At 47.1% G+C, this 122,947-nt stretch overlaps 1 protein-coding gene across 3 annotated transcripts; it reads right to left on the bottom strand.

The window, feature by feature from the left end:
* Positions 1 to 11,417: 11,417 nt before the first annotated feature.
* On the bottom strand, positions 11,418 to 63,817 carry TBC1D24 (TBC1 domain family member 24). Of its 3 annotated transcripts, none has more exons than XM_006263218.4 (8): positions 63,708 to 63,784; positions 34,297 to 35,331; positions 31,838 to 31,855; positions 26,651 to 26,809; positions 21,265 to 21,328; positions 19,383 to 19,478; positions 18,486 to 18,720; positions 11,418 to 17,074 (listed from the first exon to the last, which is right to left on the bottom strand). In XM_006263218.4, the coding sequence occupies exons 1-8, from the start codon at positions 63,767 to 63,769 to the stop codon at positions 16,920 to 16,922; spliced, it is 1,824 nt and encodes a 607-aa protein (XP_006263280.4). In that variant the 5' UTR covers positions 63,770 to 63,784; the 3' UTR covers positions 11,418 to 16,919. The 3 variants fall into 3 exon arrangements, with proteins under 3 accessions (XP_006263280.4, XP_014452954.1, XP_059572798.1); XM_014597468.3 differs by lacking the exon at positions 63,708 to 63,784 and adding an exon at positions 63,649 to 63,702; XM_059716815.1 differs by lacking the exon at positions 31,838 to 31,855 and having other exon boundaries at positions 63,708 to 63,817.
* Positions 63,818 to 122,947: the final 59,130 nt, after the last annotated feature.

The raw sequence follows: 122,947 nt of genomic DNA, 5'->3' as shown, positions 1-122,947 counted from the left end.
CCTTTCTCTCCTCAGCTTCTGCCTTCAGTTACAGGCAGTTTGATCTACTTGTTCTGGGCAAAGCTACATAAATGTGATGCCCACCCAAGGGCAAAGTTGCCTACATTACGTTCATGCAGAATGCAGCTCCCTGAAGGAGTTAATAGTGATGCTTTCTACAATACCATACTCCAGCTCTTGCACCCCTTTCATCCCTGCCTCAGCAAACAGTTTGATCTGGGATCCTTTAGTCCAGAACCATAAATCACAGTGGAGAGAAAGCCTGGGCCTTGGGGCAGGAAGGTGGTGTAGCACATAAGCAGACAAAATCTGAGTGCCTGCTTTGCTATGGACTTTCTGTGCAACTTCAGGCGAGTCAGCATGTGGCAATTCCCTGGCCAGGAAATGGGGATACTATCGCTGCCCTGCCTGCCCAATCTCATGGTGAGGATAAATACATCAAAGACTGTCAGGTTCTCAGATACCATGGAGATGGGGTCTGCAACTCACCAACAGCCAAAATATCAGCATAGGAGTGACCACGTCCCACAGTCCTTTATAGGAGGGAAGCTAGACCCCTTAAGAGCTGATGGACAGCCCCACAAAGTGGGCAAGGGATAGCCCCTGTTTTTCCTTCACATGGGTTGTCCACCCCAACCTGACTCCATAAAGCTGTCTGGTGACCTGGCGGCAGGAGGGCATATGACCCCCCTGCTTGGTTTGTTTTAGAAGCAGGAACTGTATTCTTGTAGTAGATGGAACCTGGTTGGCAGGGTCCATTCTTATCTGAGGGAGTCAGGCAGGAGAACGGCACCTGCCTGATAAGTAACATCTTGAACTTGGACTTCTTTACCCAGGGAAGAAGTTTATCAGTATCCTAGTCCCTTTGTTTTAAGAGAGAGACAACAGAGAACAGCAGGTTTCAAAGGAGGAGGACAATCACCATAGAGTTTACTTGTGACAAAAATTATACAGAATTAATGGTAGTTAGCCTAGAAATGGGAATAATTAGAAAAAGAGCTGGTGACATTTCTTTGGTCCTCTAATTACCATGGCCAGTAAAAGCATAAAAGAAATAAAAAGGCAATGACTGTGCAGTGATAAGAGGAAATGGTGCTTTATGCAATGAGGCAGTCAGCCTGGGAAATTTACAGTCTTGATTTCAAAGAGAACTTCTTGATTATGGCCATTTGCATCAAGCTGCTGTTCTAGATGCTCAGACAATTATATGGATAATGAAATGTGCTTTCAAAGTATGATATCAAAATCCATCATGGCTTTCATCTGACCTTTTGGGCATGCTTCACAAAACATACTAAATTCATCCTAATAGTCCTTTGAGAGAAGAAGGGAAGTTTCAGTATCTCCATTTCACAGATGGGAAGACAGAAGCTCAGCTGAGTGAAAGCTCTTGTGAAGAACCAGCAACGGCTCCCACATTGCTTGGCTTCTAGTTTGGGTGTTTTGACTTTTAGTCTGCACCGTGCAGACTATAGTTTTTTTCCCATTGGCTCCCTTTTGATGGTCCAAATGTGAAATAACCTGTAGACCAGAGAGCTGGGAACCTGTTTCAGGAAGGTTGTCTACCATAGTGCTAAAAATACCACCAGCTGCCAGAGCTTTGGCCACTCTAGGGCTCTTACTGGTGGGAATTTTTGTGTGATGTTTTCTAGAATCTATACAACCTGTGAAAGGAGATGCAGGAGACAACAATGTAAAACAGATACAGGACCTTAATGATTAAGTTCAAACCTATTGCTGAAGATCAGTGTGAGAGAGCACACAGCAGCTATTTTTTATGGGTATCAGGCCAGTTTGAGTGTGGTTTTCCCCACTTTGTTCTGCTTATAAGTGTAAATGGGTAAGTCCCCTTTGCTCTTAGATGTGTCCCTGGAGTCGCTGCTAGAACACAGAGCTTGCCATAAGCTGAGTGAAAAGGGGAACAGCTTGAGTAAAACATGAATGTATCTTTGGGCCAGTTTCAGGAGTGCATTGTTTCTTCCATAAGGACAGTTTTTTTCCAATTAGGTGACCTGTCAGGATCACATGGGGATAGCCTGAGTGTCAGGAAACAGTTCATTATTTAAGAATGCCATAGATATTTATTTTTAGCACTGGGTGCTATTGCTAATATATATATATATATATATATATATATATATATAATAGGGTGAACAGTCCAGAGATTTCCAATGTGCACCATCTGCCAAAGAGCCCCACCATGCTAGAGACACCCTGACAGCTGCCTGAGCCTGTTGAGGAGTTGCCTGTCTCTTTGCAACGTGCTTATTCAGAGATTTTGGAAACAAATCCTTCCCTCCTTTATGCTGGCACTGCTTTACTGGGGGATAATAAGAAAACACTTTGGCCTGTAGTATTAATCAGAGTAGGGCAAACACAGCTTGTGGTAGCAACCAGGGCTGCAGTGTAATGAACCCAGATTGAAACGATAGTACTACTATTATAGTCAGTAGCACCTACTGCATGCTAGGGGCTTTCCAGTGACTCAGAAAGGACTGGTCTGCTTTTATAGTCTAAACACAATCATGCACCTCACCCACCTGGGCCCCTGAGAGCACTGAAGGATAACAGAAGGATGTCCATCCTATCGCCCCCAGCAAAGCAATGGAGTGGGACACCACAATGGAGCCTTAGTGGGGAAAAATTGGCAGGGAACTTTCACATTCTCTCTGGAGCAGAGGAGGTGGAGAGGAGCAGAGAGGGAATAGGAGGTCATGGTAAAGATGCCACTTAAATCATAGGGGGCGAAGGGCAGAATGGAACAGGATGGGAGCTCCTACAAGGGACCTGAGGAAACACTAGCTGGAAGGAAGGACCACAATGAGAGTGGAAAACCAAACAGCTTCCCATAGAGAGAGCTTGGCCTCTGACTTCAGGACAGTGACCCAGAAAGCTCCATGACACACATGGGCATTATAAAGGCAGGGTGGAGTGGGAGAGTTTAGAACCTTCTCTCAGGTCACATCTGCTCCAGCCACAAACTGTGGCTTGTTTAACAGCTGCTTTGTGAAATGTATGGGGACAAGGTGGCGCCTGTTCTTAGATAACAGCTAAGTTATGCCCAGAGGCCTCTTACAGAATGAAATCCACCTTTGTACAGAGACCTTGCATGAGACTTGGGCTTCCACTGCCTCTCGCAGGACTCCAACCATGCAGCTTTCTACCAATGCACTGAGCCTTACAGAAAACACTTGCAAAGTGGGATGGCTTATGTGAGAGATATGGAGCTGCTCTGGAATAACAGATGTGACTTGTTTATTGGGATGTTGGCAGTATGAATATAGTGGTTTGATTTAACAGAGAGCTGTAAGGAAAAACAAGAAGGGAAGTAAAGAAGGTGAACTAAAGAGCCATTTCATAGCAGACACTCAAGGATTGTTTTGGGACAATGGTAGAGCTATTGACTCTGAGCAGGCAGGCTTGACCTTCTGCTACTAAACCAGTTCAGACAAGTATGGCCAAAGGAAGAACTGACCAAACCAAAGGAACTCTGGCTGGGTTTAAAAGGGACTTTCTCCAAGGGAGCAGGTAATTAGGAAGCCATTTGAGGAAGTCAGACTGATTCTGGAACTGTGTTGGGTGCTTGCTGGAGCAAGGCCTGTCTAGTGTTGGCTACAAATGTCCAACTCGGGATCCTTAAAATTCTAGTTTATTAGGCGGATTGAAACACTGTAATCATAAACCTTGGGGCTGGTCCCCCCCCACACACACATGAACACATGCACACACATACACACACACAGTAGCAGGCTACAGAGTCAGGTATACCTATCCTACAAGCGCTGGAGTCTGTCGTTGAGGCTTCTTTCAGCGTGGTGTTATCTTCCAGAAAGGGGTCACCGGCTGGTCCTTCTGGCTGGACAGGTCTGGTCAAGTTGGAGATCAAGAGGGCACCACTGGGGGTCACTTTTCACTGCCTTTTATCTGTCCCTGGCAGACTTTGGTGACTCCTCAGTTTTCAGGTTTGCAAGAATCCAGGGGTCATTGAACCTCGTGGGACTTCCCCCCCTTGGTGGCTACTGGACGGCATCTGTCAGCCCCAGGGGTCGTCCGCATGTACGTGCAGGTTTGGGAGTCCATTGATGAATTTTGAATAGGTCTCTGGGGGTGGTCGATGTGGAGATATTCAGCCCAAAAGTTGGTCCCCTGCATTGATTAACTCAGGCCAGGGCTTCTAGCCCTTCATCAGTGACGTTTAGAGATTTTCCGGTTGTTACATTGTCTTCTATTGAGTTCTTCCCTTGGCTGATCTGCAGCTTCCAGGTGTTAATTGCTGTCTGCTGCTACTGTGTTACACATTCAATCACCGATTCACTCGCTTTTTCAGGGGCCAGCCTGATACAGAGAAGGGCAGTTTGATTCCTGCCCTTGTTAACATTGTTACAATGTATAACTTACTTATGAAACTAAACACATTTAGTTGAAAGTTGAAAGGTGAGGAGTATAAAATATAAGCTACAAATGCCATGGCACACAAATAGATAAAAATACCAAAATACAAGGGGAGATACAAAATGCACACATACAAATTTAAAAAACACAATTCCTTATCTTAAAGTGAAAGAGAGAGGAAGGAAGAAAAGGTAGAAAAAGAGAAACATATCCAAAGAGAGGAGAGCAAATGCAGGCAAGAGGAAAAGGGGGCTTTCTGCTACACTAGTATACCACCAGACGATGGCAAGCCTTTGAAAGAAAGATGCAACTGCATAGACTGGACATCAAAATTCCTTTTCTTCATTGAGTTTTGCAAGGATGAAAAATGCCTTGGTTTAAAAAGGTTCTCTGGTCAAGGTGTGCAGCCTTGGTCACAGACTCCCAAAGGGAGGAATCACAAGCTACAAAACCCAGTCTGACCTACTGGGTATGTATAGTTGATGCATGCAGTATTATAGCCCAGGTCTGGGTGTGGAAGAATTGTGAAACTCCACGCAGGATTGATAAAGACACAAGGCTGGAGGGGATTTGTGTAGAGATCAGACAGAAATACAGGCAGTCCTCAGATGTATGACAAAATTGGTTCCTGAAAACCGCATCTTAAGTCTAAAGGTTGTAACTCGGAACCAATTTTCTCAAAAGAAACAATGTTATGAATGGGGGGTTGGTTCCTAAACCAAGGCCCGATACCCTATTTTTACCAAAAATACCCCAGAATTCTGTGCTCAATCAATTATAGATGATTAATATAGCTACATTAATATATTTATATTGTAAATAGCAATCATATTGATTTGGAAGGATTTCTTAGAGGTGACTTTGCTGGACTTTTTGAAGGGCTCTTGGTTGGACTTTTTGAAGTGGTCTTGGCTGGAGTCTTCTCAGGAGTCTTGGTTGCAGGTTTTTCTGGAGTCTTGTCTGCTTTATTAAAGAAAGTGTCCAAGGAAGTTTGGACAGATGTTCTCCAGGAAGATAAGTGACACAGTGAACTTGTTCGCTGGCATGGCATTGCATCGGATCAAGTGTTGTAAGTTGAAACTGGCATTGTAAAGTTGAAACAGGGCGTCAATTTATAAACGTTGTGTGAAACGTTGTAACTCAAAATGCTGTAAGTCACAGACTGCCTGTACAGCCAGCTTGCAACTGGGACGGTCTCCGTGGTCACATGTGAAAAGTAGGAGGGAGGCAATGCCTTTGTTAAGGTTCAATCCATGTTATAAAAGTGTTAGAGCTTCTGTTAAGCTTCACTCCTTTCATGGTTTCCTATTGCACGGAGGCTGCCTCCACTGTGCTCAGAGGCTATGACAGGTCACCAACGGATCTGCTTTACCCCACGTGAACTAAGAGACAGACAGCTGCTGATTTCTAGTTTTGCTCATTCATCCTCACGCTCATGTCACTAGTTAGTTTTTCTCAGACTTTCCCTGAGCATTATTGCTCCTCTGACTCAGAGATTGCCTGAGATTTCATGTCCATTTGCTTTTTACAAGTTCAAAGGCAGCTGACCAGGTCTCTAATTCTGAGTGATGTGTGCCTGAAAGGCAACATAGGCAGACAAGGTTCTTTGGGTTAATCTGATATCTTTTATTAGACCAACTTACTCTCCTGAAAGGCAACAGTCTTCTTGTCCAGTTTCAGCTCTGAAGGTTCATTAGTTGGCAGGAAACAGATTAAACATTAAGCCTTCAAATATGTCCTCTAAAACCAGTCTAAAGGCAGGACAGGAACTGGTTGGCAGGGGCTGCCCTGGGTGTGTGTTCCCCTTGCCTTGTGTACAAGGAAAGCAGAGATCCAGCCTCTGCAGGAAGGTTCTGGCTGCATGGGATCTGGATCAGTGCTGGCAGGTCACACTATATCATTCAGGACAAAGGCTCCTGCTTGGAACTTGTTTACTTGGACTTTTATCTGCCCAAGATCCTGCCCCTCCCCTCTTCTGGGCTGCCACAGGAACCTCCCCATCAGCTCAACACCAGGGCCTATGAACAGCAGACACTGACTGGAGATAGTCTTGACTGGTGGCCTGTGAAAGGACTGGGTTAAAATGCTCACTCTCCTTAGCACAGCCTTTCCTCACTGCTTGAAAAGTTTTCTGTTCTCTTGAGCTATAGGCAGTTCTGGAGGGTTGGAGGACTCAAAAGACAGTCTTCCTGGAAAGATAACCAGCTTGACTCATCCTTGGAAACCCTACAACCTTGGCCGGGCCTTGTTAAGCATGCTACAAACCTCCCTACATGGGTCAGTTATTCCCCCTGTAGTTTCCACTTCTGCAATTTCAGAAGACTGGCTACAAGCACAGCATTGCTTATCAGGGAAGATGTTGTCTGGGATGGGCTTCCAGCCTCCGAAGCACCAACTTACCTTGAGTGTAGCTGTGAAAGTCTTAGCAGCTAGTCCACTCCCCTCAGAGACACCTTTCATGAGTGGGGCTCATGCCAAATGGTCAGGAATGGGGAAGGAGGGGAGGCAGATTTATCTGTGATGGAGGTTCTGACTGCAACAAAGGCTCAGACATTTCCCATCCTGACCTCCACACTCTGCCCTGAATGAAGTGTCACAGATACACAGGCTTTCTTCTGGACCTTAAAACCCCAGAAGAATGGTTAATTCAGTGCTGTAGCAAAAGGTGGGGGGATGGGAATGTGACCGTCCCAGGCACCAAAGCGAAGGGGCATCAACAGGCGCTGCCCAATTGGGGCAGGGCTCAGGACGGAGCTGTGAGCAGCTCGCTTTGGGGGGTGGGGGGGAGAAATGGCATAGGGACAGGGGGAGGGCGGCTCCCATCATTGCAAACAATCCTGGGCAAGCATGGGGGGGCATGTGCCTCCTAGATGTGTGAGGGGCAAGGGAGGGCTGCCACTGCAGGCTTGCCCCAGGCACCAAACTTTGTTCCTGTGGCACTGGTTTAACTGATTTTTTAAACAAGGCAAAGGCCCTCAAAGGATGATGGACATAGGTCTTTCAGAGGAAAGCAGCATATTCAAAGTGAAATGTATGGTCTGTGCATTACAATAGTTCTTGGAAGCCTCAACTAAGGGTGAAGCTCCATTATGCTAGATGCACAAACTATGAAACAGCCTATGCTGCTAGGCAGTTTATCATCTGAACAGGTCTGGCATACAAAGGCTAGAAGGGGAACAGAGGTGCAGGAAGGGAAAGCGTATTTTCCAAGGCACACAGCAGTCTCCTGACACTCAGCCCTATGCTCTGTCCATTGGACAATACTGCCTGAACCCAGCTTTCTTCCCCCTGCAGGCAACAGTGATTTATAATGCACTCTTATCCATCAGGAGGCCTGCAAGGTTGGCAAGCAGCACTGATTTTGCTAGAGGTCCACCTCTGCCAGCCAGGAATGGGAAAGAAGCTGCAGCTGTGGGACAGTTCATATATATTTCTGCTTTGATGAAAGCTTGAAGGGTGCTGAATCCACAAACTTCATCAGCAGCATCACAATATTATCTTTTAAGGTCTTTGCCATTGGATGAAGAATGATCAGTAAGAAGCTCTCTTTAGATCAGACTTGAATCCACACAACAGTCTATCTTCAGGCAAAGCACTCCTAAGTGAAGCTGGGTCATTCCCCTGAAATGCTTGCAGATGTTAGCAGGACTGTGAAAATGAAGCATGGATTTTCCTGTTCTGTTGCAATGGAATGGCTCATCTTCTTATACGTTTATTTAGACTGGGTGACTTTTTTCCCTGAATCACAGCTGAAGACAAAGCAAGTAAAAGGAAGAGCTTTTGTGGGTGCCCTACAACAGGAAATGACTGATTAACATGCAGACTGTAATCTGAATCACCTCAGAACCAGCTGACTGCCATGGCTCAAACAGAGGAAACATTATAGTGGTGCAAGGAACTGTGCTACTTGCTGCTCTGTGTTCCAGTCCCTAGCATTGCTCGTGTCAGACACTCTCAAGTTAGCAGTGTCTCTCTGCCAAGGATTCTCATTCAAACATGTCCATTTCAGCATTTGGGGAACAGACAAAATAACACTGGGCTAATGCTGGATAGAAATGCCTCCACCCAATCCCACCAACAGATCTCAAAACATGGCCTGAGGAAGCACAGTGGTTTCAATTCTGGGTTTCTCTTTAATGCAATGAGCACACCCATTTTGCAGCACAAATGACCCAATGGTGAGATCACCAAACTCATCCAGAAGCCATTAGGGACGCAGGATTTCATAGCAGGCAGAGAGACTGACATAGACAAGAAATGCATGGTCCCCAACCTACAGCAAGCAGGAATGCACTGCTACTAGCCAGCTCCTCCAGCCAAGCTGGTCAAACCAACACTGGTGTTGGCTGGACTGAAGCAGCTGCTGGACTGGAGCAGCTCTGAGAGTTTGGATACCAATGTGTTTACAGTATGGCAAAGTCCAGCCACACAGGATGGGAGGAAGTTCAGATTCTCAGCACAATGGGCTTTCCCAGTCTCTTATCTAAATTCATGAAGTCAGCTTCCCCTCGCCCGCTAGCTCTGGGGGAGCAGTCATGACTGGAATTAGACCATGTTACTTTGGAAAAGGGGGTGGGGGCCCTCACCATTCCACACATAAGGTGATTCAGAGAAAGAAAAGGACACGGAAAAGTCAAGAGGAACAGAGCAGCAATACTGATGCATTGCATCTGGCATAGTGGCTTTTGCACTGAGCAATGAAGTACTGGCTGAAGCAACACCTGAGCCTTGCTGGCATGACCCTCTCACTGCTGCTAAGAGCAAGCCAATTAGTTTGGTCTATAGGAAAGCTTTCACCATTGCTATTAGTGGCAGAGCTGAATCTGTGCCAGCAGCAGTGGACAACGTAAGACACAGCCCTAGAGACTTGTCTACATAGGCAACTCTGCACCTTGAATAGTGTGTCAGCAATGGATGCTATTGCAGGGTTGTATCTTTAACTACATTTGCAATACAAATATGTTTAGCACTGGTTCAGTTGCTCCCATTGCTGACATCTGTTGTCAATAGCAAGTAATTCTGCTACTGAAAGAGAGCCTGGAATTCGGACTGGCAATGCTGTGGTGACTCAGTACTCAACTTCCATAGTAGGGTTTGAAATCCTGCTTAATGCAATAGAAGAAAGGAACTGAGAACAGGTAAGCCACAAAGGTATAATCCCATGCTAACCCAAGGGAGTGAAACTGATCTTGCAATCCCTAGGAAGGCAAACAGCTTTTATCCTGTGCTGTCACAAAATTTGGGATTACTTTATCTGGGAAGACTAGTTTTGGTAGCTTGCACCTGAGATGGGGCCAGGAGCAGCATCATGCTGCGACAGAGCAGATACTGAGGAGAGAGGGTGTGGGTTGGTAGGTGGGCATAATGAGCATGTGCCATTCTAAAACCCAAAGGATTTTATTACTGCATCACCAGCTTAAAATGGAGGAAATCTGGAGGAGAAAACTCCCTCAACTCCATTATTTTCCATTACACATTAGCATTCCTGTCAGGCATCACACCTACTTTCCCACAGGACCAAGCCCTGCAGGCGTGGGAGGCAAAGAGGCACAGTAGAAAAGACTTCAATCCTCCCTGCCCTGACACTGTCCCGCCAAGCATGCAACCTCTCCCATGCCCCCAAAATAGCACTAGTTAAGCTTAAAGTAGCTAGAAGAGCTAAAGCCCTGCTGTGCTCAAGAGCCCATGATTAGGCTCTTCTTCGCTAGCTAGCGCTAGGTTATTTAAGTTTAAACAGACCCTCCTCTAAAGCAGCTGTAGGCTTGTGACACTTCCTGCTGCTCTCCACCAAGCCAGCTCATTTCCAGAACAGAATTTCTCTCTTACTGGGCCCCATTAGGAAGAAGCCTGGTTCACAGTCCAATTCCTAGTCTCACTTTTACTTTTTAATGGACCTTGGTGTATTCACAGGACCAAGATCATATATAATGTAAGGCTGTCTAGTAGGAGTAGTTTCCTCTTAAGTTTGACTCAAGCTACAGCTCATCTCATCTGAGACCAGCTGAAGGGTAACCCCTAGTGGTCAGAAACATCCTTTACACAGAGACATTCACCACCACATCCAGACAGCCTAATACATTAATTCCTCAGAAGTCCTGTCCCCTACTTACAATATGTTAAAGTACAGGTATCCCTAGGAGGTGACTTTGTAAGAGTGGCATGGCAGGGCTCCACACTGTGCGTCTGATTTCTGTACAATATGGGCAAATATGTTTTTTCTAACAGAATGAGGATGAGTTTGTAGAGTAGGTAGGGAGTCTCCAACTGGACACTTTCCACTCACACATCAGCACTACTCACTCATCAGCAAAAGATATTTTGAAGGCCAAATTATGTAATCAGCACCACCTGTGCAACTCTACTGACTAATAACTGTGCCCTTGTACCAACCCATTTAGAAGGTCCCTTGTATCCCTGGAAACAATCTGAAGAAAATAAGGTTGTTAGGTGAGAGGGAGCATGATTTGACCTGCACGACACCACTAACTGGCAATGACTTGATACACAAGTATGCAGTCTGACTCAGAAGCCTTGTCTAGGGAGTTTAACTACTGCTAGCACCTGGTGCTGAACACTTTTCGAAGGGAACCTTAGACATAGACAAGGCTACTTCAAAAGAGAAGGATGGGACGGATGGTCTCTTGCAATTATGACACCAATGAGTCATCTTGACCCCAAATACACCAGAAACCCTGTAAAACAAATGATTGGACTCTCAAGGCCTCAGTTTCCCCATCTGTAAAAGGGAGGCAACAGGCTTTCTCTCTCACCCCTCATCTTGTCTATTTGGATTGCTAACTCTGGGGCAGGGACTGTCTACTATACACACAAACAGCACCTAGCAGGATGCAACCTTGATCTTGGTTCAGGCATCATGTTCTGCTGTAAATAAGCTCAGAAGCAGCAGTTAAGCCCCTCTATGAACTTTTCTGTGGAATGCTTGCAAGTGCTGATATCCCATTTCTCACAATGTGATGGAAAGGTCTCCTACTTTTAGAACAAGGAATCCATACCAGACAGCTGTGTTGAAAGGGTGAAGCCAAAAGCTCTCATGTTTATTTTTGTGTACAATTCAAATTCTGTACAAACACAGAAACATTCAACACCAACAGTGAGGACCATATGAGGACCATAATTGCACAACCTCAAAAAAGTCACAATTAGGCAGCACTACAATCACCTTGAGAAAAACAACATACAGAAAAATCTACACAGTCACATCAACTATAGACAGACTACTAGTAAAAAAAAAATCATCTCAGAAAGGGGCTGGATCACAAGACATGGCTGGTATCACATAAAGATGAGATAGCATCCAAAACTCTCGGTGCTCCATTTCCCTGGAGTATTCCAAATGGTGATAGCAACAGCTGAGCTTTTTCTTTGCCCTAGCTGCAGGTGGGTCTGAGTCCCCACTGGCTGTAACATCATGGATTGTTGTCATGGAGACTGCATTGTCACCAAGGCAGTGTAAACTCAAGATTCCTCAGGAAAGTAGGACACAGATTCCAATGGGGGTAAAGATAGGATTTAAATCCACATGCACATACTCAAACACACGCAGAGAGATCAGAAAGGTGATACACACACAAACACATATGCACACGCACACACAGGAGGAGTTGATTGATATGCAAGATGTTGTTTTCTTTTGGCTTAAACAGAATTCTGTTGATGAATTTAATTCTTTAAATAACAGCCTATTTTATCTCATCCTATAACAAAAGAGTTTAAAACAGAAGAGAGTTTCCTTTTGTGTCACCTTTCCATTGAGAAAAAGGTGAAAACTAATCAAACAGCGCATATCTTTCAGGAAACAATTAACTTCCAAGATGCTCAAATGCCAGACACATGGGACTGGATAACAGCTGGTCTCTGGACTGCAAGCAACTCAGAAGCTATTAACAGTAACTTCAGTCCAGTTTCAGCTGTCTGAGGGTTTCTAGTCTTATCTGCTTTCCCTACTCCCAGGAATCCTCCTGGCTACTAAAATATTACAGAGCACAAATGGTTCCTCAGGAAATCAGAGATTCACTTCCAAAAGGGCAGCAATGACTTCTCAAAAGCCAAAACCTTGACTTTATATGAACAGCATAGTCAAATGGCACTCAATACCACCCCTGCCATGCCATTAGGAGTATTCTTCCCAGAGGGAGTGTACATTATCAGCAGCTATTCAGAAGCACTATAATGTTAACGGACTTCACAGTAGGAGCCATTAGGATACTTGCAATTCTCTGATAAGCCACCACTGTAGCAGTCTTCTCAAAAACTGGTCTGTAAGCTCAGCCCCAAGAGCTCTGCATAGGGCATATGGACCATTATTGCACCAAGATCCATGAACCTGGATAGATTTCTGTTTTACTCTTTAATTGCACAGACAACTTTGTCACTGGAAAGGAAATTCCCTCAGGTTACAGAGGCTCCCCATTTAAAGAGAATGATATATATATATATATATATATATATATATATACATACACACACACACACACACACACACACACACACACAAAAAGCATTAGTATTTACTGAGCAATTACAAAAGCAGCACACAAGAGAGAACTTTGTACAGTCCCCCGTGATAGATTACTGCAGCTTCTCTGCAAGTGCAATGTTCAGACACAGAATGTACAAATACTAAATTGGTCTTTTAGGATTTTTTTTCTTAAATACTTGCCTTAATGACATTTTTAGCACCAACTCTTGCAAACTGACGCTGCTGGTATTGATATGAACAAAGAAAAATAGTCCTAGATATGATCAGCTTCCCTATCCATCTGGCAGAAGGGAGAAGTTACTTCTGTGACAAGTTCACAGACTTGTGAGCCACCATTTCCAAAGCAGGATTCATGCAACAGGATCTTCCCAGCACAAGGTCCACTCTATATAATGGCCACCCTCCTCCCCCACAAAAGTGCTCCAAAGGTAACGTTTATATTCCCTTTCCAACTGCAAAGAAGTTTCCTTAGAAATTACTAGCCACAGACATCCAAAACCCATTGTAATGACCTCCTTTATGAAGTGGAGACTTAATTTTAGCTTGCTGTCTTTCTGCAAATGACTACCTATATATGTTCTAAGGGTTTTTTTGTGGGCCCTAGCTGTGAGAGGGTTTAGAGGCTGCTATTACCCTGGTTTTCTAAGGGACCTGAGAGTCAGGTTCCTAAATCCCATAGATTTTTGGTAGAAATGCATGCCTAACTTCCTTCAGGCTTTATGGAAGAAAAAATCATGCTAGTATTTCTAAAACCAAGTTTGTCACATCAGCTTCTATTCCTGCTATTTCATGAGGTCATGCTTCCACCCAAACATACTGGGGGAAGAGAGGGAAGGGACTTTTCAGACATGATTTGAGGAGCAAGATAACTATGACACTTAAACTCTATTGCTATGTACAGTACAGGTGGGAGGGAGACGTGAAAATTAAAACATTTCTGCTGATCTCTGGCTGTATTTTGCAGACAGAAAAAGTGAAGTGAATTGCTTTAGGCAAGATTCATTTGCTCTTGCCAACAAACAGCTTGAGGGAGAGAGCAAATTGTAGACAATCTGGGAGGATGAGGGCCAGGGAAAATATATTTAGAAGATCCCTCTAAAGATATCTGAATGAATCTTTTGCACAAGCAAAGATGATAGGGTATTAATAAGTATCAAAGAGTGATATGGCATTTACTTTCCAGTATCTGACAGGCAGAAGGCAGCACTTGCCAGGAGCTTGTAAAACACTGTATGATTGTCAAGGCTCTTTTCCATCAATAGTAACAGGTGCCGTTAGATTGTATCAGCTGCTCCCAGCACTGTCAAAAGATGCATTAACCATACCCCACCACCTCTATGTCACTGCCTTTTCAGGTCAAGTACCAATCTGGAGAAGTCTTATTTTGAGAAGCAGACACAATGAGTTAAAGGCACCAAGGGGATTTTTACATTGCTCACTACTGAGATATGATCTACCCATGTCAGAGCAGTTAATGAAGTGACCGTCTATGGAACACAGTTCTCACTTGTTTTCCCAGGCTGTACTCAGCAGCATCACTTGGAGAGCATCAGCAGGTTTAGGAACCCTTCTAGTGATACCTGAACAGTGATCTGGCTGAAGAGGAGCTATCTGGAGCTCAACCTACTAAATATAAATCTGTCACCTTGGTTATTTTCTCCTTCGCTTTGGAAGGAAGTCCAGATCTCATTTCAGGGACTGGAGCTCTCCATACTATCAGTGCAATTAACCATCTTGGGCAGGAACTATCTGGGAACTGGCTGATTTACTCCCAAGACAAAGATTTGGGATATTGTATTTGGGACTTGAACTAAACTATGCTTGAACTAAACTAGTGAACCTTCCCTGTTCTTATTTCCAAGGATCCCTCCATCCCAGTGGGTGGAAATCTGTTTTCAAAGTGGCTCCTTGTACTGCCAGCAGGAGGGTCTGTTTTCCTCCTCAAAAAGCTGGACACAAAAATAAACAGTATTTTGAATAAGACATATTTGATAGCAGGCAGCTGTGCACAAAATTTGCGTGTGCAACTTTTGCAAGGAATATTGGACAATGACTGCTTGCTTTTGTAATCTATTGGTTAGAGTGTGGCTGAAGTTATATTCCTTCTGGTAGAATTAAGGAGTGAATACTGACATTTCAGAACCCTGAGACTTTAAAAGTGAACCTGTGCTCTAAGACTACCTGGAGGAGAAAGGGTCTTGGTTTAGTCAATTAAAACCTGGGAACTAATGTAGGCAATGCGATAACTTCACTCACTGGACTCCTAGCCACCTATGCCAGGTGCAAGGCTAGGTGCCACAAGCTCACTTCACACAGAATACAGCTTGCATCAGGCATCTACAGTGTGAAGGAAGACTGAGCAAGCCAGTCAGCTGAATTGGACTCTAACTGAATCGGATTCTAACAAGACCTTGCTTAGCCCACTGAGCCACTGATTGGGACTGCACATTTTGATCTTGCTTTATGAAAGAAATCCAGCATAAAAAATAACCATTAAGAGTCCCCAGTTTAGTGCAGTCATCTAGGTGTATATCTCCAGAAGAAACAGCATTCCACTTTCCTCCATTTAGTTAGAGATCTCCCCTTTACTGGTGAGCTGTCTGAGCTATTTAGAGAATTCTCCAATGTTTTTGCTCATACCGGTCCCCAATGAGCATTGAAATGTCCTCCCCCTGCTTAGTACGTACCAGTCCCAAATCCAGGCAGCTAATTAAATCTCAGGCAATGGGAAATCACTTTTAATCACTCAAGATAACAAAGCACAATTGGGGAAGAGACCCAGGAGAACTTAAGGGAGCCAGAGAAGCCTTTTCTGCCTTGTCTAACCTGCACCAAAAAGTCATTGCTAGCAAAGCAGCTTGCCTTTCACATGGAGGGAGGGACTGGATGAAGCATTAGTCTCACCTGGCAGACTCATGGGATAGAGGAACAGCATCCCCTACAGCCTCTCTCAGGAACTTGTACAATCCCAGGCATAAGACTGACATTGATAAGTATGCTTGGCTTTCTGCATTGGAAGAAGAATCACCTCACCGTATCAATTTCCCTTTAGAAAAATCACTGAGTTACTGTATTCAATGGCTAACATTGCCTCAAGTCTTCCCCCACATTGTCCCATTGTGACAGTTATCACTTCCTGGTGCAAAGCCTCATCTTAGCTGCCATGACAAACGAAAACAGATGAGAATTTGTACACTGCATATACCCTGCTGATTTTAGCTGCCTGACCCGCAAGTCATATTATAATTTGAAGTCATTATGCTGATATGGAATAAGAATGTAAACACAAAGTCAGCCCTCTGAGAAACCATTGTCCAGACAATACCTTTTACAGAGGAAAAAACTCGACAGGAAAATGAAACTAGAACACGAGTGGGTATCAGATGCAAGGAAAAACATAATTAACAATCATTGTTCCTTTCACAAGTCAAGGGCTTTTCTAACTTGTTCATGAATGAGTGATGAAAAGGACCACCTGAGCCTGCCTGGCTGTAGGAACTACAGTTAGAGTCTCTTTGTAGAAGGATACTGATCTTATTTGAGACAAGACAGTGGTTTATATTTTGTAGATTGTAGGGTATTCCTGCAAGTTGAAAGCTTAACATCACTGGCTTAAGTCAGGCACTGTACAAGTGCCATGGAGCTCTGCCAACATACCTCAGTTCCACTTAGCATGTCCTAGGCCTTAGACCTGAACTGCATTGGTCTGTGTGGTGATTCTACGATATGGACAGAAGTCTGCTTTGGAGCAGGCTGAAATCACCATAGTCCCACTCGTTACTGAAAGTGGTATTTGAACCCAGGTCTCTAGAAGTAAGCAGCTAAGGAATTAACCAGCTGCATCATCTAGCCCTTTACTATTGCATCTTTCTATGCAATAAGTAAATAGCTAAGCCCCGCATTTTTAGCATGCTCTTTAGTCAGTATTAAATGATAACAAGCCCAAGATAACTTGTGCTAGTTTGGCTCTTACATTACTATTGGTCTGTCTTGAGAATTCTGAGACATTGCGAGCTTGTTTGGGGGCTCAGACACTCAAGGTGTCCTTGAACCCCCACACCTCCAAAACAGAGATCTGGAAGTTTTCAGAGCACAGTGGCTGATTATTGAAGGTATTGCAGTGGCTGGTTCTCCCATGGTTCAGGTCTGCATCGAGGTAGAAAGCTTGGCCATCACCACCTCCTGCAGAGAGAGGAAGAACAAGTGTTAGACTGATTTCACAGATGCAAATTCATGGAAAAGAGATGATAAAACCAAGAGCAGTTTTGGGGGATGTTGGTTGAGTTGTTGCTTGTTGAGCTGAGAAAACCAAGACTTATCTTAGAGGGGTGTAGGTTGTAGACTTATCTTAACACTTGATTGCCTTTGTGATGTTTTTAAAGAAGGGTCCAGGCAGCTACTAACTTCAGTAACAAGAGAAAGAATAAGGGATAGAAAAAGCCCCCAGGGAACATACTGGGCAATAAAGGAGTTGAGGGGAAGGAGGTGGGAGGGTGGGGAGGAGAGGGTAGAGTCCTACAAATGATAGCAATGGCACTAGTATGATCTTCTAGATGCTTGTAAAACAAAGTCTAAAGTAAATTGCACATTGATGAGAGTAGCTGATACTGATTTAGGACTGATCTGAATGCTGGAATATCCCACAGAACTTAGATGGACAGGAAATTCAGTGACCTGAAAGTAAACTTAACTTCATCAAGAGAGGTGTTGGGAAGGAGAAGAAAGGTAAGAGACTTTCAGGGCTAAACTAAATGAAAAGATGCTGTCTGGAGAGCAACAGAACAAGAAAGGATGTTAGACAAAATATATACATCACTTGAGGAATTAAGTGCAGTGGCAAGTCTTGTTCCATGCTGGTGACTGAATGAGATGGTAATTCCTATGTACCCACGTGAAGACATGGGACTTGTTCCTCTGTCACTGCTATACCTAACAATATAGTTTTGTGATGACCAAGATGTAAGCATCAATGATCTCTAAGTTTAAGTATGTACATTCTAACCTCCAACTGAGCTTGTATTGTGAGCTGGTTGTGTGCTGGAGAAGACTAGCCCACACAGGGCTGGCATGTTCATTACTGAACAGGAATTAGTAGACACTAGGTATCACAAGCTGGTATCTTAATCTGGGAGCCACTGAATGAAAAGCTAACTTAGCAGGTCCCTTCTACACATTTTACTGGAGTTTAGGTAGATGACTACTTTATTATGGGCTATGATCACCCTTAGTAGTACTGCAGATGCAACACCGTAGCAGCAAGTGTGTTGCTATATTCTAATTTCTCTCATGATCCAACACCTCATTACTAATAATCCTAGAACAGGAAATTAGTAATCAGATATGAGGCAGGAGGAAAGCCAAAGTACACTCAAAAACCTTACTAAATTCACACTAATGAATCATTGCAAAAACATTCAGTTCAAAAATGCAATTTCTGGATGGAAATTTGGAAGACCAGGATTTTTCAGCCACTTTTCTCATTATAGCTACAGTAATACTGAGTGACCATAAAGCTAGAAACAGCTTGAGCCACCATCTACTGTGAACATTAGGGAGGCATGGCAGGATGTCTGTACAAATCCCATAGACTTACCTATGATGATACACTCGGTGCTGCCAGCCATAAACATAGAAGCCGTTTTGGAAGGCAAGTTGAAGTGCCGAGCAGCTAGGAAGGGGGAAAGGCGATCTGATGGGTCTAAGGGGACAGAACTGAAGGATGTGGCATTGGAAGCCTGTGTGGAATGACTCCCTCGTTCAGAACCAGCCATTGCCAGCTCCGGGTGCTTGATTATCACCCACTCATAGCGTTCCACTTCTGGCTGCAACTGTGCAAGAGAAGAGAAAAGAGTTACTTGGTGGAAGCCCACTGCTCTAAAAGCTCTGACCACAAGCCAGTCTTCGAGCCCTTCAAGCACCCCCAACAGCATGTCATGGCAAGGGAGTTGGACAATATCCTTGAGTGTAACTGATAGGAATGGTGCCAGATAGGCTTTTGCTTTGTAGAGGGTTGAATAGGGAAACTAGGCTATATGAGATAGTTCTTGAATTATCTTACTATTTGTGTGTTAGTGTTGGGATGACAATGTATCTGTGATGGTCCATAACAAATGCAAAGCAAGGATTTACGAGTGGTATCTTTTATTGGACCAACCCATATAGCTGGGAGGTACAGGCTCCTTACTATATAATTAGTTCAATAAAAGGTATGACCTACAAAGTATAAGAGGCAAGGATTTTTATGACGTGTCTACACCTAGCCTCCTGAGAAAATATTCTGCACTTAGGAGACAGGGTCTCAGCCCAAATTTGAAAAAGAAATCTCCCACAGCCTTTCAAAATGGGCCTCAATGACTAAGGCCACAAGGGCATGCACTGGATCAGAAGCCTGTCCACCCACCAATTCCAGTCCAGGTGCAAAATAGTGCTAGTAAATAGCTGTTAAAGTTTGGTCACTATCATTCAATACTGAGTGGCAGTAACTACTTACCCTGAACACAAAGCACTCTCCAGTCCCGAAAAAACTCAGTTTGTTTCCTCCACGCCGGCGCTCGCTCCAGTCTGTTGACAAATATGCTCCACAGACCTAAAAACATACAGTAAGGTCAGTGGGCTTTTCATCAGTTCTTATAGGAAAAGGGTATTTTAAACCATTGATTCCAACAGGCTTCAAAGCCCATACCCAATGGTTTCACACAGTTCAAAATTGAAAGTCTCTAGAGCAGGAGAACACAAAATATTTAGACAAACTAGCTTCTGAATTCTGAAGTGTTCATACTACAGGTATGCAAGGGGCCATAAGTGCCACAGACAGAAATATCCTAGACATAGCTACTGGCAAGAAAAAGTTATGAAAACCAAAACACTGCTTCCTTGTTTTTGTGTCTCCCCTAAAATCAAGGGCACCAACTCAAATTATAACATGAGCACCACTATGTAGCACCTGTCAACAAGTGATAGAGAGCTGTGAGATTTTTTGCTGCCTTCTACTACGTTGTGCACACTAGCAAAAAGTTTCCCACAGCTGAGCTGAAGACAACTGTATTTATTAGTATAGTCCAGGAAAGAAGGTTCCATATTTCTTAAAAAAAAACCCAGTCAAAACATGGGTTCAGAAGTTTCTCTTTGGTTATGCTAGCAGATAAACCTTCTACAGCACTGGGAGAACAGCTCCTGGCACCAACAAGTAATTTTGCTGATTAAATGTACACAGAAAGCAAAATAAAGAGTACTCATATCCATCCCTAAATCTGCTCTGTAAAAGAAGCAGAGTGTAGAAGCCAGCAAAATATTTTTTTCAGTATTTTAAAATGTACTTAACAAGAGATGATGGCATCCTCTCAGGTAACTGATGTTTCTCCTCCTCTTTCCATCCTGTCTTACATCTAAGGAGGGGGGGAAGGGGGGGGCAGAAAATGGACCAGCAGCAGCTGTGAACTTTGACTTAATAGTACTCTATAGGTCAAGAAGAGAATGATACTTGATCAAGGCAGATGTACTCTCCCTTTTCCGTTAATATAATGGAAATCACATCGGCTACTAATCTAGCTGATATGGTTCTAGCTTTAGGAACAATAGATCAAATTCTGCTTTTATTTGCATGCATGAAAACTCAGTGAAACTGAATACCATGACTTACAATGTGGCTGCAAATTGGTAACAAAGCAGGAGGTTGTCAGCCACAGTGCCACAAGTCTGTGTAACCACCCTGCAGAGACATGAGCAGAGGCAGGAGCCTACAGACTGGATGGGTAGGTGAACACTGTAAACAAATTTTTAAGAGCTGTGAAGTATGTGACCCACTCTGTCTCCAAATGACTTCTGCTTCTGTGCAACAGTGCAGTTTAGAGCTCCATGACATTTCGTTAAGGTTTTGACACAACCATGAGATCAGCAGTCTGATTTTTTAATATGAAATCTAATACTTCCCATCCTTTTGAGAACTGCAGGATATCCTTAAGCAAAATAGTTTCTATGAAGTATAAACATCCAGGTCAGTACAATCCTACAGCCTCTCACTGGTTTTCATCATTACAAACAGAATGCTTACATGAAAATGTAGTCACCAGAATTCTGTGTGGAACCACCTGCAGTCCTGTACCACTACTACCATCACATTAGGATTACAAGAGAAGGGATGCCAGCCTTGAACAAAGGTTCTAGGGTTTATCCTTGTACAAGGTTTACAGGAGATATCCCATGATAAGTGAAGAGCACATTAGATATCTGAGTTTGAAGCATATGCCCTTATGAAATGCATTTGTAAGCTGTCTCCTCCTCTTCATTATAAACCACTGTCCAAGGCAGAATGGGTTTTAGATAACCAAGTGACACAGCATAACACCCTTTTAGTTACCTTTCATTCCACTCACCTCTTTGGCTGTCGTCTTGATTAGGAGAAGAGTTGGCTCATGTCCCTCAATGTGAGAATAAAACCTGTTATACATATATAAAAAAAGATGGCTCCTTAGTTAACTAGGCCCCTAAGATACTAGTTTGTTAATTCCACATGCAGCCTTTGTTGCTACACCCACTATTTCTCCTAACTCAAGATTGCTTTTTAGTACAGAAGAACAATGGCTGGAGCAGAATACCTATTGCAAATGTCTCCAACAGTACAATTCAAATGAGAGCAGAGATTCCTAATGAAGATTAGAGGCCTGATTTGCTACTGCTTAGCACCTGGCATGGACATTTATCCTTGTGTAAAATGGATGCAAGACACTACCAAGTAACAACAGTGGCAGTCTCTACTCGCTTCACACGAAGTGAAACAAAGGAAAATTGAGCCCGTTGTTGATCCCAGAATGCTGTCTCTTATGAGGCTTATTCCCCACCCCTCACTCACCTATGCTTCTGAGACACTCCAGGATGTTCTCACATCTTCTGGAGTGCCATTCAGCCCTGAACCCATCTCTGCGGTCTTCTGCTTGACCACTGAGAAGAGACTGAGATGCTCTTCAGGTCATCTTCCTGACCAGTGGTGCCTCAGCTTTATCTGCCTCATCTAGGAACTGACAACTCTTGGCAGAGATTTTGCCAGCTGGAAGAATTACACCCTTTTCAGGTCATATGCTCAAAAATGATAGATTTTGTCCTTCTTTGGAAAAGGCCTGCCTGTATGGTCAAATGCTCCAAAATCTATGGCCAAACACTCTGAAATCACACTTACCACTGACAATATTGTTATTGTATTTACTTGATTAGAAGAGGATTCCTTCCACCCCACATTTAACATGGGGGGGAAAAGCCCCTTACCTTACAATTGAGCACAAGGTGGCGGGTAGGGGGGAAGCTGCTGCAGCTCTGGCCCTGGGGCCATTTTGTATTCCATATATACAATAGTAAGTTATTTTTTATAACAAAAATATTTATTATAGAAACAAGAGCAAACAAGAAATCCATAGCTATATCTTGCAATATAGGCAGGTACAAGAATGAACAAAGAAAAAGAAATATAATCTGATTTTACCCTGCATCATACACCTTTTACTCAGTGCAACAGGCCAGAAAGCAGCTCCTGCCTCATATCTTCCCTGCAACTTCTCATCAGCCAAAATACCCAGCTTGCTCGAGGAGGGACCAAAACACTATGCGCCCAGGAAACTTCAGAACAAAACACTTGCTCTCATAGCAAGTCTTAAGTTTCTTATCTGGCCATTTACTTACATCATTCATTGAATTCCTAGGGAGCTCATACTTCTATACAACTTCCTGCTTTCCAAGGGGGGCATTTTTTACCAGACCAGGAGTCTTTTTTATGACAAATTATTATCCAATTATTACGATCATGAGAATATCCACATCCTTTCAGATATATCCCAAGTATACCATCTCTCACTTAAATGTCCTTCCGTGCATAGCTTGAATAGCCAGGTGTTCTCACTACAGGTCTCTTAAAATATAAATTCATCATTGTCTGGAAGAGCCTGGCTCAAGCACCTCAGACCATATCTGCAGGTGAACTTGGGTTCACAAGAGCTTGTGCTTCATGTGTTATAACCAGGGACCCTGGTTTTCTCTATTACAAAATCCCAAATTCTCTGAATAAAAAGCCCCAAATCCATGTTTTTCCATGATTAAAATGAAAGAGAGAGAGAGGAACGGAGGGAGGGGCAGACAGACAGATCATTTGAACACAATGTTTTATTGATATATTTACAACTAGCCAATTGCCCATCAACAACGTGGGGGGGAGCCCTGTGGGCCCACCCCCCTCTCCCCAACCTGTTCCCCCCTTACCTCCTGCTGCTTGGGGTCTGGGCCTATTCCCCATCCCTCCAACGCGCAGCAGTGGGGGGAGGGGAGAAGTGGGACAGGGCCTGAGGGCGGGGAGAAGCCAGGCTGCCATGGCAGGGGGGAGCAGCGGGCCTGGGCCGACCCGACCCAGCGGCAGCGGAGGGCTCGGGGCCGACATGGGGGAGGGGGTGGGGGGGAGGATTCAGCCTGGCCTCCTCCCCCCCTGCATTGGACCCGCTCCTCCCCCCCACTTCTGGGTCATCCCTGCAGGCCCTGACAATGGAAGGGGGGAGGGGAGGGTTGGGCTGAAGCCAGCGCCAGTGGCCCTGCCCCACCCCTGCGGCTTCTTGACCCCGCTCCCCCCCCCATGCTGCCGTCACATCCAAGGAGCAAGGGGGGGGGAAGCTCCTTGGAGGTGAGCCCCTCCCCCCCAATTATCACCACCTGCATGGAAAATCAGAGCTCCCCCTGCCCCCTTTGCTCATCAGGACAGGTCCAGCTGTGGCTGTCCCCCCCGCCTCCACTTTGTGGCACTGAACTGCCCTGATATGCTGCTGCCCCTCACTCCCGATCCAGTCCCCCACTCCCCAGCCCTGCCGGTGCCCCTCACTCTTGACCCAGTCCCCCACCCTCCAAGCCCTGCTGGAACCCCTTGCTCCTGACCCACTGCCCCCCCATCCCGAGGCCCTGGCCTCCCTGTGCATGGGGAAGGGGGAGTGCATGTGATGCAGGGGGGTGTGGGCACAGGTGATGCATGGCGGGGGGGGGGGTGGCATGTGCCTCCCCATATATCTGAGCCCACAGTAGGGCGCAGGACTGCAGCCTGGTCTGACTGGCACTGGGCTGGAGCTGCCTTCACAGCCCAACAGGCAGGACCCCATGTAGAAGGGAGTGCTGTGCCACCATAGCTGTCAAGGGGAGGTGCCATGGCAGCGGTGCGGAGCTGTGCCCACTTGCTGCTGCCATGGCAGGGGGCACCTGGTGGGCAGGGGGCACCTCACCTTGGTGGCCCTGGTGAAAGCAGCAGCACTGAGCTTCCCCGCCCCACTCTACCCTTCTGCTCCAGGTCCTACCTGCTGGGCTACAGAGGCAGCTCCTGCCCAGTGTTGGTTAGGCCAGGCTGCACCCCGTGCCCTGCTGTGGGTGCAGAAATCTGGCAGGGGGTGACAGCCCCCCACATCCTACCTCATGCATTGCTTCTGTCTCCTCCACAGACTCCATGGGAAATGGAAAACCCAGATCCCTGGTTATTACTAACTCAGTCTCTACAGATGCAGTTCTACCCTGACTTCTGACTAACATAGCTAACTATCTCTCTATTCAACTGGCCATTAAACCTACTCATGTCAGATGCTTATTCTCTGCAATTACTTCTCTTAAGTTTGAATAGGTGATGAAGGCTTAAGTTAACTGTTTCCCTACTAAACAGCTTTGATCAAAATATAAAAAGGTATAAAATTACATTAATATCAAAGAGCAAAATTCATACAGAAAATGTAAGTCTAAGCACAATTTGACACTGCCTATACGCAAACTACATATGACATAGTAAAACCAATTCAAGAAAACATGCACGATAGTCCACGAACTTGTCAAAGTATTGTGGGTTCATGATAGTTCCATCCAGTTTTTGAGAACATGGACCCTGCTTTTGGGGGGAAGCAATGGAGCCATCTACCTCCATCTTGTCTACCCTCCAAGAATTCTTTCAATGTATGTGTTGTCAGGAAGGTAACTACCACCGCTGAATGCAAGCCCCGTTTCACTCCCTGGCTGGGTGGCACATATGTGGCCTGCACACGGTGGCTGCCACCAGACTGCTGCTGCCACGCCCTGCGCCACCTGCCCACAAAGCCATTCAGATGGCCATGGGATGGTAGCGCAGGGTGCAGTGGCAGAGTTGCAGTGGCAGCCTCCATGTGCGAACCTCCTGTCAGGCCGGCCGGCTGGCATGTGTGTGGCCCACAGTGTGACCCATGCCCTCACCCGCCAGCCCTGCTCCTGGGAGTGGGCACTGGGGCACACTCCCCCCCTTCTTGATCTACTTCCCCAGCACCTTCTCTTTCTCCCACCCTGCCCCGCCCCTTCCACCCACACACACTTACCTGCTGGGGTAGGTGTCAGTGTCTGTGGATCTGGAGGGCTGTTGCGAGGGGCATCAGGAGGGCTGCTGAGACTGTGAGGGGAATTGCGGGGTACCAGCAGCACTGGGAGAAGATGTGGGTGGGCCTTTAATTTTTATCATGGATTTTGGGTTTTTAATCAGAGAATTTGCAATTTTTAATCAGAGAAAACCAGGATCCCTGGTCATCACACTCTGTCTGATGATGAATTGCTCCAGGAAATGCTGAAGAACACTGAAGGGCAAGTCTTGCTAGTACGATTCATCCTCTGCACTGGACCCACTATTTGTTTCTCTCAGTGATGAGCTTGCACTTAATAGCTCCCATTCTTACATCATATTTGTCACTCTTGCAAACAACGTAGTTGTTATCCTTGGCTCTGCACCTTTTACTTGATGTTATTATTGTAAAAGATCTTTTTGCCTTGGGGACATAGCTAAATTGTAGCATATTTTGACCAATAGAAAACGTTGACCAGTTCTAACCTGTAGCATTTTAATACACTTTTAAGGGTAAAGGGAACTACACAGGAAGCCACTGTGAAAACTTTTTTATGCTGCAACTAGTTTTGAAACTACACATTTGGATTTTAAAATCCACAACAGTTTCCTTCTGACACTAACCTCTTACTGCTAGCAAATTCCTGACAGTCTCACCCTGGCTCTTAAAATACTTTTTCAGATGATTACCCTTTGTCTTCCTCCCTTCAAAAAAATAGCCAATCCATTTGCTGGTATTGTGTGAAAGGTGAAGCTTTCGGAGATCCAGGATTAGTGTTGCTCCAAGGGAACTGGCAGATTGCTACCAAAGCTATTAAGAAGTCGAGCCTCAGTTTACTCTTTAGATAGACCTCAACCCTTCTTCCCATTAATGGTTGCCCTACTATGCAAACTGTGCAGGAATTCATTTTGGCACCTGTTCACATGACAGGAAGGGGGAGAACTAAACCTTTTACTAACTTTTCCACTTTTTTCAGGTCACCAACTTACAGGAAATTTACTGCTGAAAGAAACCTCAGCCTCCTTGACACTCCAACAATTTTGCAAGGGCTGTTTGCATAATCAAATAAGCAAAAAAACAGCAATTAAAAAAAAATCCTATCAAAACTTGACATGATGCAACAAATACAGCTGTAATTCCTTTGACTAACAATGTAAATGGTGGTAGGGGAACTAGCACACTTCCATAGTGTGGATACAACCTTATGTGGCAATTTGGAAAGCTACCTTTTGGTAACAGCTGGGCAACTTCCTTGGCATATGCAATTTCTCACTCCCATAATACATTGTAGCTGCACTTTTTTTGCTTTCGGGAAGACTTCTGCATCCAATTAGCATTTGCAGTTGTTTGTTTTTACTTGTACAACAGAAACAAATTCAGGGAAAGAAGAAGTTACCTGTTCAGGCTGCAACCATGCTCCAAAGTGGTGAAAAGCAAAAGGGGCTGACAAAGTGCAAAGCGCTCTGGGATCCATGACCAGATATCTCTCATTTCTTTCACACTGACTATTTCAGACTTGAAGTTCTCGGCATGAACTGCCAAGTGCACATTTTGCCTGTGAACAAGTTGAGGGGTTAGAGTTACTGGGCAAGCCCCACACAACGGAGACAGCAGAACATGAGAACAAAACCTGCCTGGCACTTCTGTGTGGCACATGCTCTGTTCCCCAGAACTCCAGCCCATGGTTTGCTGGAGGGGTGCACTACCCAAAGTTGGTAGAAACCTTGACCGTTAAGGGTTTGGTTTTGCTAGAAAGAACCCCACAGAAATGCCTCCACCACGCTATCAGGGTCTGGCACTGCATGTGCAGAGGAGAGATAAGCAACAAGGCAGTGGGAAGAAGTTACTTAAAATGTGACAGCCTAAAAGTTGTATCTGCTTTTTAAAATGGCCCCACACTGATGCTCTAGCATTAGAGTACAAAAAAAATAAATAAAGGAGAGATGTACCCAAATGGGGTGAACAGAGCAAGTCCAGTCTGATATGCTGACTAATGCTTCGTTCTTAAGCACTGCTTGTATTTATGGAATTAGAGAATTCCTGCAAGTGTCCCAGCCACATTATACTTACAGCGATTACAAGTCTTGCAATTTTATCCCGAGTCTCCTGATACTTGCCATTTTCTAAAAGTTCCAGTTCCTGGAGTCATGCAAATACTAAGAACTTCTGTTTTCATTTTAAATACACATTTATAGGCCTCACTGCTGTAGAAAAAGCTTGAATATATCAACTAGGCACATACAAAATGCTCAAGAAACAAAGGGCAAATAAGACTTCCACTTTTGTTGTTGTTGTTGAAAACCAATATAGTAGGAAGGGGTAACTCACAGGAGGAAGGGTAACTCATTATTTTTGTGCTCTTGGACTAGAAACACTTGAATTAATAAATTCAAACTAATTTTATTAACCTGGGATACATAAACCAATCCACCCAATCCCATGATGGGTGAAAAATAAATAAGTGTTATTGCATCCATGTTCCTAGTGAAAAGCCAGTTATAAGTACAAGTGCCACAGCTTAGTATGTCATGCTAAAAATACACAATGGCTTAAATCAAGTGTTAAACTACTAGACAGCAATTAGCTGGGCGAAGCTTTGGAGAATCTACTCTGCATGCCATAAAGGTGTTGGGGGCAGAGTGGTCCCAAACATTTGCTAGGCCTTATGATATTTTAATTTACACTCATTTTTGGTTCTTTTCTTTCCCTCACAGCATGCAGAGAGACCCCTCACAAATAATGCACTGGATATATTAGTGTAGTTAGGAGCTCCCCATACAGTAAGCATTGTCACATCACTTTATGAAGATTCCCGCTTGAGAGTCCCAAATATTCAGCCATGCACTCGCATCAATTCTTAAAGCGCTGTGTGCTAGAAGAGACCAGGAGCTGTCTACAGCTGGCAAATTTTCCAATAGTGAGTACAGCACCTCTAAGCTGCCTAGGGTCAGAACTCCTAATGGGAAGGCTGTTTTATTTTAGGGACAGGTCAAGATTTACAACTCACTAACTTTCTCATATGATTGCGTATGGGCTAACTGCATTACAGCCTAGATACTCAATTACAAAGATGCCTTGTCTGGACAGCCTCATTAACGAATGCAGTCATTAACAAATTTTATTCTAGCTAGGCCTCTGTGAATTAGGGAAGTAGTCCTATTTTATAGATTGGAAGCTGAGAAACAGGGAAGATTGACTTGTCCAAGGTTACAGAGAAAAATCTGTGCTAGGGCTAGAAACTAAATCCAGGTCTCTGGAATTTCAGTCTAGTTCCTGCCCACTAAAATCTCTTTCCTATTTCACCTTGTCACTCATTTAAAACAGTAGCACCATGCAAGAAAACTGGGTAATCGCTTTTTATCTGTTCATGGGAAAGATCACTGCTCAGAGTATCTTGAACTTCATAAAACATGTCACATTTAGGGAAATCTTACAAGGCTGTCAATTAGTTTGCCATGGTAGAATCTGGGTGGAAAATGGTAAATAAACCTAAAGTTAATAAGAAACATCATTAGGGCATTATGTAAAGATACCTACAAAACCTCTAATAAGCATGTAGAGCTCAGTTTCTCTATTTCCTCAAGGATTGTGAATATTAAAGTGCATACTGCTATCTCCTTTATTCCTTTGCCTGGTTATCCTGAACTGCTCTGGATAAATGACTCCTATCTATCCACACTCCAGTTTGACCTTGTGTGTCACTAGCATTCTTATAGAATTCTTACTCTTAGCAATCGTCCTAAAGTTTAGTGCTTCTATACACTCTGCAATCACCCAACCTCTCCCTCATGTAGAGCTCACATTCTAAAGGGAAAAAAATCATTCAGATCTTGGAATACTTGGACACTTGGCAGTTACCTTTAACAGATTTCCATTTAATGAATAAGGCACTGAATAACTTGGATCAGCAAAGATGAATTAGAAGCTGTTCAGATAAAAGAATGCTAATTGGAAATGATCAGATGGAAGACTAGAAGAGCTGTTTGCGTTTTAGTATTGAAAAGAGTTGTTTTTACTCTTTACTCGAATAGGGCAGGTGCTTTTCAAAGTGAAAGCAAAATTAACAACTTGGGCAGGCTGCACAGATGGCTCTGATATACCTTGCTGAAAATTAATTCTATATGGCTAATTCTGAGCCGCATGGTATTTCATTAATAGAAGCCACTCATTGTCATCTAGACATTTTTTTTTTTTAGGAATCTCTGGGTAAATGGCTGCTGCCTAAGAACACAAGGGACTGGACTTAATGGTGCAGAAGACCCCTTCTAATTCTATGTGCAAAGACTCAAAAGTTTGGAAAAAATCCATGGAATATGGATTATCTATGCCATTTTAATGGCTGCTGGTTGAAATCGGCACTGGATGAGCTGTGTCCATTTAGTGATTGAAGCTTTTCACTCTTCATTAAGGTTCCCCACCCCCCTCCACACTTCACAGAAATTTACTGGAATTTCCACTATTGAACATTTCAGTCTAGTGCATATTAAAAATAAAAACCAAACCAAACCTCATTCACATTGTCTTCTCTAGAAGGAAATGAACCCTCCCTACTATATCATGTATGTAGCAAATTAAATAAATATTTACACTTCGCAATATTTTTTCTATGATATTGGGGATTTGTGCTCACTTAGAGATTCAAGGGACCGAGAAGGAGATCTGGCTAACTTAAATGTAATATATCATTATCCGCAACCAGCACAGGCATACTTTATATGTATTCCAAGGCAATTAATGGAAGGGATGTTCCAAAATTAAGTGAAATTAGATCACTTTCTCCATTTCTTGTTTTGGATTGGTAGTCCCAGGATTTTTGCAAATTATTAAACTCATGACATTTTAAACTCTTTCAGTACCTGGACAGAGGGTAAGCAACAATGAGATCCTGTGCCTCAAAATCACATATAGCCTTATACACCAGGAACTCAAACCCTGACTGTGTGAGACAGAAGGGTGGAGAAGATGCCTTATGTCAACTTGTGCAATTCTCAGGGCAGGATAAAGGTTTTGTTTTGCTTCTGGAAGACTTGCATCTGGTGTACATCAAAACATATATTCTTCCTATGAAAACTGACTCACTAGAATAAGGACCTGACTGGTTGCTGGATGTTCCAGCCCCAGTACTCTGTATAACATCTTTGAGTTTTCATGGGGTTCTTTAAGCAGTGGTTTCATTTAAGGTATGAGGAAATTAATTCTGATTTTGATTTTATATATTAGTCCAGGGGTGCTCAGCCTCCTGCCTGTGGACCATCACATCTGGCCCGTTGGGCTCCTTACAGGTCCAGAAATTTGGCAGTGGGGGAACAGTGGCCATTAAAATGGCCACCCTCCCCCCACCAAATCCTCAAACCCCATTCCCTGCACAGCCAGTTGGAACCAAGTGATGTCCTCTTCCTCAGTGGGGCCAGGCCACTTCCCCTGCCTCCTTCTCAATTGGGACTGGGCCCCACACTCTCCCTCTCCTCAGGGCCAGGGCACGTTCTTTTGCACTGCAGAGCTGTATTGGGGCTGGGGCTGGCTTGCCCTCCCCCATGCAACCATATAGTGGCTGCTGTGCCTGTGCCACACTGGGAGCACCAGCTGGCCTGTGGACAGGCTGGGTGCTGCCAATTAGACTTTCTGGACAAAAAGGTTGGACACCACTGCATCAGTCCATCTATTTGTCTCTTCCACTTTCTGAAGTTAGCTCAGGACACCTGTAGAGGTAACCATGGGAGCCTCTGGAAGACACTGCAAATTAGAATTATATACATTTGTGTCTCTGAAAGGTCCTAAATGCTTACAAGATGATATTTCTTTTCTTCCCTATTATCTTTGTACCTCAGGGAAAACCACCCACTCTTGTGCTTCTCAGGCCAAGAAAGCCTCAGTGACTGACTTCATTAACCAGTGGCCAAGAAGCTATCACAGCCACATGGAGAGAAAGACAGAATATTAATTTTTTTGGACCAATATTTCTATTTAAACATTTTGGAGATGACAATGCCTGATACAAATATCAGTAAATCATATTTAAAAATGTTGTCCCAGTTAGATATTATATAGCTGTGGTTAATCCTTTAAGCATGGCTGCCCAGGTTTTACCTTACACAGTGATAAACTTGACTTTATCCTGGTATGAACATGCTAATTATGTGTACTGTATTGATGCCCAGGAAATCCTGTTACTGGCCAAGACTCAGACATGGCTGGTAAAGTACACAGAAAGAACTACGAATATGTCTGAGATATTTTCTACCATGGTATCTTTTTTTTCTCCCAATGTAGAGACGGCTAAAAATCCAACCAACAACACTTGCAGTTCCAGCCCAGACACTAATATTTCCTTAATTCAAGAATGAAGTTTGAGAAACCTGTGTGACACTGCAAATATGGTATTTCAGGAGGCCAATCCCATGAACCCTCATTTTAACAACTTCCCGGGTGCTCTGTACTAACTAAATTAAAGGAACTAATTATGTTGCAATCAGCACTGGCACAATTGCCCCAGCACTAGCAGGGTGGACAGTCTTTAAAGACTCAGCCAAGCAAAGATGGAAGTAGTAAGCAAAGCCCAAAAATTCAAGGCTTTTTAACCTACCTTTTAGGAGCTGTAACACTGCAGACAGGAGGGGTGCAGTGGTTATGGAATTGACAGAAGGAGAACATATGAGGAGAAAGACAAAAAAAGACAGGAAAAGAGATCAGTGATTTCCTACATCCCCAACAAAGTGAAGGAAAGGAACCTGGAGAGAAACACACACAGTGAGGTTTGACTCAAACAACCACTAAGAAAAAAAAGAGAAAAAGAAAAAGACAGGTTAACATTTCTTGTTTGGCATCACTTTTCTTTTCCTATGCTCAACTCTATTTCTTTCTTGTTATCTGCCAGATCTACCCATTTTGTGACACACTTGCCTTCTCATGCAGGCCAAACAGGACTGAATAAGAGGGCCCAGAGTCTGTCAAACACTAAGGGAGTGCACTTTTGTGGCACCTGCCTTTGCCTGCATAAACGTTGTGGGTCAAATCTACTTTCATAGTAGAACTCCAAGGGAGATCACTCTAGTGTGATTCAGTAAGTAGCACATAAAGGAAAAAAGCTCTTTATTAGTCGGCAATTCTGCTGGGTCCTTTAAGATGGTGATAAATGCACTTTGAGGGACTCTAAAGCAGCCCTGTTGTTATTCTGCAAGAGTGCTCCCTACAAGACATTTCTGAACCAGCAGCAGCTTCTATTTTCTTTATTCCTTTACACTCAGCTCTCTTGATGAAGAGCATACACAGAGGACGTTTTACCTCTTCTGGCCTTCTATTTAGAAAAAAGCAAGTTATATATCCAGACTGTCATGTAAGTCAGCACTTCCGGTTCTGTGCACTGAAAGCAATGGTCTGGAGGCTACTGTTACCACTGCAACTTTCATGCCTGCAGTTTCTGACTAATACTCCCAATGGACAGAGACCTTGAAAGGGATACTCAGATTGTCTGCCGAAGGCAGGTACTGACTTTTTATGGTGGTCTGATAGAACAAGAAACATCAACATATCAAGGCCTGCAGGGCACAATGCAGGCAGGGTGTAAACATAATATCAGATTCCAGGAATAAGCAGCTAGAAAGGAACAACCGCTTTAGAGATGAGCAGTTGTGGATAAGAGCAGCACGTCAGGCTGATGTTATTTTGTAGGCCAAGATATGACTCAGTACTTGTTTCAGTAACTGCAAATATGGGTGCTTCAGGCCTACTTTTACCGTAGCTCAGTGTTTTGCATAACTAGCTTTAAAGAGATAAAAGTACATTAGTTATGGATACCTCCTGATCCTTCAGATTTAGAGAAAATGAATGGAAGATCATCTTTGGGTCTCTTGGTTCCAGATAATATACTCCTGAATTTGCAAGAGTGAGAAGGCCAGAAGGGATAGTCAAGTCCCTGAAGACTTCAGAGGTTTAAATTCCAAAAGACAGCATCCGAAAGAGATTTGCTTCACTTACAGAGCTGATCTTGGGAGTGTTGCTGTGACTGCAGAATTCCTGCATTTGCTTATCTAAATATACTTGTATTTAATACATCACTTATTTCCTCCAATGTCCTAGCTTGTTTTAGTGAGATACATACATCAGATACTGATATTGCTACCATAGGTAGAGCTGCAACGCCAGTCCTAGGAGTTCTTTATTGTATCTACTATGAATGTCCTGGGGGCTCTGCTCTGAGCATATTAATGCTCTGTTAAGAGTGTTTGCCTCCATTGCAACATAGTGATGTCCAATACTGAAAACCGCAAACATAACGCATTTGTTGTTTAATATAAAAATGAAGTCACTGGTGCAAAAATTAATTTTCACACTTGCTTAGGTGCTACCCGTCCCCATATACCTCTATTTTCCAATTTCTGCTTCTACTTCACCAAGATGTCTTCCAGTTTAAAGCCAGGAAAAATTACTCCTGTGATGTGACACTTGTATTGAACATCTAGCTGTACTAAATAGTTGGAAATTCACTGCTGTTTAAGCAAAAGGTGATATACTAATTTATTTCCATAGTCCTGATATTTAGAATATTTTTCCTGTTACAACTTCAGTAATGTTTAGATTAGTGGGTCTCAACCTCTTCAGACTTGAGGCACCCCTAACTGGACTTAAGGCACCCCTCCATAACTAGTGAATTGTATAATTTATCCCAGTTGGGTGGCTTTCACTACAGCATCTACCTCCTTGCAGAGGGGTCATGTAGTTGAGGTGGGGGATTGGCCAGGCCAGGACAAGCCTGAACCTGCGCTTATCTCCTTACCTCAAAACACCCTTCCAAGGATCTGGTGGCAACCTAGCTGAGAATCATTGGCTTAGTTCAGCAGCCAGGTTATTCAGAATAATAAATTGCTAGAGTGAAAATACTATGATGTGTTACTAGACCCTTTCACCCTCTTAACCAACTACGGCTGACCCCTCAGAGATAGAAAAGCTCACCAACACTACTTCTTTGGAGTTTAGTGGGTAGGACTAATAGTAATTCTAAAGGTAACTCCAAGCTAGAGTAAATATAGTATCTAGAGGCCTTACCTCTTCTGTTTGACTGTGATGCCTTTTTGCTGCAAGGCCTTCTCGTTGGCCATCTGTAGAAGCTGGATCTCCTTCCTGGAAAAAAGTCGTATGGCAAAGGCTTTCTCCAGGAGCTTCTCAGGAGACACTGACTTGGCAATGTCCCTCACAAAAGTGCGAATGTCCTGTTGAATATTGTCTGACTCCATAGGTTGCCCAGCTCTTACTTTATGAAAGAATTTGAGAAGGGCCAGTGCAACCCGGTACAGCACCTTGTAGCCCTCCACCAGAAATACATCAAAGACCCGAGCAATATATACCATGGGCAGTTCTCCAAAGAGCCACCGTTGCCAGTCAGAGTATACTTCTAGCACATCCTCAGATACTGCTACCATTAGCTTGTGTGCTGCCTGACAATACTTGTTAACCAAGTCACCAAAGGTCATGCAGGAGGACTCGAAAGCCAGGAAAGTCTGATCAATGAGGCGTTTGGAGGGATCATTGCAAGCAAGGATGCGACACACCTTCTCAAAACACTCTGCCTCATCCTGGCTGTAGTGGAGGAGCAGAGCAACCACAGAAGGCAGTGCTGGGCAGAATGATATGTCAGGGAATTGATTACCAATGCAGGAAATTATCTTCCTGACAGCCACAATGCCCTCAGCATTCAAGCAGTAAGTGGGAACCAGGTTATTATCCACAAACTCTGGCAGTGGGAGGGTGCCACTATTACGTTTGCCAACTATCTTCACAACAATGTCACGGTACACATTTGCATCTGGTGTCACTGTGCGACATGGAATGTCACGAATGAGTTTGTGGTATACTTTGGCTCGCAAAGAGTGGTTCTTGGACCAGTAGCCCTGTCGGGCCAGCTGTTTCAGCTCCTGGAATTCTGTGCAAGTTAACTCCTTTGGGTCCTGGTTCTGGATGCTGGCATCCATCTTGTCCCAATCCACAAAGCGGCTGTACTCATCCATGCCTGCACAAATTGTTCTTACAGAAGGACAGGGAGATAAAGACTTTACTGGGCCTTTCATGGATGCATACTTTTTCCTACAAGGGGAAAAAAAAAAAGAGGAAGAACATTTAGAGATTTGTTGTAAGCCCCCTTAGGAGCAGACATTCAATTTGGCCTGCATTGGCAAGAAACTCCTTCCTGCCATGAATGAGTTCAGATGAAATTTCAATTCTGTTCCCACAGCACACAGTGTTTATCGTGTCAATCGACATTTAACTAGCATGGCAGAAGACAGCCCAAATGTAAATTCTGAACACATTTAAAAGTGTGGAAGAGTTCCCTACAATAATTATTCTGGCAACAGACATCTCTGCACATTTGCATACGCTCAAATTATGATTGTGTTAGCTTGTGATAAAGAGCATGTTAACATCCTATATATTCAAAGATAGCTACTGTAAGCTTTGCTCAAAATGCAGCATTCTCTTCATGAAAAATGTGTACCATCTGGACTATAAGCATCCAGTGTAATGCACTGGCCTTGTGAGTTCATGGGCTTGTGTGCAGTTCTGTCACTGAATCATTGCCTAGGGCTGTCCCACAGAGAGAGACCTGCTACCATTAATATCAGAAAATCTCTCCTAAAAAAAAAATGCAAGCCTCTCTTATGTGCAAGAGCTGAAAGGCCAGGGTTTTTAACCCCCAGGAGACTGTGCATACATTCATGATTTTTACTGAATCCAAAGGCACATCTGCCACCTTAGAAACTGTTCAGAGGCATGCACTTTTGTAGACAACACCTTCCTTTGTCAGATGCTACCAACTGCATCTAGATGAAGGTCCATCTCCACTGCAGGCAAGGTGCGACTGCAGCACTGGTATGTGTACACATGCTAATTTTAAATTTAGCTAGCTAGCATGGGCATCCACAATAGTGAGAGCATGGCAACACAGGCTGCAGTGCATGTCAGCCACTTGAATATGAACCCAGTGACTCAAGTTAGTACCATCAATGCTAAAATTAATGCTGCTGCATCTTCACTCTTATTTGCATCTGTGTTAGCTAAATTTAAGTCAGCAGGTACAGATCTACATGAGGTGCAAATCACACTTTTGACTGCAGTACAGATATACTCCAAGGCAAAGGGGTTTATCACATTCAAGTGGCCCTCCCCACCCTCTGGATTAGGTACAGCAGGAGCATTATATGACAGTAAAGATTATTTTGTGCGTTCTAAAAAAACCAATGAGTCGCATGCCGACTAACCAGAGAGCATTCCAAAGTTAACCATTTACAGACACGTTCTCTTTTGACAATAGTGGACATAAAAAACCATTCTGAAACTTTTAAGTTATATATTCTATATTAGGTTGTCAAATGATTAAAACATTTGATTGTGATTAGTTGCACAATTAAAAAAATTAGTTGCAATTAATCATGATTTTAATTGCACAGCTAAAAACTCAAAATTATGTGCAGAAAAAACACAAAATAATACAAAATTATGCAGGTACTTTGTATGGCGGGGGGTGGTGTGGGGTGACTGGTGTGTGGGGGAGGGATTTGTGAAGGTGTGCGGGCTGTGGGTGCATGTGTGGGGTTTGGAGCCTGGGGAGAGGGGATGCCTGCAGGGGGGTCTGGAGCCCCGGAAGGGGAAAACCCTGGATACTGTGGCAGGATGCCCAATCTGAGTGGGGTCTCCGTGGAGCTGCCTGACTCACGGAATGCCCCCTGCCCAAGCATGGCTCCAGCGGCAGGGGGTTCAACCTATTCTTGTCTGAGCAGCAGCGGCTGCAGGCAGCCCAGACCGGGGGCAGTTACTCCGGCCCTGGCCCCAGCCCCGACCCAGATTTCCCTGTTTATTTGCTTAGCGGGTCTCAGGCAGTCCTGACCTGTCCCGGGCCTGAGGTTACCAGGCAGCTCTGCTGCAGCCCAGCGTTGCCTTCCCCGAACCCCTGGCACTGCCAGCCCTGCTGCTCAGGGCCGTGGATGAGGGTGGTTGGGTGTCCCCCCCCCCGTCTTCCTACTGCAGCCACCTGGAGCCCACGTCCCACCAGGACCTGCACAGAGCCACTGCTGTGGGGCTGCCTGGCACCCTCAGGCCCCATGGCTCAGGCTTGGGGCAGGCTGGGACCACCTGGGAGCTCTGGCATGAGCCACCTCCAGGCATGCGGGTCCCCATGTATCCCAGGTCTGGGCCCCCAGGGAGCGGTGGTGATGGTGGCCCCATGGAGGCAGGTGGTACCAGCGGGTGGAAGCAGGATTCCCACAGAGCCACCTCCTGCAGCCCTCTAAGCATGCACCGCATGCCCAGTTCCAGCCCACTGCCGCCACCACTGCTGAGCCAGGCAGAGTGGCTGCTCTCCTTCCTGTGCTACCTGGGCTCCCGCCAGGACTGGTGGCTGTGCAGGTCCCGGCGGTAGCCCAAGAGGCATGTGGACAAGAGTGGCGGTGGCGCTGGGTATGGCTCAGGCTCCAGTGACGCTGGGCTATAGGCTGGGCATGTAGTGTGTGGCTCCACGGGAATCCTACCCCTGCCTGCTGGCAGCGGCGGCCTCTGTGGGGGCATAGGGCCACTGTCACCACCACTCCCTGGGGGCCCAGACTGGGGATGCGTGGGTGGGTATGCTCCCCCCCTCCCCCAACTTCCTGCTGCAGCTGCGCAGAGCCTGCACTCAGGCTGTTCCACGGCTCCTCTGCACTGCCACCACTGTCCTGCAGGGCAGCCTGGAGACAGTGGTGATGACAGTGGGGCAGGGCAGCCCAGGCTCCAAAACCACATATGCAATTAACATGTTAAAAATAATAATGCGTTAACTGGTTCTTGCATTAACTGTGCACATTAATGGTAAGTAATTGACAGCCCTACTGTATATACAGAGTTGTTTTCTTCCTGCTTTGCTTCAGTTAGGAGGAAAACACAAACCTTTGTCTATCGAAGGCAAAATAAATTCATAAATATACCACCAGAGTTAGGATAGTGGTAACTCTGATCCAGATAGTGCTAGACAGTAGTTGAATATTAAATCAGTGTATTTTGAAAACAGATGCATCAAATTTTAAAAATAAATGAGTTACATTTGAAAATAAGGCAAGCACAAGTTAAACCTACTTTGAAAGCTGCCTAGAAAATAAATGAGGGGAACATCAATTCTTGGTTTAGAATATCTGCTTCCATTTTTTTGTAATGTGCAGACTTGAGAGGTAGGAGGAAGAACAGCACAGAACAGCACCTCTACCATGCTGATGCCTGAGGCCATGATAAGAGATCTGCAGACGGTGTTGCTCCCCTCCCCTTCCTTGTCTATGCAGAATTTAACAAGGGCACTTGACTCAATGGGCTGGGGTTTTAATTAGGAACTTGACACCGCGCGTGCTTGGGGGGGGGGGGGGGGAAGGCAGCGCTTTAATTACAGTGGCTCTGAGAGCCACTCTAAAGCACCACAGTGGCTCATGTATGAGTACCCCTGCGTGTCAAAATGGTGGTGGGGGTGCTTGAACTAAAACTCATTCGATGAGTTTTAGTTCAAGTACCCTCACTGCCATTTTGAAACACACGGACACTTATACACAAGATGTGGGAGGCTGCCAGAGTGCAGCAATTGCTATGCCCCAGCAGACTCTGTTAATCAAGTCTGCTCCAACACTATAATTACAGAGCATTGGAGCAGCCTACACGCTTGTGTACAAGCACAGTGGAAACTGTTGAGGGTTGATGGCAGTCTGCTGGCCACAAAGGGTGCGAAACCACTGGTGTATGCCCACTTTCTGTGCTGAATCCCATCCTCCTATTTCTGAAACCAAATGTTCAGAATGCAACTGAAGGGTGTGACCTCTTGTTCCCACGTCAATTCTGAAAGACGGATTTCTTATAATGCATTTGTTTGCAGTTAATATTAGAAGGTTGTCCTGAGGTTCTGCTTTGGGGTTTCCGCAGTGTGCACAAGGAGGACTATACAGAATATTGGTCCACTGAAGATCCCATTTTATAAATGAGGAAATGTTTACATCCAAATTTAGGGACACTCCACATTTTCCTATTACCTTCCATCTGAAGAACCCAGAGACGTCTAAATACTGACCAATTCTCCTCAAAGCATCCCTCCTCCTACTGGAGGGAAGTACAATTCCCTCTTACTGCAAGTAGAGGTGCACCGATACATTAGTCCCTTATCAGATTGGCACAGATATTGGGCAAATTGAAAGTACTGGAAATCAGCTTTTGTTGCCTGATGTGGCTGATAATGTGGCCGGTAAACGTCCCGTGCATGCGCACAGCCGCATCATGCAAAGGGCCAGGAGTGCAGCTCAGCAGCTTGGAGACCAGCATCTGGCTGGTTAAGTCTGGTGTGGGGGAAGGAGTTGGGGGAGGGAAAAAGCGTGGGGGTGGGGGAGGAGCAGACTGAAGGCCGCAAGTGGCTCATCCAGGGGGTGCAGGGGAGGGAAGGTGGCTCCCACCCTGCAAGGGCATGCCCTCCTGGGGTGTATGCAGGGCGGGAGCTGCCACACCCCCTGGATGAGCCACAGCTCTGTCCTGTGCCCTGCCCCAACCCTACTCCCTCCCTCACCACGGGGGCCTCAATCTGCTTTGCCCCCCCACACTCCTTCCCCCACTTCAGACTTACCAGCCCAACGCTGGTCTTCAAGCTGCCCAGCTGCATATCAGAACCAGATCAGTATCAGCCAACATGGCTTCTTAAAAATCAGCCATTGGTATTGGTCCAAAAAATCTCTTTCAGTGCAGCACTAACTGCAACCCAGGGACAGATAGGTGAAGCACTATGCTTGTGACATGAATGCTGCATGCCCCCAGAGGCTGGGGGGGGGGGAGGGGGCGGCACTGAGAGCTCCCACAGGTGGCAGCACTGGGGTTGAGACAAGTGGGAAGCTACTGCAGGCAGCTGTAGCACTGTCAGTGGCAGGGGGTGGTGGTGAGCAGTGCCCAGTGGTCAGCGAATACCCACAGACACCATGCTGGCAGCATTCAGCAGTGATCATAGACCCCCTGCAGACGCAGGTGTTAGTGGCAGGGGGGGTGGGAGTGGCAAATGGCAACCGCCCACAGGCGCCACCAACAGGGTTGGTAGCGCCTTTTCGCAGAGGGTGCACTACCATGCTCAAGGGGTGCAAATGTACCCGTGTGCACCCCTGATGCATCGCCAATAGTCTTTAGTGTCTACAATGCAGCAATTCCCATGCTTCATTTTGCTGGAATCTCTCCTCTACAATGGAGTTTCTCTCTGGTGTCATTCTTTGAAATCTGTTGCCACTAATGTTGTGGTAGTGCCAGGAGGCCATTTATGTCAGTGCCCCATCATGCTAAGCATTACGTAAAATGTACAGAATTTAAGGCTTGGCCATTTTTGTCCCTGTTTGCTGTTTTTTTCTCTGCACCTTGTCCTTCATTTTCTCTCTGTTGCCAGGCTCACCAAAGCCCTGAGCCATATGTCAATGAAGTCAGTAGAAAATACTCACGGATGTCAAATGGCTTCAGAACAGGGCTCAAAAGACTACACATAGCTCAGCATGGATACATCTACTAGTGTGCATACAGGCCTGGCTGCACATGTCAGAAGGCCAATCCTTTAAAAGCAGAGAGGGGAAGGAAAACCAGGACCAGACTATTATCTGAGCCTGACTTTCAGGAGCAACTACACTTAAGTCCTGTGTTAAAGTAGAGAAAGACTACCAACATGCTGTCTGGTATTTCACTGGCAGATGGGGAAACAATGCTACTACTGGAGGAATGAGGAAAGCTAAGAGCTCACCTACATGGAACTGCAGGAAATTTAAGACAAATTGACTAAAGGCATGGTATTAGTGTGTGACAAAGGTCATTAGATAACCATGTAGATGCTTTCATTTGACAATAAAGCAATCACAAGGGCCCTTTAGCTTTACAAGTAAGAAACGGCTATGTAAAGCTAAATTATATTCTGAGGTGTAAATTAGGGGTGCACCGATAGAGATTTTTTGGGCCGATACCTACCGATGGCCGAGTTTTAAGGATCTGTATTGGCTGATACCGATCCGATTCCAATATGCAGCTGGGCAGCTTGGAGACCAGTGTTGGGCTGGTAAGTCTGGTGTGGGGGAAGGGGCATGGGGGAGCAGTTGAGGCCCCCACGGTGAGGGAGGGAGGCAGGGGCAGGCGCTGCACAGCTGGTGTGGGGCGTGGGACAGAGCCGTGAGCGGCTCACCTGGGGGCAGCAGGGGGCTTCTGCCCTGCATGCACCCTGGGAGTGCATGGGGGGCGTGTGCCCCTGGATCTCCATAGGGCAAGGCAGGGCAGGGCGGGACGGGATGCCACTGTGGGGTGGGGCAGTGACAGGCTCTTCCTGGCAGGGCTGGGCTGGACTATGCTGTGCTTGGGGTGGGTGGAGGTGCTGGGAGGGTGCTATGGTTGGGGCTGCACCCACCACAAAATTCGGTGTAGGCCCCCCTCCATAGGCCTCTCCCAGCACCACTGCTGTGCACCTTGCATGCAGCACAGCCTGGCCCAACCCCCGCCAGGAAGAGCCTGGCACAACCCCTGGCCTTAGCCTGCAGCGGCAGCCTGCCCCGCCCCACCCTGCACAGATCTAGGGGCACACTGCCCCCATGTCCTTGCACAGCAGCAGGAACACTCCCCCCGGCTCCGATGAGCTGCTCATGGCTCTATCCTGCATCTGCTCTGCCCTACCCTGCCCCAGCCCCACTCCCTCCCTCACCCTGGGGGCCTAGATCTGTCCCCCCACACCCCTTTCCTCCCTTCCCTCACACCAGACTTACCAGTCAGATGCTGGTCTCCAAGCTGCCAGGCTGTGCTCCTGGCCTTGCACACGCTGTGGCTGCACGCTAGGGCTGTGCGAAGCTTCAGCTGCCGATTCAATTCAGACGAAATTTGACCTGATTCGGCAGCCAAATCTCCAAATCAAACTGGGAGACCCATTAAAAGGCCTGAATCGAATCCGAACCCTCCAAATCAGTTTGGAAAAGACTGAGATTCAGATCCGCCAGGCAGAGGCAGGCTTGGGTGCCCATGGCTGCCCCACCCAGCTCCAGCCTCCTGGCACTTAAAAAAAAGCAAAGAACCGCCCTCCCCACAAGCTGTAGCAGTGGCTGTGGAGGTGCTGGGGCCACATGGCAGATCCCCACCACACAGACCATGCTCCCCGATCTCCCCCTCACCCAGTCCCGCCCCTGATGGCTGCTCTGCCTGGCCCCAGCAACCCAGCAATTAAAAAAAACAACCCCCAAAAACCCCTGTACTCACTGGCTGCAGGAACAGTGATTAAGGCCTCTGGGTGCTTGTGTCAGAGCCCCCCCACACACACCCTGAGGCAGTGGGGGGCAGTGAGGATCACACCCCCACTGGGCACCCATGGTGCAGGTGCAGTGCAGCTTGGCAGGGTGCCGCACACTGTCTGGGAGTAGCTGCGATGTGGGTAGGCCATCCCTGCTGTCTCCCAATGCCCTGTGCAGGGGGGGGGGGGGCGCTTTGCCATGAGCCCTCAGAGGCTGTGATCCCTGCTGCTGCAGCCAGTGAGCACAGGGCTTCCCCCCCCCAAATGCTGAGATGCTGGGGCCAGGCACAGCAGCCACTGGGGGCAGGGGGGAAGATCGGGGAGTGGGGGCTGTGCGGGGGGGGGGCTCTGCCATGTGGCCCCAGAGTCCCCACAGCTGCTATTACTGCTGGTGAGTGCATTTTGGTTATTTTTTTGATTCCCAGACTGCTGGGGCTGGGTGGGGGGGCCATCAGAGGCAGGGTGATTGGGAAGCAGGGGCTGTATGGGGGGCTCTGCCAGGAGGCCCCAGAGCCCCCACAGCCCTTGCTGCATCCAGTGAGTGTGGGGCTTTTTTTCTGGCCTAGAGGGTCCCTTCCAGTCCTGTAAAAGTAGTAGAAAAATAATATGGAAAATAATTTTGCACTGGTTGCAGGATAGGCTGGAAGTGTTTCTAGGTTTAGTTTCATTATTAGTGAGTATAAAGGAGACTGTATAAAGAATTTTATGGTTATGAACCATGCAGTGAATATGGGTATTTCCATATGGAAATGGTGTCAATTTAACAACCAGAAGAAAACCTTATTAGTCTTACCACATCTCCATTCCATAAAGATAACTAGAAGCAGATAAAGTTCATTAATTGTTTCATCACTCGGGCCACTTTGAACAGCTTTCTTACAGTGAACAGAAAGAAAATGTTTCTTTTCACATCTTCAGAAAAGGTTACTATAGACCAAAACTTTTTACTTATAGGAATTCTTTCTTCATACACAGGAACTGGGGGAAAAAAAGGAAATAGCTGAATTACAAAACTATAGAGGAAGATTCAAAATGCAGAAAACCCACTCGTTTTCAATGAAGTTTTAGAAATCATGAACATATTAAAAAGTTGATCTCAGCTGTTTTTATAGTTTGAAACAACAGAATTTTGTTGTTTCTAATATAACTGCCACAGGCTAAAGTGTCATGAAAATGGAACAAGGAAAGAGTTTATTATAGGTATTCTGGATAACTTTGTTCCTTACTCTGTTTAGGAATCTTGTTGATTGCTTATTAAATGTTTGGAATTAAGATTAATGATTTGATGAGGCTGACACTTTACCTACATCCTGCACACTTATGGCATAGCAAGGCATCAATGTTTAGAATCAACATTTTTTTCACTGTAATGAGCAACATTACATGAGCTTAACTGAGTTAACTCTCCCCACTTTCCCAAGCATCTTCTCTACAGTTATACTACTATTTACTCTATAAGGATTGCTAGGCAGTTGCCAAATTCAATTGTGGTGCCCATTTCTATAGCATACTGCATAGCATTCTAACAGAAAGCAAAAAATTTCTTTTGCTGTCCAAATCAAAACCACTACTAACCTCCTGATGATGCTGTAATGCAGAGCCATTTCCTAGCTCTCACTGGTAATACTAGTCAAGTTGCCTTCTGTCTTGCTGAAGCATTACCTAACATTTGCTTTCTGTGCATTCCAGTTATGCTGAGATGTTAGTAGGCATGTGAGCAGATTATCAAAACCACTGCTTTGAAAACTACTGGTTATTAATTTCCACCCCAATTAAAAACAAAACACTCAAACCAACAACAAACATTAAAAGCCCACTACTTGGAGTAGATATACCTTTACATTCTTTGTGAGCACTGAATCATGACTGTGATGTTGATGTTTTATACACCAAGAGGTCTATGACTTGGATGTGAACGCAACAATTTCCGCATGGCACAAAGATATTATAGAAGACACGGAGGTCAACTAGTACATAATTATGCTCTTCCCTTCTCAATCTGTGCAGGGCACCTTTATTTCTTCTCCAGTTTCTTCCACAAGGAGACATTTGTAGCAGCCTACTTCAATAACCAACAAGAGAAGTACCATATCCCAGAAGCAGATATTTTTAAAAGAAATGTAACCAACACCTTTGGTGTTAGCTTGCTTCCTTATGCGAGTACACAAATATTTGCACTAACAGTATGCCATGTTAACACTACAGCTAACTTCTCTATGGGGCACAGCTGTACTGCTACCCGGTGCATCCACAGGTGGCAGATAGTAGAATGACCTTCAGGGAAGGTTAGCTGTGAAATAAGCAGCAGTAACTGCCAAATAAGCAGTCACTGACCAAGCAGCAGCAGCACCACCAGGATGTGGCGAGGACAGCAGATAGCAAAGCTTTCCTTCCTGAAAAGCCACATATATCCTTTGACAGTGCTGTGACATGGCAAGTACAGGTCACCACTATAATAAGCCTGCCCAGCTCCCAGCCATGGATCCACAAGTCCTAAATGGTGGAACAGGAGGAAGAAGGCACTAGAATATCAACAGCTGTGAAGGCGAATGAAGGTGGCAGCAGAATGAGATCCCCAGTTGTCTTGGCCTCTTGCCATTGGAACAAGGTCCCGTTCTGTCAAGAGCCATGTAGAAGCTGATGTGCAGCAGCTTCTCCACGAAGAAGTCATGCACAGGTATGCATTTTCAGCACTTTCCTCAAGTCCTTTGGTAAACAGCTATTGGCAATGGGAGCAGGATTGTGAGGTCTGGAAGCTCCTAGCCATGAACTTTCATGAAGTGGTAATTACAAGAAGGTTATCCAAGTGCTAGACAAGACAGGAGTACAATTCGGCAGCTGTAACTGTCACTAAACAGCCCTCATCAGGATCTGCTCTGCTTGCTCCACTTGGGGAGGGGACTAGAAAAGGTGCCCTAAACATAGCCTGTATACCTTCTGCCTGACTGGATAACCGTGTCCAGTGGGATCCCCTTTATTGCAGTTGAAAATAACAGTGAAGACACCATTTTCAGGAACTGGAACATCAGGACCCTCATGGACAACCCTAATAGTGAATGCCTAGAGCACTGCACTGCAATCATGGCCTGAGAACTCAGGCGACAACATCAATGTAGCTGCACTGAGCGAGGCCCAACAAGTGGGAGATGGGCAGCTCAAAGAACAAGGAGGTGGCTATATCTTCTTCTGGAAGGGTAAACAGGAAGGAGAACATCGACTTCACGGAGTTGGCTTTACCATTAAGAATTAACTCATAAACCAACTCAATGAGTTTCCTAGTGGAATTAATGAGTGCCTCATGACTCTCCATCTTAAACTGGCAGGGAGCCTAAATGCCACTGTCATCAGTGCATATGCCTTAACTCTTGATGCCGCCAATAAAACCAAGAAGGAATTCTATGTCAATCTTAACTAAGTTCTTTCTGATGTTCCGAGGGAGACAAACTTATTTTTTTTGGTGATTTCAATGCCAGAGTCAGAAAGGATTCTAACCTCTGGAATGGAACCACTGGCAAGGAAGGAGTAGGAAAGGTCAACTCCAAAGCATCCTCCTCTTGACCAAATATGCAAAACATGGACCCACCATCACCAACACCCTGGTTCTGCCAGAAAAACAGGAATAAGACATATGGCAATGCTCATAATCTAACCATTGGCACTTGGTTGCCTATGTCATTGTCTGTGTCTGGGATCGCAAAGATATCTGCATCATCCAAGCTATGCTACGAGCTGATGACTGCTGGACTGATCACTGACAAACTGACTCTGAAACGATGGCTGCAGCAGAAGCAATACCAGTGGAAGATTGACGTTGAAGGACTTAAGGATGCAAGTAAGTGAGACCTCTTCTACCAGTACCTCAATGAAAGACTGGTGAATTCCAATCAACAACAATGGAAGAATGTCAGCAGCATGCGGGGTGCCCTCAAAACTAGTCATCAGCACTTGTGAAGAGACACTTGGATTCTCTACCAGGAACAGAGACGCCTGAGCAGGGTGCGGGGCCCAGGGCAAATTAGCCTGTGTGGGGCCCTGCCCCCGGACGCGAGGGAGTCAGCAGTGGATTCAGCAGCAGGGTACTGAGTGGCCAGACATGAAGCCAGCAGCAGTGTGGAGTCACTGCAGCCACTCTGCCCAGTTCTGCAGGGCCCCACAAAGTGCAGGGCCCAGAGCGGTTGGCCCAACTCACCCCCCCCTAGGGACAGACCTGACTAGGGAACATCAAGACTGGTTTGATGAGAATGACTGGGAGGTCCAAGGGTTGACTGAGCTCAAGCACAAGGCCTTTGGTACTTGGCAAAACAACACCAAGTCCAAGCAAAAGAAACTGAATCTCCATGAAGCCAAAACAGAGGTCCAAACAAAGACCCATGATATGAAGAACAAGTGGTGGGAAGACAAGGCTAAGGAGATTCAAATTCTCACTGACATCCATGATATGCGTGGTTTCTCCAGTGCCACCAAAGCTATCTATGGTCTGAGCACTCAGGAACCAACTCCCTTGAGACCTAAGGATGGAGGAGACCTGATCAAGGAAAGAGGAACCATCAATGTTCACTGGAAGGAGAGTTTTGAAGACCTTCTCAATCAAGATTCTGTTGTTGATGAGAGTGCTCTCAACTCCATCCTGCAACACCCAGTCAGAGATTATCTCAGAATCCCTCCAACCCTTGATGAGGTGCAGAAAGCAATCAGCAGATGAAGAATGACAAGGCATCTTGAGCTGATGGAATCCCCGCAGAAATTTTCAAGCAGGGGTGGGGTGTCATCCAGATGTACTACTCCACACTTCCCAAGACAGATGCGCCAATGTTAGTGTACTCCACACTTCCCAAGCAAGTTTTATTTTCCCACCTCAGCCAAGGCATACAACTCAAGAGAAAGGTAGACAAATAGCTTCAGGGACATCCTCAAGGCCAAATTAAAAAAAAAATCCAACATTGATGTCAGCTTGTGGGAGACAACTGCCTAGGACCACCCCAAACGGAGGAAGAATGTGTTGCAAGGATCTCAGGACTTTGAAATCTTATGACAATAACATAAGGTGGAAAACTGGGAGTGGCAGAAACAGTGCATCATGGACCAGATGAAGAATCCAGCACTACTCATCCCACATGGAAACACTTGTCCAAGCTGCAGTAGAGTCTGTTAATCCTGGAAAGGCCTTATCAACCATCTTTGGACACACAGATAAGAAGCTCCCTGCCTCTGCATGCATTCCCAGGAAGGTGGGAATGGGGGTGGGGGCACGTCCCACAGATCTGTGTGTGAGGTGGGGGCAGATGCAATCTGCCTGCCAGCTGCACTGCCATGGCGAGGTGCCCCCTGCCTGCTCAGCAGCAGCAGAGATGGCAGTGTAGAGTTGAGTTGTGCCCACCAACTGCTGCAGGGTGGGCAGGGGGTACCTTGCCATGGTGGTACAGGGCTCATAGGGGGTGGCAGCTAGGGCTGTGCAAAATGGGCTGTATTCGATTCGGATTCGGCCCAAATTGGGGACAGTGATTCGATCCATTGATTTGGATCACTGTCCCCGATTCAATTCGGCCGAATCTGAAGATTCGATGCTGATTCGGTGAATCAGTGATTCAGACACAGGCACGACTTTGAAAGTTTTTTTCTACATACTCTGAGGTCGCAGCACAGCCTGTGATCGCTGCAGTGCTGGGGCACATGGAGCGTTCCATAGGAGCACGAGGGGCTCTCCAGTGTGCTTGGCAGCGAACCTGGAAGTGGACTGGAAGTACTTCCAGTCCACTTCTGGGTCTGCCTGGAAGCACGCTGGGGGGGGTCCCCTGTGTCTCAGCAATCGGCCACAGGGCAACCCTAGGTGCACCCCCCCACACACACCCAGGAGGCACCAGTCGCTGAGCTGGGGGTGGGGGGAAGCGTGGGGGGGGGGTGCACTGGGCCCCCCCGTGCTCTCCCCTGGTGGACCAGGAAGTGGACTGGAAGTGCTTCTGGTTCACTTCCGGGTCTGCTGCCAAGTGCCCCAGGGAGCCCCTCATGCTTCTGTGGGACGCTGCATCTGCCCCAGCACTGTAGCGTTCAGAGACCCTCCTACTTAGAGGTATGTAGAAAAAACATTTAAAGCTGTATCTATGTCCAAATTGCCAAATCTGTCTGAATCTCTCTGAATTGATTCGAAGGGTTCTGATCTGATTTGGGATTCTGACCCAAGATTAAAGGGTCCTCTGATTCAATTTGGAGATTTGTCCACCAAATTGGGCCGAATCTCTGCCAAATTGAGCCAGGGACCGAAGCTTCGCCCAGCCCTAATGGCAGCAGGGTGGGGAGCCCCAAGCCTGAAGCAGGCAGCCCACATCTGCCTCCCCACCCCCATTGGCCCTGCTCTGGCAGAGCCATGGGGGAAGGGGGTGGTATGGAGCATCATCATAGACCTCACCTCCCTGGCAAAAATAGAAGTCAGCACCTATGGCTGGCATGTTTTGGAATGGAGATCTCTTTCAATAGTGTTGCACAGAGTTCAATGGATTCCCTTAATGAGGTTAAACATAGTTCGATCTCTCTATAAATTGCCCCAGGCTTTGTTCACAGCAACAATGACTTCCTCACCACTTAAGCTGAGCTACTGAACCAGCTTTGCCAATATAGATTTGAGTAATGACCTGATGCTAATTTATAAAGTACCTTGAGAATTGGTTAATTGCTTCCCATTCTAGCTTTCTTTATTATTTGGGACACAGCCCTTTAAAATCTAGAAGCCTGCTATGCACTAACACTGGTACTTTCCACATCTCACTTTTAAAAGGTAGTTAACGGATCCTGACAAACCCACAAAAGGGTGAGCTGGGTCATAACACTTAATAATTTATCTTGGGATACCACAGTTGCACATGAAGAACAGTCAAAGCAAACGGGAATTAGGATTCAAGTGCTTCAATTCATAGGGCAGAATTATGGCATTAAACTGCAGCTGAATATCAATTGTGATCCATCTATATTGCATTTAATTACAGCCAAATACACAGAAAAAACAGGAGTTAAAGTCTCCAGTCGGACAAACAGATAATTTGAATTAGTTGCAAAGCAGTTTTCTTACTTAGAAAAGGAAATAGTATTTAATTACCTGAAAAGGTGGCGGGGGGGGGGGGGGGGGGGTTCCAAAGAGGATGGAACTAGACTTTTCTCAGTGGTGACAGATGACAGAACAAGGAACAATCATCTCAAGTTTCAGCAAGGAAGGTTTAGGTTGGATATTATGAAAAACTCTCTTACTAGAAGAGTGGTAAAGCACTGGAACAGGTTAACAGAGAGGTGGTGATGGAATCTTCATCTTTGGAGGTTTTTAAGGCCCAGTTTGACAAATCCCTGGCTAAAATAATATAGTTGGGGATGGTCCTGCTTTGAGCAGGTGGTTGGACTAGATAACCTCCTGAGGTCCCTTTTAACCCTAATTTTCTATGGGCACTTTTATATGTATTCCAGGGCTTGGAGTGGGGAGGAGAGGGGGTGGCACTTTAATTAGCGTGGCTCTGAGAGCCACGCTAATTAAAGTGCCACAATGTCTCATGCATCAGCATGCCTGTGCATCAAGATGGTGGCAGGGAGTTTCAACTAAAATTAATTTGATGAATAATGGCATGAATAATTCTTTCTTCCTTGGTTCTGAATATCCACATACGTAGAGACAGGCAAGTCTCTCTCAACCAAATGTTGTTGATTCAGCCTTATTTTTTCCTCATCATGGAATCAGTCTTTATCCCATTAAGACCATTTTTGTTCTTCCTTGAACTCCCCACAGTTTGCCACCTTCTTACTAACATTCAGCTGCACAGAACAAATACAGTATTGTAGGCAGTCTTGTCAATGTCCTATAGGATGTAGCCACTAGCTCTAATCTCTATTAAGTAATGGCACAATCACTACAAAAAAAAAGAAGAGGAGCCAATTTACTGTCCTATTACACTGCAAATTTGCCTGCATCCCAGTGTCCACTATCATTGTTAGGTCTCTTTGTCCATTACTAACCATAAGCATGTTTCTTTCCATTAAAATGTCTGTACTTCCAATTACTCTCCTCCCCACCCCACTCCCATCCCTCCAAGATATTCTACTTACATTTATTTAGGCTGAATCTCAAATCTCATTCCTTTAGCCAATCCCTCCAGCTCTCTTTGCATTATTTTCTGCCTTGACAGATGTTCATGCTACTTCATTTTACTATTATCTGCAAATGTGGAGTTCCATTATATCCAGAAAAGGGACAAAAGCAGTTGATTGCTTTATCAGGAGCAAATATAGAAATTTTACTAGGTGGGGAGATGAGTAGATAATGGTAATCAGTCCTCAAGCTCTGGAGAACATAAACCATTAAGATAAATCAGCAATGTCTGAAAAAGTGCTCAAATGACTTGGAATGCTAGCATGTATAGACAATGACTATAAGACACCACTAAGCACTGTGTCCATTAGCGTGCTCACACATTAATAATAATGTTGCACCTGTGCAGGTGCAGGCCTACTGAATCCACTCTTTCCACTGATTAACGTGTAGTCGGAAATGCACCATGTACTTATACCATTACATTCAATCCCAAAACCCCAAGAACTCGGTAACAGAAATAGGGATCATTTCTCTAAAAGTGCTCAGCATCTATTACAGATGAGCTTTTAGAAAAGGAAGTACCTGCATAACCACTCTGAACACTAAAATGAACAAAATCCCAACACATCTGGGTCCCAGAAATATAAGTGGATTGTACAGTAGCTTGAATCCCCTGCCTCAACACCAATAATGGTTACTTGTACAGATTGGCAATGGAGAATATTAAAGCTGATCTACGTGATTTGGCCTAGACTAGGGATGTGGAAGGTTAAATGTTTAAAAGATAAACATATTTGTTTAATGCATTACCAGTTACCACTTAGTGTGGGGTGCAGTCTAGAGGGGAAGGGAAGCTGCACAGTGTCCCAGGAACCGGAAGGCAGCAGGGCAGGCAGGAAGGAGGGAGGGAGGAGGAGGAGAAGGGGGACTAGTACCCACAGCCTATAATAGGGGTGGGCAAAATATGGCCTGTGAGCTGCAGCCAGCTCACCAAAGGATTTTGTTTGGCCTGTGGTGGGTCCCTTGGTCCCACCCAGCCCAGGTGTGGGGAGCAGCCCAGGCTGTGGCTTGTGTGGTTGGTCCTGTCGCCCCTGGATGGGCAGCAGTCAGGCTCTGTTTTACAGCAGGCCTGGTAGCAGTGGCTCCTTCTGGCTGGTAGCAGTGGCTCTTTCTGGCTAGAACACTGCCTGCCTGCAAGGGGAAACCCACCATTTCCTCAAGGGAACCTAGGCAACTAGGGGACCCCTAACTGGTAATAGGGGACCCCCCCCCATGCCCTCCTACAGTGCGTGCAGCAGTGGGAGCTGCCCCACCCTCCTCGCGCCCCTCAGGCGAACCACAGTTCCATCCTGCGCGTGCGCCCCCCCAGCAAGGCAGCGCTTGCCTCAGGCCCTGCCTCTTCCCCAGCCCTACTCCCTCCATCACCATGGGGGCCTTGATCTGCCCCCCACCCCCTTCCTTCCCCACCCTCTGTTATTCACCAAACAAAAACACAGACAAAAAAATTTTACAAGCAAATGTTCTTCAATTTCCTGTTCTGCCCCAATACAAATATGTTATAATACATGCTCAAGTTATAAACTCAAAGGGAAACTCAGATAAAATGAGCAAGGAGGGGAAACTAAGACTGTTATTCTCAAATTCCTTTAGCTCTATTAATAAGGAGTACTAGAAAAGGATTTCAATATTTGTGTAGCTTCTGGCTCAGATGGACAGAAGAGGGTGAAATGGTCTTGCAGTAGTTTATAACCGTTCGACCTCGTCATCCCTTGAGACGCTCTGGTGAACAAATGTTCCCCCAGATACTGGTGGTTACCCCTAATAAAATTATAGGTGGCCATCAGATCACCCCTGAGCCTGCGCTTTTCCAGGCTAAAGAGTCCCATAGCTCTCAGCCTCTTGTCATAAGGTCTGTTTTCCTGACCTCTGATCATGCGTGTGGCTCCTCTCTGGACTCTCTTGAGCTTCGCCACATTCTTTTTTGAATTGTGGAGCCCAAAACTGGATGCAGTACTCTAGCTGCGGCCTCATCAAGAACGAGTACAACGGGAGAATGACATCCTGGTGTCATGACCCAAAGGGTATGATTGTGTGTGCGCTTCGGCACTGCAGAATTATTTCCCGCCACTTGGAGCTTTCTTTGCAGGGTGCAATTCTCAGTTGCATAGAGACAACCCTGGTGCAAAGGAGTTCCCGCCACCCGTATGTAAATTTGTTTCCCACTATTGGCTGTTGCTAATTTATTCCCACGTGGCAGCTAGTGATTGGCTTGCTGGCCATATATGAGGCTTGAGCGGTTTCCGCCCAAGTTGGAGGAGAAGGAGGACTTCACATCTTGTGAAGAACTCTAAGCGCGCTGTGGAGCTTAACGAACCCAGCGTGTGCCTTAAGAAGGATATAGGGGCCTGATCAACCTCTAGCCTCTCCCCGTTGCCGCACGATCCCTCGACGTACCCTTCCCTGCGCGCTCGTGGAGAGTCACCTTTCAGACTCTCATCGTGGTATCCAGAGCTCTTCTCGGGTTATTTTGTCTGGTTGATTTGATGGGCTTGCGGTTCTAGAGCTCTCAGCCGGCCTTGGACTAGAGTTCGCGGTTAGAACTCTTGTCCGCTCTTCTTTTCTATCTGTAACTGCAACGCAAGCAAGTTTTCCTGCCTGCACCGCAACCATCTACAGTGTAAGTAAAATAATCTTTAATCAACCTCTACGCGTCCGTGCCTAATTCTAGTCCGCCGTGCCGAATTCCCCGACCCATGTGCCAGGGCTGCTGGCCACAGCCCGCCGTGCGCCCCCGAAAGCCTCAGACCGCTCCCGGCCCGCACACCTGGGATTTGCTTGAGAAGCATTTATGGCTGCAAGCCAGCATTTTGCTGGCTTTACTAGCAGCAGCACCACACTGAAGGCTCATGTTCATCTTGTGGTCAATCATGACCCCCAAGTCCCTTTCTTCCGTAGTGTTAGTCAGCGTAGCACTGCCAAGCCTATAAGCATGCTGTGGGTTTTTCTTCCCAAGGTGGAGAACCTTGCATTTTTCAGTGTTAAACACCATCAGGTTCTCATCCGCCCATTTCCTGAGCCTGTTGAGGTCAGCCTGGATCACCCTGCTGTCCTCAGATGTGGATGCTTTACCCCAAAGTTTGGTGTCATCGGTGAACTTGACAAATCTGCTTCTGACTCCAGTGTCCACATCATTAATGAAGATGTTGAATAATATAGGCCCAAGGACAGAGCCTTGAGGGACCCCACTGGTCACAAGACACCACACCGATTGACTTCTGTCAACCACCACCCTCTGGGTTCAACCACAGAGCCAATTCCCCAGCCAGCGGATCGTGGTGGACCCGAGGCTGCAGTTGGCCAGTTTTGCCAAGAGGTGATCATGGGATACCAGATTGAAACTTTTTTAAAGTCAAGATATACAACATCAATCTCCTCTCCCTTGTCCAGGTGATAGGTCACCTGGTCGTAAAAGGAAATAAGATTTGTCAAGCAAGTTCAAGTTCAACTTGAATTCTGTACATGGCCTTTTTATGTAACAATTTGTATGGGTTTAACTAAGAGTATTTTAAAACTGATTTAATTAAACCAATGCAAACACCTGTCTGGACAGTCAAGTCAATATAAAGCTTCAGTAAACTTGATTTAATCTATTTTTTAATCAATTAAGAGTGCCCAGTGCTGTGTGCATGTATAGATACAGCCTTAATATGACAGCCTAAGCAGGGCATCAAGAGGACATCTATGTTAGTGTAACATGCAGGAAAATGGAACTGGGCAAGTATGCAATGTAATGTCAATTTAAGACTACTCTGTTCTTCCCTAAATTTGATGCTAAGGGTCTGCAACTTTTCCTGTGAAAGAGACAAGCTGGTTGATACTAATGCACCTTGCACGCTCACTTAAAAACCAAAGTTATTATTTTATAAACAGATGTATTCCTCCCTTTTCCTCCACCCCCTGCCAAAAAAAAAGTAACAAAATCCAGTGAGATTTTTTTGCCAGGACTCTCAGAAACAGCAGCATTATCAAGGGTATCAGATTATTAACACATAATCCCTTTCCTGAAAGGAGTAATTTCCAAACAGCAAGTGTCACAATAAAGAGGAGGATGATCTCTTTACATGAGAGAGAGAGAGAGAGAGAGAGCGTGCGAGCAGGTACTGGCACCAAACCAATGGCAATATGCTCCTTACTTCATTTTCTAAGTGTAATCTCAAGCTGCATGCCAAAAACTGCACACAAATACTGCTTGAGCAATAAATTGCCATATTACAGTGCTTACCCTCTAGTTTTTCCCAAAGTTATGCTTCACTGGTAAAGCTGTAGTTTAGTACTATACAACAATGTAAAAGCAAAAAGGCTACAGTCCTTTCAGAAATGAAAACACAAGTGCACAGTATTTAACCAACAAATCCATCACTGAAAACAACATCTTTATGGATACTGCCACAGAAAATGAAGGAGCAAAGAGAGTTATTTAAATATTAAATAAGCAATAGGGATGTAAAATCCTAGCAGGAACAAGGAGTAATAGAATTTTGCTTCCCTATAGTCGGGCAACTAATGTTGAGGGTACAGGGCTGACCTAAAACTAGCTACCCTGAAGTAAAAATCTGTCTGTGGTCGACTCCACTAGCACAAAATGGCTATCACAATATTATATATCAGAGTGACAGGAGACTAAGGATTTAATTACCTGCTTATCCTTAGCACTTGTCCTTCAGATGAGATATGAAGCATACTGACTAAATAGAACAAACACTGTATGAATATTATGCATGTACATATGGTTTATGGATGGATGCCCTCAGTCTCAAAGGCTGTGCATCTGGCAGTGTTCACAAGAAATAATTGTACAGTTTTAAAAGCTACAATGTAGCTCAGTTAGAGAAGGAAGTAAGGTGCATCTTGCTATTGGTTTGGTGCCAGTACCTAATCTCTGTCATGAGAAGAGATCCTCCTCCATTTTGTTGTGACACTTGCCATTTGGGAATTACTCCTTGAAGGAAAGGGATTATCCGTTAATAATCTGATATCCTTGATAAGGCTGTTCTTTCTGAGAATCCTGGCAAAAAGCTCCAAGTACATGCACTTTATGGCTTTAGTCGCTCATGATTATAGCCACCCAGTATAACTGCACTTTTAGTGCAATATGACACAAAGATGAAGCATAAGATTCTTGTAACACAGTAGCGTGGTGTTTACCTGCTCTTTCTGTCACTTTGTAATAAGTAGCTTACTCTGAATCTACATGAACACAAGCGTATATACCACACAATAGCTTTGTAAATTGCAGAGTCTAAATCACACACACTTTCGCTGATATCTTCGTACCACAGATTCATGCTAGGCTTTTTCCATCCCATCCTATTCAAAATACTGGCCTTGTTAAAAATTCTATAGAACTCGCAAGATTACATATGAAGTATAGAGCTCCTCCTGACTTCTGGGACTGTCTAGAGAAGAAGTGTTCACTACATGGATGATAGGCTTTGAATTCTTTTTTTCAGATTTGTTGCTACCAGCTCTGAAACTGGAAGACATGTGTAGTACCCTCATCAATTGCAGACCTGTCAAAACTATGTATCACTCCTAACACAACCTAAAGCAGGGGTGGGCAATTATTTTGGGTGGAGAGCCACTTACTGAGTTTTGGCAAGCCATTGAGGGCCACATGGCAGGCAGACCAGGGCAGATAAATATTATTTTTCTACATTTTTAGGGGCCCCACAGGCTGGATAGAATGGCCTGGTGCGCCACATCCGGCCTGCAGGCCACATTTTGCCCACCCCCGACCTAAAATCTGGTTTAAAAAAAATGACACCTTTTTAACTGCCAGCAGATTCAGTTCTGTTTTGAAACGATGAAATAGGACACTATTGCAACACATTTCAACTGAACTAATGTTTTTTTAGTTGTTTTCTCTTCCTTGGAAACCCTCTAACAGGATGATCCACTTTGTAATGGTTTGCATTCTGCTGGCACAGCTATACCAGCTGAGAGTGTGAGGTCAGTTGTTCAGATGATGAAACTATGCCAGAAAAAACTCCTAAAAAACAAAATAACCATCTTTCTATAAACCAACAACCTTACTATAAATGCATCTATGCTGATATTGCTTTTGCATGTTTCGTTTTCAGTATTCTGGGAAGTGTTGCTTTATTCTCTGTAAGGAAATGCTGCATTATTGACTGGGGATTCTGCTAAAACAGCCATGCCAGCAAAGACTGTGATGTTGATAGGTCCTTAGTTCATGATCTCTTCTTCCCAGGACAACAGTTTTGAACAGCTAATATTAGCCTTTAACAGTATGCTTCCAAAGCTCAACTAATGAAATACTAATTTTGCCCCGTAGTTTAAACAGCAGAAAGACCGAAGAAAATGATAAACATCAGGTTACAAAGTCCAAGAGAATGAAGACTGCGGATAGTTTCCGCTTCTCTCTGCAAATCATTCAAAATAGTAGTTGAATCCACAGTTAGTCTTCATCATTATATGCTCCCATCAACACACGATCCAAGTCAGTCAATCATTAATATAAAGTAATTAGTTATATCTGGTTTTATAGCATGTGGTCACATGACCTTCTGGACAAAACAAGTCTGCAAGGCCAAACACAAGCATTCCTTATTCAAACTGCAGTTGCACTAACACTAGAAGACAGAGAAATTATTGGGCAAATACATCAAGAATTATAGTGGGACTAGCCAGTAAAGGGATCCATGTGAACAAATATTTCTTTAATCCCAACTTCAGGAATTTAGTATTCTATTTGCCTCAGGGTTTCATGAAAGGCACCCTTCCTTGCAGTCCTCATGCTTCAGTCACAGAACAAGCCTGTGCACGGAGAACAAATAGCTACTCTTTATTTTTTCATAGCATTATTTGCATTTTTCTTTTTTCAAGCATTTGGTTTGTGAAAATTCACACCCCACTAACTTTAAGATACAGAATTTTAGGGATTTGATCCGTCTAGTTATAAACCAGCATAAAGTCACCTTTTATAGGTGACTTAACACTGTCCAATCTGGGTAATGAGTACCCTAAATGGCCAGGCATACCACATGGTTATTTTATGCTCTGCTACCAGTATCTTGCTTGTCCCCACTACATCAAGCTTTGACAGAAGTGCAATCAAGGGCACCGTTATTATCTAAACACCCCCCCACAGTCGCATGATCAGAATAGTCACCTTGGTTTTGGACGTACTGAGACACACAAACAATCTAGACTGGTTTGCTTACCTGTTCTTGCATTTACAAAAAGCACACCCTCTACTATGATTTCATTTTCACCTATCACATTATGCTGTAAGGCTCCTATCTGATTTCCACAGCAGCCTCCTAAAAACATGCAAATTTAAGGTTCTCTAAGGGCTTAACAACATAACAGGATTTCTATTTTTACTACTTTCACTGTTTAACCTGTGGCTACTTTGCAGTCTCATTATTTCTGGGGAGGAATGACTAATCAAAGTTACCCAACCATAAGTGCTTCTGTGTATGATGGTAGGAAAAATCTGAAGAGACATGAGGTGTAAGTAACATTTTTTTAAGTATGCTTTATTGTTTGCATTCTATATTCTTCGTTGCATGGAATCAGGCCAAAGGTTTACTCTACATTAACATATTTTTTTTGCCTATATAGCTAAACTAACAAACCCTGCTAGTACATACAGCTTATATAGATAAACCAGTAATTTTGCCAGCATAGTTTATTAAACTAGTTCCCCAGATGAGATAAGAGATAATATAAGGCAATAATATTTTTTAGCTAACACAACTGCATCTATATAGAGTTTTGACCATTATAAAACGGAGCCTTAAAGATGTAACTTTGCTAAGTACAGACAGTCAAAAAACCCAAGGCTGAACCAATTTAATTTTCACAGGTTACTTTAAACTGTGTAGATTGAACCAATAAGCAAGTGAACAGACATTCACATGTGATTCAGGAAACGTAGCCACATGCCTGCAGTGGCCCAGGCCAGAACCCAGGAGGACGCCAGAGCATACCTCCCTGCTCCGCTGGAGCAGACAGCTTGGGCCAAGGCTAGCCCGCTTACCCTGGGGGGGGGAGGGGGGGAAGAATGCAAAGCATCCTGGGATGCAGAGGGACTGAGAGTAAACCTGAATCTGGAGGGGATCTGGGAGAGAAGGTCAATAAACCGATTTAAGCTAGATCAGATAAGTCTGATACTACATCAATCCAGATTTATTTTAAACCGGTTTTGGCCATTTTGAAAATGTTTTAAATGTACTAAATTTCTGTTGTGCTAGAAACTGGAACCAATTTCTGATCACTTTTTTGGTTTATGTTTAATTTCTGTCACTAGCCATAAAGCTTCATAGACATGCCCCAGGGAGGTGAGGGGCACTTTAATTAGCAAGCCACGCTAATTAGAAGTGCCTGAGTGTCACGTGCATTAGCATCCCTATGGTTGTTCAACGAGCTTTCATTCAAAGCACCCCACTGTCATTTTTCAGCACGGAGCATGGGAAAACTGTTTAACGCATCAGTTATATCAAGGAAATTAAATGAGACTATTTTAAACTCATTTTGGTTTGTTTTTATTAATTAAAATAGTCTCTGTAAAATCTCTCTCCTTTTACAATGAAAGGCTAAAAATGTTCTCAAAAGACACTTAAGTCATTTAGCTATTTTTAAAATAAGATTAGGAAAGATCAAGTGTTAAATTCCTGATACTACTTAAAAAAGGAGAAAACTTCAAAACATATTTGATCTCCTTCACACATACAGAAGAAAGGCCTAGCTCTTCATATCAGCTTCCCCCTCTTTCACACACATTGAACCCTTGCATGTCACCTCTACAGGAATCATAATGTTTTCAAGTTTTCTATATTAAAAAAGATCTTTTAAACTTCTAATTTGTCTTATCATTTGCTTTCAATTTAAACTGAAAAACAGACCCCTTTATCTTTTTAGTCTTGTGCAACTGATCCACAGTTCCCATGCAAAGGTGACTTAATCTTGTTTCAAGATGTTAGGACTCATTTACCTCCTAACCACAGCTGCACTCTTTGTGATTACTGCAAACAATTAGAAAATGTCAAGGAAACAGTTTTACACTGAATTATTAAATCTTATTTATGCAGAAGATGCATTTTAACAACAGTGGCATGGTTTACAAACTCACCCTATAACATGGTTTGTAGTCTAACCCTACTAATGAAAACTAATTGTTGAAACATGGAGACCATACCACTTGAGAGCACACTGGTTCCAGCAAGATCCCAATAGATATGAACGTAAAAAGAGCCATATCTGGAGCCAGTTCTTTACAACTCTTGGATTCTTGCTCTGATTTCCTGTGTGATATGATTTCTCCTATGAGTTCAAGGAAGTGCATTTTCTCCCATCAAACATGCAACCCATGCTTTAAAAATAAGCCAAAGAAAGATACTTCTATTAAGCCTTGACACTCTAGTCTTGCCGATAAAATATAGCTAATGTTTTTAAGAACAAAGTAAGCTGCAGTACTGAATTATATTCCCCAAAATGCTGGAAGATGGAATTTAAAATTCAAAGGTTTAAGAGCATCATACTATTTTACTGGGGCAGAGAAACTGTGATAGGTGAGTAGGAATGAAAAGAATTAAAGAAAAAAAAAAAAAAAGGAGAAATATTTCTTCAGTAGCCGTTGTGGGTGCATTTGTTTCTCTATGTAGACAAAATTATTTCAGTACATGACTGGCTTTTTTCAGTTTAATCTTACTTGTCTCCAAGCAACAGAAACTAAAATGAAAAAGCCACTCTCATACCCCAATCAAGATTCATCTTCAACACAAAATTAACTTATATCTCAGATATAGTCCATAACCTGAGCCCTGTCCACACACTAGATGCAGTTAACTCAAACTGAATGGCTTGTCATGGAGCAAGACCGAAGGTTGAGTTAGAAAAAAATTAGTCAGCTATTAAACATATTGCCTGTCTTACCTCAATATAACTTAATACATAAAAAAAACTGTTAAAGAAAAAAAATGACTATCCCACAGGAATCAAAAGCCTTGAACAGGCTGCCATAAATAACAGTGACAATTGGTAAACAAAGTAAGATACATTCCCAGTTGCATAAAGTTTACAATCTGAGAGAAAACAAATACAAAATAAATACGGAACTACAGTTTAGTTTAAGGACTCAATGGGGTTTCTTTGTTTTTTTAAAAGGAGAGAAGGCAATTTCTGGACAAGGAGACATGCAAAGGCAAACGGACAAAAATAAAGGCTGCAGCAAAGAGAATGAAATGGGAAGAGCATAGGAAGTTAGTTCAGACTCAAGCTAACATTTACAAATGTTACTGTTTATCACTATTTTAATTATTGATACTATATGAAAAGCAGAGAGCTCTTTTCCTTTTCATTTGGACTCTAGCAACATAAGCACCTGTATACTTTCAAATATTAATGACACAATAGGTATTCAGTACAAAGATGCCCCATGGACATTACTGTGAAACACTATCCACCGGCTTCTTGTAAAGGACAATGGATATGCATATCATGTACTACCTGAAAATAGGTAATGACAAGGTACTAATGTGAAACGCTGCTGGAGCCCCAGTGAGCAAGGTCAGTGCTGTGGAAAGGAGAATGTGCAACTTGAGTCCTCACTGCTTTATACTGGCCATTGCAATGACAGGCTCCTCACAGTTACTGACAGCATGCAGGCAAAGCAAACGAAGGATGGTTCAAGGCATAAACTGCAACATTGGTATTCTGCTTAAGACAACCTCTAGGATGTTCAGCATGGAAAGAAACCAGCTATCCAGCATGTATGCAGCAACCTTCACAGCACAGGGGACTGCCTCAGGTGACCCAGACATGACCAGTCTTGTTGCAGGGGGGCCACATCATACTTGAATCTGTTATACTGGTTCCAGGGGCAGTATGGAAATCCAAAGTCAGAAACAGGTTTGCAGTAACAAACCAGCATATAGTTTTTAAGAGTGAAATCCTTAGCTCATGAAGATCTACATTACTATGTTTAAAAGAGAATCTGGTCAAGATTACCGTTTTACTTCTTACAAGGAAGGGATCAGCTGCAGATCAAAACTTCTGGTTACCAGTTTCTTCATGTACTTTGTGTAATAATTAATGCGGCCATGTTACATGACAAAATGGGCATGAAAAAGGAAGATTAGGACTAAATGTTATCAATAGCCACAGGGCTTAAAATCTGTTTTGAGACATTACTCTGATATAATCACAGAGAAGCACAAGTATCTGTCACTACCTTGCAATTAAATATAACAGGAGACAACAATGATTTAAATGCCTTGCAAAATCTAGATACAACAGGACAAACTGATGCCAAAATCTAATTGAAAGTCACTCAACATAGGTTCTTTGGCAAATTCTGTCATTAAAAGATATACCCAAGGGAAGAATGTAATCATTATAGCTCATCTTTGATCCCAGATACAAATGGCAAACTGTGCATGCTTGTGCAAAGCTTTTGATAGGCATTAAACCAAATGAAGTAGCTAATTTGTGAAGAAAGGCATAATGAAAACCCATGCAGTCAAATCTTAAGACTAGATCTTCAATTTACTTTCCCAAGCTGAATTAAGTGTAGGTGCTGTGTCATCTGCCTTGATCACTGGAACCATACAGCCAGAGAAAACAGACATGATAAGGAGGGTCAAGAATTCCTGTGTTGTCTTGAAAAAGTACATCGGTCACCATGTGTAAGGGCCATTTCTACAGTATGCACCAAAATGAAATAGCATATTATGTTATTTAAATTTAACTTTTTGACATTCCACTAATGGAAATGGTTATATTTTACAAGTATATCAGAAAAACCTGTAAGTCTCTGCACATAATTTATATGCACAAGTTCTCAATCTCATAACAACACGCAGCTTGACTACATGTTCTAAGCACTGTACCAGCATCTAGAGAGATATCAAATAAAATAAACTGCATTTGTTAAGAGGTACTCTACTTATTTGGTGCTGCAAAACACTGTTTTTGTTTTATTTATTAAGCATATTATTAATTTGTAAAATGTGGTAATATGCTAATGCCCGAAGGGCTCACTGTGGAACTTAGCAAAATTCTGCTGCATTTCTGAAACTCCAAGTCATGCTTTAACAGTTATCGTTTGTTCCAGTTTTTTTCCCTGGACTTATTTTGGTCCTTTTCTCTTATACACATCTAGATATTGGACAATATGTTTATTATCAAAACAGAGCTGAAAAAAAAGTCACACCCAGAATTTAATTGGCAACTCATGATTTGAATCAGCTGCTATTAAAAATCAACTAACATAAGAGAATGAAGAAGCTCTGCTGTAACTGAGCGGGAGGGAACAGTCCTCACACGCTTCACCGCTAACACCTCACGGTTGAGCTTTCCAGATCAGAGATGTGGAGCCTGGTGTCGTTTCAGTCCTACTTTGAGTCTGGTACTGCGCGCACACCAGGGAATTCTTATAGGGTTTAAAACCAACACGATAAGGAGCTACCCAGCGCATTTCAGTTTTGTTGAAGTGGTTTCCATCATCCATCAGCTACAGACAACTTTAATTCGACATCAAACAACCCCGATCACATGAGTAAAAACACAGAAATAGGGACTTCAGTTTGAGCCTGAGCTTGTCACTTGTGTTTCTACAACAACTGCCCGGTAATCACTAACATTTCAGATTGCTTATGGTGTCAACACTCGTGCCAACTGCTGGAGAGGCCAAAGCAACGCCCGCCTCTTCCACCGAGCCCGCGCTGCCCCACCTCCCCGCACCGCCGCGACTGCCCCGGCACTGGCCCGAAAACGGGGCTGCCCCCCGCTGCGCAGCCCCCCGCCCGAGCCCAGAGCAGCAGGCGGCCCTGTGCGCCCTGCTCGTCTTCCTCCAGGCAGCGCCCACCGCGAGCCCCGCTGCTCGTTCCGCACCGCGCTGCCCCCGGCACGGCACGGCACGGCACGGCCCCCGCCTCTCCCGCCCGCAGCCCCAGGCCGGGCGCTGACTGCCCTGCCCTGCCCTGCCTTACCCGCCCCTCCCCTCCCCCGACCGAGCCCCGCTACCCGCCCTTACCCGCCCCGCTCGGGCACCAGCTGCTCCGGCCTGCCAGGCCTGCGCAAGCGCACACGCACCTCCCACAGGGACCGGCGCGACAGCCAGTTTTTCCCTCCACAGAACAGACGCGGCAACGCATGCGCACAGGGACGGCCTCGCGGGAAGCCTTCTGCGTCTGCGCGAGGCCTGTAGGCGCGGGAAGAGTGATGGTAGCGTGCTGGTCTTGTCCGGGCGCGGAGTCGGGGTGCTCCCGTCATCACTGCGCCGGGGCGTGCCCGCTCGGCTGCGGGGAGGGGGCTCACCCCAGAGCAGGATGCGGGTTGCCTGCGGGCACTGGAGCCAAGAAGGGCTCGCCTCTCCCTCCATGCCCTTTCTCCCTCCCTGCAACTAGGGCAGTTTCCGTTTCCCTGAGGCAGGTCTGCTGCTCTGTACCCTCCGTCTGAGGGACCATGATGCGCAACTCTTCCAGTGCTTCAGAAATGTCACATGTAGGAGCAGTGATGCCACCTGAGCGCAGCTGCAGGGCATTTGTGGGGTGCTGGGGAATGAGGGACGAGGCCTCAGTTTGGCACACGGCTGCAGCAGTGACTTACTGTATGACCTAGTCTCTCTCGCTATCCCCTCGTGAAGTTGTGATAGTAAGGGCAAAAGAAGGGTCCAATTGTGTCAGGCAGCAGTCCATTGAGCCCAGCATCTTGTTTTAAACAGTGGCAAACAGGGCGTGTCTAAAGTAGTCTATCCCTTCTCAAACTTCATGTGGCATCAAACATCACTGATCTGGGGGTGCCAGAGGATGCATCGTTGATTGTTTTATGTAATAGCCCTCAATGGACCTAATATTTATTATGGTAAAATGAATAATATTTATTCAACCTTGTAAAATGGTTTGAAATAGTGAAAGGAAAAATACACAGCAGTGACAACTATATCTAATACTTTAGTGAAAACGATCCTTCTAGGGATTGCTTGCTATTCAGTAACATTTTTTTTAGTTTGGAATAGCTAGGTCAGAAACCAATTCCTACTCAATATGAACACCCATAGTGTTCATTTTACTTGACTTGGCAATCTTTCTGTTTACAACTAGATAAGTAACCACCCCACTAAAGAGTATTAACAAATGCATCATTCTCATCACTGGTGAGTGGGTCCCCATGGCTAAGGATGACTGTGGCACTGGGAGTAGATGAGTCAAGTGGGTGAGGGCACGGATGACTTGCAGGCTTTTCCTACACCAGCACGTGTTGCTGTTAGAAAAGGCCTGTATCTTTCACTATGGCTAAAAGCACATGAGAGTTAGCTAGGAGGTTTCTTTCATTCAAGCATATCTTTAGAATGTCCTTGAAGTGCTCTCTTTGGCAACCATGCTTCCCATGCCCCAGTTCACTGTACAGGAGCTCATTGAGCATTCATGTATTGTCCATCCAAGTCATAAGAGAGGTGGATGGCCATGTTAGTCTGAAGTCATAGCATCTGATGTAGTAGGTTATTGCCTAGGAAAGCAGATGTACCTCAGACATAGTCTCTAAAGTGCCACCCTGCCCTACCTCCTGCCATTCAACCCACACATCCTGAAGAAAGGAAGGATGGAGAGCAGCAGAGTAAGGACCCTAGACTTCAGAAAAGCAGACTTTGACTTGCTCAAGGAACTCATGGGCAGGATCCACTGGGAAGCTAGTCTGAGGGGGAGAAGAGTCCAGGAGAGCTGGCTGTACTTTAAAGAAGTCTTACTGAGAGTGCAGAAGCAAACCATCCCGATGTGCAGGAAGACTAGCAAGTATGGCAGAAGATCAGCTTGGCTTAGCAGGAAACTCCTCAGTAAACTAAATCACAAAAAGAAGCTGTATAAAAAGTGGAAACTTGGACACAGTGATGATGCATAGGCGGTGCACGTGCATCCCCTGAGAGCGCAAGTGCACCCGCTGACTGGCTGAGCTTGCTGCTTAGGCAATGGGTGGGGGAGGGGGGACAGGTGGGAGTGCCGGTGCTCCCCGTGGAAGCACCGGCCAATCACTGCAGCCATTCCTAGAAGCAGTCCTGTGCACTCCTGGAAGCAGGTGCAGTGATTGGCCGTCACAGCCCGACTCTCAGGCAGTGGGATGGGCCATGGGAGGACACCCCCTGCCACTTCTGGGCAGCCTGATGGGTTGCAGGGGGATCCCCCCCCGTCGATGGGACTGGTCTCAAGGGGGCATGTGCCCCCCCGACTAAGGTGGTACCAGTTGCCCATGTTGGACAAATAACTAGGGAAGAATATAAGAGCATTGGTGAGGCATGCAGGGATGAAGTCAGGAAGGCCAAAGCGCAACTGGAGTTACAGCTAGCAAGGGATGTGAAGGGTAACAGGAAGTGTTTCTACAAGTATGTCGGAAGCAAGAGGAGAATCAGGGAAAGTGTTGGGTCCCTTATGGAATGGGGGAAACAACCTTGTGATAGAGGATGCAGAAAAGGCTGAAGAACTTGATACCCATTTCACCTCAGTCTTCACAGCTCCTAGACTACTGCACCAGGCAGCACAGTTTGGGGAGGAGGTAAGCAGCTCTCTGTGGCAAAAGAACAGGCTAGGGACCAATTAGAAAAGCTGGGCATATGCAAGTCCATGGGGCTGGATGGGATACACCTGAGGGTGCTGAGGGAGTTGGCTGATGTGATTGCAGAGCCATTGGCCATCATCTTTGAAAACTCATGGTGATCAAGAGAGGTCCCAGATGATTGGAAAAGAGCAAACATAGTGGTCATATTAAAAAAAGGAGAATCCAGGAAACTAAAGATCAGTCTGCCTTACCTCAGTCCCTGGAAAAATCATGAAGCAGATCCACAAGGAATCCATTTCTAAGCACTTGCAGGAGAAAGGGGTGATTAGGAACAGTCAGCATGGATTCACCAGGGGCAAGTCATGCCTGACCAACCTGATTGCCTTCTGTGATGAGGTGACTAGCTCTGGATGCAGGAAGACTGGTGGATGTGGTGTACCTTGATTTTAGGAAGGCTTTTGATATGGTCTCTCTCAGCATTCTCACAGGCAAACTAAGGAAGTATGGGGTGGATGAATGGACTATAAGGTAGATAGAAAACTGGCTGGAGTATCCAGCTCAGAGGGTAGTAATCAATGGGTTGATGTCTAGTTGGCAGTTAGTATCAAGTGGGGTGCCCCAGGGGCCTGTCCTGGCGTTGGCTTTGTTCAGTATCTTCATCAATGACCTAGAAGATGGCTTAAAGTGCACCAACAGCAAGGTTGTAAATGACACCAAGCTGGGGAGAGTAGTAGACACACTAGAGGGTAGGGCTAGGATTCAGAGCGACCTAGACAAATTGGAGGATTGGGCCAAAAGAAATCTCATGAGGTTCAACAAGGATAAGTGCAAAATTCTCCACTTAGGACGGAAGAATCCCGTCTGGGGGTACAGGCTGGGGGCTGACTGGGTGGGCAGCAGCTCTGCAGAAAAGGACCTGGGGGTTACAGTGGCCAATAAGCTGAATCTGAGCCAGCAGTGTGCCCTTGTTGCCAAGAAGGCTAAAGGCATAGTGGGCTGCATTGGTAGGTGTGTTGCCACTAGGTCAAGGGAAGTGATTCTTCCCCTCTATTTAGCACTGGTGAGGCCACATGTGGAGTACTGTGTTCAGTTTTGGGCCCCCCATTACAGAATGGATGTGCACAAATTGGAGAGAGTCCAGTAGAAAGCAACAAAAATTGTGAGGGGGCTGGGGGGACATGACTTATGAGGAGAGGCTGAGGGAACTCAGATCTTTGAGAACTCCTGGGGCTCTGGTGTAGTGCCCGAAGACTGGAAGAAGGCCAATGTGGTGCCTATCTTCAAGAAAGGGAGGAAAGTGGATCCGGCGTACTATAGGCCCATCAGCCTGACTTCTATCCCGGGGAAGATCTTAGAAAAGTTTATTAAAGATGCCATCCTTAATGGACTGGCCGACGCCAACATCCTGAGGGATAGCCAGCACGGGTTTGTAGCAGGTAGGTCTTGCTTGACCAATCTCATTTCCTTTTACAACCAGGTGACCTATCACCTGGACAAGGGAGAAGAGATTGATGTCATATATCTTGACTTCAAAAAAGCCTTCGATCTGGTATCCCATGATCACCTCTTGGCGAAACTGGCCAATTGTGGCTTTGGTCCACCATGATCCGCTGGCTGGGAAATTGGCTCCGTGGTTGGACCCAGAGGGTGGTAATTGACAGAAGTCAATTGTCATGGTGCCCTGTGACCAGGTGGGGTCCCCCAAGGCTCTGTCCTTGGACCCATATTGTTCAACGTCTTCATTAATGATGTGGACATTGGAGTCAGAAGCGGACTGGCCAAGTTCGCCAATGACACCGAGCTTTGGGGCAAAGCATCCACACCTGAAGACAGGAGGGTGATCCAGGCTGACCTGGACAGGCTCAGCAAATGGGTGGATGAGAACTTGATGGTGTTTAACACTGAAAAATGCAAGGTTCTCCACCTTGGGAAGAAAAACCTGCAGCGTCCTTATAAGCTCAGCAGTGCTACGCTGGCTAGTACTATGGAAGAAAGAGACTTGGGGGTCATCATTGACCACAAGATGAACATGAGCCTGCAGTGCGATGCTGCAGCTAGTAAAGCGACCAAAACGCTGGCTCGCATCCATAGATGCTTCTCAAGCAAATCCCGGGACGTCATTCTCCCCTTGTACTTGGCCTTGGTGAGGCCACAGCTGGAGTACTGCGTCCAGTTTTGGGCTCCACAATTCAAAAAGGATGTGGATAAGCTTGAGAGAGTCCAGAGAAGAGCCACGCGCATGATCAGAGGTCAGGAAAACAGAACTTATGACGACAGGCTGAGATGTATGAGGCTCTTTAGCCTGGAAAAGTGCAGGCTCAGGGGTGATCTGATGGCTACTTATAAGTTTATCAGGCATGACCATCAGTATCTGGGGAAATGTTTGTTCACCAGAGCACCCCAAGGGATGACGAGGTCGAACGGTTATAAACTACTGCAAGACCATTTCAGGCTGGACATAAGAAAGAATTTCTTCAGTGTCCGAGCCCCCAAAGTCTGGAATAGCCTGCCATCGGAGGTGGTTCAAGCACCTACATTGAACGCCTTCAAGAGTAAATTGGATGCTTATCTGGCTGGGATCCTATGACCCCAGCTGATTTCCTGCCCTTTGGGCGGGGGGCTGGACTCGATGATCTTCCGAGGTCCAGCCCTAATGTCTATGAAATCTATGAACTGGGCTTATTTAGTCTAGAGAAGAGGAGACTGAGAGGGGATTTATTAGCAGCCTTCAACTACCTGAAGTAGGGGTGAAAGAGGATGGAGCTAGACTGTTCTCAGTGGTGGTAGACAATAGAACAAGGAGCAATGGTCAGGAAGTTTAGGTTAATGTAACAGGGTGCCGTCTCCGGCAGCATTTTTTTAAAGGCCAGTGAGTGGGACACCCTTCAAGTCCTGCTGTATTTTCCTCTTCCTCTGGGGACCAGCTTCCCCTCTTTGCATGCCTGCCACAACTCGATATCAGTTTGTTCTTAAAGCAGGAGGTTGACCCACAGGTTCCCAGATGGGCTCTAAGGCTTACCACCTGTAGGAGAATGAGCTGTTGCCTTAAGGGCAAAATGCACGCTCCGACCTTCCCTTGTCATGCCCCATGCCTCGCAGATGGTTTATAATGTTCTCTTTATGTTGGGGTCTCAGCTGCTGAGGCTTACCCCCTCTCTCTCTAGCTAGGCCTGTCAAAACTCACTAAGCAGGGCTTGACTCCAGAGGCTCTAACTCTCTAACCCACTTGGGCTCATGGCCCTCCATTTCATACTTTGCACAACACCAGGCATACTAGCTGTTCTACACTGCGCCCCTGTGGTGCCAGGCTGTTGGGGCCTCAGCCCCCTCCGGCTTTGCCCTCCTTTCTGTAGTTGAGGCCGTTCGCCTAAGTCCACCCACTAGGACCTAGCTTCCCTTCACGCAACTCTAGGCTCATGGCCCTAGTGCAGCAGGGCTTCTTGAGCCCTCTCTCACAGTGCTCCTTAGTGCTAATGAGGTCTCCTCCTCCCCTACAGCCTCTGCCACAAACCACTGCCCTTAACATTAGCGTAAACAATAGGCCCCTGTGGCCATATAAAGAAAATAAAGGTAAGAGAGGCAAACTGCCTGCTTACATGTGATTGGGCTTCCATCTCCCGCCTTGTCGCGTTCTTCCTGAGGAAGCTGCTGTAGCTTCTCTGTAGTCATCAGGAGTTCCCCTCTGTGCCGCCATCCTGGCCTTCTCCGCCTGAGGTTTATATGGTTCTGGCCTTTTCCTTCTGGTCACCTGACCAGCCAGCTGGGTGTGATCCTTAAACCCTGCTGGACTGAACGATTGCTCCCAGAAAGTTCTGAATTTAAAGGAGCCACCCTGCTTCCTGGTAGCAGGGCTAGGGTTCCCTGTTACAGTTAGATACTGAGGAGAATTTTCTCACTAGGAGGGTAGTAAAGCACTGGAACAGGTTACCCAGAGAGGTGGTGGAAGCTCTAACCTTCAAGGGTTTTAAGACCTGGCTAGAGAAAGCTTTGGTGGGGAAGATTTAGTTGGGATGGTCTTGCTTTGAGCAGGGGGTTGGCCTAGATGACCTCCTGAGGTCCCTTCCAACCCTAATTTTCTCTGATTCTGTGATTCTATGTCCAGCCCATTGCAGCTTCACCTGTATTATTAATGTCTTTATGAGTCAGCATGCTGCAGGATTTCATTATTGGTCATGTTGTACCACCACCCATGGAGTAGAACATGGAAGTGCTTCCAAAGGAACTTCCAGCTGACAAATGTGCCTGTTGTATGATAGCCATGCATCACACCCATACAGCAGTGTGGTAACCACAACACCTCTCTGCATCTTTAATTTGGGGGACACTATAGTACTCAGCTGATATAATACTCATTTTGTAAGCCTTTCAAAGGTCACACTCGCTTTACGGATATGGGAGACTACCACCTGTTAATGTTGGCATGCTTATTCAAAATAGTTCCAAGGTAAGTGAACTCATGAATGTTTGGAAGTTCATTTCAACTGATGGCTTTAGAAGGGTCAGTGTACTTTCTTCTAAGGACTTGACTCATAACCTGAGTTTTCTTAAGACTGATGATTAATCCAAAACTGGTTGCAGAGGCAGCAACATAGTAGTGCATCAGTAGATAAAAGTTTCTGGTACAGTCATAGGCTTTCAAGTGTTTTTACACACAAGCTTTTACATCTACAAATGTATAAGTGACCAATAAAGCACTATTTTTTTTTACAGCACTGTAAATATATATAACTTTGTAAAGAAAGTGCCGACCAGATAACAAATCTGTATGTTGGAGGGCTTGCAATCTAAAATTACAGGAAAAAACAGTACAAGACATGATAATAGAGCATAAGCATAATTGGGAATGACTGTTCTGGTTGACTGCTGTGTGGAATAAACGTTGTTTTAGGAGTTCCTAGTATCCACCCAAAGGTACTAGACAGAAAAGTGAAATGAGATAAAAATAACAGGAGAATCAGCACTCAACAATGAATGTTGTAGCCCCTACATAAGATCAAAGGCTATAAGGGGATCAGTGGTCCATTTGTGATATGGGTAGTGTTTTGGAAGAAGGTCTATTAACTCAACTATTTAATCTCAATACGCTGGACTTTAGCCTCTTTTGGAAAGAGTACCAGAGCTATTCAAAATTGAAAGGAAAACAGACTTGTTAATGTGCTGTTTATTTCAGGGGTTACTCATGGCTCACTAAGCATTGGTGTGGGAAATTACAAATTTATGTCATTTGAGCACATGACAGAATCATTTTCAGAAGATGTAGTGAAAAATCAGCTATTCGTTAAGGCATATGTTGCATTATACATCATGTGATAAATATAATTTATTATTACTTTCATTTCTGTAGGGTAAAAGAAGGCTCGTACACAGGAAGAGATGCATTCTCTGCCTCAAAGAGAGAAGCAGACAGAGATGAAGGGAGCAATGGGGGAACAGGACTAGGAAAAACAGATTGGGAGAAGAAATGAAAAGGTGGGGGTGAATTTATGTTCATAGATTCATAGATTGTAAGGCTGGAGGGGACCTTGGAAGATCATTGGGTCCAGCCCCCTGCACCAAGCAGAAAAGATAACGGGGGGTCAAGGGACTCCAGCATGGTGACTGTCTAGTCTCCTCTTGAAGATTTCCAGGGTAGGTGATTGCACCACCTCTGGAGGGAGCTTATTCCACAGTCTTTACACCCTGACTGTGAAGAAGTTTTTCCTAATGTTGAGCCTAAATCGATTTTCCAAGAGTTTGTGGCCATTAGTCCTGGTTTTCCCCTCGGATGCCCTGGTGAACAGTTGCTCACTGAGGCCTTGATGTACTTCTCTAGCGTAGCGGTAAGTTGGTATCAGGTCCCCTCTCAGCCTTCTTTTCTTCAGGCTGAAGAGTCCCAGATCCCTCAGCCTTTCCTTGTACGGCTTGAATTTTAAGATTGATCAGATGGGTGGTCCTTCTTTGGACTCCCTCAAGCTTGTCCATGTTGTTAAAGTGCAGTGCCCAGAACTGGATGCAGTACTCCAGCTGCAGTCTCACCAGTGCTGAGTAAAGCAGAAGAATCACCTCTTTGGTTTTGCTGGAGATGCATCGATTGATGCACACCAGAGTATTATTTGCCCTACTGGCTACAGCAGCACACTGCCAGATCATATTCATACTGTGGTCTGTTATTACCCCCAGGTCCCTTTCATTCATGGTGCTAGTCAGTTTGGTGTCGCCAAGCCTGTAAGTGTGTTGGGGGTTGCTCATCCCATGGTGGAACACTTTACACTTCTCGACGTTGAACTTCATCAGGTTCCAATCCGCCAAACTTGCTAGCCTGTCATCAAGCACGACCACGCTCCCCCATAACTTGGTGTCATCCGCGAACTTGGCCAGTGAGCTCTTCACCCCCACATCCAAAAAATGAATACGGATGTTGAAAAGTACTGGACGGAGCACCAACCCCTGCAGGCAGAGCCGACCCGAGCAGGGTGCAAGGTCCAGGAAATCAGCTCATGCAGGGCCCCACCCCGTTCCTGCGTGCCCTGGATGTGAAGAAGTTGCCACCGCCATTGGTGGCTGCACCAGTGGTGCGGGGGGGTGGGAAGGGCGGGGTAGTGAGCAGCCAGATGTGAAGCCAGTGATGCAGAGTTGCTACAGCCACTCCACCCAGCTCTGCAGGCCCCCCAAAGTGCAGGGCCCAGGGCAGTCACCCCAAGTCGCACCCCCCTAGGGACGGCCCTGCCTGCGGGACACTGCTGTCAACTTCTCACCAGGATGAAACAGATTTGTTCACTATGACTGCGTTCTGTCCTGCACCCAGTTTCTCACTCACCTGACTGTCTTGGAGTTAAGCCCACAATCCTCCAATTTTCTCGTCAGGACATTGTGGGGTACTAGATCAAAGGCCTTTTGGAAGTCGAGGTATACAATGTCAACCTGCTTTCTCGTGTCCAGGTGGTGAGGTACCTGGTCATAGAAGGAGATGAGGTTGGTAAGGCAAGACCTGCCTGTGATGAAGCCATGCTGGCTGTCACTCAGAATCTTACCTTCTGCAAGCTTATTGCAGATAGCCTCCTTGAACTTGCTGAAGAGAATGAGGTGCTTCAGTCTTGCTGAAGAGAATGAGGAGCTTCTACATACCTTAAGTACCTATTTGGCTCATGTTACTGGAGTGTCTCCTAATCCTCAGTGCAGTGATTCTCAACCAGTGTCCCACAGCATCCTGGGGTCCCTGGAGATCTTTTAAAGGAGGATGCAGGGTATTGCACAATATTAGCACTGGTGGGTGAGAAAACATTTGCACACAATTCACAAGACAGAGTTTGTTTCTGGTAGGGATGAGTGCAGTGAGGTAAGATGGTTAGTGGGTGCAGGTGTATAAGGCTAGAAGAGGTTGAAGATGTGCAGTAAAGTCATGGTTGTGTGCAAATGCTTCAGAGCATGCTGCAGCTTTCTGTAACAGCTCGAGTGTTCCCGTTTGTGTTTGAGAGCTGGGAAGCTGCTTGTATACAGCTAAAGAACAGCAAGTCCATCTCTGCAGCATGAGAAGAAAACGCTGTAGGGACTGCCAGCTCTGAAGCAGGCAGTGCTGCATGCACAGAATGTTTCCTTTATTGGAAGGCAGAAAAGTCTGGCGAAGTATGACCCTCTGTGGTTTAAAAAGGAACTACCATGCAGATAATGGTAAATAATTTTCCATAGACAGCATCCTAATCGAAAGCTTGTCTCACAAGCCACTGTCCCTCCAGTTTGTGATATTGTTGTGGGGCTTACCTTTTTTCCCTTGGGCAATCAAATAATTTCCCTGTGGCAACTAGCAAGGCCTGACATACATATGTCAGGAAAACACTTCTGTATGTCCCACTACTTGCAGGCTCCCAATGCTTGACAAAGGGTGTTTGTGCCTGAAAGTTTGCAAAGAACTTTTTTCCAACTAGTTGGTCTAATAAGAGATATCCTTGCCTGCCACTACTTTTTATGCAGTTCAGCAGGTGGACACAAAGGGGAGCCATTGCAATATGACCAGCCAGACAGCTCTTCATGGGTAACTAGAAAGTGCTCCGTGGGTGGCAGGTTGAACACTGCTATTCTAGGTCAGTTTACCATGGTGCAGGATACTATTCTAGCATTTTATTGTTCAGGTTTCCCATCCCATTCACTCTGCTTATTGCTTTTTCTCCTCCTCCTGCTGGTTTGTGAAGCTTGTCTCCCCTCTTGGGAGTAGGTGCTACATCAGTCCCTATTCTGTGACTGGCATATGCATGCAAATAGCCAGATTTCTACCAGCTGCTCCTCCTGGCATACACATGGACATTCACAAGAGTGTAACTGTTTAGGGCTCTCTACTTTGGATAGCTGCAGGACACTCTTCTAGGGGTGACCTCTTGAGACTGTTGAAAGGTTTCAGGTGTTATGGAACATAGATGCTCTCCTGTTTGGCAGTGGTAGCTGCAAAAAGCATATTACATCAACTATCCAAAGAATGCGTTAGCCTCCTCTTTGCTTTTGGATGAAATTTGAAGTGTTACTGCTGATTTAGGGGCATCTATGTGATCGCGTTCTGGAAGCCCAAGAGCCTGCCCATGGGCGACTGGTGCCTCCTGAGTCAGGGTGAGCACTTGCCCCACCAGTGGCCAGTCAGTGATGAGGGGAGTCCCCCTGCAGCCAATCACACTGTCCAGGGGGAGGGGTCATGCTGACGGGGGGGGGGGGGGGGGGGGGGGAAGGGGAGGTCCCTGGATGATCACACCAACTTGGGGGGGGCAGGAATTTCTCCTGCAGCCAGTTGCACGTGCTGACCTGGAAGCAGCATTCCCTCTAAGCTGCCTCTGAGAGGGAATGCTTCCTGGAAGTGCCTGCGGCACCCCCACTACCCAACCAGTGTTCTCAAGGGGGGCACCAGCATTCCTGCCTTCCCCCCTGCCCGCTGCCTAAGTGGGGAATGCTGCTGTGACAGAGTGCACTGGGGTGGGGGGTGCGCACCAGTGCTCTCAGGGGGTGCACATACACCCCTGTGCACCCCCTACACGTTGCCACTGAGACTGCCTTTCCTGATCAGTGTTCCTTCTAAGCTGCGCGTGTGCACGGTCATGCACAAGAAAACATCATGCCGCACAATGACTTTTTAATGCTGTGCACACAGTGGTGTAGCGATCGGTAGAGGGCCATGGCCCCCGGGCACTGGCCTAGGAGAGACACCCAGTGCCATACCAAGGGAGTGCTGACACTTCTCCCGCTGCCACCACTGGCTTCACATCCAGCCGCTCACCACCTGCCGCAACCCAGCCACAGGATGCTGCAGGAGGGGGGAGGGGCGGGCACACTGAGATACCCACTCACTCCCAGCCAGGATTGCTCATGGATCACTAAACGTTAGAGGGAACATTGTTCCTGATAGGTGCCATCTAACCAGAAGAGATCTTTTGGTGTCCTTTTGCTAATGGTCTTTATCTTAAAATATCAGCTATCTGAAGGAAAAATGTTCTAAATGGAGGGTCCTCCCTCTTTAGAATGCGCCTCCCTCAGAGGAATACCACATTGCTGACCTTCAAGGCCTCATGCAAAGCATATCTGTTTTCTCAAGCTTTTGCCTGACAGGGTGATTTTGAGAGAGTGAAGTTTATTCTCAGGAGCAGAAGTAATGCACATGTATCCAGGGACCATCTGAAGGGTACTTTCTACAAATCAGAAAGAATAAGTAAAAAAGTACCATTTATGTTCTGGATTCTCTTTGTTGGCATCTCAGCCCCTTCTTAAACTCTGTATACCTTAGCACCTGGCAGAAGACCCATGATACCACTTGCTTTCTCCTAGAATGAGTAGTCATTTAGGGATAAGCTGACTTTGCACAAAAAAGTCAACATTGTTTGAGTCAGTGGGCATGCCTACATGTGCACTTTAATGCAGTCTCTGATTGATTTCTATCACAAATTCAACAATCATCACCTCTCCATCAGACTCTCTCTTGAATACTCCAACACCAACATTTCTTTTTTAGACACTATGATAATATCCAAAATGGTAAAATGCAAACCACCATATAGAAGAAATCCAAGGACCAACATACACATCTACACAGAACCCGCAATCACCCTAAACACACCAAAAAAAACATAGTTTATAGTCAAGGTCTCTGATACTGCCAAATTTGCACTGAGGAGAATACCCGCAATTGTCACCTCACAGATCTCAGAAGGGCTTTCACCCAACAAGGACACTCCTCCAGAGAGGTAGATGCACTTTTGAAAGAGTCACCTGGATACCATGTAAAGAATTGCTGCAGTACAAAAAGACATGCACACTAGTTATGACATACTATCCTTCACTGGGACCTACACGGAAAATCCTCAAAAAATTGCAATCCATACTAGAAGAAGACCCAATTCTCAAAGAGATCTTTCTAGAATCACCAATCCTAGCCTTTAAACAAGCAGTGAACCTTGTTAAACTCATCACCAGAAGCAAACTTCCTATGGCCCAAAGATACCAAATGGATCCAGACCATGTCAAGACAAGAAATGTAAAACCTGCCAACACATTTTCATGAGTCCCACAACAGAACTTACACCTGCATCTCCAGAAATGTTATACATCTCATCCAGTGCACTAAATGCCCTGATGGAAAATATGTAGGAGAAACCAAACAACAACTGCACACCAGAATGAACGTACACTGAAAATCCATCAAAGACAAAGATATCCAATTACCTGTGTGTGCACTTTTCTCACAGGGCAGTCACTGCCTTTCTGATCTCTCAGTTCTAATCCTCAAAGGGAACTTCCAAAACACCTTTCGTGGGCGATGCCATGAACTTCACTTTGTAAATCTACTAGATACAAAAAATAACGTGTGTCAGGGGCAAGGGAACCGCCTAGCTGTGGGGACCCAGTGGCAATGGCAGGAGCCCCAAGCCACAGATCTTGCTGGTGGCACTTCACCGTGGACCCTGCCAACAGCCCTGTGACATGCTGAGCCATGGGAATGGGGTGGCGATGGCAGGACCGCCGTGCCACAAGCCCTGCTGGCAGCATCGCGATACACCAAGCTATAAGAACATGGCAGTAGCAGGTCCACCATGCCACAGGACTCACCAGCACAGCTGTGGCATCTTGAGCTGCAGCCAACAAGGTCCAGGAAGCTTGAAGGAAAAAAAAAAGCTGGCACCGGCATGGGTGCACTTTGTAAGCACATGCCAATTAGCCAGGAAGAGCAACGAGGCAGAGATAAAAGCCCCATGTCCTGGTCCAAGAGGGGGACTGGAAGGATGCAGCTGATGTGGAGATCCCGGGAGAAATGGTTGGTGGCAACCTCAGAGTGAGAAGCTGCCTCCATGGATTGACTCGGAGGAGTCAGTCCACCCACCTGGAGAGGAGATGTGGAAGTCTGACTGTGGAGAGTGGAGAAAAGACAGTGGTGGACCTACAGGACAAGACAAGAGTGAGGACTTGTAACAAAGTCCATGCCACATCAGAGTAACAACGGGTTGGCATTAGGTGGGGTGTAGGGGAGGTGGAGCCCCAATGTCCTTGCGCTAACAAGTGTTCCTAGCAACACACCACTGAGCTGGGATTAACAGGAGTCCCCAAGAGTAAAATTTCATCAAAGATGTGGCAGGAGAGAAGGTCTGGGTAACTGGTGCCAGAGATCAAGCTGTCGGGCCGCAGGACTACAGTTAGCTCTGGGAGGCTAGAAAAGCCTAAACGGGGAGCTCAGGACAGGCATGGCAAGTTACAAATTGGTGCATTGGCTGGAAACCAGGGAAGATAACAGAACCCTGAAGGCTGACACCAAAATGGAGGTCAATATGATGCCACAAGTAGAGTTGTTAGGACAAATGGTACAAGCGGTGATGAAAGTATTTGAGGTGCAACAAAAACAAGCCCTACGACAAAGTGAGTGGCTTAGGTGCAACTGGTCCACCTTCAAGATGCATAAGATGTTGAAAGATGATGATACAGAAGTGTTTATTGAGGCATTTGAAAGGAACGTGTAACCACTGGGCCTCATACATCTTACCTCGGGCTTCCTTGCTCCGAGTGCTTACAGGTACTCAGCTTGCCGTCACAGGTGGCCTTCTGGGAGGTTTTCCCACGTGCTGCAGTCCGCCCTTTCTCACCTGCCACGACTTGGATCTTTCAGTGGGTGGGGCTTTGTGTAGCGTGGTCACCCTCGTCAGGTACCTGCGTCGTAGATGTCTTCTGCAAGGCTCCTCCTCCCCTGCACCTCGCCCTTACCCAGTCCAGAGGATCTTGGCTGTTTCTGTGGGTGTCTGAATAATTCCGCAGATACACAAATAACGAGCTCACCCCTCGCTCTAACTCCCTGCTGTCGTGCTCTTGGCCCCTTCTAATCCGGGGAAACACAAAACCTTTCAAAACTCAATTAAAACTCAATGGGCCTCACGAGAGGCATAACCCTGCCCCTATTAGGCTTCCTAGTGGAACCAGTATCCTCTCTACCCCTCCGCTTAGTGACTGGGTCACTCGTCCGTGGCTCAGTTCAGTAGCCCTCTCCTTCTGTGTCAGATTCCCGCCACTCCTTGCCCAGTATCCCCCGGTGTGACCTTCTCTCCGGGTCTTCCCTGGCCTGCAGCCCTCTCTCCGGGTCTTCCCTGGCCTGCAGCCCTCTCTCCGGGTCTTCCCTGAACCGCAGCCCTCTCTCCAGGTCTTCCTCGGTCCGTTGACCCCTCCGCGCCGCCTAGGCTCTTACCGCTCTCTCTCCTGGTTCACCCACCGCTGTTGTGTTGTCCTCCGGTGTTGGCTCGTCCCCGGGTTCCTTTCGCTTTGGAAAGCGCCAGCAGTCAGCTCCAGCGTTCTGTGCCTCCAGCTGACTCCATCGGCCAGGCTCCCTCCTGGCAGCCACGTGCGCGGCGCGCTCCTCTCCACCGCTGGCCGTTTTATCTCCGCCGGCCGGCGATTAGGAGTGACGTCATCTGCCAACCGCATGTGACTTCTGACTGGAGTCAGAAGCGGACTAGCCAAGTTTGCCAATGACACCAAACTTTGGGGCAAAGCATCCACACCAGAAGACAGGCGGGCGATCCAGGCTGACCTGGACAGGCTCAGCAAGTGGGCGGACTAGAATCTGATGGTGTTCAACGCCGATAAATGCAAGGTTCTCCACCTTGGGAAGAAAAACCCGCAGCATCCTTATAGGCTCGGCAGTGCTATGTTGGCTAGCACTATGGAAGAAAGAGACTTGGGGGTCATCATTGACCACAAGATGAACATGAGCCTGCAATGCGATGCTGCAGCTAGTAAAGCGACCAAAACGCTGGCTTGCATCCATAGATGCTTCTCAAGCAAATCCCGGGACGTCATTCTCCCCTTGTACTTGGCCTTAGTGAGGCCGCAGCTGGAGTACTGCATCCAGTTTTGGGCTCCATAATTCAAAAAGGATGTGGAGAAGCTTGAGAGAGTCCAGAGAAGAGCCACGCGCATGATCAGAGGTCAGGGAAGCAGACCCTACGATGACAGGCTGAGATGTATGAGGCTCTTTAGCTTGGAAAAGCGCAGGCTCAGGGGTGATCTGATGGCCACCTATAAGTTTATCAGGGGTGACCACCAGTATCTGGGGGAATGTTTGTTCACCAGAGCGCCCCAAGGGATGACGACTAGGTCGAATGGTCATAAACTACTACAAGACCGTTTCAGGCTGGACATAAGGAAGAATTTCTTTACTGTCCGAGTCCCCAAGGTCTGGAACAGCCTGCCACCGGAGGTGCTTCAAGCACCTACACTGAACGCCTTCACGAGTAAATTGGATTCTTATCTTGCTGGGATCCTGTGACTCCAGCTGACTTCCTGCCCTTTGGGCAGGGGGCTGGACTCGATGATCTTCTGAGGTCCCTTCCAGCCCTAATGTCTATGAAATCTATGAAATCTATGACTTAAGGCGTTGTCCAGGCCATGCGCGAGCTTCTCCTGCCGTCCCTGTTCTTCCTCACATCCTGCGGTGAGTAAGTTATTTTTTTTCCTCTCCGTTCCGCCCCCTGCCCCTGGCTCTGGGGCTCCCTGATAGACTAGGGAGACTCCCGAGCACATCTCTGTCTGTGACAGAACGCTATACAAACTAGATTGGATGGATCTTTGTGAGCAGGGCATTTATGATCATTGCTAATTGGAAAGGCCCAAGCAGCTTATAGGGCCCTTCCTAAGGACAAAACGTATGACTATGACAAAAGTCAAGCTGGCAATTTTACATCAGCTGGAATTAATCCCAGAACACTATAGGCGACTCTTTAGGGCCAAAAAGAGGAAAGATGACATGAAACCCTGGATATGAATGCATTTATTAAAGGATCTGTTAGATCAAAGTGTCCTCCCAGCCATGGTAGGCAGGGAGGTGCTAGCAGATCAAATCCGGTTAGAACAGTTTATCTGAGACTTAGAGGAAGGGACGCAATTATGGGTAAGGAGACATCTCTCCAAGTTGGCCAAAAAGGCCCAGAGAATTGCTGAAGCCTATGCTGCTTCAGAAATGGAGACAGTTAAGGAAAAACCTTATAAAAGTGAGAGGAGCCGTTATCATAGGGAAAAGGAACATTATCAAGGCCCTTCGAGACAGGCAGGCAAGGGAGTACTGTGTTACTGATGTGGTCATACTGGACATGTCGCCAGAGAGTGTCCCCAAGGACCACAGGACCGCTGGAAACAGGCAGGCAGTGCCACAGGGCTCTGAGAAAGACAGGATAACAGTGAACCCATGGAGGAGATGGATTGTAACTTTGGTGGGGGAAGTGAAGTTTCAGTGTGGGATCGCTCCGATGTCACAGCATGGATAGTGGGCCGAGCTTTATAGGCTACGCTCGACAGAGTGCTTGCAGATGCTCATAAGGTCCAGCCTGGTACTGGAAGATGCCATAACATGGTGTAAGCCATTTAGGATAAGGTGCATACATGGTGAGGCCAAACAGTATCAGAGGGGATATGTGAGGGCTAGAATAGCAAACAGAGCAGGTAGGATGAAGGTGGGGTTTGTCCCCAGCCTAAATAGAGAAATAATCTTGGGGAGAGATTGGTCCCCTTTGTATGATGTTCTAGAAGAAGTAAATTAGGTGGAATTGTAAAGGAAGGGATGGTCCCAAATAGAAGGCTGGATAGCAGAAGAAGAAGAGCCTAGCTCCTCTGAGGAAGAGACATTTATTAGCTTGGGGATAGGCCCAACAGGCCCGTACTTCAAGATCACACAAGATGAAGAAGAAGAGTTAGGGAGGCTCATAGAAAATGAAGTTGCCAGCATCAATGGGCAAGTTGTAAGACCAGAACTACAAGTAAGTGACCTGCATTTTGAGATTTGGGATGGGTCATTATACCAGGTAAAGCAATTGGAAGGGGGTGAGTGCATCCTGCAGTTATTGGTGCCACAAGTGTTCTGGAGGAAGGTGTGGGACATGGCCCATGCAACACCCATAGATGGACACTTTGGGAGAGAGAAAATGCTAGGCAAAATTGAATGATGGTTCTTTTGGCCGGGTATGTGGGAAGAAGTAACATGCTGGTGTGGGTCCTGTGCAGAGTGTCAGTTGGTGGAGGAAAGATGTCCGCAGAGGGCTCCCTTGCAAGTCATGCCTATCATTAACACCCATTTGACAGAATTGCCCTTAATGTTATGGGACCACTCCCCTAAAGTAATGCAAGGCACCAGTACATGCTTGTTTTAATCTATTATGCCACATGATACCTGGAGGTGATCCTGCTCAGAACGGTCACTGCACCTTGAACCGCAGAAGAGTTGTTAAAGTGGATTTCCCATTTTGGTGTACCCAGGAAAATCATTACAGGCCAAGGTAAGAATTTTATGTCGGGGGGTGTTAAAGGCTGAATGTCATGGACTGGGCATTAAGCATCTGCGAACATTGGTTTATCACCTCCAGACAAATGGTCTGGTTAAATGCCTAAAGGGCAGAATCAAATGCTTGCTGTGACGAAGCATGCAGAAAGAGCCCAAGAAATGAGATCTGTTCTTAATGCTACTAATGTTTGCTCTCAGGCTTCAACCCAGTTTGCACCCTTCGAATTGATAATCAGGCACAAACCCAGAAGCTTACTGCAAGTAGCCAGGGAAGAGTGAGAAAATCTGGGGCACAAATGAGTCAGGGCTCAACAATTTAGGAAGGAGATGATTGAATGCCTTAAGCAGGCCTGGCAGTTAGCTCAGGCAAATATGGAGAGAGCACAGCAGCCACAGAAAGCTAGCTATGATCAAAAGGCACGAGAGAGAGTTTCAGACTGGGGATAAAGTGCTGGTTCTACTTCCCTCTTCCGCGAATAAACTATAAAGTGACAAGGGCCTTTTGATATAACAAGGAGGGCTGGGCCCGTAGATTATGAAGTATACCACCCAGGACATATAATGGAACACCAGATTTACCATGTAAACCTGTTGAAGGCTTGGAGGGAGCCAGAGGGATGGCTGCTGAGTCCTGAAGAAGTAAGCGAGGATCTAGGCCCCAAGATAGGATGAAACACACAAAGAGATGAGATAGCGATAGGAGATGGCCTCACAGATGAGCAGCAAAGGGAGCTGGGGCAGATCATCTTCAAATGTGGTGATGTGTTCAGTGAGGTCCTAAGAAAGGCTAGGGGCATAGTACATGAAATAAATATGCCAAAAGGGGTGGTTGTGAGGGAAAAGTGGAGACCGGTCCCCCAACACCTACAAGCACGGGTATATGAGGAGATACAGAAAATGCTTAGACAAGGGGATAATACCATCTCAGAGCCCCTGGAGAAGCCCAATGGTGGTCATCCCAAAATCCGATGGGTTGCTAAGGATATGCATGGATTTCAGGGGCCTCAACGTGGTTGCGTGTTTTGATGCATTCCCCATGCCCCACATAGAAGAGCTACTGGAACGGATAGGTCAGGCAAAGTACATCTCTACCCTGGATCTGTCCAAGGGTTACTGGCAGATCCCCATGGCAGGAAAGGACCAGCAAAAAATGGCTTTTGGTATGCTATGGGAACTATTTGAATTTACACGGATGTCGTTCAGCCTTCATGGAGCTGCAGCCTCTTTTCAAAGGCTGATAGATAATATCCTAGCTCCACATATGAGGTATGTGGTGGCGTACATTGATGATATTGTAATTTATTCTCAGTCACGGCCTGAACATTGGCAACATGTGGAAGTAGTATTACAAGAATTGCACCAATTTAATATGACTGCAAATCCCCAAAAGTGCACATTAGGAATGCGAGAGACTGACGGTCTTGGGTTCTGTGCGGGCTCATATGCCCGCTGTCAAGTAAAGTAGAGACCATAGAGAAATATAAACCTCCACAAACAAAAAACCAAAACCACTTCTTTTTGGGTTTGGCCAACTATTATCAAAGGTTTATACCAGGCTTTGCGAAGTTGGCCGTACCCTTGACAGACTTAATAAGGGGAAGAGTGCAGAGGGTGATACGATGGATGCCCCTGATGGAGGAGGCCTTTAGGAGTATCAAGAGAGCCTTGTGTAGTGACATGGTCCTGAGGACTCCTGACTTTTCTAAGCCTTTTATCCTACAGATGGACATGTCCAAAATGGCTGTGGGAGCAGTCCTCTGCCAAGGAGAAGACGGGGCTGAAAGACCAGTAGCATTCGCAAGTAGGAAGTTAAACACAGCAGAACTCAGGTATTCAACAGTCAAGACAGAATGTCTGACTATGAAATGGGCAGTCACATATTTCAGTTATTATTTAATGAGATGGGAATTCACGCTCATAATGGACCATGCGTCTTTACAGTGGTTACACAAGGTTAAGTGTGATAATGGGCGCATAATGCGTTGGGCACTAATGCTTCAGCCCTTTAAATTCTCCATCGGGTACAAACCAGGAACAACAAACAAAATTGGCAATTTCTTGTCCCGGTGTAGGAAATCGGCAGCAAGACCAAAGGAGCAGAAAGCATGGCAGGAGCAGAAGATGGCAAAGTACGCCCAGAAGATGGCACACTGAAGACGCCACAAGGCAACTTGAAGGGGGAGATATGTGGCAGGGGCAAGGGAGCTGCTGAGCCACAAGGACCCGGTGGCAATGGCAGGAGCCGCATGCCACAGATCTCCCCAGTGGTCCCATGTCATGCTGAACCGCAGGAGCATAGTGGCAGGATTGCTGCGTTGCAGACCTGCCGGCGGCTCTGCGACATGCTGATCCACAGGAATGGGACAGCAATGGCGGGACTGCCATGCCACAGGCCCTGCCAGTGGCACTGCAGTACACCAAGCCGCAAGAGCATGGTGGCGGCAGCAGGTCTACCACGCCGCAGGACTCATTAGCAGCGCTGTGGGGTCCCAAGCTGCAGCCAGCAAGGGCCAGGAAGCTTGAAGAAAAAAAAAGCCGGTGCCAGCATGGGTGTGCTCTGTAAGTGTATGCTGATGTAGATCGCCAGCAGGGGCTGTGGGGCAGAGATAAAAGCCCCATGTTCTGGTCTGACGGGGACCGGAAGGAAGTCCCCAACAGCCGAAGGAAGGCTGCAGCCGAGGCGGAGATCCTGGGAGAGATGGTTGGTGCCAGCCTCCAAGTGAGGAGCTTCCCCCATGGACTGACTCAGAGGAGTCAGTCCACTTACCTGGAGAGGAGATGTAGAAGTCCGGCTGTGGAGAGTGGAAAAAAGACAGTGGCAGGCCTACAGGACAAGACGAGAGTGATGACTGGTAACAAAACTGCGTCTGTGCCACATCAGAATAACAGTGGGTTGGCGCTAGGTAGGGTGTAAGGGAGGTGAAGCCCCAATGTCCTCACGCTAACAAGTGGCCCAAGCAACACACCACTGAGCCAGGATTAACAGGAGTCCCCAAGAGTAAAATTTCATCAAAGATGTGGCAGGTGAAAAGCATCGGTGGTCTGGGTAACTGGTGCCAGGGGACAAACTGTCGGGCCGTAGGACCGCGGTTAGCTTTGGGTGGCTAGAAAAGCCTAAGTGGGGAGCTTAGGACAGGCACGGCAAATTACATAATGGATTTAATATAGGCACTGGATTTATGATACATTACAACCTACCTGACATTTAACACACCAGGTAACCTTGCCTGTTAGCTGACCACTTCTTTTCCTTCACACTTTCTTCCCCCCTCCCCATTCTACCTCTTACCTTTGTTTTCCAAACTTCCACTCATTTGCATCTTCACAGACTTCTTGTTTACCTCAGCTTCTTTTTCACTTTGGAGAACTCATAACATCAGCAGATTCTCCCATTGTCTGAGGAAGGGTGTTATTTTATTATGCAATAGAACAGGAATGGTCAGGAGTCACCATGATTTATAGTGGAGATGTGTGGGCAATCTGTGGTCTCAGTGGCTTTCTTTGTGAAGTCCTAATAATATGTTGTGGACTTATAGTTAAGAACTGCCGTAATCCTGGAGTAAACTTGCCAAAGGGCTTTCAAGTGGAGAATGCTCATTGCTTTCCAAATAGAGTAGTTAGGGAAGATTCCTAGCACTGGCTGGCTAATGAACCATCAAAGTCCTTTCAGCATCTATGTGCACAGCAGCAAGCTAGTCTCTGAAGTGTCTGTCTTCTCACTTAATATGAAGCAGAGCCTGCAATTAATGTTTCCAAAAGATGTGAAATGGAGACTGAATGAATGTAGGCTCCATGGGTGCTCTGACCTGGGCACCAGAACCCTCTCAGCCCCTTGCACCTGTGTTTGAGAGTGAATTGCCACTCTGTGCCAGAGCCACCCCCTCCTCCACACAGTCTGTTTTCATTAATGTGCTTTCTTAGGTTAAGGATCATTCTCCTTTACAGCTGAACAAACAGTTTCCATTGCATGTAAAATCCAGCTAGCTGCTAATAAGCACCACTCCTCTCCCACTGCCACCTTTGTGCAGTTGGGTGGATGAAAAAATGGCCTTATTACCTGGATTATTATCGGCACGGGACTATAATTTATAGAGTATGCTTGGTAAAGTGCCATGCTGAAAACATTTATGGGCCACTTAGAGCCCGGCAGGGTGGCAGGGAGGGAGACAGGCCTAGGAGAGGAAAGGAGTAATTCCACCTTACAAAACACAGCAGGCCCTGAGAACTCCAGCTCACTTCCAGCACCAAAGCTCTTGGAAATTAAACCCAGTTGGAATGGCAAAGTCAGCAACCTCCTGTCCCAGGGCTATAGATCCAGAGGCAACTGTAGGCGGGGTGAGTCTAAAGGTATAAACAGACGATGCCACAGCTGATCCATTTTATTGAGTGAAACACGTCACCTGTTGTCCCACACTGGTCAGGGCCTCAATCCTGAGGGACAATGGATGACATGTTCCCAGCTTGCAGAGAAGCACTTTAGAGGTTCCCTGGGGTGTGTCTCTAGGTGGGAAACCCCAGCTTTCCCCACTTGCAGAGTTCATCTTGGAGGTTCCCTAGGGTATGTCACTAAGCAGGAACCCAGGCTTTCCTTGCTTACAGAAACACCCCCAGGGAATCTTGGAGGTACATTGCTGTAAATGGGGAAAGCTGGGATTCCCACTTACAGACACATGCCTCAGAGATTGCCCAGGCATATCCCTGTAAAAAGGGAAAGGCGCGCAGGTGTTCCTGGGGCATAAGGGGCCTGATCCTGCATGGAAATTTTTAGGTTGGCACAAAGGCAATGTCTGTTTTTCCTCTAAGCTGGCACAGCTCAGATGTTCTTGTTGTCCCTTTGTTGTAGATGCTATACCAAGGTTTTCCTCAAATTTTCCTTTGTGTTGACCATGTCTTAAGGGAGACATTGCTTCATATACACCTCTCCTCCCCTTGGTGACTTTGTACAGGTCACATTCCCTTTCAGTTTGCAATTGCAGGACATAACCAACAATCACAGAAGTTGCTTACATGCATGTATATTATCAGGGTATTTTTAATGAAGGGTCTTTATTGTACTATTCATACTCAGCCTGACTGTCCAGCGCTCTGCATGTTGTGCAGTCTTTTCCACCAGGGCCAAGTGAATATAAAACACTATTCTTTAGCTTGGTAGCACTTAGTGGAAGGGTAAATGACTGGAGAAGGTGCAAGGCAACAGAGAATCAGGCCCACTGTCTACTTTTGTTCATCAGTTCCTTGCTATTCTCTCATCTGTTTAGTTCCTTTCTCTCACTGCTCCCTTGCACATTTCATTGTCTCCCCCCAGCCCATCATTCCTTCCTCCTCCTGGTTCTCAGACATGATTCTATTCACCCTTGTATCCCTAGAGATTCTTCTACTGGTGGCTGGTAGCCCCAGTCTCACTAGAGAGTCTGTCCTATTCCTCTTCCTCCTCACATGTAGCAATGGAATCTAAAAGAAGCATCTATGTTAGCTTCTCCTTGAATGGCCTGTAGAATCATTGAAAACAAGGAGAGACTGTCCCCTTAAACAGCTTTTTCTCTGTAGCCCCCCACTGTTTCATGGATCACAGTTTAGAAACTGGTGCACTGCACTTGTTCACCTCTCTCAGACTTGCTTAGTGACATAGTCTCCACTCTCTTGTACATCATCTTTGAGGGGAGAGCCTTTCAGCTTGGTATGAGGAAGCAGGGAGAAAGGAATCCTTTGGGGCCAAGAAGGAGTGAAGGGACTGGCTTCCAGGCAAGTTCACTAGGGAAGGTGTGCTTGGAAGAAGGGCAGCAAGACAGAAGAGGCAGATTAAGAGATCCAGGGAAATGGCTGGAGGATGTCACAATGTCAGAGCCACTGCCACTGCACCTGTGAGATTTCTGTCCAGGGAAGACCGCTCACCATCGAGGCTTCCACCCAGGTCCGGGTTTGGCACTGTGGGGACTGCAGTTTGCAGGTTCCTTCAGGGGACAGCCAGGTGTAGGGAGTGCCTTCAATGTGAGCAGTACCCCCTGGTGGTGTCTCTCAGGGAACAGGCAAGAAAGCTATAGGAGGTGGTCAGGCTCTGAAGCATCCTTTGCCATGAGAAGTTCACCAATTCAATGCTTGAGGAGACCTCCAGGACTGGAGGAAGAACTGCCAGAAGCAGTGTTAGAGAAAGGAGAGGACATGGACCCCCAGGAAGGTGGAAGCTGGAAACTTGTGACATCTGGCAGCAAGCAGAAATCTTCATTTTCACCTGCAGCAGTTCGACTGAAGAACAGTTCATCTGGCAGCCCTAGCAACAGAGGGCGAGGAGCATGTTCCATTGGAGGAGGACAGGCCTCCCCAGGATGAGAAGGACAGGCCAGGCCTCCCCAGGGTGAGAAGGATCGAGATCACCACCACCAAGAAGAAGCAATGGGTTGCGGTGGTTGGAGACTCCCTTTTGTGGGGGATGGAGGGATCCATCTGCTGACCTGACTTGTTATTTTGGGAAGTCTGCTGCTTGCCCAAAGCCTGGATCCAAGATGTCATGGGGATTCCCTGAAGAGAGGATCTGATGCATTTTCCTGTTCCTGAGAAATCAGGGCGATCCACTAGTTACCTTAGGTGCCTGTACATGAATGCACGGAGCCTGGGAAACAAGCAGAAAGAATCAGAAGTCCTTGCACAGTCATGGAACTATGACATGATTGAAACAACAGAGACTGGATGGGAGCTCACATGACTGGAGCACTGTCATGGATCGGTACAAACTGTTCAGGAAGGACAGGCAGGGGAGAAGAGGAGGAGGAGTTGCACTTTATGTAAAAGCTGTATGGATTGCTCAGAGCTTCAGTATGACACTGGAGATAGGCCTGTTGAGAGTTTCTGGGTTAGACTCAGAGAGGAGAGCAAAAAGGGTGATGTCATGGTGGGAGTCTGCTATAGACCGCTGTACCAGGAGGAAGTGGTGGATGAAGCTTTCTTCAAACAGCTAGTGGAAGTTTTCCAGTCATAGGCCCTGGTTCTCATGGAGGACTTCAATCACCCTGACATCTGCTGGGAGGGTAATACAGCAGTGCATAGGCAATCCAGGAAGTTTTTGGAGAGTGTCGGGGACAACTTCCTGGTGCAAGTGCTGGAGCAGCCAACTAGTGGCCATGCTCTTCTCAACCTGCTGCTCACAAAGAGGCAAGAATTGGTGAGGGATGTGCTAGTACAGTGTTTCCCAACCTTTTTCATCTCACAGCACACTTACATGGCCTCCCTCATCCCAAGTTACACTGGCTGAGGGGTGGGGGTAGCGAGTGGCCGAACGCTGCAGACCGGAGGGGTGGGGGGAGGGGGAGGGTTGGTGGCAAGTGGCCAAATGCCGTGGAGTGGGGGAGGATTGGGTGGCGAGTGTCTGAAAGCTGCAGACCAGGGAGCAGGGGTAGCGAGGGGCAGAACGCTACAGAGCAGCAGGAAGTGGGTGGTGCAGTGTTTGAATCATTGGTTGGAGCCACGCCCCCTGTCTGTTGGGTTGCCCGCAGCAGCAGCAGGCAGGGGGTGTGGCTCTGACACCAAAATGCCACAGCACACCTGGGCGTGTCTGAGGGCACACCACTGTGTGGTGGCACGCCGGCTGGGAAACGCTGTGCTAGTAGATGGCAAGGGCAGCAGTGACCATGAGATGATTGAGTTCAGGATCCTGAGGAAAGAAAGGATGGAGAGCAGCAGAGTAAGGACCCTGGAGTTCAGAAAAGCAGACTTTGACTTGCTCAAGGAACTCATGGGCAGGATCTCCTAGGAAGCCAGTCTGAAGGGAAGAGGAGTCCAGGAGAGCTGGCTGTACTCTAACAAAGCCTTACTGAGAGTGCAGGAACAAACCATCCTGATGTACAGGAAGACTAGCAAGTATGGCACAAGACCAGCTTGGCTTAGCAGGAAACTCTTCAGTAAACTAAATCACAAAAAGGAAGCTTATAAGAAGTAGAAACCTGGACAAACTAGGGAAGAGAACTAGGGAGACAAACAACTAAGGGTATTGCTTGGTCATTCAGGGATGAAGTCAGGAAGGCCAAAGCACAGTTGGAGTTGCCGCTAGCAAGGGACATGAAGGGAAAAAGAAGGGTTTCTGCAAGTATGTCAGTAACAAGAGGAAGATCAGGGAAAATGTGGGTCCCTTACTGAATGGGGGAGACAACCTAGTGACAGAGGATGCAGAAACAGCTGAAGTACTCTGAATGCCCTTTTCACTTCAATTGAGGTGAAAGCTGAATGTCTTTTTCACCTCAATCTTCATAGACAAGGTCAACTCCCAGACTATGTTGGGCCCCAGAGGCCTTCAATCCTAGGTCTGACCTTTGTGCTTAGCTCAAGCTGCGTGCTTAGCTTGAATTATGGTCAAGACCTGCACCCAGTGAAAGGAGCAGATGGAAAAATACTGTCCCTGACTTGAAATGAATCAGGAAGTTGGCTAACTAAATTGAATAAATATAACCTGGGCAAAAGAGGAACAGTCAGAACAAAACTTACCCCCATCTAAGAATGAAAAGATTATCTCAGGATAGAAAATTCCAGTTACAGGTAACCAAATTTGGCAAACAGAAGCAAGATTATTAATATGCATTAGGAGGAAGGCTTAAATTAATTTTATGTATTAAGAAATCTGGGGTGAGGTGGGCACGCTAGCAGGGAGGGAAAGACTGCAGAAAGACCTGGATAGGTTGCAAGGGTGGGCTGACAAAAACAGGATGCGTTTCAATACGGACAAGTGCAGGGTGCTGCACTTGGGCAGTAGTAACCGGCAACACACTTATAAGATGGGAAACTCCCTTCTTGAGAGCATGGAGGCAGAAAGGGATCTTGGAGTCATCATTGACTCCAAGATGAACATGGGCCGACAATGCGAGGTCACTGTCAGCAGGGCAAACCGGACCTTATCGTGCATTCACAGGTGCATCTCAAGTAGGGCCAAGGAGGTGATCCTTCCCCTCTACGCGACACTAGTCAGGCCACAGCTGGAGTACTGTGTCCAGTTCTGGGCACCCCACTTCAAGAGGGATGTGGACAACATTGAGAGGGTCCAGAGAAGGGCCACCCGCATGATCTGGGGACAGCAGGGCAGACCCTACAATGAGAGGCTATGGGATCTGAACCTGTTCAGCCTTCACAAGAGAAGGCTGAGGGGGGACCTGGTGACCGTCTATAAACTCACTAGGGAGGACCAGAAGGGTTTGAGGGAGACCTTGTTTCCCCCAGCACCCCCCGGGATAACAAGGAATAATGGCCACAAGTTGTTGGAGAGTAGGTTCATATTAGACATCCGTAGGAACTACTTCACAGTTAGGGCGGCTAGGATCTGGAACCAACTTCCAAGGGAAGTGGTGCTGGCTCTTACTCTGGGGGTCTTTAAGAAGTGGCTTAATGCCTACATGGCTGGGGTCACTTGAGCCCAGTTTCTCTCCTGCCCAAGCAGGGGGTCGGACTTGAAGATCTACAAGGTCCCTTCCGACCCTACTTCTATGATTCTATGATTCTATGAAATGCAAGCTATATGGTATATAAAGAGAAGTGAGAGAGTGTACTCTTCAGAACACTCGGGAAAAAAGCCCGAAGAGATCCTGTCATCAGTCCAACAGCCTATTTTGACATCAGACATGGGAGCCAGGAGCCCTGGACAAGACTTCACGGCCCCTGGACAAGACTTCAACCAGTGAAGCTGTGTTCGCAACATTTTGGGGTGATAAGCATCTGCTTTGACTAGCTACAAACCTAAATTTTTTTAATTGCTACTATTACTTCCATTTTAATTAGAATTAAAATGGAAGGGTTCAATAAACTGTTAGGGTTCAATAAACTTGCCATTAGTTTAGGACAACCATATCTTAGTCTTCTTGCCTGGTATAAGACCTATTTTAGCATCATAGGGACGCAACAACTACTGCACCTGGCAGCACAGTTTGGGCAGGAGGTGAACAGCCAACCTTGCAAAAGTCCATGAGGCTGGATGGGATGCATGAAGGAGTTGGCTGATGTGATTGCAGAGCTGCTGGCCATCATCTCCGAAAACTCATGGTGATTGAGAGAGGTCCCGGATGATTGGAAAAGGGCAAATATAGGCCCATATTTAATAAAGGGAAAAAGGAGGATCCAGGGAATTACAGACTAGAGCTGTGCAAAATGGCACCGTTCTGTTTTGACTTGTGTTTCGACGGAATAGTGTTTCATTTTGAATTTTGTTTAGATTCGAAACCACTGTTCTGTTTCGTTTTGTCGAAACAGTTTCACTGTTTCAATGCTGTTTTGACGTTTCTCCCCTAGGCTATAATGGGGAAGCATGAAACAGCTTATAACTTTGTCATTTCTTGCCTGATTTGGATGAAACATGCAGGGATGGTAACCCCTTCTGAGGCCATGAAGCCTGCCAAGTTTCAATGAGATAGGTTTAGGGGGTTCTGGTAAACTGCACCCCCAAAGTCTTGAAAGCAAAACTCATGTCACGTGTATGTATTAAGCCACAGCGGGGTCAAAACTGCAGGCATGCTAGCCCCTACTGAGGCCACAAAGCCTGCCAAGTTTCAAGGAGATAGGTACAGGGCTTTCTGGGAAACTGTACCTCAAGCTGCTGACAAGCAAAACTTGTGACATCGGTGACTGTGTGTCTGTTAAGGTACAGTGGGGTGAAAACTGCAGGCCTTCTAGGCCTGCTGCGGCCATGAAGCCTGCCAGCTTTCAAGGAGATAGGTGCAGGGGCTTCTGGGGCTCTGCATCTCTGGCTGCTGACAGGCAAAACTCGTGACATAGGTGGGTGACACTGTGTGTGTTAAGGTGTGCCCTCACTGGTGCTGGGGCATCTACACAACATGGTAGTGTTCCCCAATGAGGCCTCCTCCTCCCCTATAGCCTCAGGCTGGTGTACCACTTTAAAAGGCAACAGGTAAGACAATCTGGTGTCTTTTTAGTAGGCCAACTGTATAGTTAGAGAAACATATCTTAGCAAGCTTTTGGGTTGAAAAACCCTTTGTCAGGCTGAGGAAGCACCTGCAGTTGGCGTGTCTGCTCTCCTAGATAGAAGGAATAGCAAAGAAACCAGAGGCTGGCCTGGCATGCAATGCAGGCAAGAAAGCCAGTCAGTGAAAATGGAAATGGAGGCATCGGGGGCAGGGGAGCGGGATGTAGCAGCGCAAGTAAAAGTGGAGAGGTACCTGGGGAGTCAGATGTCTGGCAGGTTGCAGTGTGTCAGAATTCCACTGTCTTATTGAGTCCCATGAGTTTCTGTACTTACTACCTAGGAGGCTGATGAAGTGAAGTTCATAGGCCCAGCTCTGAAAAGTGGTTTGTAAATTCAAACAGCATAACCTGATCACCAGAACTGAAGCCAACTTCCTACATCTCAAAACACAAAACCTGCCAACTACCTCCAGTACCCCCACAAACTGCACAGCAGAATCTATCAAAGACAACAATACCCAGCTACCTGTGGGGGCACATTCCTCAAAAAAAAGCCACTCTGTTTCCAGTCTCTCAGGCCTGATCCTGAGAGGGAACAATTTACAAACCACTTCATAGCTGGGCCTATGAAGTTCACTTCGTCAGCCTCCTAGGTACAGAAACTCATGGACTCAATATAGATTAGACAGTGGAATTCTGACATGCTGCAACTTGCTGGACATCTGACTCCCCAGGTACCCCTGCACTTTTACCTGCACTGCTATATCCCTCTCCCCCCACACCAGCCTGTCCCTCACCCCCTGACGCCTCCATTTCCATTTTCGCTGACTGGCTTTCTTGCCTATATTGTGTGCCATGCCAGCCTCTGGCTTCTTTACTATTCCTTCCATCCAGGACCAGAAGATACACCAACTACAGCTGCTTACTCAGCCTGACAAAGGATTTTTTAACTAGAAAGCTAGCATCACAGGCAGCTAAGCTGAGCTCACCTGGACCCTCACGACTACACTGCAACCAGCAAGCATCAGGCCTGTTGAAGACATGACAGATCTAGACTTCCCAAGCCAGGACTGTGTGTGCATGTGTATGGCACCCCTACCCGCCTTTCACCAGGGGATCCTCCAGCAGTCTCACCAGACCTCCCTGAACCTGGCAGAGTGCAGTTTTAGTGGTCATGCCCAAGACCTGGGTTCTTCTCCTTCCCCATAGCCCCAGCCCATACCTCCAAGCTCATCCTGGCACGGGAGCTCAGCGAGGACATGTTCTTCCCCTGCTGGCTGGTGATGCAGTGAGTGCCCCCTCCAGCTGAAAGCGGGGCATAAACTGGTTTTTAAAAAATGAAAAAAGGAAATAGGTATGGATGCAGTGAAGAGGGTGGCATTCACTCCATCTGCACCTGGAGCTTGGAGAACCCCAGCAGCGGGAGGTTTACCTTCAAGAATACCAGCTGCTCCACCAAACCAGGATTCAAGCAGGTGTGGTGCAGTGTCACTATATCCTCAGTGATGCTGAACACCCTCTCACTCAGAACACTGGGAAGTGGACAGGAGAGGTGCTTATGGGCAACCTTGGCCAGATCCGGCCACATTTGGCTGCGGCTTGCCCAGTAGGCCAAGGAGTCACACAGCAGTGGCTCCACATCCTTGGCAAGATAGGTAGCTACCAAGGCCTGAGCACTACCTGCCTGATGGTGGGGTTTGGTGGCTGGATCCCACCATAGAATACATGCCTTTGGCCCACATTGGCAGGGCCTGTGCTGGAGGAGGAGACTGGCTGGTGGATGCCATGCTAGCATGGGGCAGTGGATCCCCCTCTTTCACGTTCCTCCGCCTCTGCCGTTCTGCCTCCCTGATTCTCTTCAACAGCATGTCCATCCACTGATTCAGGATTTGGCTGCTGCATACACCCTTCACCCTCGGGTCACAGATGGCGGCCAGCACATGGACTGTACTGACCCACAAGGGATCAAGCCATTTCCTGATGCCCTCCTTCAGCTGCCTCACCAGTGCCTGCACGTGTGGTGACTGTGGCTTGCCCCAGCCAGGAACGTTGATCCCCTAGAAGCTCTCCATTTGGCTCTGAAGTTCCCTTACTATGGGGATCACCTGGCTAAGGAGGGCATCGGCAGTGCTGAGGGTCTTGGTGGCCTCAAGGAAGGGCTTGAAGACCACTAAGATCTGGGAGATGGTATCCCACTCAATTCTGTTCAGGGGGTCACTAATCCCACTCTCCCCGAGCAAGGCCATCTCACCAGCCTCTCGAGCATCAGGTATGCAGAGTTCCACCGAGTCTCCACATGCTGCATGATTTTGAGCTGTAGGATGCTCAGCTATGCCTGTATGTCCCGCAGCATCTTGCCTCCTTGATGCTCCAGTGGAAGTAGCCTGCCACCTTCCTGCATTTTGAAATAAGCTTGTTGGTGGTACTGGCACCATCACCGACAGCCCTGGCCCCCTCCAAGGCATCCCTGACAACAAGATACAACTTGTGTACCACACAGCAGATGCCAACAGAGTTGGCATCATGGACCGCCTTGGCCATATTGATCCCTTTGTCGGTGACCATGAACCTATGGGTAAGCTTGCTCTGCCCAGCGAGCCACCCCTGCACCAAGTGGTTCATAGCCCCCATCATCTCTGTTGCCGTGTGGGACTCATCCATCACCTTGACTTGAAGGAGAACCCACTGAGGGCCTGACTGGTCACACCAGTGCCTTGTGAGGGAGAGGTAGGCGTGATTGCCACCCCAGCTGCTCCAGATGTCCGAGGTGAAGTGTAAGGCCACCTGCAGCCCTGCCTTGCACAGCTTCTCCCTCAAGTACTCCCTGCATGCCTCATGCGGGGAGGATACCACTGTCCTACTGAAGATGGTACATGCAGGCACTTGGTATGATGGAGCCATGAGCAGCCTGAACCCTGGCCACTCAACTAGGGAGAAGGGCTGGCCATCGACAGCAAGCATCTCCCCAATGTTCTGGGTGATCTCGCTTGCCCTTGCAACTTCCATTTGGGCATGAAGAGGGGGACTTCCATTTGGGCATGCTCCCACTGGTCCCAGGCTGAGGAGGAGCAAGGACAAGGGGGTGGTGCCTGCAGAGATGCATCAGCATGCCCATGGTGCTCATGTGTTTTGTTCCCTTTCCCCGGCTTGTTTTGGCTTGGTAGTGCAGGGAAATAGTGTACGTGGAATCATCTGCCAACTCAAAATGATCCCAGACCACACTACCCGCTCGTTTCTGGGGTGCGGGTGCATGTGTGGATGCTGCTGTACTTTTCCCCTCCTCAGCAGGCAGAGGCACAGCAAGAGGAGTAGCGGACTCAACTAAGCCACTTTCTTCCACTTTGTGACAAGGCGCAAATCTCAGGGCTGGGTTTCATATTGGCCTACCCACCTGTTTCTATGGGCAATCTGCCCGATCCCACCTGCCATGACTTTGATTGTCCCATATACAGATGGTACTTGCAGGACTGCCCATTACTGCCCCGATGCCAGGGGGTTCTATATGCAGCTCCGATCTTCCCTACACCACAGCCCATCCCTCGCATCCATGTGACACAATGCTTCCAGCCTACAGCTGGACCAAGCTTAACCCTGGTTGTCAGGCCTCAGACACACATGCATTCATATTGCCTTCCTCTCACTAGGGCCTCTCACACTCCACCCCCTCTCACAAGGTTTCTTTCACGCATTGACACCTTATACTGCCTTGCCCCCTTTCAGAGCGGGCCCCTTCGGCCATAGACTTTATATAGTGCACGCCTTGGGTGGCAGACATACTGTCCTTTGGGTCTCTCCTGCAGCACTCACCAGGGTAGTGGCCAGCCAGTTACTCAACCGGGGCCAAGCTTGCCCTATAGCCCTTCCCAGGGCAACTCCACACAAACTCTCATACACACACACTAGGCTACCAGCCCTCTGGTTTCCCCCTCACTGGGGCTCCACATATCTACCCCTTCACTGGGGCCTACCCTACTGCGGTTCCACATCTTCTACATCCTCACTGGGGCTACAGGACTTCCCTCCCCAGTGGGGTCTCAGGTGGCCATAGCTGTGCCTGGCCCCAACTGCTACCCACAGTGATGTTTTATTGAGGTGCCCCAACCCACCTTCCACTGGGGTGGTAACTGGTCTGGTATTTTCCTGGAGGCTCCCATGCCACTGGGAGCCCCACCAGGCCATCCATTCCTGGCAGGGTGCAGTGTCAGATTATGCCCAGGACCAGGAGCCTCCAAACCATCCCCTTAACCTCCTGGCTTTACCTTAAAGGTTGTTCCTGCTGCAGCTCAGCTAGCGATGTTTCTGCCTCTCCTGGCCGCACAAAACTGCAGCCTTTATATGCCTTGTTCAAAATGGCTGCATTCATCAGGAACCTGGTAGCTGCCTGCCTAGCTGCCTGCCTCTGCCCTTAAAGTGGCAGGCAGGGTGCCCTGCCACACACCTCTACATCAACCGCCTCTGAAGTGCCTTCTGGGGAAGGAGACCTGATTCTAGGGGAAACTTGAGGGGTGTCAAACACAAGCTCAGCTGATTCCCCCTTCTTCCCCAGAATTTCCCTTGCTAGGGCACTCAGATCCAGATCCAGCACCAGCTCTTCCTCTGGCACTGGAAGGCTCAGCATGGGAAGTGAAATGGAGGTACAGTAGGCTGCCATGCTGTTGCTGGTGCTACTGCTGCTTGTTGTTGTCATCATGGTGGTGAAGGTGGGGTTATGGCTGGTGCTCATGGAGGGGATGCAGTCTCGGGTACAGACAGTGGCACTGGCACTGCTCCCCTCTCCTTGCTGCTTGTAGCAGCCTCATCCAATCTAACTGGAGGAAAGAGGCTGTGTCTCAGTTTGGTTGGGGAGGAACTTACAGCATTCCCTCTACCCCCTCTTTTATGCCTCCTGAAAGGCTGGCCACCTGCCTTTCCACCACACTTCATGGTGTGTTTCTTGTATTCCTTTTCTACAAATATATAAATGTATTCGTGTTCTTCTATACATTCAAAAATATAGGTGTGTGGTGCAAAGAAGAAATGTATACAAACAAATAGAAATATGTCTTTCTCCCTATATAACTTCAAAACTGTAGGTGTGGTGCAATGAAGAAATGTATGAAACTGATAGAAATAGATCTTTCTCCCTACATAAATTCAAAACTGTAGGTGTGGTGCAAAGAATAAATGTATAAAAACAAATATAAATATATCTTTCTTCCTGTATAAATTCTATTATGTATGCATGTATGTATGTATCTATGCTGCAAAGCTTTAAATGTATAGAAATAAAATATATTTGTATTTGCTTTCCTATATAAATTCAATTCTGTAGTAATCCTATCCAATATAAGTATAAAATTCAAAAGAATAAATCAATGAATAAAATAATAAAATTAAAGCGCCTAGAATAAAAAGGTATTCTGAAATCCCTCTTTCTAGAATAGCTTAGTCTAGCAAGTAGGGAATCCTTTAGAAGATCAGTGGTAGCTGTAGTTGTCTGACGCTGAGCTGCTGGAACACACAGCTCAGTAAGTGACACCAAAGCAGAAAGCAGGGCAGTTCAAACATGCTGCCTTTTATGCTGCTTTTCCATCCCTCCCCCAGAGCACTGAGATTGGAAGGGACCTCAGGGAAGGATGACAGTCACTGGCTAGCTACACAGCCAATAATGAAAGCAGTCCTTCCCCGCTCTTCCCTTCTCTTCCCCCTCCCTCTCTTTACTTTCTGTTTCCCTGTAGGCAAGCCCAGCTTCAGTTTCAAAACTCATTTTGTTTTGAGACTGTTTCAAAGCCCTCTGTTTCATTTCAATTTTGCTGTTTTGAGCTCGAAATGAGTCAAAACAGCGTTAAAATGAAACAGCCGCTGAAATTTCGCGCAGCCCTACTACAGACCAGTCAGCTTCACCTCAGTCCCTGTAAAAATCATGGAGCAGATCCACAAGGAATCCATTTCTAAGCACTTGTAGAAGAAGGTGATTAGGAACAGTCAGCATGGATTCACCAAGGGCAAGTCATGTCTGACCAACCTGATTGCCTACTGTGATGAGATGACTGGCTCTGTGGATGTGAAGAGACCAGTAGATGTGGTACGCCTTGATTTTAGCAAGGCTTTTGATATGGTCTCCCACAATATTTTCCAGGCAAGTTAAGGAAGTATGGGCTGGATGAATGGACTGAAGGTGGATAGGAAAGTGGCTGAAGCATTGGGCTCAGAGGCTAGTAATCAATAGCTCAATGTCCAGTTGACAGCCGGTATCAAGTGAAGTGCCCCAGGGGTCTGTCTTGGGGCTGGTTTGATCTTCATCAATGACCTGGAAGGTGGCTTGAAGTGCACCCTCAGCAAATCTGCAGATGACACCGAGCTGGGGGGAGTAGGAGACACACTGGAGGGTAGGGCTCAGATTCAGAGTAACTTAGACAAATTGGAGGATTGGGCCAAAAAGGAATCTCATGAGTTTCAACAGGGACAAGTGCAAAAATCCTGCGCTTAGGACAGAACAATCCCTTGCACCAGTACAGGGAGGGGCTAACTGGTTGGGCAGCAGCTCTGCAGAAAAGGAACTGGGGGTTATAGTGGACAAAAAGCTGAATATGAGCTAACAGTGTGCCCTTGTTGCAAAGAAGGCTAATGGCATTCTGGGTGCATTGGTAGGAGTGTTGCCAGTAGGTCCAGGAAAGTGATTATTCCCCTCTATTCAGCACTGGTGAGGCTGCATCTGGAGAACTATGTTCAGTTTTGACTCCCCTGCTACAGAAAGGATGTGGACGAATTGGAGAGATTCCAGCGGAGGACAAGGGAAATGATGAGGGGGCTGGGGCACGGCTTATGAGGAAAGGCTAAGGAAACTGGGCTTATTTAGTCTAGAGAAGAGAAGACTGAGAGGAGACTTCATAGCAGCCTTCAACTACCTGAAGGGGGCTTCAAAAGAGGATGGAGTTAGACTGTTCTCAGTGATGGCAGATGATAGAACAAGGGACAATGTTTTCAAGTTGCAGCAAGGGAAGTTAGGTTAGATATTAGGAAGAACTGTCTCACTAGGAGGATAATAAAACACTGCAACAGATTGCCCAGAGAGGTTGTGGACTCTCCATCCTTGGAGCTTTTTAAGACCCAGCCAGACAAAGCCTTGGCCAGAGTGATCTAGCTGGGGCTGGTCCTGCTTTGAGCAGGGGGTTGGACTAGATGACCTACCGAGGCCCCTTTCAGCCCTAATTTTCTATGATTCTATGATTTGGCATGGCCTGTATGTTGTGAAAGGAAGGGGGAAAGCAAATCTTTATAGTGTCGCAGCAGATGGACTTTACTTAGGGCTGATTTAGTGGAGACAAATCCACTGCATGCAAGGTAAAATGCCACATAAGCAAAGATTTTTCCATTGATTGGGAAGTGATCTGTGCACACATGGACCTTTCTGTCCCAATTCAGAGATATGCTGAATGCTTCATAGAAATTAAAGATGGTTTGCAGTGCCTCAGGGCTGTTTGCTGAAGGGCCCTCACTGTCATTTTGCTTGTTGAAGATCTCTTAAAACCCTGGGTCATTTAAAGATATTTGAATGGTCCATACCAGGAGTTGGCAACGTTTTTGGGCAGAGTGCCAAAAATACCCACAACCTCAACTTGTAAGATGTTGGAAGTGCCAGGGGTAGATGGTGGAGAAGTCATGAGGGGCCCAATCCTTGTTGTGGGAGTGCAGCCCTAGACCCTTCCCTGCTGTTCATACCGCGGCATGCATACCAAGCAAAATGCCTGTGTGCGCCATGCTCTGGCATGCATGCTGGGGGTTGCTTACCCCTGGTTTATACCCATCTTGTCCAGCTGTCCTGATTCCAGAAGGGAGAGGAAAAGTAGGAAATTGTGTAACCAGGCAGCCATATTCAGGCACATGTAGGACAAATATTTCCTGAATGTGCTTAAAGAGAAGACAAATTTGCTCAATGAATATTGGAGAGTCCTATTCAGTTGGAGGGTTGGTACCATTGATTTGGAAGGGGTAGGGGAGTAGAGTGAGAGCAAGAATTCAGGGAATCCACAAGGATGGGAGGTATCCAAAAATAAGGACCACTGTTGTGGCGCTGGATGAGTCTCTATGCATTTTAGGTTGCTTGGACCAGCGGTTCTCAACCTTTTTTGTACCAAGATCCATTTGTAAACATTGATGGCCAGCATAGGCAGCAGAAGGGGAGGGCTAACTGGGCTTAGCTCCCCCAAAGGCAGGCAGCAGGTATGGCCACAGGGCAGCCTAGCCACAGGCTGCTGCAGCCGGGGGGGGGAGGGGCCCACACACACACATACCCTGTACAGCCAGGGTCACAGCTGGCTGAGCAGGCAGGTTAGTTTCTTTCTGTTTTCTTTATCTGGGCTTTGGTGGGGGGGGGAGTGGATTGAGACCCCCACAGTGCAGGAGGCAGTGGGGTAGGGGCATGGGCAAATCATTCGCCCCTGCCCCATGTCCTGCTGCACTGTGAGGATTGCCCCATGACCTGGGCTGGCCGGGGCCACATTTACGGGGCCAAGCCGAGTCGTGGGGAAATTGGAGCCCGGCAGCTGGTTCAGGGGCATGGGTGGTCAGCTCCCACTGATGCATGCACCACAGGGGAGCCAGGGGAGTGGAGGCATGTTCCCCTGCTTGGCTCCCCTGGTTGGTGCCCCTGTACAACTTGCCAGGCTCTTCCTGGGGACAATGCAGGGCGGGTATGGGGGTCCTGTGGGCTCCGTCCCCTCCACCTTGGTGATACAGACAATGCTGGCCGCATTCTTATGCCCCCGGGCATCGTGGGGCCAGGGCCGGTGTGGGGCTGGAGGGCAGTGCATTCGCAGGGGCTGCTAGTGCTGGGCAACAACCCCCAGCGCGGGAAAGGGACAGGTGCAGATCCCTGCCTGGTCCCAGCCTCATTCCCCTCCCACCCCCCATGGCCCTTTCCCATGCGCACACATACTCAGCCCCCCCAAATTATTTTCCCTCCCTCCGCCTATGATGGCCAGCCTTGACCCAGTGCCCCTCACTCCAGACCTGCTGCCCCTCACCCCCAGGCCTCAGCTCCACAGTGTGGGGGGCAGTGGGTGGGTATGTAGGGCAGGGGGTGGGTGTGTGCCAAGAGGGGGGGTGGGGGATGGGGGACCACAAGCAGCCCATTGCAGGCTGGAACTCTGACAGCCTGCAAGGGAAAAGCCATGGTTTCCGAATCTTTTTCTTCTTTAAAGAGGAATCCATTTTTAAAGTTTGTTTGCGACCCTTTCATATATTCTTGTGACCCACTTTTGGGCAGAGATGTGGTTTGCCAGAAAATTTTCCAATGCCCTAAATAGAGCATGATCTGATTTAGCATGTTTATTTGACTTATATTTAGCAAACAAAACTGAAAAAGTATACCATGTTAATTTTATGTCCCAATAGCCACAAGTATTTGAACAGAAATTTTTGATTAGGAAAAAAAGTAAATACAGCACACTTAATGTAGTTTAAATGTTATAGTCAAACAAATGCAAAGATTTATGTGGAAAGAAATTATTTTTATTGGAATACTTGGGAAAATGTAAAGACAATACACAATAGCATGTGCTTCCCTTACATTTCTTATTTAAATTTAAGAAAAAAAAACAGAGGCACTGAAAACTGTGACACACTAATTTTAGCACACCCAAAGAACTGTGAATGATATGCCGTGGTTGTTCACTCATCTACTTCAACAGAGTTTAACTCTCTTCCACTGAAGTTATTGTGGTGCCTCCAGTTTCACTGTCACTATCTGTAGAATCACTTGCATTACTTACTAGTTCCATTTCAGAATCAGATTGAGGCAAATCTGATTCAAAACAACCTGACCCACATTCTCTTTTACTACAGGATGGTTTTACCAATGAATCTATGGCGGGGGTGGGCAATTATTTTGAATGGAGGGCTGCTTAACAAGTTTTGGCAAGACATTGGAGGCTGCATAGATAGCTCCATCCCTTGATGTCATATTGAATGAAATAGTTTGAATGTTTGTAATGGTTGCCCATTAGCCAGTTTCAGGAAGAAGATAAGATTTATCTCTTTATCTAGGTCATTGTTTTGGACTACGTGTGGAAAATCAAGACTTTGCTTAAAGTTTTAACTCTTGAATTTTATCTTTAGAAGTCTTTTACAAAGAGAACCTAAAATTGACCCTTCAGCAAATATCCTGAGTTCTGAGAGATCAAACCCTAGAGCCTTTTGACAAGATTGGTAAGAAAAAGGTCGCTTGCAGTGATATGGAAGTTCCCCAAAGTAATTAAAATGATCAACAAAAGAAACTAATTACTAAGCAAAAGAATATGTTGAGTAAGATCCGAGCCCAAATTTGGGGGTAATGACAGGTTTGAGTAGGAGGAGCCCATTGACGGCAGCTCACTCAATAAAAACTGTAACCTACTCTCCCAATTTGGAGGTGACTAACTTGCAGAACAACGAAGGAAGAATCGCAAGTGTAGGCTGGATCAGACTGATCACCTGAACCACCCTCTCCGTGAACACGAATCTTTTAGTTCACGCTGAAGCTGCAGAGCGCCCGAAAGGGACTGAAAGAAGGGGACATAGTCCTATCAGTATTGAGGCCAGCCCATTGAATCGTATTGCTGAGGCAAGCCCATTGATTGAACCGTACTACTGAGGCCAACCCATTAAATGGTACTACTGAGGAATGAAACCATATTTAGGTGTTTGGCTTCTCGGAATTCTAGGATTGTAAGTATATTATGAAAAATAATAGTATTGATTCAAATTTAACTTTTAGTTGTAATTGTAGTTGTTTTTGTAATACTAATTCTTATAGCATTGTTTGGGAAGGAAGTGCATTCGGAGCATTGTTTCTGATATATGTAATTATTGTGTTCTTAATGTTTGTGGTGTTTCTTAAAGCTAAGCAGTGTTATATGCATAGCAAAGAGTTTTAAAATAAAATTATGTTGTATGAATTAAGTGTGTAATCGTTGTGAAATCGTGCAATCAACTAACTACTCCTCCAGCCAGTGCATCAAAATGAATCAGTAAATTGTGTGGGATTTTCTCTATTCCATAACCCACTAGAGACACTTGACAGTTGCCTGCCCACTAGCCATATTGGGACCTGAAGTCCCACCCCCTAACACCTTACCTTTGCCACCAGAAGGCCCTCCCCTTGCCCCCCAGAAATACTCTTTTTAGGAGAGGGGTTGCCATCCCTCCGTCCCAGGGAAAATCCTGGAAAAACTCATTACTCTGTGCGATATGTTCATTGAGGGTAAGATTCTGAATGACAGCCAGCATGGCTTTGTCACGGGTAGGTCTTGTTTAACCAATCTCATTTTCTATGAACAGGACTCTCACCACCTGGACATGGGAGAGAAGGTCAACATATATACCTAGACCTGCAAAAGGCTTTTGATTTAGTATCCCACAATATCCTTGTGGAAAAATTGGAAGATTGTGGGCTTAACTACTTAACAGTTCAGTGGGTGGAAAACTGGCTGCATGGTAGGACCCAGAGAGTTCTCATGAATGGATCTTTGTTGTCCTGGTGAGAAGTGGCCAGTGGTGTCCCTCAGGGGTCTGTGTTTGGACCAGTGCTTTTCAACATCTTTATCAATGATTTGGATGTGGGGGTGAAAAGCTCACTGGCCAAGTTTACAGACAACTCCAAGTTATGGGGGAGTGTGGTCATGCCAGAAGGTAGGTTGCAGATACAGGCAGACCTGGACAGGCTGGAGGGTTGGGCGGAAGTGTAAGGTGCTCCATCTGGGGGAAAACAATCCCCAACATACCTACAGGCTCAGTGGCAACAATTTGACTTACACCATAACTCAAAAATAAAGTTTCACTCTTATATTATGTGGGGAGGAGTGTGGGGGTATGTGTGTATGTATGGTGGGGTGTGTGGGGAGCATAGGGTATGTTGGGTGTATGTATATGTTGGTGGAGGTGTGGGGCAAGGTGTGGATGTTTGAGGTTTGTGGGGTGTGGGGACCCCCCCCCACACACTCCCCCACATGGCATACAACCCCTGCTGCTGGCAACAGCAGCAGGTGGGGGGGGCTTAGAGCTCATGCCTGGTGCAGGCACTGGTGCCTAGCAAGGGGCAGCTCTGGGCAGCGCTGTGTGTGGCAGTGAGGAGCACAGCCTGCCCAGCTGCCTCTATCATAGGGGCTCTGCGCCGTATACCCTGCACCTCCTGCACTCCCATGGGGGAAGCCCCATGCTGGACTCTGCAGGGAAGCAGGGGACAGGGCTCCCTCCACTTCTGATGGAGTCCGGAGACCTGTGCAGCAAGGGACAGGGGAGGCAGTGGGCTCCACTGTGGGGCTTCCCCTGCTGTGACTGAGGGAGCTTCAGGCATACCATGGTAGAGGTGGCAGCAGGAGCAAGCTGGGAACTGCAGGGCCAGGCTGGCTCCTGCTACCTTCTGTGATTTTGGCATTGCAGCTGGGAACCAACTGGTGTAGTGCGGCATGACTGGTCACCTCCCAGTAGCACGCTGTTCCTACCTGCAGTGCTGAAGCTGCAGAACACAGCAGGAGCTGGTCTGGGCCTGCTGCTCCTAGCTTGCTTCTGATGCTGCTTGCCCTGACCCCTGGGGCTCCATGCTCCCACCTGCTGCCATTTCCCTCCCGCGCCTGCTCCTGCTGCCTTTCCTCCACCGCTTTCCTTCCCTCCCTGCCATAGGCAGAGGGAGAAAAAAAAAAATCGAGGGGGGGAGGACCCTGAGTGTGTGCGTGTATGTGCACGCACCCCCGTCCCCACATCTGGGCAGCCATCCCTTTCCCCATGTTGGGGTCATTGCCTGGTGCCACCGCCCCCCAGTTCTACACCAGCCCTGGCTCCACACTGCCCCGGGGCCCCAGAGCAAGATGCCGGAACAGGACCATCCTCGGCTGTACCACCAAGCCAGAGAGGACGGAGCCCCTGGGACTCCCGCACCCACCCAGCTCCAAGTTGTCCCTTGGAAGAGCCAGACAGCTCCTCCAGAGGCTCAGCACTGGGGACCCAAGGTGGGGGTGGGGCACGTGGCCCCCTGATCTTGCACAGGGCAAGGGCGGGCTACAGCTGTGGGCTGGAATCTGCCTGCTCCCTGCCTCCGCACCTCACTGTCTCCTTTGAAAGTGGTGTGGTGCATCACCATGTTCCTTGCTGCCTGGCCTGCCCAGAGGTGGCACACACATGGTGTCGTGCCACTTTCAAAGGCAGCAGCAAGGTGCGGAGGCAGGGATCAGGCAGATCTGATCCTATGACCCCAGCTGACTTCCTGCCCCTTGGGCAGGGGGCTGGACTCGATGATCTTCCGACGTCCGTTCTAGACCTAATGTCTATGAACTCTATGAAATAAGTAGGGGCAAGCCTATAAGTCTGAAACTCAATTGGTTCAATGTTGGTGCCTTAATATCTAGCTGTGTTTAGTACTCTCCTTTCAGGTTACGGGTATTCAAAGGAAAGGTTATATGTTGTGACTGTCATTACCAGGGTTGTGGGTGTGTATTGTATTAGGCCTATACAAAGCGGCTAGTAGTTGCTTTGGATTCAGATTTGGTCAATTTGGGGGACAGGGATTCAATTCAGTTATTTTAATCACTGTCCCGATTCGATTTGGCTAAATCTGATTTGGAGGTTCAGCTACTGCTGAATCTCCTAATCTCTGAATCAGCCAGGCCAGGCCCACCTTCTGCCCACTCTCTAAGCCCAACAATGGCTGCCCCGCCCACCCCAGCTCCCAGCACTTCTTAAAGAAAAAAGCTGTGGCTCACCAGGTGCTGTTGGGTGGGGGGGGGATCCCCGCTACCCTATGCTGCATGTTGGGGCTCTGCACAAGTCCCCCCACCTCCCCTCGCTCCCCCCACATGGGTGTCCTGCCAGGATCAGCTTTGGTCCTTTAAAAAAAAAAACCCAACTCACCACTCCTGCCAGCGGGGGGTGATCCCTGCTGTCCCCTGCTGCCCCATGCCATGTAGGGGGCCCTGCATGAGCCCCCAAAGCCCTGAGGCTGCTGCAGGAGCAGTGAGTTCAGGGCTTTTCTTGTTTTTCTTTTTTTCTTAAAAGGCTGGAGCTGGCCTGGGTGGGGCACCTGTGGGGGGGGGGCGGGGGAGTAGGGGGGAGTTGGAGAGTCGGGGCAATGGGGGGTAGGAGGGATTGCCCCGCGGCTGCCGGTGGCAAAAGTGAAACCGCAGCGGATCTCGCCACCGTAGGTCAAGATCAAAAGGAAAACCCACTGTGGAGCCAAGAGAAGCCAGGAATGGCTCCCGTGTCTTTTTGGATGTGCTTTGTAAAAGTGTGCCAGGGGCGATTGGCCAAGCGGCCACCCAGCGCCAGAATAAAAGGCCTGGCAGGAAGGAAGCTGAGGGGACCGGAAAAGGTGTTCCTACTGGCTCAGAGAGGTTGAAGAGGACCAAGGGGCCGGTGGCAAAGGAGACATGGTGGTGCCCCAGAGGGGGAACCATGGGAGACAAGGTGGGCCAGCTAGGGCCCATCGAGTCACCTATGAGGCCAGTGTGGGCAGAGGCTGGCAGTAGCGGCGATTGGGACACTGGTAAGGACAACGGAGCCAAAACCCGGATGTGGAGGACGGGCAATAGGTACCGAACCTGGGGAGTAGGTAACCCGTCAAGGGGACCTGAAGCCCGGGCACAGGCCGACATCCTGTGAACTGGGGAACACCAAAGGGCGGCCGTGGACGCTTGGTGCTAGTACCATCTGTAGCCCACAGCCACAGCCCTTAAGAAACCAAGTGTCAGTGAGGGCCAGAACACCAGCCCCGACGGACGACATCATGGTTGGCGTTAGGTGGGGTGTAGGGGAGGTGGAGCCCTGAGAAACAATATTCACGAGGATGACTGAGGGGGAGTACCAGGGGAGACGGGATTAAACATCTTCCTCCTGCTAAAGAACCAATCACCATCAAAGACATGGATGGCGAGACCCCTAGGGAGCTGACCCAAGGCCACTCCCAGTAGCCTGGCCGTGCATCCCAGAAGGTGACGGCAACGTTCGAAGGAGACCCAGACGTGCGATGCTCGAGGGGAGAGGCACGGAAAGCTACACCCCCGCTTCCCCACCCCTAGTACTTACCAGCTTGGAGTCAGCTGCTGCTCCCTGCTGCAGTCACTGGGGACTGCCCAAATCATTAAAGCTCTCTGAATCTTTTCCAAAGATTTGGCAAGCTTTGAATCAATTTGGATCTTTAAATTGGTCCCCTGATTCAATTTGGATTCTGAGATTCGGCCACCATATCGGGCCGAATCTCCTCCAAATCAAATCACCACCCGAAGCTTCGCACAGCACTGTATAGGGAGACCCTCTGCTTGAGGAACCTGCTGCAGTCACTAGAAGGGCTGGGCAAGGTCACTGGGTACCGGGCACCCCAGGATCCCACTATTCAGTAGTGGCCACAGGCAGTGCTGTGTACCTGGGTTACATTTTGGGGGTTCCCCCGGGATTTCCTGAAGGATGTATTCTTATTAAAGGGGGCCACGTGCCCATAGCAGAGTATCTCCCCCACCTTGCAGCAGGCCTGTGATATTTTTTGGTTTTGGGGGGATTTTTGTGTTCCCTTTCCTGTTCCCATTTGTTTCCTCACTACTGTTGGCGCATCAGTGAAAGGGGAGCATCACTGAAAGTGAAAGGCAAGCATCACTGTCATGGTAACTGCAGAGCTCATACAGTGTTGCATGGAGCTTCTGTTGAGCCTGGAGAGGGCGCTAGTGATTACTAATATCCCCATAGACCTTTCAGCCAAAACCATTCAAGACCTGTTCAGAGGATTCTCTCGCAATCTCAAACTGTGTCGGGTGCAGGGAATACATCCTGAAGGAGGAAGGGACTACTAGGCATTGGTGTGTGAGCTGGCCACCACAGTGGATCCATCCTGTATCCCTCAGATGCCGGAGGTCACAGATGAGGATGTATGGACTATAACCCTGGTGGACAGGGGGACTGTGCCTCACCCAGACTCTTGGGCCAGGCCTGAGGACGCTGCAGCCGTTGCCCCATCTGGGAGTGGGACAGTGTGGCAGGGCACTGTTTGTGCCTGCCACTTCAAGGGCCTGGAGCTGGCAGCTGCCAGGTGCCTGATGGTGGCAGCCATTTTGAATCTGGGGCTGCCCATATAAACAGGGCAGTTTTGCTGCTGGAGGCAGGCAACAACATTGCCTGGCCGGAGGGCTGCTGGTATCATCTGGAGGTAAGGGAGGAGCTGTAGGGGATGGATAGGAGGCTTCTGGTCCTGGGTATGACCTAAAACTGTACCTGCTGGGAGTGGGTGGCCTGGTGGGGCTCTCAGTGGCGCAGAATCCCGCAGGAAATGCCAGGCCAGTTACCACCCCCGTGAAAGGCGGGTCGGGGTGCCTTAACCCCTAGCCCCCACAACCGGGTGGGTTACCCCTTTGTAGGGTCTGGAGGGTGGACCCCCAGAGAGAGAGAGTGAGGCCATAGACTCATGCCTATCTGGACTTCCCCTGACTGATCAATGCTGGGGCCAGGACCGGAAGGGTTGAAGGGCCAGGGGCCCACTGCAAGGAACGCCCAAGAGCTGAGGGCCTGGGGCTCCGGCTGGCCTGGAGGTGGGCCAGGGCTAGTGAGCCGAAGGTCCTGGGAGGACTGTGGTGGGCCAGTAGGGGGAGCTCCTGTGTTGAGCCTCCCACCTCACCATGCCCGTCCACCTGCCGGACTCCATGTGTCTCCCCAGGGGCGCCTAAGCCCTGACAGACCCCCTTATGAGTCCCAGCGCAGAGTCCGGGTGTAACGTGCCACCACCACCCCAAGTAGGGACCTTCTAAGTTCTGTGTCCTCGGGGAAACACAGGCCTAATAGTCCTACGAGTACTCAACCCAGTCCAAGCACTTGGGGCTCCTCCCCGAGTCGGGGTCCAAAAAAGGATAGTCTCCCTTAGTCCGCAGACCTAAGGGGCCTCCTAGGCATAATTAAACCCACCCCTCAATAAGTCTCCTACGCCAGTCACAAAGGAGAACTGTATTGGTTCCAAAGGGTAGGGTTAGAATAGGGTAAGAGGTAGAGCACTATCAAGGGATTAGTGTTGAGCGAAACAGTCTGGCTGAGGTAGCCGTTTGATACGCAAATGCATCACTGTGAGCTGACTAACTCTCTAGAAACACTTATGAGTATCATCCAGAAGATGGTAGAGATCTGGCTCGGAGATTTCCAGAGAGAGTGTGTTTCAGTTGGATCAGACTCTCTCCCTGTGTCCTGATGCTTGTGCCATGCTGGTAAAATGGCTTCTCTCCTCTTCTTCTTGGACCAGGCCCTTATATAGCCGTTCTGACCTCAGCAGTCCAGTCCAATAGAAGCCAGCAGTGTTGGCAACTGGCCAACCGATTTAAAAAGCATCACTGGCTACCTGGTCAGAGGAGCAGGGGCTTTTCCCTCCCCCATTCATGTGACCAGTGGGACCACACCCTCGGCACCAGGCTTTTGTCACGTAGGCAGGGAGGAAAATCCCCCCTCCCTTAGGAATTCGACCCCAGTGTCCCAAACTGACCGGGGCAGGTTTCTGGAGGGAGACACAGGCAGTGGCATTTCTGCCACAGGGACCACACCCAAAGGGGAAGCAGTTGAGGGAGCTATGCTGCTCAGGACCAAGGCGGATGATGCTGCCTGATTGGAGGGATCGTAGAGGGGTTCAAACTGGAGGATTTTGGGGCCCAATGGGGGCCAGTGATTGTAGGAACATCTGGATGCCATCTGCGAGGCTTGGGCTGCAGTGTAGCGGAGGATCGGAGCTGCGGATAGTGCCCCTTGGCATCGGGGCAGGAAATGGGCAGCCTCCCACTTAATTACATCAATGAACTAATTACCAACAAGGCGTGGTGGGTAAGAAGGCAGGTGGTTAGCCCAGAAACAGACGGGCGGGCCACAGTGAGATGGGCCCAGAGCAGGCTCCCTGTTACAGACAGGCTCTGGAATACAGGGCTCGGGGTGGGCAGAAGCACTAGGGAAAGCTCTGAAGGAGGCCCTCCAGCCATTGCCTGAGTCAGTCGCTTACAAGAGGCTTCACATATTTTCAGGGAAGGACCCATTTCTCCCATGGGAAGAAACTTTTGAGGCATGGCATTCTCATGTGATGAAGACTATGGCCTCATGGGCAGTCTCTGAGGAGAAGTGGAGGCGATTGCTGGAGAGTTTCTGAGACCCTGCTTTTGAAGTAGTCCATATGATTAAGCAGGACAACTCTGGCATATCATCCCTCCAGTGTCTTGAGCTCCTGTCTAGCATTTTGGGGAAGTCAGTGCAAACAGGCACCATTTCTAGAGTTCATTTGGACACACCAACAAAGAGGGGAAACCACCTCCGCCTATGCCCTGAGATTAGAAAAGGTACTATAGTGGCTGGTGGCCCAAGGTGGGCTCATAAGAGAGATGGCTGGCAAGGCTCGATTTGCAGCATCTCTGGGTAGGGATACTCTCTGAAGAACAAATGATGAGGGACCTCAATATCACTGAAAGGAAAGAAACCCCCACTACGTTAGGTCAGCTGATTTGGGAAATCAGGGAGATCGAAGGCTTGCAGGCTGTGAAGGCCTTAATCAGAGCTGTAACTCCAATACCAGCTTGGGGACTGGCCATGGCTCCTTGCCCACTGTAAGCACTGGCTGTCGAGACCCTGGAGGCACCTAATTTCAGTGGTGATAGCCCAGAACTGCTAACCGTGCTGCGTCAGCTGGCCCATGTGACACAGGCGGCTCATCCCATGGCACTACAAGGCTCCTCGACTACAAGATCACCACATCCTTGGTGGTCTGCGAGGAGGCGGGGTTTTGCTATAAGCGTAGGCAAGACGGTCACTTTGGGCGAGAATGCGTGAATCTGGGAAACCCATTGCTGGTGTGGCAGCAGCTGCAGGAAATGTGGGAGGAGCCAAGAAACAGAGGTGGGGCCCGGAGAAGGAGCCAACCTGAGCCTCAACTCCCTCAGTCTCCAATGTCTCGGGAAACAGAGATCAGCTTCCCCCAGGGCTAGTGGGACCAAGAGCAGAGGTCCCTGTGGAGACTGAAGGATGGAGGTGAACTGCTGTGTTGGGCAGTAGATTACAAGTGACTATAATTTTTCAGTCCTTCTATGCTGAGTCATTGAAGCACTTACTGTTATGACTGCTGACAGGTCTGGGGCTATGTGGGCTAAGTCAAGAGGTCTGTCTGTACAGCAGATATGTCATTGCCCAACTAAAGTTCCCAGAGGAGGTGGTAGGGGTATGCCAGACAGTGACTGTTGCTGCGCTTGTGTGCCCAGATACCAAATGTATGCAGGGGAGGGGCAGTATAATAGTTGGAACCAACTCCAGTTTATTTTGGGTACTGGCACAATATTGTCAATAAAAGGCAGAGGTATAGTATTTAATGGTTCTACCTATGCATGCGGTTTGCATTGGGGTTTACCAGCAAATTGGGAAGCCAGCTGGCCCTGAAACCAATGCAAGGCTGGGGGCCTTGCACTGTGCAGGCAAAACCCCAGAGAAAGTGCCTGCCCGCAGCAGTCAATTTTTACTTACTACTTCTAGGGGTGCTGTCAGGACCTACACTGAGAAATTGGTGATAGTACAGTGATGCAAGAGACTAGGGCCATTAAGGCAGATGCTGGTTCCCAGTTGGGAGGTTGCTATTGGACAGCAGGCCCCACTTTCAGTGTCTGTATTTGTGGTGAACCTGACAGGAAGAGACAGCACAGTAGCTCATGGGACAATGTATAGCTGATTTGGTTGAAGCTGACATAGTTGTATCACCTGCGCCACCTTCACAAACCTGGATTGTAGACCTTGCAAAGTTTAATTTTGGGAGTTCCCCAGTGCTGGTTGCTTGGAAGACATGACTGCAAAAGAAACTCAGTGCTCAAGGGAATGTATTCTCGCTGCATGAGTGGGATGTCGGGTTGACTAAGGGAGTGGAGCATTCTATTCGGCTGCAAGATACCCAACTTTTTATGGAGCGCTCATGCCAGATTGCCCTTTCAGAGATGGAGGATGTGAGGCGGCACCTCCAAGAGCTCTTGGACCATGGCATCATCACAGAGGTATGAAGCTCATATGCCTCCTCAGTTGTGGTGGTGTGGAAGAAAATCAGCAAGATTCAACTGTGCATTGATTACCTCACTCTTAACAGCTGCACCATGGTGGACTGATATACCATCCCCTTGAGTGCAAGATGTGTTGGATTGCTTATTAGGAAGTCAGTGGTTCTCTGTGCTTGATCTGCGGAGTGGTTATTATCAAATCCCACTGACAGCTGAAGACAAGGAAAAAATGGCATTCATATGCCCCTTGGGGCAACTTGAACACATGCCCCAGGGATTTCTGGTGCCCCTGCTACTTTTCAGTGATTGATGGAGAAGGTAGTAGGGGACATGAACATGACACAGGTATTAGTATACCTAGATGACCTTATAGTGTTCAGGAGGATGCTGGCACAGCATGAAGAAAGACTGTAACAGTTCTGGATCGGTTAGAAGCTGCTGGGTTTAAACTTGCTTTAGACAAGTGTCAGTTTTGCCAAATGTTGGTTAAGTATGTTGGGCATGCAGTATTGCAGGAGGGAATCAGTAGGGACCTGGATAAAATTACAGCTGTGGTGATGTGGCCAAAGCCTAAGAACTTCCGGGAGCTCAAGAAATTCTTGGGGTTTGCAGGATACTGCAGACAATTTGTTTGGGATTATGCCAGGCTGGCAAAACCTCTGAACAACCTCACCTGAGGGTACAGACCAAGAAAGGGTGGGTAAATGGCAGGGGAGCCCCACCCAGGAAAGAAGCAGGTGGAACCCTTATGTGTTGGCAGGACCCACTGGAGGCATTCGGACCCTGATGGGATGAGAGGTGTGAACAGGCTTTCTGGGCTCTCATTGAGAGTTTGACACATGCCTCAGTGCTAGCCTGTGCAGACCCACAGTGACCGTTTGTGTTGCATACAGATGCCAGTCTTGAGGGGCTGGGAGCTGTGCTGTACCAAGAGCACCAAGGAAGACTGAAGCCAGTAACCTTTGCCAAATAGGTGACACGTGGGAGGGCACGTGAACCCCTCAAAAAGCGCTGGTACCCCCCCCGACAGTGAGCACTCCAGCTGCTAGGGGGGCATGGAGAGCGCTTGTGCCCCCACTAAAATCAGCTCCGTCTGCAAGATGTTGGCAACAGAAATGCCAGCGGTGGAAGTCCCAACACTTCCGCCGCTGCCATGCCTCATGTGGAAGTGCTGGCACTTCTGCTGCCACCGTGCCCCTGGCGCACTCGGTGACCGGCCACTGGGAGACCGCCCCTTCCCCAGTTGGGCTCCGCTGATGCCCCCCCAGATTTGGGAGGCACCAGTTGTCCATGCTTTGCCAGCCCAGGCTTAGTAGACAGTGAGACCCAGTTCCCAATCTACAAACTAGAATTCCTTGTGCTCAAGTGGGCTGTAACTGATTAATTTAAAGATCATCTGTAGGGGACCCAGTTTGAGGTCTGGACTGATAACAATCTGCTGACTTATGTTTTAACAAGCGCCAAGCTGGACACAACCAGGCAATGCTGGGTAACAGTGCTGGCAGACTACCGGTTCAGCTTACACTACTGAACTAGGAGGAAAAACATCAATGCCGATGCATTATCTTGGCAGCCTTGCAAGCCTTTAAAAGAAATTGTAACAGCAGATGAGGTGCAAAGCATCTGCGATTTAGAAGGGAGAAGAACACCTGAGGCAGGATGTTTACCTGAGTGTGTGGCAGAGGTGCTGGACCTGCTGCCAGAGAGTGTCCCACTGGCCACTGTGGGTTATGTGACTCTAGATCGGGGCAGGCAATTATTTTGGGCGGAGGGCAGCTTACTGAGTTTTGGCAAGCCATCAAGGGCTGCATGACAGGCAGTCAGGAGAAGATATATATTAATTTTCTAAAAATTTTAGGGTCCCCGCGGGCCGGACAGAATGACCTGGTGGGCTGCATCTGGCCCATGGGCCACATTTTGCCCACCTCTGCTCTAGATCAGTCCCCAGTACCATGACTCAATGCTGCTGGATGGTGGCATGCTCAGGAGGAAGACATCAATATATGGGTGATTCTAGAGAAGAAAAGGGGAAAAGGCATATTGACAGGTTTCATGCCTGAAACTTGGGGCCAAACATCTCTTCTGTGAATAGGCCAGATTAAGGGTAATAGAAGGGGTGTTGCACAGAGTTGTGGCCACACTGGACGGGGGTGTACAAAAACAACTAGTGTTACCTGATGACTACCAAGCCTTCCCATTAAGAGCGCTGCACAGTGACCTCCAGCACCTTGGGGTTGAGTGAACCTTATCATTGGCTCGGGACCGATTCCATTGGCCAGGGATGTCTGGGGATGTCCAGAGGAAGTGTGAAGCTTGTGTATGCTGTGTGCAGTGGAAAACCTTGCCAACTAACATGGGTTACCTGTACACCATTCACATGTTGAAGCCACTGAAGCTGGTGTGTATTGACTTTCTGACTATAGAAATGGACTGCAGAAACAACAGCAACAGCCTATTTGGGGGTCAGGCTAGATGGTCTGTTCAGGTCCCTCCTGACCTTAGCTACTATGAAACTACTATGAAACTACTATTCTAGTGGTCACAGATCATTTTACAAGTGTAACCCGGGTGTCCCCAAAATGAGTGTCCCCCCCCCTTACCAATGGAAGGGGAAAGCCAACAGGGCACAAGTGCTGGGGTGGAAACTACAGTCACTCGCATTTCCTTCCCACCTATTGTGTCTCAAAAGAGGCAGGACAAAAAAGGGATGTCTTAACCAGGTACAAATTTAATATAGGTATATATATATATATATATATATATATATATATAAAGGTAGGTACATTAAAGAATGGGCAGAAGAATCGGTGGAGCCAGCACCTTGCATTTCTGGTGCATGCTTACAACATTACCAGGAATGATGCCACTGAGGCCAGCCCATATTGGCTCATGTTTGGAAGAGAGCCTCAGCTACCAATAGACGTTTGCTTTGGAGTTGCCAAATATCAGGATGAACCTGTATCGTATGGGCAGTATGCCTAGTAGTTGAGAGAGAGACTGCGGCAGGTGTACCAACTGGCAATAGAAGCTGCTCATTGAAACACAGCTCATCACAAGCAGAGGTATGACCTTTGAGTGCACCCACAAGGCCTACAGGTTAGGGATAGAGTGTTACTGAGAAACCTTGGGGTGGTAAGAAAGCATAAAATTGCTGACAGATGACGGCCCACTCCCTATGTCATTGAAAAGCAGCTCAGGGATCTCCCAGTCTATAGAATACATCCCAAGAATGGTCAGGGCCCAGAGAAAACTGTCTACCAAAATCTGCTTCTTCCTGTGGGAGAGCTGGTTGGGGCCCCCACCGAATGATGAAGAAGCCCATAAGTCTCCAGGAAGAAGTAGGGCACAAGCTAGGCTCGTCAAAGCCAGCCGACATCATCAGCCCGCAGAGCCCCAGTGTAGGGCTGTTAGTGAGTCTGAAGAGGACTATTCCATAGAGATCAAGCTGGGGACAGGAGAGACACGGTCCCAGGTGGACCCTGAAGCCTCAGCCCATTTTAACAAGGCGGTGATCCCAGCTGTGTCCCCTCAATGTGGAAGAGAAGGTAGTGTAGCCTCAACAGATCCAAGAGCTTCCCTGAGCCCTGTTGGGGAAAAACCCTGTAGTGGGAAAGAGGGAAATACTGACTGGGGGTTGATGCCAGAGTCCCCAAGTAGTCAGGACTGGGTTTTATACGACCCTGGAGAAGACGGTGCTAAAGAACCAGTGCTTGATATGCCTCGTCCAGTTTGGATAAAGAAAGAAGTATCACAATTAATTTATGATGCTCCAGGGGTCAGTGGGGAAGTTTTAATCTCCTCATCCTGGAGGTATTAAGTAGCTCAGGCTGCATCCAGCTTAATTTGCTGGGACAGCGAATTTCAAGGCAAGGGAGGATGTAACAAGTAGTAAGGTTGTGATTACCCAAAGGGGGAGTGTTTCATGAGGAACACAGGTGGGCAGCAGCGTGGGAAGGCTGCTGCTCTAGAGACAATGTGCTGTGAAAGTGGGATGTTTGTCCTAAGGAAGGCACCATATTGTAGGCAGATGAAGCCTGCCTGGAGGGACCCATTCTGGGAGAGAAAAAAGGAACAGGGGCCATTGTGGAAGCCTCCAAATGAAATCCCTGCGGGGGATTGGCTAGGGAGGTCCTGAATAACAGGATTTCCCATGCTCCCTCCCTCCCTTCTGAGGGAAGAGAGAGAAATGGCTCATGCCAGCGGCTGAAGGAGGGAGGGAGCCTGGCTGCGGTGGTTCTTCCCTGGAGCCTGCAGAGCCACGGAGGGAGTTGCTGCAGGCTCGGGGAGATGTCTGAGCCCAGGAATCCCCCATGGGATGAGGAGGTGGAGAGCTGTGCTGCAGCCTAGCAGGGAAGGAGCCCATAAGCCCTGCACAGGGTAAGTGTACGTGGAGTAGGAGGGACCGGAGGGAGACAGCCCCGGTCTACCTGCGTGTGGGGTTGAAGGAGGTGGGACACAGGCTGCAGAGGGCAAGAGCAGCCCCTTGGTTCGTGGTAGGGAAAGGTGGGGTTAGGGGACTCTAGACCCTACTTACCTGGGGTGAGGCACCCTGTAGAAAGCCAGGATAAGGAGGTGACAAAACCCTCCCCTGATTGCCTGGTGGGGTGTGTGTACTGGCCAGGGGGACTGCCTGAGCCAGCAGCCCAGACCCTATGGCCAGCTGTGCCAGGGGAGCAGATCAGGGGAGAGAAGTGTATTGCAGAGATGCCAGCGCGGGAGCAATGGCTGGCAGCGTTGACACTTGAAGCAAGCACACAGGGACCCAAGCCAAAGAGGACCTGCCCATGCTCCAGTGAGAGGGGCAAAGAAGTGACTATTCCTCTCAAGGCATCGCCCCAGGCTGTCAAGCGTGCAGAGAGCCATCATATTCATCCTGGTGTATAAAAGTTATTGATTGGATGTGTACATAAGTAGGGGCAAGCCTATAAGTCTGTAACTCAATTGGTTCAGTGTTGATGCCTTAATATCTATCTGATTAGTACTCTCCTTTGAAAGGCTATGGGTATTCAGAGGAAAGGTTATACGTTGTGACTGTCATTACTGGGGTTGTGGGTGTGTATTGTATGTTCTCTTTAATAGCCTTTATGAGTTAAACCTGTTTATTTGTAATTGATATTGTATATAATTAAATCCTGTATATAGTTAACCCTGTTTGCAAGGCTCATCCTCTGTACTGGGAGACCCTCTTCTTGAGGAACCAGCAGCCACTAGGAGGGTTGGGCAAGGTCACTGGGTACTGGGCACCCCAGGATCCCACTATTCAGTGGTGGCCATGGGCAGTGCCATGTGCCTGAGTTACGTTTATATGATGGGTGAATTCGTTTGTAATGTTCCTTCCATTATTGATTTTCAGTTATGGAAAGAGGTGTACCACTTGTAAACATAGCTGGAGCTAATGGTTCATCTGCTGTTTCTTGATCTTCTTTTGACATTTTGTCCACAAAGCTTGATAAAAAGCTTGACTGTCTTGTACAGCTACTCATGGTGGATCCCATATCTAGTGACAGTGATCTTGAAAGTGAGGATTCTGCTTCTTCTTCCCCCACACCTGGCAGCCTAACATTTTCACTTTCCATTTTTTGCAAATCTGCTATTTCACTTGAGCTACAAAATTCCTGCAACAAAAGGGGGAAAATATTTTTATTTTAGCCTATTCTAGTCTGGCCACATCCATCAGAAGGAGAAGCATCAGGGAGCTTGCTTCCCCCCTCCCTGGCAGAAAGAACACTCTACTGTAGTTTTAATTTTGGTTTTGCTTTTCCTTGCAGTTTGAGATGAAATAAGTATTTTAGCTTTGGTTTTGATTTGACCTGCACAGCCAATTTGGTGAATTCATAACTTGATTTTTGGTTTGGATTATTATGTGACCATATTTACCCTCCTGTTTACAAATCAGTAAAACATATATGTACTCTCACACACTTCCTCGGGATAATCACCTGAAAAACATTAAATACAACTTTGAAGCTGCCAAGCTTGCCTAGTATTGTATTGACATCCATTCATTGGTACTAATGAATTTTATGAAACAATGAATTTTTAGAAATGGAAAATTTCCCATGGAAAAATAAAGCACTGGAAAATTTTCTGCCCTACATCTCTGCTTTTGGGTCGCAACCCATGGGTTAAGAAACACTGGCTTAAGCCAACCAGCATGTTGGTTCTGCAGTGTTGGGCTAGGGACAGAAGTTACACATGAACTGGTTTAAGTCATCGGAAACTGGTTTAAATCTGCAACAGAACAGAAGTTCAGTGTGTAGCGGATCAGTAGGGGGCACTCCTGTGCTGAGCCACCTAGTCCCCATCACCTACCAAACTCTGAGTGCTTCCCCTGGGGTGCCTCACATCTGGCCGACCCCCTTCCTGAAGCACACCCACAAGCCTGGGGTAACTGCTGCCACCACCCAGAAGTCTGGTCTGTTTCTGGGACCTGTGCCCCCTGTGGTACATAGACCTTATAGACCTTGAGGGTGCTTGAGCCACTGCAAAAACTTGGGGTGCTTCCTTTGGCCTGAAGCACAAAGAACAGCCTCCCTTAGTCAGCCAAACATATGGATCTTAAAGGCATGCCCTAATCCCTCTCCCAGCAAGTCCACCACACTTGTTATAGTGGAGAGCTTTATTGGTTAAAGAGGGTAGGCTTGGGGAAGGGTACAGGATAAAGAAGTATTAAAGAATAACTCAGAGCAAACCATTTCAGCTCAGTAGCTGTTTGATACGCTTCTACATTACAGCGAGCTATATATCTAGATAAGTTCCAAGTAGTTTACTCACTTCAGTATCCTGAGAGAGAGAGAGAGTTGCAGATATTCCAGTTGCTGTATGTAACTTAGCATGGCTGTTACCCTCCCTCCTGGGGAGTCTTAGCTTTAGATAGCCCTTTTGACATCACCTTCGAGACCCAGTCAAGGCTAGGTATTGTTTGATGTCAACCAACCAATTTAAAAAAGCACCACTAGTCACCTAAGAGAGTGACATGGGCTCAAGTCCCCCCATGCCATGAGGTCAGTGCTAACATAATAGAGAGGTGGAGTTCCCACCCTTTAACCTGAAGTCCCTCATGTCTGCGCTAACCCAGGGCAACACAATTGACAGACAGGTGAGAAGACAATGGCAAGGAAAAACCTAATAGAAGAGTCTGGGAAGAAACTGGAATGGCATTCTTCTACACAGTGCACGTAAACCAGTTTCAAAATGGCTGAAACTGACTTAAGATAAACGTGGTTGAATGAATGTAGTATCAGACTTAACTGATTTGAGTCAAACTGGTTTATGAAACTTCTGAAACTTAAACCCTAAATTCCACCTTCACCTGTATGTGGCAGGCTCAAGTCCTAGACTAAGTACAGTCAGTCAAAAAGCCTGAGGCTGAACAGATTCAGTCTTTGTAGGTTAGTCTAAACTGCAGAGATTAAACTGAGAAACAACTGGACATACATGTCCTTTTGATTCAGAAAATGCAGCTGCATGCCTGTGGTAGCTCAGGCCAGAAGCTGGGAGGACACTAAAGCATGGCTCTCTGGCACATAGCCAGCGAGGGCTGTGTGTTTGCTTCCTCTTCGTGCTGCCCCAGAGGTCCCTGGGATCTGCAGTCCAGACTCACAGCAGCAGGACTCTGCTGGGTTACTCATCACTTCCTCTTCATGCTTTCAGGCACCTCTGGGAATTTGTAGTCTACAGTTGCAGTCAACAGTTAGTTTGAGCTGGGAAAGGGGTGTTTAAACCCTCTCCCTGGCCCCAGGCCCTAGCCAGGGTTTGCCTGGGGAACGGGGGGCAGTCCCTATCTCCTCTGCTCCCGCAACCCTTCTTTGGTGGAGCAGACAGCCCAGCCTAGCCCAGGGCTGGAAAGCATGTTGGGATGCTGGGGGACTGTTTTTTAACTTGAGCCAGGAAGGAGTCTGGGACAAAAGTTTCATAAATTGATTTGACCCAAATCAGTTGAGTCTGATACTACATTCCACCAGGTTTATCTTAAATCAGTTTCAGCCATTTTGAAACTGGTTTATGTGCACTGAACTTCTGTTCTGTTACAGGCTTAAACCAGTTTCTCATGACTTAACACTGGTTTATGTGTAACTTCTGTCCCTAGCCCAAGTGTCATGGACTCCCTGTTGTTCACCATGCAAAGCCCTACAAGATCAAGGCGGTAAGGAATGCTGAGACAATGCATGAGATTCAAGCGTTAGCTTGGTAATACATGGACCTACTTTTAGTGAGGTTGGACTAGATTACTTATGGAGGCCCTTCCAGCTCTGCTTCTCTATGCTTTCTATGAAATCCACAGCCCATCAAAGATTAAGCAGAACCAATGTCCTAAAATGCTTCAGCACATCCCGAAGTGTGAACTGCATTTCAGGTTATACTGAAACCTCCGCTTAGCATGAAATTGTTCAATGGAAAAAAAAATACCTGCTGTAAGAGGGCTCACTGTGTATTCACCTGATAAAAATCAAAACACAGGATCGACTTTCCTCTCTGCTTATTTAGCTTTTGGCATGCGTAACTGTGCTCTGGCAGGCAGGATCAAATTAATTCTCCCCAGGGCCAATAAAAAACACCCTTTCCCCTCTAAAGAAAGGGAGGGAGGGAACACTCAGCTGGCCAGCAGTTCAGCCCTGCCCAGGCCACTGCATTCACTCCCAGAGCCTCAGCTCTCTTCTTTCCTCTCCTTATAATTGCTGCATGCAGGCTTTGTGTAACATCAGGCACGTGAGGTCAAGTGGGGGCTGGACTGGTATGAAAGCAAACACACATCTGGAAGTTCCTTCAGTTAATTGGGCAATTATTCATACTGGAAGCCTGCCAGCAACAAGCCAAAACCAACAACAACAGAGCATGGGGTTACTCCTCTTCCCTGCCTCCTCTCAAAGCATGTGTGTGTGTGTGATGGAGGGATTGGGAAGGAAGGGGGTATGGATGCACTTCCAGCCTCTAGCCATGTCAGTGTAGACAAAACTATTTTTCAGCATGAAAGGTGAGTGTCTCTCACATCTGAAAAAATTGCTGTGGGGTTCTTTTGTGGTGTACCTAGGTTCCACAAGAGGACAGAGATGCTGTCTTGGAACACCAGGAGAACCACAGTTAACCTGTGTTGGGTTTCATTAGGTGACTTGGCAGGCAAGCAGCAGTGTTGCTGAAGGCAATCAGGCCTGGCTCTGCTGTGTAAATTTTGCTCCTCATAAATAGCAGGTAAGTTGCCAGGTCTGCTCAGAGATTACTTGAGCATGGAGATTAAGATCCTTGCCAACATTTACCATCTCCTTGCTTACTTCATTCTTAACATCCCCATCCTAGTTTGATGTCACATTCTTCAAGCTAGATGAGCATTTCCTAAAGGAGAGGTTACCAATGCCTTTTTCCCTAAAGGAAAGGTTACTGATGCCTTTGTGCCCACACAGGCAGGGGATAGCTTGAAAATATAGTGAGATTATTGGAGGCCTTTCCCTTTTTTCTCTAAACCATTGCCTCCCTTTAGAGATTGAAGTCATTCTCTGCTCTGGATTCTTTCCCAGCAGTACACCCTAGCATTGCACATCATTGGGATGAAGCTGTCTTGATCCTATTTGCACTGGAGCAGCAAGTGAGCATTCTGCTTTCTCTTTGCATACTGTAGGGGCATACAGGAAGTTTGAACTCTCTTGTCAGAAAACCCCATAGACAAAGGTTTGTCCCCCTCCTTTGAATTTCTCCTACTATTGTTGGATTTTACTTCTTATACCAACTGTGCTCCCCTCATTGATTGAAAGTGGGTCTGAAGTGCAAAACAATGACAAACACCAAAGGGCAAGCAACATCAAGCTTCATCAGTGTAATTAAAGACAGTTTCTAAGCAGGCTGCACCAAATCTGGAACTGGAACACGGATAAGTTGAGGCTTCCACTCTTTCCTATACTTCTCTTCTCCTTTCCTTTTTTCCCCTATCTACTTCTTTTTTGTGAAAACTCATCACAGGCTTTTTCAGATGAATGGAAATCAGACAGGCAGCCTGTCTGATACTGCCAAGAGTTTATTTTACTACTATGTTGCTAAGAGTTTTGCAAACAGTGTTATTACAACCAGCAGGGCTGTTGAAGGGCTTTTGGAAGAGTAATCTATTGCAAACAGCTGATCTGTGCCTCTGAAATAGAATCAGTTACATATTACTGATGAATGGC

Source organism: Alligator mississippiensis, chromosome 13 (genome assembly GCF_030867095.1).
Source record: "Alligator mississippiensis isolate rAllMis1 chromosome 13, rAllMis1, whole genome shotgun sequence".
In the NCBI taxonomy this organism is placed as follows: domain Eukaryota; kingdom Metazoa; phylum Chordata; order Crocodylia; family Alligatoridae; genus Alligator; species Alligator mississippiensis.
The sequence above is the reverse complement of the archived record's forward strand: the minus strand, read 5'-3'. Positions and strand labels throughout refer to the sequence as shown.

What these genes read in the sequence shown, in the direction of transcription:
- TBC1D24 (XM_006263218.4), bottom strand. Translation starts at nt 63,769, where the DNA reads ATGCGTTGCCGCGTCTGTTCTGTGGAGGGAAAAACTGGCTGTCGCGCC. An exon ending in CGCGCCGGTCCCTGTGGGAG is followed by an intron (nt 35,332 to 63,707) that starts GTGCGTGTGCGC and finishes TTCCCCTTGTAG; the next exon opens with GAAAAAGTATGCATCCATGA. An exon ending in CATGGTTGCAGCCTGAACAG is followed by an intron (nt 21,329 to 26,650) that starts GTAACTTCTTCT and finishes TATGTATAACAG; the next exon opens with GTTTTATTCTCACATTGAGG.